Here is a 144,179-nt window from a genome sequence, read left to right on the forward strand (position 1 = left end):
AATTTATTTAACTATTTATTGATCCAATATTTAATATTTATTGCAGAACGGATATTTATTCATCTAATATTGATCGCAAGTTTTGAGACACATGTATTTTAAATGAATTTATGATTTCCCTGATCCTGCTCTATCTATCTGATTATTTATCTTAATACAAATCACTTGTTTTTATACAAGCTCTGGAGTGGAGTCATTTATTGCGTGCCCAGGTTTCTGTCTTAGTGTGAGTGTGTGCTGCATGATCGCTTAACACATGTGCTTTCGGATGCCTACCCGCTCGTGCCATGCTACCCTAGGGGACTGGTGACCCCAGTTCCAACAGCCAGGTTCTGAGCTGGGATGGGGCAGTGAGCTAAATAACGGTGATGGATCAAGCCCTGATCTTTGGACTGGGTAAGAGTGGTCTGCTTAATTCAGACACTCTGTTCATCACCACCCCCCTTTCTGAATCATTTTGTCCACCATAAGCGTGGAAGGGTATACTCAGACATGAGTCCATTGCTCACTGCTCCATCAGGATTCAAGCAAGCCGGGCCGACGACGCCTGAAATGGCAGAAACCGGTCCCCGGAAGCTTGTCTCCTTTCTGGTGAAGAATTGGCTTGGTAGTTTGGTCTGCCCTGTTCCCATGATGCACTGGGCCAGGGACAGACTAATTTGCATATAGCCAGGTTCTGAGCTGGGATGGGGCAGTGAGCTAAATAACGGTGATGGATCAAGCCCTGATCTTTGGACTGGGTAAGAGTGGTCTGCTTAATTCAGACACTCTGTTCATCACCACCCCCCTTTCTGAATCATTTTGTCCACCATAAGCGTGGAAGGGTATACTCAGACATGAGTCCCTTGCTCACTGCTCCATCAGGATTCAAGCAAGCCGGGCCGACGACGCCTGAAATGGCAGAAACCGGTCCCCGGAAGCTTGTCTCCTTTCTGGTGAAGGATTGGCTTGGTAGTTTGGTCTGCCCTGTTCCCATGATGCACTGGGCCAGGGACAGACTAATTTGCATATAGCCAGGTTCTGAGCTGGGATGGGGCAGTGAGCTAAATAACGGTGATGGATCAAGCCCTGATCTTTGGACTGGGTAAGAGTGGTCTGCTTAATTCAGACACTCTGTTCATCACCACCCCCCTTTCTGAATAAATAGAAAAAACAACAGGAAATATATATGTATATACATTATACAATACTATTCATGGAGGTTTAGGGACTTCTTCAATTCGAGGGACATGAGTTTGTGAGGCATGTGCCAATACATCAAGAAAATGAGTAATAGGTAACCATAGGATGTATTTGAATTTGAATTTAAAAACATTTGTTGAGCGCGCTTATACCATGCGGTTTCATGGCGCTTTTCGGATTGCGAGACACCAGCAGTAGCAGAGGGAGTTTAGGCAGCAAAGGCTCGGGAGAAAAGCAGGGTTTTGAGACTTTTCCGGAACTCTATGTAAGAGGAGGAGGTACGGAGTTCCACAGGGAGGGAGTTCCAGAACGCGGGGGCAAGGACCGCAAATTTTGTTCCACCAGCCTTTTTCTTTTTAAATCGGGGGATAGTCAGGAGTGCCATGTGGGTGGAGCGGAGCTCTCTACCCGGTATATAAGGCTTAATGGCAGTGCATATGAACTCCGGAGCGGTGCCCATTTTGGCCTGAAAGGTAAGGCAGCCAAGCTTGAATAAGGCTCGCTCTTTCACAGGCAACCAGTATAATGCCTGCAATAGGGGGGTGGCACGATGAAATTTAGGCAGGCCGAGAATCAGGCGGGCAGCCTGGTTCTGCACTAGTTGCAGACGGTGGATCGCATAGGCCGGCGCGCCATTATAGATTATGTTGCCATAATCGAGGCGGGAGAGCACCATTGCCATCACTATGATTTTGAGGGCCGGGAGGGAGAAAAAGCGAGAAATCTTCCTGATTGTTCTGAGGGAGAAGAAGCAGGAAGACACCACAGAACTAACCTGGGGGTGAACAGAAAGTTGGGGATTAAGGAAGATACCAAGAGTTTTGACTTTGGGAACAGGGAGTGGGGGGACACCAAGTGGGAGGGGCCAGTGGGACGGGGACCAGGGACTGCAACCACCTCCGGTCAAGACTAGTTCTGTCTTGTCCGGGTTGAGTTTGAGGTGTCTCTTTTAATGGCAAGGTAGATGGGGTGAACATATGCTCTGTCCAACCTAAGGTTATAGCAAACTCCATACCATCAAGCACGATAGGAAAGGTTGGAGGTATCTTTCCATGATTTAGTAATCTGTTGGTAGGCAACTGCAAGGAATAGATCAATGATAAGGAAACCACGAGGCTGTGAATTCTAATCATCGGAAAGACCACCTAAAAATATGTTAACAAACGAAAAGGGGATTTGGGTATGGAAAATGATATTAATCTGTGTCCAGACTTGTTTCCAAGAACTATGAACCTGAGGACATAGGAAAAACATATGCTTTAGGTCTGCTAAGTTTGCGTTACAGAACCAACAAGAGGTGGAAAGAGTAGTATTTATTTTTTGTAGTGAGATGGGAGTGAATAAAAGTCTGTTGTAGATGTATAACAAGGTTTGGGTGGTTTTAGCAGCACTGGAAGTTTTTCTAATTTTAATCCAAATCCTATTCCACGTAGACGTAGAAAAAGAGGATTGAAGATCAGTCTCCCAGAGTGTTTCCACTTCAGTTTTATCCCTAATGGGTGAAAAAGGTGATAGAGATTGGTAGAGTTGTGATGCTGATGGGGAGAGGGACAGGAATGATAAAGCATTCTGAGAGACACTCTTCAAATGTCAAAAGGCATGAAGAACACCATCCGCCTTCTCTGGCTCCACAGATTGTGTGTAGAGACAGACCATGTAGTTCTCTGCAGTGGTGTACTACAGAATTAACTACAACGTCCGTCTTCTTCTCAGTAAAGTTTATTAGGTTGGCTGCATCCTGGAAGCTACAGGAGGTTTCTCGCATCCACAATGTCATGCATTACAAGTGGAAGGAGGAAGAGTACAGAGTGTGAGCTGTAATAAAGTGCTTCCAGGATTATTACATGTCCAGTGGTTGTTAGTTCCCTCAGGTGACGGCTGTTTTCCTTTTCTTTACCATTCTTAGGCCTAAATAGCTTAGGCAGAGAGCTCAATTTATGCTGAGAAGACCATGTTTATAGATGTTTTACTAAAATATTCCAATTAAGTTACTATAAGTCATTTTATGTTCAACATTCTGTGGTACTTGTCTCCACTTGCACATGTATTTGATTGGAAACATGTAGTCCTACCACTGGAAGGAAATCTCCACTAGGGCTTGGTGAACTACATCCAGGTCAGATTCCACAGTGGGGGAGATTACAAGTTGTGATGCTGCAGCAGCTGGACTGCACTGCCGCAAGCACCGCCAAACCTGTTTGAGAACCGCCCGCAATATAATTACTTTTTTAGTCAGTCGTGAGCGATTCCTTTGGCGTTCCCACAGTGGTGCCTGTAAAATAGGGCCCGCAATGGGAACATAAAAAACAGTTCCAGCACGTCATGAACTGAAATGTCCATGCCGTGCTTGAACTTCTGTGCGTACACTGGGGGGGCACATGTTGTGCCCCCCTCTGTGCATCCACAGGGTATGAGGCACCGGGGGGCCTTTTAGGGCCTCCTTTGTTTCCTTCTGCAAGGGTTTTCATGGAGGAAGAACCACCATAAAAACCCTGGCGAAAGGGAAACTCGTAATATGCTTGGCAGGACCATCGGCGGTCCCGCCAGGCATATGGATGCCTCTGGACTGCTGCACCACTGCCTGGGAATAGCGGCTGCCTGGTGGAGTTGGCAGTCCCAGGCCGACACAACCACTAGGATCGTAATGTGGCCGTCGTAAAACCGCTACCGCTGCCCCACCACGAGTCAGGCGGTCCGAGGACTCGTAAATAGGCTTTATGTGTACAATGTTCTTTGCACCTGGAGTATCCAACTTGTGTAGGCTCTAATGTGTTTTTTACAATGCAAAGGCTTTTTAGGCTTTTTATGGATTTATTAATATCCAGATGAACTCAGCTGAAACCCTGAGTGGACTTCAAACGAGTAGTAATGTACCGCTCAGCATGTATCTGAATAAACTCCACCCCAAAAAACTCTGCAATACATTTGCATTTTCAATGTACACAGTATTGAGGTTTTGAAAATAGGTATACATAAATTAAAAAATACATACTAAGTGCAGTGTATGAGTCACACCCTAGTCAATGGACCAGGAAAGCCAAACATTTGCTCCATGGTTTATGCTTTAAAAAAAAACATAGAGTAAAGTGTTTATTATGCAAATTTCAATCAAATTGGAGGAGACTGGGTAGGCAGGCAAATCTGCATTTTCTCCTCTTTAGAAGCATGAATATTTAGACGCAGTAGGAACATTTTTTTGATGCAGAAGCCCAAATAAAATGCTTTTATCTGCTGGTAGCAAAAGCTGTTATTTTTTTCGAGAGGGTTTACAGAGGTAGTTACTTAGGCAGGCAAGAGAAATGAGGGGGCACTGCAGACGCAGGTAATTGGTTGCGTTTCCCCCTGTTCTGAGCCGTCAGTAGAAAAAAACGTGAAAATGTGCTTGCCTCTGACTAGCCATTAAGAGTCCCCGGCTGCGCCACACTGTGAGCCAGGAGCAGAAACAAAATGGAAAAGGACGGACTGATATCTGATAAACAGTAGAAGGAGTCGGTTTATTGCACCAATCGTTAAATAATAGCGCTGATTATAAGGCCGCTAGGCGCAGATGCTGTAATTGTCTGTCATAAATCTTAGTCATTTGTGACAGGGGGACAATGACAGAAGACATCTGCTTGAGGGCAAACGACTGCCGATAAACATCGCCTCTGCTGAAATGCACTTGGAGGTGTCTCAATATTTTTGGAGAGCCATTCACGTCGCTTTCACAAATGTGAAGTCATTATCGGCGTGTATTGATTTGCCACCTTTCTCCAAGAGACGGAGTGACTCAAGGTTGAACTGAATAGCATCTCGCCTCTTTATCAGATCTATCCAGTCCTCTCTGAAATGCATGGCTGAGTGAAAATAAAAATAAAAAATAAAAAACACAACAATTGGAGGTTTTCAAGAGAAAGATGGCCGGAAAAAGAGCCTGAAATGTCAGTATGTTTGTCAATCGGATTTTTTTTGGGTTAAAATAGGCGAGCTTTAAGAAAAAAAAAACTCATCATATTTTCCATTTAGTAATCATTTCATGAATAAAAACAAAGTTGCATGCTTTTGTGGTATAGACCATTCTGCAGCTCAAATAATGAATACTGCGACTGTCATTGCTGTGCTATTAAAGTCAAATGTGAAAATACATGGTTAACATTATATACATGGTCTCTGAGATGGAAGGTCTACTCACTATGTACAATCTTTCAATATTTATTGAATACTTTTGGCTAATCAGATGTATTTTTTTTAATTTAACATCTAGCTTTAGAATTACTTTCATTATTTAATATAACAGTGCAAGCTTAGGTGCAGAGAGATGATCAACATGCAAACTTTGCTCGTCTTAACTGAAAATGTGTAGCACTAAATTGCAAATTTGGTATCTCTCTCTTAAATAAAGATTGGTTTATCGTATTTTATTTTGACTTATACCTATATAACTATTATAGTTTATAAAATGTGCCTCTTTATCGTTGCTTCAGCTTTCTTTAGGATGTCACATCTATATAACGGAAAGACAAGAGAAGAAAGGGGATAGGGTGACTCTGGTAACATACGCAATTACAATCTTAAGCGACTTTTCTTGGTAATTCCTGCATGGTGCATTAGGTGCTGATATCTCCTTGAAAGAAGGAGTCATTTTTGTTTTCTAGACATAAAGTAGCATGAATATGTTTTCCAAATGAGGTCCAAGTCTTTCCATAGTTAGGGACTCTTGTGTTGGGGATAGTGCGGATCCTTGCGGTACCCCCAAGGTTACTGGGACGGGAGTAGACAGGGAGTTATTGACTTTGAATTGTTGTGTCCGATTATGGAGAAATGAAGTGAATCAGCTTAGCACTGCCCCAGATAGGCCCATTCTGTGTTTCAGGAGGTCTAACAGGTTCTCGTGCTTGACCGTATCAAAGGCTGAGGACAGGTCGAGTAGGATGAGTAAACAGGATCTATTTTGGTCAAGTATTTGCAGCGCATCGTCAATCATGTGTGTCATGGCTGATTCTGTGCTATGCCCAGCACGGAAACCTGATTGGTGTTTGTTGAGCAAATCAAAATGATCAATATGTTTCGTTAGCTGTAAATGCATGGATTTTTACAGCAGCTTGGCTAGGGTGGGGATATTGGAGATTGGGCGATAGTTGTTTAGATCCGTGGGGTCTGACGTGGGCTTCTTTAGAATGGGTGAAACCTGGCCCACTTTGAGGGTGTCTGGGATGCATCCTTGTTGAAGAGAACTGTTTATGATCTTGGACCAGAGAGGTAGAAGCAGTGGAGTCAGGTCTTTGACTGCGTTTGCCGGAAGCGGGTCAGAGCCGTGGTTGGCTGGGTTCAATGCACTGAGAATTTTCCCTAGAGCGACTTCGGAGTAGGAGGAAAATGATGACCAGTCAGGATCATAGTATATGAAGGATTATGTATTAAAGGACTGAAAGCAGAGCAGGGCTGTCAAAAAGCTTGGCCCATGTCAGCAGTAATTTCACTTGAAGTTATGGCATACGCAGCAGACATAGTACCAATACCTACTTCTTCTTGTAGTCCTCATGTGCACCACAGCTTCTGTGGACACCTTAGCAGTATCTCCCCACTCTTTGGCACAAGCTTCACGATCACTGATATACAGACAAACCGTGGTAGGTAGAAACCATTCAGCCCAGGTACTACTTTCAGGTTCTGACACTCAGTGCAATTTTGCTCTGATCGTAATATCCATATGCATCACCCCACATTGTATCACTGAGGTCACTGATGAACCCAAGTACCATTCAGGTCAAATGTGGGCAACATCAGTAGCTGCAACAGTCTGCTTGGAAACCATTGCTCAGAGCAAAGACCTGCCATAAGCACCATTGTAAACACAAGCCAGAGCCGACTATTGCAGAAAGGGGCCTAATGCAAGAAAACAACTGGCACCCCGGAAGGGGCACTCAGCATTCTCGAATCATAGAACTCCAAGGGTTGACCTCTGCCCAATAAGTCCCCATAATTCAAATACCAGTATGGCCGATTCTTTTCCAACTTCAATAATTTTTGTCAATAGGATGTAAGTCCTGGGCCACAAGGAAGCCAAGATAGTCTGAAAAGTCAGAATCAACAAAACCATTTGGCTCACAGTCATCTGTCTCTCATCGCACAAATTTAGTCCATAATTTGAGGTTGCACATTAACCCACACTGGGATCAACAAGTATGGTCGAGTAATGTGCAGCATATACCCCAGCAAGAAGAGTAGCAGTATTGAAGAATTTCACCTGCTGCCCCGGTAAATAAGATAAGCGGGAAGAGAAACCGGAGCGTCCAGAAAAGTGTAAAGGTCAGGTATGCCTGGAGTCAAGATGGCGGCCGCCCTCGACCTCACACAAGCTTCATGATTAGCGAGTGCCACAGCACTGGGTGTGTGGGGCCCCAATAGCAGCATCTGAACCCAGCCAGCTCCTAGCGAGGGGCCATGTAAAGTGTTTAAAGTAAGCCAGAGCGCCCAGGAACTGATAGAGGACAGGCACGCCTGGAGTCAAGATGGCCACCATCCTCAAAGTGAAATGATTCCAGAGCTCAACTGGTGCCTCAACATTGAGCTAGAGGGACCCCAATAGCAGCGCCTTGGCCCCCTTGGCTTTGAGTTAAGACCAGGCGAAGTGGGGACGCGATGCGAGGGCGGGACCCTCAAGAAACAGGCACGCTGGCTCCCCCCCTCCTCCAGAGCAGGAAAGACGACATGGCATGAAAACCGTCGTGAAAACAAAACGGTCATGGAAGGCTCCCCTCTGGTGAGTGGCACAGATTAATACTGGGGAGCGAAAGCAGCCTCCAAAGGGTCACAATACATGCCTTGAGGACAGGAGTGCAAGATAACATGAAGTGAAGCCAGATTGTGCACAGCAAAGAACCTTGGAAAGGAAGTGCCATTAGTCGTAGATACCTGGCCTGGATGCCCCAGCAAGCAGTGGGGCCAGAGAGCTCCTCGCATCTGCATTGCACAACAAACCCCCCCCACCCCCACCCCGAGCGAAAGACTAAAATGGGAACTGGCTGATTTTAACTCCAAGGTCAGAATCCCATGCCTGACCTCAAGATGGCTGCCACAATGGTCCCTACCTCGACCACGGCAGTGGACATCAACCAGAACTCGAACACATCCCCCTTCCGGCCTACCTATCAGGATACTGAATCTGTGAACCTAACTCTGACCGTTGTGACCTAGCTTTTTGGCCGATGCCCGGTGGAGCTACTTGATAGCTAAAGAGGGGATGGGCAGTGGACTACCCCCTCAGCCGTCACCTACCCAGCCAGACTTTGGGCAGACCTTACTGTGTCTCTCCATTGTATTCTCCCTCCTACCCCTTTACTCCACTCCCTTTATGCTCCATGTATCCCTCCTCTTTACTCTTTAATTGTTTTTCCGTTGAGACCTAGCTGTTTGGCTGATGCCCGGTGGAGCTACCTGATAACTATAGAGGAAATGGGCTGTAGTCTTCCCCCTCAGCCGTCACCTAGCCAGCAGACTTTGGGCAGACTCTTCTTCGTCTCTCCATTCTATCTAGCTCCTACCGCTTGTCTCTTCTAAACTCCATTTATTTTGTCTTCTATGCTCTTGAAACGTTTTCCGGTAACTGATGTAACTTTGTAATTTTGTGGAACCTTATGTAAAGGGCACTGATACCTCTGGGTCTAGCCAGCACTATATAAAACTCAAATAAATACATAAAATTAACACATACACACACTCTCATAATCTGCTTCAATAGGTTGTATATTTTCCAATTAGTTAATTATTAGTTTTAGCTGGTGGCTAGAAGCGCAAGATGCCCATTTGGGTTTTGCCTGTTGGTGGTTCACATTGTGATGGGTACAAATTACACATGAATTGCCTCCTTGTACATTTTATATTACTAAGATTAGTTCTGGTGTTACCTGGAGGGGCCAGTCTGAGTGCAAGTTGACGCGGTTACTTAGAACTTTTGCTAGAAGAGGTGGTTAGGGAATTAAGTAAATTTCTTTGGTCTAGTCTATGCTAAACTATTCCCTGCAAAGGGTGGTTGTAAGTGTTGCTTGAGCATGTTTCATTGAGACTTGGGTCACAAGCAGATACTTTTTTTCTGACATACCATATTAATGTACTATGTTTGAATCTGAGAAGGTCACTGAATAATAGAAGAAATCGAGCCAGTTATAGACCAGAGAAGAAGGCAAACGTTCCTGAGCAAATCACTAGATCATTCAACCACTGCAAATGTATGAATAAAAGGAGATCCCAGTCAACCATGTCCACCACACTTTTCACTTTATGTACTCTAGATTGTGCAATTGGCAGGGTAGAGGAACGCAGCAGAAACAGGATATGTGTGGAGCTGCTCTCTAGCACTAAATCCTATGTTTTCACTCTAGTCAAGCAGGGGAAATTTTCCTTCATCAAAAAGCGGAGACAATGTTGGCATTTGGTGATATTCTAAACATATATCATGAATAAATTACAGCGATCCTGATACTCAAACTTTTTGCACAAACTTACATTAGTAAATTCCATCCTGGTCCACAAGCTCAAGATTTGGGCAGTTTTTCATTTTAAATTGCCCTGCCGATATTGAATGTCCAGTGTGGCTAATTTTTCCACCTACTTAAATTTAGGGTTAGGGTTTGAAAGGAGTCATTAGAAGACTGATAAAGTGGCCCTGCTAAATGCAGTGAACACTCACACATTTATTTATTGGGTATTCGCAAACAATTATGTAAATAGTTTCCCGCTTTAAAGAGCTACTCCCAGTAAAGGCAGTTGTAAGAGCATTTTCATTGAGGAAACAAAAGGAATCACCTATTTCATGGGTGCGGAGTATAGAAGAAGTGGTTTCTATAGTGTAATCACTTTACTCTATTAAACATAATGTCTCTAGTGTTGCCCTTTTCACCAATCATTGCAGCTAAAGCAAGACTACATCTAGAATGAATTAGTTTTTCACAAGTAAGTCTAGAATGGGAGACAATGTCCATAATAACCTCATGGGAGGTGTCATCCTAGTCTTCTCCAAAAGGAATATATCATGCATATGCAAGACAAATGTGCAAATACACTATTTCTGCATGATGTACATTTAGATTTGCTATTTACCAGGTTACAAATTTTCTTGGAACTAGGATTTGGCCAGAATCAATAGCTTCCATCTAAATTGTGATTATGAGCAATGCAGGCAATTACACTGCACATCTAAAGTTTTATCTATGGACTTTTTTCCTGGAGAAATCTGAGAAAATATGAGCAGGGAAAATGTGCAAAACTGCCAGAAAGACATGCTGAAATGTTTGCGGAATACTGTATTCCTAATTGTATTCCATAGTTTATAAAGTCTCAATAGTCTGGTAATTCTGCAAACTACAATTTAAAGTTGCTACCGTATAGCTAATGCAGCTGTCCTACATCGCTCATAATCGGGACGCATCGTTACATTATTATGTCATCTACATACGTAGATTATGCCCTGTAGGGGTACTGCTCTAAACTATGCTTGTGGTAACCAGCAAGTCACTGGGATTCGTTCTGATCATGAGGAGTACAGTTGGAAATGCAGTACTGAAAAAGAAGTCCATTTGCTCAGGGACATGAAAGGATGCTTTGACATTAACTACTGCAAAAGGTTTGACACTCCACGTTGCAGCCTGAGCTGTGCCAATGAAATGTAACCTTTATCTGTATCAGTCACCCTGCATGCCTGCCGGAGCCTGTGCAAAGACATGCAAAGTGAGTAGCTCAAAACCAAGACTGCTGGTGGCCATCCATTCTGATTTATTATCCTTGGATGACAGAGTTTGAAAGAAGACACATGATTTCTACTGAACCTGGTGATCTTGTCCATTGACTATGACATACTGAAGTGACTTCCAATACAGAAACATTCCACACCTAGTAATATTCTAAGTTGGAACACCACACATACGTCAGCTGAAAACCTCCTGGCTAGATTTCAATGCTGAAAGCATTAAATGGGTTACCCTAGACACAAAGAGGAAAGGGACAGTAGTCAATAAAGAAAGGAATTACAGTTGAAATCTCTGTGGGATGCTCCTGGAACTGTTAGACAGGATACTGCAGCTATGATTAAAGAACGGTACCACGATTATATGCACATAAAAAAACACTGCGAAGTAAAGCCGGGATCTTTGATGAGTAATTACTTCAATAACACCTATGGTCTTTCAGACCAAGAATACCTGGAATGCTATAACCTGATTTAAAGCGAACACTGTATTTCAGTTTCCGGATAGGCATCCTCCCAACTAGGGATTTCCTGATACATATACATATGTCTGAAGGCCGATTCGATTGCTGGGAGTATACTGCTGGTGGTCTGGATAACCTAACGCGTTTTGTGTTGCTTTGCAATAAATATGTAGCCGCCCCGCGGTGATGGCTTCTTCCCTTGTTCAAACACTATGGGGTCAGATGTGTGAAACCAGCAATGGCTGTATGTATCAAATCAGATGATGTGAATGTGGTTACCTCTGTAGCGTCATATTTATGGGTTACGTGGCCGTGCTTGAAAGAGTTGCCCTCCCCTCTAGGATTATGCTTAAGTAGGTAAGCTTTATGAACTTGGTTTATTATATCACAGAACATATTATAATTGTATGTATCAGTCGAATCCCTTTGCACTATTTTAATGTACCACACTCTTACTTCCTAGGTGGATGGACAAACTGTTTACAACTAGGAAAAGACAATCCTCAATTTCCTATGATTCCATAAAGAATAGTGTTGTATATGTTTATATTTAGGAGGTAACCTTTGACGGTAATATCTTCCTTCCCCAATGCACTTGCACCTTATTATGCCTGAAGAACTCACGGAACATATAATTTTACGTATAAGTCGAATCATTTTGCACTATTTTTCTGCACTGCACTTTTACATCTTAGGTGGGGGAAGAAACTGCTTACAACTGGAAAAAAGTAAATTCTTATCTTTCTATGTTTTTAACCAACAGTGATGTATAAGTTTATATTTAGAAGGTAGTCTCTGACGGTAATATGTACCTTTCCCATTGCACTTGCACGTTACTGAGGTTGAAGAATTCAAACACGCTCTTCTTCTCAGGATGTACGCCCTAGATGAAAAATCACTTTTCTATCTTCTATATTTTTTGTAATGAATTTCATGATAGATTGATGTGCACATGTTTTCATTGAATTATCATGTTTTTCTTTTTTAATATATTGTAAGGCTGTCAGACGAAACAATAAACACAATAACACACTAATACATTAAGGAAGAGGTTTCAGGACATCAGTTTATTCTGAATACTACTTCTCATGATCAGGTACATATATTACCCCATTATCTGATTTTTAAGCTGCAGGCTAGGGCAGAGTTACTGACTTTTCCAGTACAATCAAAAGAGCAAATAAAGGGAAAAACAAAAAAGGGAAAAACTGAGAAGAGTAGAATCATTAAAAGAGCTACCCAGGTGCTCAAGGTTTTAAGTCTCTATTAGTGCTAACTCTGAGTCTAGTTAAGTTTTAATGACTATGTTAAATATGGATATACAGGTGGCCCCAAATTCACATTGTTGTCATTTAAATTTAAAGATTATTTGAGAAATAAGAGGTTGAATACTTTAGCAGTTCTATTTCAAGGGGATCCCCATAATGCATTAGTATAGAGGAGTCATCTAGTCAGAATAGAAGCAAACCATCAGATGGCCATGGTACAACAGAAACAAAGTCATGATAGATCATAGAGGAGGAGAATGTTATAACTTTTAATATTTCTTTTGTTGATCTCCATGGTGATGATGGGATTCCATTAAATAGTTCAATGATCACACACCTTCTCCTTCTACATTTCCTGTTGAGAATGACTTCAACCTCATTATTCAACGATGGAGTTAATTTCAAATGTAGCCTCCTCTTTGATGCTGAATCCGTGTGACTTTTTCAGTAGTGAAATTGATGTCTTCTTTTCAAATTCCACACATTTGGTATATTTGGGCATCAGTAACACACACATTGTGAAAGGTTGCACATATCACCCAATATTCAGATTAATTTTAATCTCAAGAACTAGCTAGGGAGATGCACTCTATTGTGGTTCAGTCCAGTCAGGGCATTAGGGTTATCAATATTCATCAGCTATTTGAGCCCGGTCTGCAGGGGAAGAGCAGGGATACATTTTATTAATGTTCATGGCTCACAAGTGTGCTTCATTGAAATGGGTTCCAAGAGCTAGCACCTTCTTTGATTTAACCCAAATATATTACATTTGCCTTTGAATTTTGCAGGCCTACTATCAGGAGACAAAAAAAATATATTTATTAAGAGGTTTTCATGCCACTTTTGTTTTTATTCAAGAAAGCCAGATAGCCACGAATAATTTTTCAATTGAAAAATACTATATAATTAGTACCCCCTCCCCAACAAATGGTCGAAGAGAGGTTATGCAACTGATGGAATAACCAGCCTTCTATCTGTGGATAATTCCTGGAATCATTTGGTCCTCCATCTCCCTAGTAAAGGTATTCAGTTCATAAGTTTTTAATTCTTTATTCAGTTTTCAGGACAGCAATGCTCCAATGTTTGCATTCTCCAAGCATCACAATGTAAATTGATACCGTTGATGATTTTCAAATGTATTGTTTGTACATTTGAGAAGGTGTACCTTATTGGTTTTCTAAGTGTGGGGACTTTAATGCTAAACAGTCTAATCACCTAATGGATGCGTACAGAAATATTTATATGAAAGAAGGGTGAAATTTCCTCTGACCTACATTCCAAAAGTATTATGAAGATGAGGTAAGTCTACTTGAAAAATTAAGGGAAATGGCTGTTTGATAACATTTTTTGAAGGTGATATTCCTTCTAAATCAACTCATAAGGGCATCAATGGACCCTCAACAATGATGTACTACCTAAAACATTTCAGTACTCTCTTCGGATCAGGCAAAAGAAAATTCCCTCAGTGAAAATGTGCAATTAAGGATAAAAATGATTCTCCCAAGTTGGAGTGATGTCATGGTCATGCTAAGATCCAGAAATCTTGTGGCTGTATACTGGAGTAAAAAAAATGCAATTCATTTAAATAAATTGTTAGTCCCCTCTGTAGAGTTGCTAAACAATTATGCATCCTTAAACTTAACTATACATATATAGGTTTGCTCCTAAGACAGGCAAAAAAGTAATTACCCAAAGGGAAGAAGAGCAAGTACACTGATATAGAATATCATTTAATGTCTGCCGGATTTAATGGCTTGATTAGCATACAGTTTAAAAGGTACTCTTTGAGCTGAGGAAAGTTGGAATTTGCCCTGAGGAAGAAATGCTGTAGGTATCAAAGCTTCCTCGGAAAAGTGGCAGATTTAATTTTGCACAACTTGAATTGTGGTGCAAGGCAAAACAACTCAAGACAATTTTGGCAAATTATAGCTAGATCATGGAAGCTACAGTAAATAGTTCAGTTATTTGAATACTGCCGTAGGAATGAAAATATTATATCTCATAAATGTATACATCAAACACTACAGAAGTATTGCTCTGTCATCTGAAGGGATTGAATTCCTTATCCTGTTCACATTTGCTTACTCCTTCTACAAAAAACAGATAGCTGTAATACATTGATCAGAAACTAATATTGGCACCTTTATTTTGTCCCTGCTATAAAGTGAGACTTGAGCCAATCTCATGAGCTAGAAGTATTATACTTCTTGAATATAAAAAAGGGTTAACAAAAATCATATATTTTAGATTCTGTGTTGATGATCCTCACTAAGACTATCATATTCAAACTTGGATCGCGGAGAATGCAGTCATCCTCTGTCAACAGTTGAGTTTTACAACCAATTGCTCAGTGCTTGCCAATATAGCTGCAGCCCAGACTATATTAATAAGATTTGTTGGAACCAAGGCCATTCGATCAATACAGCTTTTATTGATTCAAATTTGTTGCTAGACCTAACCAGTGAAAAAAATTGGCTGCACGCGCAATTGCTTTCTGGAGTAAATAATTATCTCCCACTTGCTCACTTGGTGAAAGGTATTAATGGGAGCAGACAGAAGTCCGTCCTCAGGGACATGTACTGTGAATGAGCTTATGGAGGTCTTTCTTTAAGCCCCGATTTAACATCTCTTTTTTTGATTTGTCACAAATATTTGTACTTTGCAGAATTATCTCACATGGTTCAGGTCAAATTATCTCCAGATTTTAATGTAGGTACACAATGTAATCCTTTTTGACCTTACTCCAATAGGTTTCCAACGTGGTTTGAATGCAATGTACTGCCATATGATTAAGAAGTTCTTGAAGGATAATGTGTCAAAAAGCATGGTTGTGGCTTTAAGAGGCAGAAAAAATGTGTCCTGTAAAAATAGGTGTTGGGTCATGAAGGAAAGAACTGTGCAAAAAAACTACCTTTATTCAAAAACAGTGTTCTCCTACGACTTAAGAAATAAGCATCATACTAATCAGCAAATAGACAAGCCCTTGAGCCGTTGAGGGAGGGTTTAAGTTCTCTTTATGAATCACTTACCAGATGGCATTTCCAGCATCTAATTTATCTTTATATGGGTAAAATTCCTCCACACTGCTTTGTGAAGTAGAACATATACCCTTCGAGTTACAGTTTCTACAAAACAAATACAATTGATTCACTCTACAGACAGACCATAGATAGATATCCCAAAAAGAGAATTTTTTACCAGTCAAGGAAAATAGGATGATTTTTTTTCAGAATACTAATTATTCTCCACAGCTTAATGAAATACCTGAGGGGTGCTCACAAGGTTTGTTCTTAGTACAGCTGAAATTGTCACTGAAAAAGACAATACCTTAAATGAGTTTTGAAATTGATTTTGAACATTGTTTAAAATTGAAATTTTACAAATTTCTTTTAGAAACGGTTTTGGTTAACAGAATGCAAATGTATCTAGAATTATTGCTAAAAAACAAGAGCAGAAGAATCACATTATTGTTAAAAGCAGGTGGCATTTGATTAAAAAATGTAATGTATGATTTTACAGGTTTGACTGTAGATCAATGTCTATGTTCTCTTTGTAAAATGGTTTACTATATCTCAATCCCATGGTGTTTGAATGTTTAGTTTAAGAACACAGGCAGCATGTGCGTTACTCCCAAAGTATGTTATCAAATCTCCAAATGATGTACACAATTTAATGACGTCCCTTTTTAAATAGCATGTTTGTTAATGCATGTTTACATATTAGAAAGATTTTTGGTATTGATAGTAATGTAATTGCTACATTTGCAATATTATTATTTTTGTTCTGTGCTTTGTTGATCTTTGTTGAAGTTTACATCAACTGAAAAAATCCTCAAAAACTGAAAATGATTGTTGTATGTTTCTAGGTGTAGTTCTGCGTTTCTCTTTGAATATCCAAAAACAGAGTAGCATCTCCCCCAACCCCAGTACCCACCAATGACTACGCCACACTCGGAGCTTAGTATTACACGTCTTTTATATTCTTCGTGTAACTGCAAACTCCTCATCCTAAATTATCCTTCATTGCATTCCACTCTCACACTTATGTCCCAGCTCTACAGAGTCCATCAGGAGCCAGAAGGGGCCAGTCATTGCCACCTCTGTTAAGTGAAAAATTACAATGTTTACAAACAAAAATGTATGTATATATTTATATAACACACAATTTCCTTCCTTTGCAAGAAAATTCCAGGACACTCAGGGCTGCTTGATAAGTTTATTGGCAAGGTTGCTCAATACCAACATGATTCACCTCTCTGCTTTTGCACAGTATAATTGATGCCACCATTTTACCGTTTACACACACAGTATCTATGAAAGTAAGAAAGGACAAGCCCAGCGTAAGCCTGATAGTATTCTGTTTCCATGAGCGCAATTTTTAAATGTCCATATTATTCAAGCGCTGAATCTACTCATACATTGCAAATCCAACTCTCAGTAGAGAAGTTCACCTACGAGAATAACATGAATTTCATCCTATTCCTGATTACAATGTGACACAATGGCTGACAATTAAATATTCCATAAACATATATGATACATTTGTAGGATAGCACCACACGTTACTATCGCGGCACGCCCACAATTTTCCACCACTGCCGAAGTGTATATTGTTAAATATTTTCATCAGCGATAAAATTACTGATAACATAAGTTACTCCTAAGTGGGCAAATACACAGCAAGTCTCTGCCAGTATTCCTCCTCATAGGGAATCCCTACATGTCACAGCATTAGTAAATTTCATTTTTGTTTTCTCAAAAACTGGTACAGAATGACACACAGTGAAAGCAAACAAAGTAACCAGAGATGAAAGGAAATTCCAGCCCAAGTAGGCACATTCATTGGTCTATTCCTTTTAGATGTTCAATCATTTGACTTAGTTCTGATTTCACTAAATCCGTTGTTATTCTCTAAAACTCCATGATTCTTCTTCATAACACTGATGTTTCAACCTTCTGCCCTTTCAATTATGTATCCTTCCTGTGTATATAACGGAAGAGAAACAAAACCCAAAAATTAAAATAAAAACTGATTACTAAAAAAGTTCTTTACTGAAAAAATACATTCAAAATTCATTAAAATACTACATTACTCAACTGTATATACATAAAAAAATATTTTATATCTACAATTGTCTCCCAAGAAGGAAGTTGTAAAACACTGCTTCTTCAACTTACTATGCAGTTTGTTCTTTCTACAAATGTATCCCCAATTCTTCACTGGAATTTATACCTACAGGCGCTAAGGTTTCAAAATCAATAATAAATCATGATTCTCTTATCCTTAACTGGCGTTCTCGATCTCCTCCTCTTTCTTGTAGTTTGACTGCATCCAACACTACATATGTCAGTAACTTGTCATTTTGATTGTGCATTTCTTTAAAAGGCCGAGCTACCGGATATTGTTCATCATTGCGCCTGATAGCTTGTTGATGTTCTAATATCCTTTTCTTTGCTCAGTGGATGGTACTTCCTATATAATATTTACCACACGGGCAAATCAAACAATAAATACAGAAGTCAGTATTACAAATAGAGTTACCCTTAATTAAAAATTCTCTCCTGCTATTAGGTAATTTCATCTTCGTACAGTTCACACTATTGGCACATGCCTTACACCGCTTACTACATTTAAAACCTCCTGTTATTCCTGTAAGTCTCCTTTCATCCTGAGCAGTTAATGCATTGCAGCACATCTTTAAGGTATCTGCCTCTTCTAAATGTTATTTGAGGGTTTTGATATGCATTTTTTAATAATGTTGTTGGTTTTTAGAATGTGCCAATTCTGATTGAGTATTTTCCTGATTTGGTTAGCCTGATTGGAAAAAGTAGTTATAAACCTAACTGTATCATCCTTTCCATCAGCTTGTGGTCTGGGATGTAATACCTCTGGTCTATCCAAGGCATCCGCCTTAATCATAGCCAGTCTGGTTGTTTTCTTACTGTGACAACATTGTTCAAATCTCTTACTCAATATCTGTTTCTCTACTAAGTATCCTTCTGTGTGCTGCAATTTCTTTTCACCCTAATCAGCTCTCCATAGGGGATACTTTGTATCAAGTTAAAATGATGAGCACCAGTGGCATTTAAGAGACTGTTCCCTGCCGTCTCCTTCCTATGTAATTTCGTCACCAGAGAATTCCATTGTACTATGATCTCAATATCCAAGAAAAAATTCTCCTCCCTGCTAATATTGGAGGTGAACTGTAGATTCATATCATTATTGTTTAATGATGACACAAACTTGTTTGCTGACTCTTCATCTCCCTTCCAAATTAAAAGAATGTCATCAATGAACTGAGTTCACATCACAATATTTTCTCCATATGTCACCCAGCTATCGGACACCTGCTCCTCCCACCAGCCCGTGAATAAATTTGCATTGCTCGGGGCGAAGCAGGTGCCCATTGCTGTCACCTGTGTTTTTTGTATATTTTCTGATCAACCAAGAAAATTTGTTCGTTAAGCAGTAATAAACCATTTCAATTAACATTTCCGTGTGTAATAACAAGGATATTAACCTAGCACGTAAGAAGTGTTTGAATGGCCTGGATCCCCAGGTCATGCCTAATACAGGTGTAGAGACTGGTTACATCTAATGCAAGCAACCAACAGTCATTCTCGCAAATTAAGCAATCAATCACTGTTAAGAAATGTGTTGTGTCTTTAAGATAAGCAGGTAAAGCTACCACAAAAGGTCGCTAATAGTAATCAATACATTTGGAAGTCATTTCTAACTGTGATACCATAGAGAACACTATAGGTCTACCTGGTGGTTTCTCTGCATCCTTGTGCAATTTGGGAAGCAAATACATGATTGGAATACGAGGATGATAGCTATACAAACTGCAGAATTCTTCTCACTCAAGTAAGCCTTGATCTTTCCAATCTACCAGCATCGCATTATATTTGGAATATGATGCTAGTACTTCAGATTTGGTGCTTATAGTATAACAAGATGGGTCATTAAGTTATCGTAAGCCCTCAGATAGATACTATTCCTTGGCCCATATAACAACATTCCCCCCTTCATCTGATTGTTGGATCACAATTGAGGTGTAATTTTTCAGAGTCTCTAATGCATTAGGCTGATCTACAGTCAAATTCCTCTTAGCTACACCATCAGTTTTGTATTTCAGTCTTTTCAAATCTTAAATGACACTTTTCTCAAACACCTCTAGGGCATCACAGTGTACATTGGGTGTAAATGTGGATTTAGATCTAAAGTTACTAGAACATGCTGAATCCACTGTTACCTCCAAAGTATCCAAATTTAGCAAGGGGTTCTCATCATGTATTATATCTTCATCCAATTGTGCCATAGTGTGTAACAATTCTATGTCCGATATGCACAATGCACTATTTGCCTTCTCAATACTTGGGTTCCTTATTGTGGGTATATGCATGTGAAACCATTTTTTCAATTTCAATTTTCTTAAGAAACAAAAAATATCAATCCTTGTTTGCACATAATCTAAAGGTCTAGAAGGACAGAATGACAAACCCAGTGAGAGAAATCTGATGTCTGTAGGTGACAACTGACGTTTGGATAGATTCAACACTGTCATTTCATCTTCTCTTCGCCCTTGTAGCCATTGCCACAGGTTTGTTGGACTCTCCTTTTTCTCCTTGCCCTTGCTTTGTGGTTCCTTTGGTTCCTCTTGTCCCTCTTGTTCTTCCTCTGGTCCCATGGTCCTCTGCCCCAACAAAAATCCTGCTCCTCATTTTGTTGATTCTTTTTTGCTCTTGTCAGCATTTGGAACTGTTGGAAAATTGTTTCTACCCAAATTGCTTGTTGGTGCATTTTGCGCCAAAGTTTCAGCTGAGACATCAGAGGCATTGCAGTCTGAGACATCACTCTCTTCAGTGATGTCACCTTTCTCCTTGGTGGTACCGCCCCTTGTGATGTGTTCTCCACTCTCAGCAAAAAGGTGATCGTATTTTTTGTGAAACGTAAGAGTTCTTCCTGATTGGTAGTCTTTAAAATCACTTATCAATTTCCTCTGTTTCTTATTTGTGATTTCCTCTTCAATTTTCTCTAGCCAAATTTGTAATTTGGTAATAAACTCATCCAATGTTTCCTTAGAGATGAGTTTTAATAGTTCATCAATGGTTTTGTTGATTTCATCAAAAATCTTAGTACGATCTTTGAGAGCATATTTAATTAAAATTCTTATCATCACTGTGGAACATTCCTTTGACTTGCCGCACCACTCCTCCAACACATCTGGGTCCGCGTTCTCATAGGTAGGGACAGTGTAAATTTGAAGTCCTCTGGTAACCCTGCCCACATCTATGTACTTTTGCAGGGACTCAGTCTCCCACCATTTAGTCATTTCTTTCTTTTAAAGTTTCTCCAGTTTCACATATAATTTCTGTGTCTGTACGTCATTGTTGATGAACAAGTGCTCTCTGCCAGGTTGTCCGCCCACGGCATTTCCTTCTGCCATTTGGATGAGGAATAGACGATTTGAAACTTCCTTAATCCTTGCTTTCATTAAGGAGGCCATTCTCGTTATAGCTCGCTTGCCACAATTAATTCCTTCTGCAACCCTATGCGAGGCGTAGAGCTCACTCGTACTCAATCACCATCGCTCCGCTCTGCGTTTTTCACACTTAACTTCTGCTTATAGGTTCCTTATCTAATCAGCATGCACACCACGGGCCCAGGATGTTCCTCTAAACCTCATGTGCACCGCTAGTACAACTGACTCTCCCAGTATGGAAACCTAAACCTGCTGTCTTGTCAATTTTCTGGCGTTCTGCAGCATCAGGTGCACGCTTCTATCCCCCGCTCCCGAGAACCTCTAATACAGTGGATCGGCATGAAACAAAAATCGCAGTTAGCTCCAGCCATTGAAAGTTAAAAAATAAATAAATAATATATATATATATATATATATATATATATATACATACATACACACACAATTAAATCTCTTCAATCAATGTTTTTGGCACTTTAACTGTTTGACCCAATCTTGTGACTGGAAACTGGGAACTATCACCATCAATGTTCAGGATCTGCGTTGATGGTGGAGAGGCAACAGCAGTCACTGGCGCATCAGACCAAGGGGCATATTAGCAAGGGCCATATCTAAAGCGGCAATATTTTTGTCGCTAACAGCAGTTAGCAACAGCTTTTAGGTGATAGCGACCGGATTGGGGCGCGCTTTGCATGTCAGAGATATTTATCGCTAATGACATGCAAAGTGGGCGTACCCAACCTGTTAGCGACTGAAAGCAGTCGCTAACACAGCTATCGCCTATTAGCAAGGCAGGCATAGCAATAAAAAAAGCGCCCTATGCGTGATTATCGCTATAATCTATCGCCTACTAAAAACATGACTTAACCTGAAAACCCACCTCCCATTGGATAAACAGGTAAGTCCCCATTGGCGTTAATGCGTGAATATCGTGGATTTCCAGCTATATTCATGCATTTCGCCACTATCCCTGGACATTTTAGCACAATGGAGAAAAACGTTGCTAATAGCAGGTTTTCTCTGCTAACATATCCAGCGATAGGCATCGATAAAAAAAAATGTGCTAAGCGCATTTAGCGATGAATATCACTATTTCTTGCTAATATGCCCCCAAGTTTCTCCTTCAACATGTAGATCTGATGAATGAGGAGTTAAATGCTGAAAGTGAGAAGAGTCTCTGTTAATGGACTTCGCGCTGGGCAGTCACCATGTGTCCCTTGGTAGACACCTCTTGAAAAGGTTTTGCATAAAATGGAGCATCAGATTTTCTTTTCCGCATCTGGCGTGCAAGCACTCAATCTCCTCCCCTAAAGACAATGTTCATCGCATGACATCTTTTCTCAGCATACGCTTTCATCTTTTGTTTCTGAACCAAGTCCTTCTTACAAGTTGCCTTCTTGATTTTCTCACTCTGATTGGTCTACTGGGGTCTCTTGGTAGTCATTGCTCTTCCAAACATCAATGACGCAGGACTTTCACCTGTGGTTAAGTGAGGTGTTGGATGATAAGCTCTTAAGGTAGAATTCAACACAGTTTTTAAACCAAGCTTTTCAAAAGTAGCATGTTGCACTGCTTTCTTTAGCATACTCATAAAATGCTGCAGCCACAGAGGTGTGCTCTTCTGATGCTTTATACTCAGATGCTCTAAGAAATCTTTAATCTCATGACTGTTAAATGGCAGGCTATTGTCAGATTTCAACACTGCTGGAGCACCCCATGTCGCAAAGACGCCATCTAGTCTCTCAGTGACTCTGTCTTGAGTTGTAGATGAGAGATCCTCAATAAAGGGAAATCATGGGTATTCATCTACAACCACCATCAGGTGATGTCCATTGCAAGTGGACCAAAACAATCAATGGCTACTCTCTCCCAGGCATACTTCGGGAGTTCTGATATGTTTAAGGTGTGTTGAGTAACTTTAGAGAAATGGCAGGTGCACAGATGAAAGGCCTTTAATTCCTTCTCTACCCGCTCATCGAGATACGGAAACCATGCTCGGTCTAGGAGAGCTCCTTTTGTGTCAACGATTCCACAGTGCCCTTAATGGGCCATGGGCCACCTCAGTCAACTTCTGCCTCAAACTCCCCGGAAAAAGGATTCTCGACCCTCACAATATAACTCCTTCCTGAATTATGGACAGTTTATCTTTGATATTTTTATATTTCTGATCTTTACCATCACTGTTGAGAGGATGTATGACATTACAACGCATACTTTTACAACGCCTACCTTTACATCGCAAGTTTTACAACGCATACCATTACAACGCATAGTGCTTTTAGGCGCTGGATAGTGAATAGTTTAATTTACTATTCCAACTCCAGTCCCCGTGGATAGTAGGGAAGGTGTTGGATAGTACATTAAACCTATTCCCTATCCTAGAGCACCCCCCAGCGCAATGCGTTGTAATAGTTTGCGTTGTAAAAGTTGCGTCGTAAAGGCACTGCGTGGTAAAAGTTGCGTTGTAAAGGATGTTTACCCTGTTGAGAGGTTGAGGGTGATGGTACCATGACTTATGTGTGATTATATATTTTAACTTTAGCATGTCACTATCATGCCTCGTGGCTGTGATAATGTGGGCTGATGAAATAGCATCTGGTGTGTTTAATTTTACAATGAAATTGATATAGGCTTGAGCCATCTTGGATGGAGTACTATGGCCTTGTCTAGGCACACTTGAAAGCAGGGTTCTGATTCTTCCCTGAACAATGCATAATGTTATAATTGTACTCTTGTAGTCGTAGCCCCCAGCATCCAATGCAGGGAGGAATCTTGGCCTTTGGTTTGCAATATATATTTAATAAAGTTAAGAAAGCAGCATAAAAGGCTTTCCATACAGGAATACCTGGAAATGTTCACAAGCCCATGCTGTGGCTAAGCTATCTTTTTCAGGTTGTGAATAAGCACATTCTGTTAGGTACATACTCCTACTTGCATATTTAGTTTAGTTTAGTTTATTTAGCACAGTTAATTAAAACCATTGCAATAAAATGTCATCATAGTACTATTACCAGGTTAGAAGCAAAAAAACGAAGAGAACCATCAAATTTAAATTCATACACATATTACTGATGAGGCAGTCTTGTAGTTACTATTGTAATCATGTGACAGGTTTCTAAAACCAAGGATAAAATAATTTGGTACAGAGAGGCTAGGGCAAAGTGCAAAAAAGTCTGTGATAAGTTTTTGGGGGAGAGGACATGGTAGGGTGCGGGCAGGAAGGGGTCAAAGCAGATTGTCCAAAAGTCTCACATATTTTCTAGACCTTGCAAGAACTTGAATATCTGGGGAAGCAAAGCAGAGAACAGATGCCTCCCAACATGTACTGATGACCCTTTTTAAATATAAGGGTTTTAAAAGAAGTCTTCTGAGAGTGTCAAGGGCGGGACACCACCACAGAAGATGCAACCATTATTCAGACCTGTAGTTGCACAGTCCTCAAGCCCCCTTCTCACTTGTTGGAGCCCATCGGTTGAAGGCAGTGGAGCACAAACCTAAGAGATTCATGAACATTATATTTTTACGGGCCACAGCGTTTAGACTATCCAGGAGGTAAGGTTGAGGTACTCCAGGGAGGTAAGAGTCGTTCAAGGGAAGCAGGATAATTATTGTTTTTGGGACCTGAATGTCCATGTGGTAGGAAATTTGTTTAACCTGTTTATTAATAACCCTTTTCCAGACTGTGTATGTAATAGAGTCTGTAGTTAGTAATGATTCGTCGATATGTAGCGTTCTTATGGCTTTTACAATTTGACAGTTCCACGAATTCTGAGAGCTGGCAAGAGTTTCTTTTAACTGGGCTTTAAGCGTGTTATCCGCGGCTTTTAATGTCCTTATATAGCATTTCAGGGTGCCAGCCTCACAGAAAATCGATGTCTTTGAAGGCCCAGCTCCAATCGTAGTCTTGTCCTGTGGATGTAATTCGGGAGATGGAAGATTTTTTTATGAATGGAAACCTGGGCGTGGTCGAGACTGGCTCAGCATGTGCCAGGAAAGGCCTGATGCCCATAACTTTAGGCAGGGGGAGAGTGGCTTTGATCACCTTCAGAATGGGTTCGGGAGAAGGACTACTCAGGGACTGGTTGTGTCGAGTCAGGCTGTATGCTGTTGCTCCAGCTCTCTTTGTTAAGGCGGCCAAGTGGACTGATGATCTGGAAGACTCGCTAAACCAGACCCCCAGGTAATTGTATTTTGAAGTTGTTTTGATCTTTGGGGGCCCAACGTTCCAAGTTTATTTTGTATTTTTCTTGCAGCGGCCGAAAATCAAGATCATGGTCTTATCCTGGTTAATTTTTAGGTCATAAGCATCGTTGTTTTTGTGGAGCGTACTCAGGGCTCTTTGGAGGCCAGATTTTGCCTGGTGCATTATAACAATAAATCGGGGTATTGCAGAATATGCAGGTTCTATTTTGCGAGGCCCAGTTTTGGCAGAAGGAGACTGCTTTTCTCCAAGAATCTCCCCAGGTCTTGCATATGCCACAATATGCCTTCAGGCATTCGGATGTCTGCTGTGCAAGGATGGCGTCTAACCCGACAGAGCTAACGTCGAGCATTGACAACAACCTCTGATGAATCTTCGGATTGAAAAATGCCATTTCAGTAGCATTCCTAATGGCGTGTTTGATTTTCTTGAAACTTATCTCACATTCATGTGCCCAATGAAAGGAAACATTCTTTTTCGTCAACTATCTCAATGGTACACTTACAGAGGCAAAGTCTTTTATATGTCTGAAACAGTAGCTGGCCATGCCAAAAAATTAATGCACCATAGAAACATCTTGTGGGGGGATCACCATTTGACAACACTTGTTCTTTATCAGGATCAGGTGTCATATCCCATCTGAAAAGATGTGGCCAAGAATTTTAACTTTGTCTTGTGGAACCCACAGTTATCTGCATACAAAGTCAAACCTGCATCGGCAAGTAAAGGACATACTTGTGTGAAAGCCCTTATCATGCTCTTTTTGTGTAGCTCCGAAAAACAATACGTCATTGCTATATTTTGATAATTATTCATGACAGGCCGTACGATACGTCAAATGATGGCTTGAAAAAGTTCTGTAGCTCATGACACACCAAAACTTAGGCCCGATTACGATGTCGAGCAGACCGCCACCGACAGGATGTCGGTGGTAGTCCGCCCGACATCCAGGGTATCAGTCGGACTGCTGGATTACAATACCGGTGGACAGAGTGATTTAGGCGGGGGGAAATACCGCCACCTTGGACAGACTCAAGGAGCCCATCAAGGCCGTGACAGGAGCTTAATCCCTACAATGGAGGAGGTGCCTGCAGAGACACCGCTGTAGGGATTAGGATGTCAGTTTCCGATCGCCTTTTCATTGTGGTCACATGACCATGAAAAGGCTGTCAGAAAGGGACTTTTGGGGCCCCCATGAGGGCCATCATGTCTGGTGGGCCACTGCTAAGAGGCCTGTGGCGCCCCTCCAAACATCCATGCATCGTGTACTAGGAAAAACATGGTGCCTGGCACCCGGTGCATGTATGTTTTCAAAATGCTTTTTTCTATTGCGGTCTCGTTCCCCGAAACGATGGCGGTCAGATGCCTGTTCGCCCGCCATCGTAATGAGGCCCTTAGTCTTTTGTATCCAAACAAACCAATATTTGTAGAAACTGTTACAATGTACCTGCAACTTGCTTCGAGTTCCAAATGATAATAACCTTTATTCAAACCAAGACGAGAAAGAATTTTCCATTATTTAATTGCGTTATCATGTCAGCAATTTGTGGACCTGGCTATCGCTCTTTTTCAATTGCACTGTTTGCGTGACGCCTGTCAACTCATATGCCTACAGCTCCTTCACTATCTTTTTTGGCCACTACCTCTATTGGAAAAACCCAGGGTGTGGGACCAGTACACCACTCAATGATATCATGCTTAAGTAATGATTCAAGTTCTTTTTCAATAGCATCTTGTAAATTAAAAGCAATTTGTCAATGTCTTTCAGGAACAGGACGACCATCCTCATTAATATGCAGCTTTACTTTCATAGTCTTAAGCTTTCCTAAACCATGCAACAATGAAGGGAATTAATTTACTATTTCATGGTGAGCGTTCATGTAGTAGATTACGGAAATCAGCCCCTTATCAACAGCTGTGTTGAAACTGAGCAGACAGGCACTACATGCTGTACCTTGAAGCACATGGGTGGGTGTTTGTACCTTTGTTTTCTTGTGTTTTATCATCCTTACAAATGAACCTTGACTTTTTAAGGGCATTGAGGCAGCCCATGTTTACACTTTGGTTTTCAATGGCTTAAGTTGCAGTAACAAAAACAATTCATTATATTTCTCCTCAGGAATAATGTTGAGCAAATGTTTGTCGATGATGGAGGGTATCGAACAATCATTTATTTCCAGTGTATTTTTGGGAGAATGTTTGAATGATTTCGTTAGCATATTGAATTTTCTTTGACCAACATTTTTTCTTCACAGGCATCCATTCCAACACGCACATGCTTTTCTGAGGTAAACATGGACATGGCACAACCATCTTCTTCACTTTTACTTGATATTGATCTAGAAAAACTGCTTGACAATGATTTAGATGACAATTGACTTTGTCCAGTGTCTACTTTCTTAACTGATGTCGCCGTTTGACCTTGTGGATTTGCGTCATGGTTGCTTTTAGTCATTTTGTCTTTGCACTGTGATGCTCTTGCTATTTCTTTTTCTTTGCAAACCATCATAAAAATAGTTCTCCTTCTCATAGTTTTTACATATCTGTCCAATGGGGGAACATTTACCTTTGTGTGGAAATGAAAATTCACATCTGAAACACAACTTCATTTTACGTGTAAACATCACCTTGTGTCTCCCAGACTCTGGCTTTGGTATACTTTTCACACTCACGACTGATTCATTCTTGGCATCTACGGCCTCCATGTCAGCTGCTTATCTATCTGCACACTATTGAGCTCTGGCAGCCATTGACGCTTGCTCTAGACTAAGAGTTTCTGTCAGTATTCGTCGTCTGAAGGAATGTGACAAGCATCCATCAATAACTCGAAGACGTATAGCTTTTTCATCATTAAATTAATTGATCTTACAAGTGTTTGATGAGTGTATAGAATCTCTCCACAAATTCATTGATGGTTTCACCAACTTTCTGTCATTCTTGACTGAAAATGTATCTATTCGTAATATATACATTGGGCATTGGACTGAACTTGGGATTCAAAATGTCTTTAATCTGATGGTATATGGTTTCTACGTCAGTTTCTTCCTTATGTCTTCTTTTATGGAACCATTATGTTTATTGATAAAGATCTGATGCATCTTTACACAGCTGAGTGCCTACAACCTCTGGCCAGCAGCGTTTATCATAGAATATAATCATACACAGCTTTGCGCCTACAAACCGTGGGCAGGCAGCTATAGATAGGTCATGTGGTGTAAGATCAGCACACAAATCATTATAAACAATTAAAATAATTATCCCACCCGCTCCCACCCAACCCACATCCCACGCACCAGTCTTGCCTCGCCCTAGTCATTAGTAGGAGAAGACCTAATTGCCCCAAAAAAAGAATTGACCCCTGGTTACCATTTAGGGAGGTGATAGTACTTCCGCTGCTCACTCTGGGAGGAGTCGTAGTATTTGTAGATATTTGGGGCATGTGATACCTGCAGTTCTATTGAGAGGATCTGAATGAACAGGGCCCACAACTCTACATAGATCTCCTCGTTGTGCTCTGCTACTAAAGACATGCACCCTATCGCTTGTGTTAGCTAGAGTTTATGTAGCCATGCCGTGTGGTCAGGGATATTCGATGACCCCCACAGGGCTAAAATTACTTGCTGTGCAGCAAGCAGCGCTAGAGCTATCTGTCTACCCCTCAGGGAGTGCAGGGGGTATGTCAGAGGGTTAGTAGGCCCAGGATGGTATTTGCTGGGAAGCGTGGGATAGTGGTATTGAATACCCTATGTTGTCTAAAACACATTCCCAGAATCGCGTCAGCTTTGGGCAATGCCATAGCAAATGGACCAGTGAGCCTTTCTGTCCACATCTATGGATGTGTGCGGGTGTAAGAGATACCATTTCATTTTTTTTTTCATTTTGTTTATTATGTTTTGGAACTCCAAAGAGGTCCACATAAAAAGATACATAATACAGAGTACTCGTTCAAATGCAAAAAACATTTACAAATTTTACTAAAGTACAAAATACTCAGCACAACACAGTTAATAAAAACCGTCTAGTAAATATCTAGAAAACATTAAAAAAAGTTAAAAATACTAAAACAGAACATTTCATTGGGAGGATATATAAAGCATGTAATAAAGAATTGGCAGTAAGAATATTCAATTTCAAACATATTTGTCTTAGCCACTTACGATGAAATAAACGAAGTGCAGGACATATAAAGAGAACATGTATACAGTCCTGAATAAACAAATTACAAAAATTACAAATTGCAGAACTACCATACCACCTAGCCATAAGATTATTTAGAGGGAGTAGATCCAGCCTCAGGAGAAGCCAAAACCGCCGAATGCCATGGGATAGGTTCCAGGCGACATAGGGTTGCATGTGTTTTAATACATAAGTATCAATAAGAGGGGTTACTCCCTTCTTTACAAGAATGGATTCCCTGTTCAACCTGAAACTGAGATCCCACGAGGCCTGTTTCCACAGTGATTTTAACTGAACGGCAGACAAAGTAAAAAGAGTACTCTCCTCCAATTGTAGAAGTGCGACAGCCCTTCTGAAATTCTTTACAATTAGGGAGAACTCCCTTAAAAGTGCCCAGCAATTCCGACTTCATTAAGTGTCTCAAAGTCCCCACTTCCCCTCTGGCCAGACTGGCTACCCAACGCACTAGCCCTGCCAAGCCCTGCACCCAACTACTACGGATGCCGAACTCAAGTCTCAGGGATGCCACTGTGCAGGCGGTGTTAATGGAGGCTAAAAATCGTAGAATTTTACCTTCAGTAACATGTAAGAAGCCCCATTGCCCTAGATCGACTATTTCAATTCCATACAAAAGGGATGACGGGATTTTTGCCCTAAAAACCTCTAGCAGGTAAGAGAAATGTCTTCTCCCTGTGGCAGAGTATAATGCACTCAAGCTTTTACCCTGAGACAGGGCCTTCCGGGTATTATTATCAATGTGGGCCTTGTCACTTAGGTTATCAGATATTATTTTCCCCAGGAAGACATAAGACTTAACCACCTCCAGCTTATGACCTCCTACTGACCAACCAAAGTTCTCATATTTTGTTTTTTTCCTCCCTGAGATACACATAATTTTACTTTTAGCTGCATTTATCTTTAAGTAATGGGATTCAGCAAAAAGGTGCAGAGCGTGCAGACGATTATTTAGCTCTTTGGGCGTTAAGCCCAATATAAGGATATCATCCGCATATAGCAAACAGGAAATTGGAGTTCCCCCCAATGATGATGCAATACCATCACAAGCAGATAAGGACGTAGGGAGATCTGAAATGTATAGGGAAAAAAGCAGGGGAGCCAAAAGTCAACCCTGCTTTAGTCCGTTAATGGAAGGAATGATTTGGGATAACCCCCTTTCCCCTCCTTGAAGGACTTGGCACCATGTATCTGAGTGGAGGGCCTTAACCAAATCTAACAGGAGGGGAGGCATGCCTAAAGTGGCTAATTTTCTCCACAGCAACGGCCGATCCACTTTGTCGAACGCTGTGGAGAAATCTATAAATGCCGCAAAGACTCTTCCTCCACGAACCCTTATATATTTATCAGAAATTATCTGAAGTGCGGTAAGGTTGTCCAAAGTACCATGTCCCTTGCGGAAGCCTGTCTGTTCCAAAGGTAATATATGATTCCTATCAACCCAGTCGTTAATCGAATATAGGAGGCATTTAGAGAAGACTTTACCAATTGCGTCGAGCAGGGCAATTTGGCGGTAATTCTTGGGTTCATTCCAATCTCCTTTCTTGAACAGTAGCACCAATATGCTCCCTTTCCAGGACGAGGGGATGGATTTACTCAAGAAACAAAATCTAAATATGAGGAACAGAATTTTGCTCCAAGCGACTGAGTCCTGTTTCAGGACGGATATTGGGAGCTCATCAGGCCCCATTGCACCAGAAAGGCGCAGTTCCTTTATTGCCAATTCGATAGTTTTTTCAGAAGGGAAATCTATTAGAAAATCACTATTATTACAGAATCCCCCATACTCGGCCACCGACCCATTACTAGCATATAAATTAGCGATGTAATCGACCCAGATTTGTTCAGATATGGGGATTGGACGGGGACTGACTCTTGTTCCACAAACCTCCCCGATTAGAGACCAGAATAATCTTGCGTGACCGTTTACTACGGCCTCTCGCAGATTAATCCATAAGGAATCCTCTTTTTCTTTTTTTATTTTAATCTTGGCCCTACATCTCCTTCTTTTTAAGAGGACTATTTTGCGGTATCTTTTGGGGGATCTGGACAAATATTGTTCCCTCACCAATTTATTTATTTCCTTATTTAAGAGAATGACTGATCTGGGAAGTATGGACTTTTTTGTAGATAAATCGAGTTTTCTTGCGGCTAGAGTGACCTCCTTCATAAAATTCTCATAAGAAATTAATTCAGCCCCCAGCCAATTATGAAGATCTTTTAATGTTTTATCCAGGATATGTTCCAGGCCCTTCATGGCTTTCGAGTTCCAAAAACATCTTCCAGTTTTATTACTAAAATTGACCAGATCACCATTAAGGGACCAGGGGTCGGCATGAGGCGGATATATAGAGAGGGTTATAGTAATCAGCTTATGATCACTAAATAAAGTCTTGAGAGACCACCAGATCACTCAGAAGATAAAAAATGCAATATTCAATGATTATATAATCCAAGATCGACTCGCTTTGAATGGATTTGTGCGTAAAGTGTGCTGGTGTATCGGAAGGAAGCCTTCCGTTTGCTATAATACCCTCGGTTTCAGACAGTTCTTTCAAGAGCAATTTCCCTCTCTTATTTGTTCTAATTTTATCTGGGAAAAGAGCTTGTGGGATCTGAAAATATTCCTCTTTAAGATTGTTTCTAAATAGATCCAAGCTTAAATTTGAGACTTTGCAGTTGAGATCACCCAATAAAATTACATGGGGGGAGGGAACTTTATCCTTAATTTGTTTAATGAAAGCAAAGACTTGTTTTAATACTCCATTAAAACAGTCATCGGGGGGATGTAAGCATTTATTATTACCAGGGGTTTTTTCTTTTCCATGTTGTCAAAACTAAATAGTGTCACCGCCTGAAAAAGGTTACTAGGATCTAAGTGGTGAGAATAATTCCACTTTATACGATTAGATAGTAGGCATGCAATTCCCCCTTTAGCGTGTCCCCTCTTAGAGGGGACAGCCCCTCCTTCTAGGACAAAATAATCCCTCCCTATAATCATTTTGTCCACACACCACGTCTCTTGAATACAAATCACACTAGCCTTCAAAGAATAAAGATACTGCATCTTTTCGGACTGTTATTAATTCCAGCAGCATTCCATGAGATAATTTTTAAACTGTTGCTAAAGATGAGAAAATAATTTAGGGTTGTCAGTTGATGTACCTGATAGAGCACCAGGTAACCAATTCCATTGCTGACTATCCTCTACTTTATTACCATTTAGGGATGAAGAGGGAGGAATTATATGTGTCACTAGATGTTTAGATTTAGTCATGCAGATCTTTAGGTCCTCAAAGAAGGTAGGAGGACCGGCTTGTCTCGAGCTCAAGGACCTCCTATCAGAGGAATCATTTCTACAGATGGAGAAGAGAGGCATTACGTCGATCCCACGACTTTGAAAACTCTCAGCCTGCCTCAGAATGAGGTTCACAATAAGTTTGGAATAGAACCTTACCCTGGTGCATGATCCTGCCTCAACTCTCAAGATTGAGACCAAATCTATGTCATTGGTTTGGATTAGCTTCAGACTCTCCATCTCTTTGAAGCACTTAAGAAGCGAAGATCTATTCAGTTTTAAGTCAGGATCAAAGAGAGGGAGGAAATCTAACGTCAGCGTGTCTATACTTTCCTCTATTGGATTTACCGAGGATTTTTTGGAGCATGCTGCACCTTCTACCAAGGCAAAAAAAGAGGGAGCCGTTGGATTAAGGGCAGATGCTACACTAGGAGCTGGTTTTATCATCTTCACTATCGGAAAAGGATTTGTTGACTTCCCCAATCCAATATTAGGACTTCCTGAATTGGGATTCGTACCACTGGAGATAATGTCGTTGTACTCAGAGGGGGGAGCTAGAACATCGTCTATTTGCATATTGGAGCCCGGCTTCGGATTTCCATCTTCAGTCCCAACAGTAACCAGCAAAGAATTATTATCATCACTCTTAACATGCGAGTCTTGAAGATCATCAAAGATTATTTGTCTCTGCCTCTTTTTTCTAATTCTGCGGATAGGTTTCCTCTTTTTTCCTCTACTCTTTTTTGGCTTTTCCATTTTTTCTTTTTCCCCCTTCTCCTTAGTCTCTTGGGCAAAAATAGGAAAAAACTCTTTAACAGAATTTAAATCAGCTACTTTGCCAGTTTCTTCTGCAACTTCAAGAACCAAGTCCGCAATACAATTGAATGCAGAAGATTTAGGGGCTGATAGTAGCTCGTTTCTAGCGGTAACAGCCAGGGTATTCTGGCCTAAATTATGAGGAGAGTCCAAGGGCTTAGTTTCTGGAGTGATATCACCACAGGATTTGGGCCCTAGCAAACCGTCTTGAGGATCTGAACTGGGTAACTTTTCCAAAGAATTATTTAAAAGGACCTTCAATATCTGGGTAACTGTTTCCAGAACACAATCAGAACTGCCCACAAATTTACCCAATAGCAGTAGTATAGATGACAGCAGATGTTCTAAAGCGATCAAGGACTCCGAGATAGGTTTATCAAGTCTCTCTGGACAGGGGGAAAAAGTTGGATGAATGCCTGATATATTCAGCTCAGGGCTTTTTGAGATGTTAGACTGGGAGGAAATATCTAGGGATTTAACAGAAGGGGTACTACTATAAAGTTGGAGACCTGAAGGAATGGAGGCAAGCGGGGTCTTCATGGCCTCAGATAGCTTCAAAGATCCATCTACTAAGTACCGCCCACAGAGCTCCAAATCAATGTCTAGCATTTGAGAGTCCTCATTACCTACTTCCCTTTGGTGGGAACCACCTGCTAGTTCTTGAATCAAGTTGATCCCAGGCATTGAGGGAATATTATGCTGCTGCACACACTCAGCTCTGGGAACGGGCGACTTAGCATAAAGGGGAGCAGTAAGTTGTGTCGGATTAATTACATCACAAACCAGTGAGCTCTTGGCTAATTTATTTTCCATAGGCGGACCCTCCAGTGCCGGCATAGGAGACCCCACAAGGGAACACACTACACCAATATCCGAAGTCTTGTTCTTATCTTTGGGCTTTTCCCATAAATGGAAAAGTTGACACTGTCCCTTTAGTTGCAGGTTTTGAACTTCCTTGTTCCGAAGCGGGTTGGATTTGGTTTTTGCACACGATCTTCCTACCAAAAGTCTCCCTGAACGAAGCTTTTTAGCTGTCATGATTATATTTAAAATAGGGAGCAATCAAGTGCAATCCTTGATACAAAGTAAATAATAAATAAAATAACTGAAAAAAAGTTGGGCAAGGAAAACTGTATGGAGCTGATGCTGACCAACAAAGAGTCAATGACTATGCCAGACACGGGGAAGCGAACAAAATAATCAAACGAACAAATATAAAAAAAATAAAAATAAAAATGGAAGGGCCCAGCCTACTTCGGCCTCAGAGGGCCCGCCCTTTGACCGGGCTTCACCCGGGGCTGCCCGCGGGCGTCCCGCGAAGCGGGATTAGAAAAGAGATTATAACACTACGGGCGGGGGGCGGGAACACCGAGGGAAGAGGCAGCAGCTGTGTATGGGAGAGCCTGCTGGACCTCACAGTCCCTCGGTGTTTGTAGTTCTTCAATTACTCCCCCTTGTAGGGCGCTCGTAAGGCAGCAAGCGTCAGAAGTCTCAGAGTGATCCCACGATGTCCTCTTGATTCAGGCACCAGGAATAGCAGCAGGGAAATCCAAATCACGCAGTGAGCGGCACCCGCAGAGCGGGGGCCGCGATAGGTATTTTAAAGGTCCGGGCGGGGTGCGGGAACACCGAGGGAAGAGGCAGCAGCTGTGTGTGGGAGAGCCTGCTGGACCACGCAGTCCCTCGGTGTTTGTAGTTCTTCAATTACTCCCCCTTGTAAGGCGCTCGTAAGGCAGCAAGCGTCAGTAGTCTCAGGGTGATCCCACGATGTCCTCTTGATTCAGGCACCAGGAATAGCAGCAGGGAAATCCAAATCTCGCAGTGAGCGGCACCCTCCAGCCCTTCAGCTACTCCAGCCCTGACAGCTTCGACAGGACCACAACGTCTCCCACCTCTCACCCTCTCCCCCCCAGCCAACAGCTACCGGCTCAGTCGACAGCTCACCGGTCGCCGGTCATTAGTCAGCAGCTGACTCCTCCCGGTGCTCGTAGCTTGTAACTAGTTGCGACCTGGCGTCCTGACAGCCGCCTCGTACACCGCTGGTCCTGCCGAACGCCAAACTCAGCTGAAACTCCGCAGAGCTCCAAACTAGTGAACACAAACACAATGACTCCAGAAGAGGGGGGCCGGCCGGCCGGGGGCGTCAGTGGTCGTGCGGCGGAAAATGAAGGCAGTGGCGGCTCTCGCTGCAAATCTGGGAAACAGCTAACTCGCTGCTCTCAGTACTCAGCTCTCGCCGGCAGCCGTCCGTAGCCTGTGATCCGTGCACCAGAATGCCGCGGTCTAGAGTCTGCTCTAGATACCAGTATGTTAGCACCTGTAAACTGATTATGTCCCAGCCGTGCTGTGCGCTGTGTGGTGAACCCTTAAATGTATATCCTCCCACTCATTGTCCGAGAGAGCGTGCCCCAGTTCCACCTACCACCGCAGTTGCCCCTTGGTTCGTCCTCCTTCTTTGCCCCTGGCTAGCATCATATAGAGTTCATAAATGAGGTGTTTGTCATAATTCTTTTCAAACTAGCCATTTCTCAAAAATTGTCAGTGGCCGAGAGGCCGACGCCTGAAATGCAGGCCAGGTCAACCAGTGACATAATTGAAGGTAGTGAAATGCATCGGCTTGAGGAAGAACGTACTCCTGTTTCAATTGCTCAAAGGGGATTAACTCCTTGGTTCATACAAGGAACCTATCTGTTTGCATCCCTGTTCTCTCCACCTACTGAACACTTCGGATCTGCATCCTGGGGGGAAATCGGGATTGTCTGTTATTGGGGACATCATTGAGGGAAAAGTTGTCAGACCTTTTTAACGGGCCACTCTATCCCAGACTCTCATAGTGGATAATGTTACTGGAGAAGAGTACAATCCCCATGCTTTCTGCTTGCGTGGCAGCCAGACTACCCACCAGATATTCACTTCCCCGACTGTCTGATCCATAAAGGGCCAATATTTCTCGGATAGTGGTTGGTTCCATTCAACAGCATAGCGGAGGTGTGCAGCTTGGAGGTATCTATGGACCAATGGAAGCCCACCCTGCCCTCTTGTTTGGGCTGCGCCAACTGTGCGATTGATAGGCGAGGTCGCTTGCCCCCCCAGACAAATCTATTAATTGTGAGTTGCAGTGTGCGGAGTGCCTTCCGAGGCATCACCAGTGGCAGGGTTTGGAAGATAAAGAGGATATGTGGCAGAACCATCATTTTGACTGCCACTATTCATCCAAAACAAGCAAATTTCAGCCAATTCCAGCAGTCTAGTGCCTTAAACGTTTTATCGATAAGTGCCGTACAGTTTAGAGCCACGGTCTTAGTGATGGTTGTGGCCAGGAGGATGCCAAAAAAAGGTATGGAATGCGCCGCCCACAACAGCGGAAACCTCCTCTCCAGCTTTTCATCCTGGGAATGAGCCACTGATAAATTAATGATTTGTGATTTGTTTAGGTTAACTTTAAATCCAGAGATCTCCCCAAAGTACCTTAGTTTTTCTAATAATGTTGGTAGAGATGTCTGAGGGTTCATTAATGAGAGGATGACATAATTTGCATACAGACTGATAGCGTGAGTTTCCGCCCCAAATTGGATGCCCTCGATCTGCGGGTCGTCGTGGATTCTTTGTAATAGTGGCTCCATGTACAGTGCGAAGAGGAGAGGAGCTAGTGGGCATCCCTGCCATGTGCCATGTGCAGTTGGGAACAGGTCAGAGGATGTTCCATTGACTCCTCCAAACGCTCTCAGGGCATGATATGTGCAGCTGACCCATTTTATGAAAACCCGAAGTGGTTCAGCATATCGAAGACATAGGTCCAGCGCACGTGATCAAATGCTTTTCTGGGTCGATTGATAAGAATAGGGCTTCTCTACGCGACCTATGTATGACGTCCAAAAGGTGGAGAAGTCTTTTAGTGTTATCTCCTCCCTGTCATGTGGGGATAAAACCTGCTTGGTCCAGGCCTGTCATGCCCGCCATTGGCGGGTTTAGCAACGCTGCCAGAATGCAGGCAAATAATTTCGCATCAATATTGAATAATGATATGGGGTAGTAGGACCCACATTCTTTAGGGTCCTACAAGGGCTTAAGAATTACCGATATTTAGGCTTCCGCCATGGAACTCGTAAGGGAGCCTGCTTCAACAAAGGAGTTAAACAACTGCATTAAGAGTGGCGCTAATTCAGGACAGAAAGTTTTATAGAATTGAGTCATGAAGCCGTCAAGACCCGGTGCCTTGTGCAACTTAAGATGTGCGGTTGCCGTGATTACCTCCTCAACTCGCATTGGTTTGTCAAGTTGGGCTGCTATTGCCTTTGACAATTGGGTGATTGGACTGTCTTGCAGGTAGGTGTGTGACTCAGAGTGTGAGGTGTCTGGCTAAGAATATAGGGCTTGATAGTAATTTTAAAACTTGGAAAATCAATGGGGGGAAAAAGAAGAATTTGTAGTTCATTCAGCTTCCTTAGGCTAGAGCAAAAAAATCTGGTAGGGGGAATGACCGCGTGCACTTTACCATAGACCCTGGGAACACAGGACAAGTGGTTCATTCCACCCTCCCTGATTTTTGTAATTTTAAAATGCCTCTACTATTTGAATGTCTACTTACACCTCCTCACTGGAAGGTTGATTGATCGAGAGGATCAATGCTGCCACTCTCCTAGCTTAAAGCCTTTGCCCAAGCATTCGGCCGCATCGGTCACTACTCAGATAGAATTTATGCCAAAGCCTGAGGAGGGCGTATTCTGCCCTATCTAGGTCCAGGCTCTTCAGGAGAAGCCTTTTCTTCTCCATCTCCCTCCAGATTCTATGTGCCCCTGTGAGTTTGTGTACAGCCACCATCTCTGCTACCTCCTGCTCTATGCTCTGGCATTTCTCTTGAAGTAATCAATTCTCTGCCACAGATATCGCGATGAACTCACCCATTATCACTAATTTTAGCGTTTCCCATACCGCTGCCATGGAGGTGTTCCCCACATTATTAATTCATAGATAATCTTGCAGTCACGCTCAAACAGCGGCCACTACCACCGGGCATTGTAGGAGGCTCACCCGCAGCCGCCATGTAGAAGGACACTTTTGAAAGGCATCTGCCTGCATCATGACCATAATTATAGTGTGATCCAATAAGGATTGAGGCTCCATGGATACATCTCTCAACCTTCGTGCCAGAGCCGCTGATGCCAAAAACTGATCTAAGCGTGCGTATGTTTTGTGTGCAGCTGAATAAAACATATAGTCTTGCGCTCCCCGGTGTTGACGGCTCCAGGTGTCCTGAAATCCATGTTGAGCAAGCCAATGCAAGCCCTCGGCAGAGAAGGATCCCACATGCGCGGACCTTTGACCAGAGCGGTTTAGGGAGGAGTCCATTACCAGGTTGAGGTCCCCCCACCAAGATGGCCGCATGCGGAGATGCCAGTACATCCACTAAGGCATTAATAATGAAGGGCTCTTGCTGTGTGTTTGGGGTGTATATGTTAGCTTGGGTAAAGTGTGTAGATCCCCATTGGACTCTGACAGCTAAAAATCGTCCACTGACTTCAGATATAGTGGAGATATCTTGCAGTTGAATTTTGCGCCCAAGAGAATAGCTACACCATTCTTTTTGGTTGAACTTGAGTACCAGAGCTGGTGAGGGAACCTTCAGGAATGCATACGTGTGGTGTCCCGTGGTAGGAGGTATGTTTCTTGCAGCACGTAGATGTCACCTCGAGTTCTCAAGTAGGGACAAAATCGCTGTGTGTTTGACTGGGTGGTTGAGGCCTCAGACATTGAGGCTCTCAATCTTCAAGTCTTTACCTATGTGTTACATAGGGGGTGAGAGTGGTGTGCTGTGCTTAATAGGCAGGGGACTAAACAGGGGATACATGGATTAGAATTTCTCTGCCTCTTTCTACTACAATAAACTACCTGGGACTGGTGCAGAGGAAAACATTTTTTTTCCAAAGATAAACAAAAGAAAATACCAACTACCCCAATCGATTGAACGTTTCAGCCATTTGGCTAACATAAGTTGACGTCAGTCCGTCAAGGTAGGAGAGCCCGAGGGGGCGTCGGCTGGCAGTAGTCTGGTTGTCCTTGACATTTCCGTTCTCTAGGGAATCTTCCAGATATCTCTCGTTTAGGTACTGGCATCAAGCAAGAACGTCCCTCCGACACTGCCTGAAGTGGAGTCTCCCAGCATCAAAGCTGATGAGTTCAGGGTGAGACTGGCTGGTCTGGAGACCCGGCAAGAGAATTGATTACTTCCTTTTATTCTTTACCTATTGTCTCTGTGTCCGGTTTATGACTGGAGTAGGACTTCCCTACTCTATCCAGCGTGGGTCTTTATTTTTTGGGCCCTCTGAGAGCCTGCCACTGTCATCCTGTGACGTCTTTCCTGCGATACCCAGGACCTCCTGCGCTTCCTTCAGGGATTTGAGCTGTCTTAGTTTCCCCTCGTAGCAGAAGATACTATGGAAGGAATGTCCCCACAAGTAAAAAAACCCATTCTCTCTGAGGTGTTATGTGACGGAGAGAAATTCTCTGCGTTTGTAGAGCGTGGTCAGTAAAATCTCCTGGAAAAACATTGGTGTGTGCCCCCTGAACTGCATTGGGTGGGCGTCTCTTGCAAGGGAGATGATGGTTTCTTTCATTTGAAAGTCATGTATGTAGACTAAGATGTCTACCGGAGGAGCTTTATTACCTTTCGACAGGCCGACGCGATGTGCATGGTCAATCTGAATGTCTGAGCTGCATTCTTTGCCCAGCACCTGTCGAACAGAGCGTATACGTAGGATTGGATATTGTCTCCTTCTGCTTGAGTTGGAAAACCTCTGATGTGGACATTGTTTCTCCTTGATCAATTTTCTAGGTCTTCCGCTTGAGTTTGCAGTTCTATATGTTGATCTCTTATAACAATGATTTTCTGCTGCATCATTTCAATCTCCTCATCTCTGCAGGTCTCTGGCTCTACTAGGGTCACAACCCAATCTCCCACCTCCTCCAAGTCCCTCCACAACTCAATCAAATCGGCTGGTAGTTGGCCTTGTATTGTGTGCAGATATTCCCAGAGGGACGTGAAAAGTGTGCTCATGAAGGCCTTAGTGACGGGCCATCCATCCAATATGCCCCTTCTTGTTGACCTTCCTCTCCCAGGGATGTTACGGATAGGGTTCCCATCAGGGACTGCTTCACCAGCATATCTTTCACCGAGCGGTCCTTTTTGGTCCGAGCTGATGCCATTGCTTCTGTTCCTGAAGCAGCCTCAGCCGGCGGGAGATAGGAGGAGAGGTCTTCTCCGCAGTATTTCCTTCCCTCTGCTTGCCTACACAGTACTAAGCTTTTGGAGCCTGTGGCACCACTGAGGTCCAGATCTTAAGGAGAGTATGCCATGCTGCCTATGCGTTTTTGTATGACATCTTCTGCGTGTTGCCCACCCATCCGTTGGCCGCCTCTCAAGGGGGCGAGTGAGCTATAGTGCGCCTGGCTGGGTCATTATTGCCATCCATCAAGGGCCTTGATTGTATCCCACTGGTGTGTTTGCTAATAGGCCTCTGCTGCTTTATAAGCCTCCCTAGTCGTGCTCTCTAGGGTCTTTTCCCTCCCTTGATGAGTCGCTCTGGTGAGAAGAGTGCGCTTGGTGTGTGAAGGTATCTCCAGGACCGCCTAACCCTGCCGATTCACTGAGTTATACTTGACTTCTGGCGGGACTTTCGCTGCGGACCCCTCCAGGGTTGAGCAAGGATTCAGGTCTGTCATCCCTCTCAAACTATGTTTATGTCTGGCAGACGGAGGCTGCATTCGGAGGCAGACGGAGGCTACCGGAGGCTCCGTCGTTGCTCTCCCAGAGGTCAAGATTCACGGCCTTCCCTGGTCCGGTGAAGGCCGTCGGGTCCCTCTCCCAATTATCAGATCTTTAAAGGCCGCCGCCTTCCACTATGGGCTCAGACTCCACGTTGCTAGGCCCCACCTCCTTGATCCGTCACCATCCAGAGCCTCACAAGCAGAGTTTTACAGCCTTTCAGCAGGTACTACCGCCATGGGGTGGTTTTTGGGTAGTTCCAATGCGTCTCCCCACAGCGATGCATGGTGGGAGAAAGCTATATCAAAGCAAAATGTCGGTGGTGTAGGAGAGACTCAAAAACACGTCTCATCTGACGCCATCTTGGCCACACCCCATGTCTTCTTTTACACCATCACCAACAAGGTTTTTTAGGTCTTTGATCACCTTCTTTTTATCAGTCTCTTCCGGTACATCAACTAAATCTTCAAATATCTCTATCCAAACAATTCACTTCTCACCAATATTTTGCTTTTTGGTGGTATCAAAAGATTGTGATGATTTCAGGAAGGTGGCAGCATTATAGCTATTTATTGGAGTGGCTGACATTGAGGGTGGAGCTCTGTCAGAGTTTGTCGGCTCTCTACTAAGGACCTAATTCATCTGAACCATCTCTGAGGCCCTGCAATGGATCAGCCTCCAGATCATCCTGGACAGTCCGTGGTACAGTGACCGTCTTCTTGGTTGCCATCTGAGCCCCTAACTTTCTGGAGACCTCTGGAGTTGTTCTGAGCATCCACTTGGCAGCTCTGATTGGTGCACCACTTCAGGTAATGGACAGCTCAGTAAGCACAACTCTTGTGCTTCTTCTTGGGTCTCCTCACCTGGTGCTGCGGTCGTAGAGGTCCACTTATCAAGGCTCTGGTGTGTGCAACAAGAGTATGCTTTCTGGTCAATTGTTTCACCATCCAGTCCTTTATGTATTTGACTACTGCAGTGTTTAGCACTTTTTTTCTGTATCTGTACATATCCGCCTTTGACTTCAGCACTCCATATCACGTATGACTTTATTTGGCATGGTAGCGTGGTTTCTTTATGTATGGCCTGACCAGCAGGTACTCAGCCAACAACATGTAGATTCCGTGGAATGCTTTTGTTATCGTCAACTGCTTCACAGTGGCTGGAGTTGCACTTTGACCCCACATGCATTAAGCATTGATTCCGTACTTCGATACAACACACCTGGCATGCACAAGCAGTTTGCTTGGACCACGGCAAACTCCCTGGGAGAGCACTGTTGACCTTTGGGTTACTTATCCCATCCTCGTCACCCTTTGTAGCCTCTTCCTCAGCCTGGGTACCAGCTAATGACTATGCCCCACATGGAGTTTAGTAGTGTACATCTTTATTCTTCTGCGTGTAACTGCAAAACCACATTCTAAATCACGCTCTAACACCTACGTCACAGCTCTACGGAGTCCATCATGAGCCAAAAGGGTTCCATCATTGCTAACTTGCAAGACACTGCAAAGCTGATCGGAAAAAATGTCCGGTAATTGGTATACTGGATAGTATTTGGACTTCACTTCATTTGCAGGAATTGCAAATTGCTTGCATTGGCTTGCAAAAATTAGTTGGAAATGTGAAAACCAAATCACACACCTTCTGGTATTGTTTGCAAATGCTGTCATCAGCTCAGGGCTATCAAAGTTGGGATACTGAGGGGAATATTTACAAGCTCCTATCGCCACCACAACGTCACTTTCAGATTAGAAGTTATAAAACAGCATTTTAAGATTGTTTATGTGCAGGAAGGCGTACCTTCCTGCACATAAACAATCTTCCCTTCAACATAGGCACCCTTGCACTAATGTGCAAGGGTGCCTGTGTTGGCGCTAGGCAGCTAAAATTAGCACCAGTGCAGGGGGAAACACAGGGCTGCACCATATTTTTGTAAATATGGTGCAGCCCTGCGTTTCTAAAGTGGTGGAGAGCAACGTTAAGCCAAGAAGGTTAACACCGCACTCACTGTAAATATGCCCCTGAATTGGCTAGCTTTAACAGTGTTACCTCCTGTTCCCAACATTGGCGGTATGGCGGTAATAGCTACTAATAATGCTATTATGCCACTACTTTCAGTTCTAGATCCTCTCCAAATGTAGGAATAAACCTACAGGGGCAGCTTTCTGTCTGAATACTTAACACTTCCTTTTTGAAATACAGCATGAAAGGTAAGGCTGGAGTTTACAAGCCACACAGTAATGCTAGATTTGCAACATTGTATGCTAGATTTGCAACATTGTATGCGCAAGCGTTTAGTGAAACCTACACATGTACTTTGCAAAATACTGATGCGATTTTTCCTGGGGTATTGACACTTTGTGACAGCATGAGGACAAATCAGGCTGCTGATAAGCCTCTGGTCTGTTACAAAGACAGCTTTCATGATTTCCAGACGCCATTGTCAATGGTGGAGCAAGGTCACCGAGGAGAAATTAATCAATTGCTTAGCAGCTATTATCCAGAGATTAGTTGGAGACCCAACTTGAAAGTAGGCTTTTGCTTTCAGGAAGATAATTGCAGTCGTAGATACTTTCCATTTATTCTATGTTTACCGGCTGCTTTTGTTGCTTCGAGTACTCTGCAGTTAGAGTCAAGGTTTTGACATTAAAGTGAAGAGGAACATTTTATGTGCTATTGGTTTTGCAGAAAAACGTTTAGTGTTTTCACATAGAATCCTTGTTCAAACTCTGCTTCACTTGTTTTGCTTTGTTTACATTATTTGGCTGTCTTTAGCTATGGCAAATTTAATTCATTCATGTTTGTGTGCCTGTGCACAAGAGGCCTCATACATATTGAAGCTATTCCCTCTGAGGCTCTCATTCAGACTGCTGACCATGGAAGTGGGCTACCAAGCCCAGGGCATGTAGGAATCAGTGGCAGTGTTACCCACCTGATCTGTACAAGGCAGGATGGGGAGTTCAGAATGTGGTTCAGTGCTTAATTTGTAAAACAATAAGTGTGGGCCCTATTCAGATGCCCACTGCAGTTTGCACCACACATTGCCACTGTACATGCACAGAGGGAGAGAATGTGGCTTAACAGCTAGGGCGGTGGACCTCGGAGCTGGGGAACCGGGTTCGAGTCTCGGCAGTGACGCTCAACATTCTGTGATTCTGGGCAAATCACTTAATCTCCTCAGACCTAACAAAAAAGAATGTGTCCATCTATAACTTAACTGGTGCTCATGTAAAGTGCTCTGACCCCTCTGGGTCGAGTTTGTGCTATATAAAACTACTAACCATCACACTGCTGCAAGTGCGACTATTCGAGGCTGCCAAAGCTTTAAGAATGGCTTTGGTGGCAGGTATTAGTTGTTTTTAATGTATATTGAATTAACAAACATTATTAACAAGTATTTCTGTTAATCTTTAAATTGCACAAACACGCCACCATTTGGCAGCTGTCATAAGTGTGGGTTTCGGCAATTAAGTGCCGGTGGCGAGCACCGGAAACCACCGGCTCAAATCATCTGTCATTTCTTTTTTCTTCCTTTTTATTTTCTCTTCTCTTTCTTCACATCTTTCTCTTTCTCACTCTTTCTCACCTTCTCCACTTTTTAATTATTTCTTTTTTATAGAAAAAGATATATCTGATTTCTGTTCTTAGACTTATATTAATATTGCTATATTTGTAATAATCCTATTATTAGGTCATTTAAATAATAATAATAATTATTATATATTTATTGTGTCGTACTGTAGTTGTTCTATGCATTTTCTTAGTCTTCAATGCAAATTAATTTTCCCCAAAAATAATAATCTGTCAGCTCAGTGCTGGCGGAAGCCGCTGTCTTACCCTTCCCAGGGCTCAGGAAATGGTACCAGATAGCTTTCATCACCCTGCACTTCAGGGTACCAAGGGAAGTTCTAGAATTCCATTACTTGGGGTGCACAAGCACCCCAGACAAAAAGAGAGTCCCTGGGATTGTCCTGCTGGATCCTCACCTAGAATGAGTTGCATGGTTGTCAAGCGGAACAGGAACTTTAGCTTCCCTTTGTAGCACTGCCATGATGATATTTGACATCACACACACCATTCAGCCACCTTAGTCACTGCCTGCACGCCCCTCAGGGCCGGATTGGTGAAGCGGGCACACTAGAAATGGCCGAAGGGCTGGTAGCCGAGTTTTAGCTGTGGGCAGCTTTTTTGGGCAGCCTGAGGGCTGTCTGTGTTGTCCGGATGCTGCCAGTGGCCCAGTGGGTCCCTGAATGGCCTTTCTAGAGGCAGATGGGCTGAGGTGTCAGTCCCTTTCTCTCGCTGGGCCAGCCCATTCATGTATGCTGATTGAGCGGGGTGAGGGGACCTGAGCAGAAGTGGTCTCACTTGCATTCATGTGTGGCACAGCAGTGTGAACTAATCTGGGCCTTTTTTTAAAAATCTAAGTGAAGTTAATAAAACATGCCCCCACCCCCTTTCTTTTCATAAAACTTCGCTGCAGCAGTGTTTTCCAGAAAGGCAATACGCAGATGTGGGCCACTTTTTTTTGGTGTGCCACGGCTAATTTTTGATCCCACTCTCAGAGGCACCCTCCCTTCAGAAGAATACATTCTTCTGGGAGACCTCAATTTCCATCTGGAAAAAAGCAATGACAGGAACACTACCACCCTCCTGGACAATCTCGCCAATCTCGGACTCAAACAACTTGTCAACACCCCCACCCACTATGCAGGACACACACTCGACCCTATCTTCACCTCCAGCAAGCACATCTCCTTCACTCACTCCACAACCCTCCACTGGACGGACCACAGTTGCATCCACTTCATTTACAATAAGACCACGATCCACAACCACCCTCAACCAACTCTGCGAAGAAATTGGAACAAAATCACAATCGACCAAATCTCCACATCACTTCTTCAAAAAACCCCCGCCTATTCAACGAACCCGGACCAAGCCGCCATCAACCTCACACAATGGTTAACCCAAACCGCCGACAAACTAGCACCCCTGAAGAAACATCAAATGAAGCAAAGAAGCAAGAACGCCCCATGGTTTAATGATGACCTTAAGAAATCCAAGAAACTCTGCCGCTCCCTTGAAAAAACTTGGAAAAAAGACCCAAACAATATCACCCATGCCGCCTTCAAAAACTCCACCCGCAAACACCACCAACTAATCCGGACAGCCAAGAAATCAGCACTCAAAGACCGACTAGACAACAACGCCCACAACAGCAAGGAACTTTTCAACATCATCAAAGAATTCACCAACGCCACAGCCAGCTCCAACGACATCACCCCCTCTCAAGTCCTCTGGGACTCCCTCGCCTCTTTCTTCCATGACAAAATCGCCGACATTCATAACAGCTTTGACAACCTACCCATAAATCAGTCTACCCCTCTCACTTCCGAACCTGTACCCCCCCTGAATAACCTACTCAACTAGAACCCAATCACCACAGAAGACACCATCCGCCTAATGAACTCCATCCACTCCGTATCCCCAACAGACCCTTGCCCCCATCACATCTTCAACAAAGCAGACTCCATCATCGCACCCCATCTCCAAGACGTCATCAACTGCTCCCTCAAATCCGGCACTTTCCCAGAAAAATGGAAACACGCCAAACTCAGCGCCCTTCTGAAGAAACCCACTGCTGACCCCACCGAACTCAAAAATTACCGCCCCATCTCGCTCCTCCCTTTCCCTGCCAAAGTCATTGAGAAAGCCGTCAACAATCAGCTCGCCGCCTTCCTCGAAACCAACAATTCCCTCGACTCCTCACAATCTGGCTTCCGAGCCAAACACAGCACCGAGACCGCCCTCATCGCAGCAACAGACGACATCCGAACACTACTGGACAACGGAGAAACAGTCGCCCTCATCCTCCTCGACCTCTCTGCAGCCTTCGATACAGTCTGTCATAGCACCTTAATACAACGCCTCCGCAACATCGGAATACAAGGAAAAGCATTAGACTGGATCATCTCGTTCCTCGCTGGAAGAACTCAGAGAGTCCGGCTCCCCCCTTTCAAAGCAGAGGCCACCGAAGTCATATGCGGCGTACCACAAGGATCTTCTCTCAGCCCTACCCTCTTTAATGTCTACATGAGCCCCCTCGCAACCATCGCACGTCAGCATAACCTCAACATCATCTCCTACGCGGATGACACTCAACTGATCCTCTCACTCACCAAAGACCCAAACACCGCCAAAACCAACCTGCATGAAGGGATGAAAGAAGTAGCCGAGTGGATGAAGCACAGCCGTCTGAAACTGAACTCGGACAAAACGGAAGTCCTCATCTTAGGTGCATCCCCATCCTCCTGGGACGACTCCTGGTGGCCAACGGCCCTAGGAAAAGCTCCCATACCGACGGACCACGCACGGAACCTGGGCATCATCCTGGATTCCTCTCTCTCGATGACCAGACAAGTCAACGCCGTCTCATCATCATGCTTCAACATCCTACGCATGCTCAAAAAAACATTTCGCTGGATCCCCACCGAAACAAGAAAAACGGTCACCCACGCACTGGTTACAAGCCGTCTGGACTACGGAAACACCCTTTACGCCGGCACCACCGCAATACTGCTGAAAAAACTCCAATGCATCCAAAACGCCTCAGCCAGACTCATACTAGACATCCCCCGCACAGACCACATCTCCGGTCACCTGAAAGACCTTCACTGGCTCCCCGTCAACAAAAGGATAACGTTCCGTCTCCTCACCCACGCACACAAAGCCCTCTACGAACTTGGACCTGACTGCCTCAACACGCGCATTTCCTTCTACACTCCCACCCGCCAACTGCGTTCATCCAACCAAGCCCTCGCCGCTGTTCCGCGCATCCACAAAGCAACCATGGGGGGAAGATCCTTCTCCTACTTAGCGGCCAAAACCTGGAATTCCCTTCCCATCCACCTCTGCCTTACCCAAAACCACTTAGCCTTCAGAAAACAGCTTAAAACCTGGATATTTGATAGGTGAACCTCCCCCCCCCCCTTCCTCAAGCGCCTTGAGACCCACTGGGTATGTAGTGCGCTATATTAATTCTAACTTGACTTGACTTGAATCCAACCATGATGCTCCTGTAATCAAGGGCAGGCTGATAGGAGTGATTAGGCACAGACAGAGGAAGTGCGTCCCCAAGAAAAAATGAAGGCCTAAAACCCTCTTCCATGCCCCAGTCATTGCTAATGAGTCGGGAATCTTCAAAACAATCTCTTGAATGCAAGTTTACCCACTTAGATGGGTGCATAAAGGGGATGGCACTTCCAGCCTTTGTTTCAACTATCCAAGCAGTCACCTAAACGAATTGACTTGGATAAGTGAGCTGGGTGTAATGACTGTGACAAGTAAAAGTAGGCCTAAGAAGAAAGAAGATTATGGAATGGTAATCCAGAAACAATCTTGCAAAACAAGGTAGAACACATTTGTTATCAAACTTGTTACATGTTTGTTTTTGGATAATAACGTGTTCTTTATAGAGGTTCTTCATATCTAACTTCTGAATTTTCTTAGTGTTGTAAATGCAGGTGTTAATATTACCCATTTTAATGGAAATCAATTTACTGCCATTCTGAAGGACCGGATTCGAATTCATGACCTGCTGATCGCCACATGCTTCAGCAGTGACGGAGTCACTAGGCCATCCTACTAACTTAAGGTGAAATTTAATTTCATTCCATGGTCCTCATTCTCAATATAGGTAATATAGTACTTTCAAAATCAGGAGACTGGTTTAGAGATGATAGTGACAGAAAATCCTAGGAGGAATTCTATCTCCAATGGAAAACTGGCTGGCAAAACTTTCTCCATTAAACTATCCCGTTTGATTTGCTGCCAGAGGTAGCATTTACTCAGCAAATCAGAGGATCTACCAACTAAGAAGGTCTTTTAGAGTTTGGCAGAAATGTGCCATCCACCAAAAACTGCCAAATGCCTCTTCCACCCTCCTCTCAGCCCCCCATCCAGCCACTTAAGACATCAGGAGAATGTATGTAATCACTCATTCTTTTCTCCACCTTTTACTCTCTTTTACCTCCTGTTTCTCCATTTCCATTCTCTCCTATTATTTCCTTTTCTTCTTCCTTTGCTTCTTTCTTTCTCACTGTACCTGTTATTTCCCATTCTCTTTACCCTTCATTTTCTCCAACGGTCCTCACATTTTTTTGTCCACTTTTGTCCTCCTCTCATACCTTCCCTATACAGCACTCTTTCCCATATTTATTTCTTCTCCTTCGCTTCCTCTCATCTCCCCTTCATGTTCCTTGCTTACTGGCATGCTCTCAATTGGTCTGATTACACAAGCAGAAGGCTATGTTCCAGAATTAGGAATACACTCAATCATCAGCTGAATCCAAAAAGGCTCTTTCCTGGAGGACACAAACCACAAAGAGGTAGGGTGCCGGTGGGAACCGTAGGAACAATGGACCCCGAATCGGGTACAGCACCTCTTACTTGAAGTCCCATGGGGTTGTCTAAAACAGGAAGGCCATCCTTAATGGAAGAGGATGCCTCACACACATAATAGTGTCTTGCTTCATCATCGGCCTCCTCTCTCCACCCAGGTAAGAAGATACTACCAGGGCAGACTCAACCCCCGCGAACACTTGGCGAAAGGAGGAAGTTCTTACATAAAACTATTGGACAAACAATGGGCTCTAAGTACATTAAAAATACCTACGGGTTCCTCCGTTTTCGCCTTTATTCGTGAGGACCCTAGGTATGCTAAAAACCAAACCAGTGACGGGTATCACAGAGTACGATGACTCAAGCCCGTCTCTTTCTTGCCAAAATGTTTCTGCCTTCAATAATTAGCCTAAAAGGTGTGGGGCATTCATCAGGGCTAGTGGATACTTATCTTATAAGACTAGGAGTCCAAAAGACCCTAGATATCAATGTGAGTAAAACACTTCTTGAGTTGCCCATGTGTCTCCTACCTGGGCTACTAATCCTGGATTTCGTAGATACCCTAAGCTTTAGGGGATACCGGCAGGCAGGTCAAGGAGAGGGTGGTATCCTTCATTGTCACACTATTGTCAGAAGAAACACCCCTCCTGCCAACCTGGGGAATTCCACTCCTTGCCGCTGGTACCTCCTGGAGGACAACAGCATCAAGGCAGAGAGTACCAACCTGGCCAGCACTGGTAAAGCTGCAGCAGTGCTGAAGTAAGTGCCTGAGATGCTCACCAGCACCCACTGGCACAAATAAAGCACTGAAATGTGTACCTGCCCCTCCACCTACACACCTCCCCTTCACTGGAGGACTTCAGGAAAAAGCTCAAGACCTGGCTGTTCGACCACCACAGCCAACCGACCGAGACTCACAAACGCCCTGGAGACCCCGGGTGACAAGTCATGTGGTACAAGACCTTGTGATTGATTATTTAGGTCTTCTGATAAGCAGACAGCCAATCAACCCACAAGGGAAAAGCAAAAAGCAGCACATTACAGTGCAATAAACCTAACGCAATAAGAAACACAAATTAACATCCCTTACGTATATATATTCAACATACAAAACTGTAGAGGTGGAACATAGTGAATCTTTCCTCCTTACAATACTTCAATACTTGAAGCCATGTTCTAACGCAAAGAATAGACCACACAAGCTATTCGAACTGGTCAAACACCAGTCTAACAAACTGGTAATACCTCCAAAGAAACCCCCAAAGCACTAACATCATGCAGGGAATTTTCCTCCTTTTTCTGTGACACAATCTCTGCCCTAGGAAATTAACTTATATGGGCAATGCACTCCCAAACCACATTGGCTCCACCTATTTTCTCGGCGCCGCATTCCCAGTCTTTACCCAAAAACCTAGAACACTGGTCTAACGTCAAAGTTTAAGACGAACATTCTGTCTCAAAAATTCTGTCTTCCTTAAAACCGAACAACCACTACAATGATCCTCTCCCCTCTAACTGCCTAGCCACTGCATCTCAAGGTATCATCCCCTCTTGGACGGCAAAAATCAATGCATCCCTCCTACAGGGAACGATAGCTGACTCTCTTAAAGCCAGCCAAGTCGTACCTATCTTTAAAAAAAACTACGCTGGATCCTGCATCCCCTGACAACTATAGGCCTGTATCCAACATCCTACTCCTAGTAAAAGTTCTTGAGAAATGCGTGCAGCAGCAGCTGATCCAACACATCACCAACTTCCACTTACTAGATGACTTCCAATCCGGTTTCAGATCTGGTCACAGCACTGAAATCACCATACTACACATCGTCGATGATGCCCTACAAGCCCTTGATCAAGCAAAACATGTCTCCTAATCCTCCTCGAACTTTGATACGGTCAACCATGAAACACTCCTCGAATGCCTCAAACTTTGGATGGGATTGGATGGCACCATTCTCGACTGGGTCAGGTCCTTCCTCCAGAATCGTTAACAGAGAGTCCTAATCAACGGTAACTTATCCGCTCCCACTCCGATCATGGTTGGAGTTCCTCAAGGATCAACTCTGTCCCCAACCATCTTCAATCTTTACCTTGTACCGCTCACAGAGGTGCTTCGTACAGCTAATAACGCATACCACATGTATGCTGACGACACTCAGATCTACATTAAAATATCTTCTCCTGAGGACATGCTCTCCCTGAATGAGGCCTTGAAGCTGACTGTGCATTGGCTCACCTCCAACCAGCTCAAACTTAACGCAAAAAAAGGGGGCCAGAAATTCTCGATCGGCCAGAGACCTTTTGCTCCAACCGGCAAACCTCCAGAAAAAAAAACTTACAATCTGGCCTTTTCTGGGGCTGCTCCAAGAATTTGGAACTCTCTTCCGCCCGCCATCAGAAGACTTCCCTCTCTGGCTTGCTTAAAAAAAGATGCCAAAACTTTCCTAATGGACAAATTCCTCCCCTAACGCTGACATTACATGCACCTCTATGACCCTGTTCCGCCCTCTATTTCGGCATTATCCATGGTCTTTCTAGATGATACCGACCCACACTGAGACTGTTGTTCTAAATGTTTTCACCTGTTTTTTCTCACAGGTATCCTGGGATTGAAACTGAGTGCTTCTGTATAATGTATCTCCCCTTTTTTTCTTTTTTTTTTCCATCCCAACTGTTTCCTCCCACCTAAGCCATGTGTTTACCTCTTATCATTTCTGTAAAACACTGATTGGTGCTTTATAATTCTCTAAATAAATAAATAAAAATAAAATAATCAAAACATTGTAGATGGTCTAAAAGTTTTAACAGAAACTATGTCAAAAATCTTGCTTTGAAATAACCATGGCTAAGGGTCCAAATTAGAAAGAATTATCTGAAGGTAGGAATGACTACACTTGATGGGTACTTTGCTGATGTGATATTAAGACTATGCGGGCTAATCATAGACTCACTAATTCCAAAATCATTTAATTTATTACTCATGCAATCACTGTGAAGCATAATTAATTCAGGAAAGGCAGTAGACCATTTTGAGTAAGGATTTTAGTAGAAAACATTGTTTTTGCAGAGAGGGAATTATTTCTCAGCTATTCAGAAGGAATTGTACTTAATTGGAACTGTTCATTTATGTCTGTTTGTGGATTTTATAGCATGACCCTAGTTGTAGAACAATGCAGCCTCTAAACACTGAAGTAGATAAAGTGCACAATAACTTCCTAATGCTCTTTTCTGGTTTTAAGCTTGAGGTCAGCATCACAATGGCACACAGGTGCCTTACTTTCTAATTAATGGCAACAGTTTGCCTAAAGAAGGTGTAGAAATAGTGAGTTCAGTTGCTTGAGTAGGTGTTGAGAGCCTAGGACAATAATTTTACTTTTTGAGTTCCTAGATTTGTGGTTGGTAAAAGTGTCTCATCTAGGTTTCACTGGCAAGTTGTCCTCCTCAGATTGCTGTGACACCCTTATGTAGATGTGTGCGTTACCTGCATAGAAGTATAAGTGGAGATGAAGGATGCTGATGATATTCAAGAACGGTTTGCTATATATGTTGAATAGTAGTTTCACAAAACCTTTTGGATGCTCCACTAACTATAAAAGCACAATAAAATGTACATAATACATTACACAATATACTTTAAAACATAAGAAAAGATCTTAAACGGGCATATAGATAAAGTGTTAATAGTACATGTTGCATTTGCTGTCCTTATGAGTATGGCACGCTGTATAAAGGTTGCGGTTATAAAACATGTCCTCATTGGTAAAAATGACTGTAAAAACTCCATAGCAGCCTTGAATTGTCTATGGTTAGCTTGTTTTAAAAATGGTAACATGAGCAGCTTTCTAAATGAGGAATAAAACTTGCAAAAAAGCAGAAAGTGCATTGTGGTTTGGTCTTCAGCACAGGCCTTTGCATCTCTTGTCGATGTCAGCCTCGATGATGACAACGGACTCCACATTGAAGCCTTGGCGCTCCCCCGAAGCATCTGCCCAACTTTTGTACCGCATGTAAATGTAAATGTAAATGTACAGGAATTTATATAGCGCAAATCACCAAGCGGTTTCTAAGCGCTTGCTTAGGGAACCCGTCCTGGTATTCCCCTGTGAGATAACCCCGGCAGGGTATCCGCAAGGTGAAAGCCAGGCATCCCGCCGCGAGGTGCCATTGTGGAGATTAAGCAAGCTATTGCCCAGAGTCGCAGAGTGTGAACCCGTGAATTGAGTAGGCACCGGAGCGAGAATTGTCGAGTCCATGGACATTTTAGAACTCAAGACCCCGCCGAGCCGGGAATTGAACCCTGGTCCCGGGCTGACCTCTGCTTCCAGGTCTGCCTCCTCTAACCAGTGAGCCACACTTCTCCATCCTCAACACCGGACTTCAAATTGCTTGCTGACGTCATTAGGAACCTCGATGAAGTCACAGGACCCTCAACCAGTAAACCAATTTCTTACAGCCATGCTTTGGTTTCCACATTTCATCATACAGGGTTCTAACCATCATGGTCCTGTCCATATGTGACTACAATGTATCAGCGTAGGCAAAGAGAAGAGAAGAGAGGGCACACCTGATGTGTTCCCTGTCTAAGGCAAATGCATGTAAGAACTTACCATTGAAAGGGCCATTGAAAGGACTCTCATGGTGGCATGATACCCTGCCATTAACTTGTGTTTTTTAAGGGAATTTGATGCTGGTTCCAGGAATTATAAGACTTTATTTTTAATGGTTAATACTTCATTTATTTTTTTAGAGTTTTAGATATTGAAGTTGTAGGTTTGGGTAGATAGTAAATATATATTTCAATTTTGCTTATGCTTTTATATGAATGTTTCATTCAATTAAAAATGTTTAAAAAATAGAAAAAAAAATGGCAGGAAACTTTACACTCTGGTCAACATTCTGAGACAACTGGACATAAAGATGAGTATTTTATTTTGAAAAACAGATGTCAAAATAACACATATGACACTGTAATAGAAGATAAGAAATAGGTGGTTCCCTTAGTAAAACATTACTTAACACATTCTTGCTTTGTGTAAATCTCAAATCATTGAAACTCACAGGCCCTTGAGACATTATCAACGTGCTATCAGGTACCCTTTCCCATCTAATTTTTAAAATCCCTTATATGATTATGACCTTAAGGGCACGAAGTGAATGACAGTGTCCAAGTATGTCCTTGTGAATTCGTTCATCAATTGATATTACTGGCGCCTTACAGTAAGCTGTAATATAATCATTTTGACACTGATGAGGGGAAGAGAGGTAAACCTGCTCTTGAAGCAACTCACTTTCTTGCTGGTACAAATGAAACATGCATTACATTTCTATAGCCTCTGAATAATTACATTGCCATTAACTGATTACAAATGCCTATCTTCCAGAACATATTATTGCCCTTAATGAAACTGAATTGGTGACTGCATTAGGTGAGAGTGCACGCCAGTTCCCAGCGCATTGATACTTCATACACAGTATCGTAATAAAGAATGGTAGGCATCAAGATGCGCCATACATCACACATGTCGTGTCAGCCATGCAGCGCCATGATTTTATGCCTTAAATATGTAAGCAGACATAATAAGTATATTGGCATTTTTGATACATTTTCTGTCTGCTAAATATACATTGCTCTTCCTTAAGACAACTGTCTGAAAGTGTAACATAATGGATTTGCGAGGCAATTCATGAAGCCATTTGCAAGTATGTGTTGCAGTCTTACAGTAGATTAACTACTACATTAGTTTTACTTCATGTACTCATAAATGCAGTTTATTTAGGTGAGGGTGGAGACTTTGACCTAAGCCTATCCCATATCTTATGTCCTGAGTATCAACATGAGTATGTAGAACTCTATACCCGTTGATGTAATTCGGTGTGGTTTGTGAGGCGGTATAATTTGGTCTTCATCAATCTTCATCTGTAAGGAAGGTGATTATATCACTGCCAACACTGTATATTGGGTATATATAAAAACTGGATGGTCACGTATGGGACATCACTTTCAAGAATATGAGAATGGAGTAAATGGAATTTGATGTGCAGAATGCTTGATTTTAAGAATTGACTGTGATATGCAGTGATTTCTCCAATTCATGAAAGAAGGACAAGGATTTAGCTTAAGTCTATCATTATGGTGACAATGATACCAAAACATTTGTGCAATATCTTATATGGAGGGCATTTTTATTAAATCTTAAGGTAAAGCCTATTTTGATGATACATACTACAAGAATATCTGTCTAGTGAGGAAGATATATTTAAAAAAATAAATAAATCTGTGCTGTCCAGAAGAAGGTGGTTTGATACATAGAAATAAATCTGAAAGGGATTGACGTGTAATGTGATCTCATTACTCCTTGGACTTGATGTGATCGAGATTGATATCATCAACTCTTTCGGATCTGTAAATAGGAAATTTGAGCAGTGAATTTTATTGAAATCATGTTTATGTTTTGTCTTCCTATTTAGCTTTTGTAATATAAAACTTTGCTGTCATATGCATTTTTATGTTACTGCATGTTATGAATGAAGTGTATATTTTTGTAACTTTGCTGTAATGTCAATTTGCAAAGTAAGCGCAATGCCCTATATTTCTTTTATAAAATAGCTTAAGAGTCTGTTTGCTTTTGTGTAAATTAAGACCCTGACCTCTTGGTTTAGAGGTGTTTCTCTATTTTTGTGCTCTATGTAGAATTCCCCACATGTAGGTATTTATTTTAGGAGAAATCGTGGGTGCGGAAGGAGAGTGCCTTTGAAAATAGGGAATATATATATACCACAAAGTGGGAGTAGGAAGGGAAAGTCAAGGAGGGGCACTGGGAGGGACATGCAAACACAAAAATATACCTACAAAAGGGTAAGTCAGTTGCAATATACAAAAGATACACCCACATCTACTCCAGTAGTACTACAGATCAAACAGGCCTAAATCTACTCTATACTTTAAATAACAAGAGCAACCCATACATCCTTGTGAGTTGGGTAAGTACAGAAGCACCAAACAATGTTCACAAGGAACTCATTTATCTCACACAGTACACAATATGCAGTACACAATCTGCAACTAGAATAGTTGCTCTGATTTAGTCATAGTCAACATTCTATTTGTTCATGTATGACCCTCCATTGAGTCAGTATAGTTTATATTACAGTATCTATATACACTCGTGTATTCACATTACTTAAAAAAGCCCAACAAACCTTTTATTTAGAGATACACCTTCCTTCAGCTGAAGTAGGTAATTTATTCTGCAGTTACAGTCTGTACGACAGATGTATTTCCTTAGACATAAGTCATTAAAATATTTAGTTGAACATTCGAAGTGGTATTGTGAACCCCAGTGAAGTGACCATAACTTATTTTAATGAGTACTGTGTGACATAGTGAAAAAAACTGGGAACCAGGTTATTGGTAAAATTCAAAAGGACGAGCTCAATACAATAGATAAACATTTAATTCAGGCTCTCTCTTTTGTATGGTATTGACGCGTTTCGACCCCCTCTAGATACGCGGTCTCTTCAGGACTGTGTTTCTGGGGACTAAGAGGGGAAATGATATAATTATGGGTTGTAGGAAATACATATAATAAAGGAGATGGGCTAATTATAGGTGTGTACTAAGGCTTACCAGTACAGCACTGACAAGTATTCATATATTGTCCTGGATGTGGGATGTCGGTTTAAAGATGAAGCACATGAACGATAGATATCCAGACCTGCAATCAGGGTATGCCTTATTATAGTAGTATTTTCATTTATAAATTTGGTGCACACCAAGGTGAAATACGGGAGGCAGACTCACTAATGTTCAGTTCCACCAAGCGATAGTTGGGAAGCCTCATGGTATTGGTAACCCACAGCGTTCTCTCTGGTGTCTATATTCACACAATTTTCGAGGACCCACGCTGTAAAACAATGTACATAGATTTTGGGCAATTGGTACTAAAATATGAGTGAATTGATATATGGCAGCACTGGTAGTATCAAGGCTCTTTACTTACTCAGGTGCCACCCTCCTGCTCGCGATCGAGAATTACTCCTGTGTGTGAGCCGGCTGAGCTACGTGGTATTGTTAAGCCACAGCCAACCGGAACAGGACCCGCCAATAACGCGTTGCTAGGAAATGACTAGTTTGCTTGCTGCGGTGGTCATCTTCTAGTGACTTGTTTTAACCAGATGATAGATAGAATTAGTTCAACCTTATCTTCAAGTGAAAGTACCGCGTATCAAGAGAGCTAAAATGGGAGGTCGGTCTTTCTCCCTGCTAGCCCCCTCTCTTTGGAACTCCTTACCTCTATCTTTACGCTCGGAAATGTGTTTTCTGACCTTTCGTAAGGGTATCAAGACTTGGCTATTTGATATGTAAGAGGTTGATCTAATGCTCCCTTCCCCTTGTCTACTTTGTGTCTACTTTAGCGCCGGGAAACCTTCGGGTAGCTGTGCGCTTAACCAAGTGTAATTATAAATAAAATAAATAAATAAATAAATAAGGGGCACATGCTTATTTATACACATATGTCAAAATAATAGGGGTGGTACTTAGTTAGTGGGTGATACGGCAGAAATGGTGGCTCTGATTAAAGTAGATATCGATCAGCCACCGTAGATGCTGGTGTTTACTGATTTTGACCTGGCATCAGTGGCCATTTTGTAGTGGCCTCAAAGTATCTTAAAACTACTATTATTGTATGTAGTTTCACTCTGTCTTGCTGATGTATTATATTGTTTCCCAGGTGGGTGGATATGTTATGCACTGCCCTGTCTATTTTATTGATCCCATTTGCACAAAAGGCTGCAAAGACCTCATCCTTCCATAGGTCAACTGTTGCCTATGGCAACACCCTGCATAGATCTAGTTATCCTCCACATTGAGGGTTGACAGTTGGGAGGTTTTTGAATGATATTGTTTATTGGGAGTAAGTGCTACCTCACCAGGGGTTTTATGTCTCTTAAAAAATGGGGAGATTACTGGAGTTGCACCCGGGTGGGAAGGTGTTAGTGAGAGAGCAGTGAGTATTGGCAAGCACCTACCTCGAAAGGGTCTCTGTCCAGCGAAGGTACAACTCGAATGCCACCTGGAACTGGAAAAAGAACAACTAGTGAGAAAAGGAGTGGAGACTGGGCTGACACAGAAAGAGGGGTTAAAAGAGGGTAAGGGCGTAAACTACAGGAAAGGAAAGGGCGGGGACAGAAAAGAGAGAAGAAAGAAATAACAGACTCCCGCTTGGGGGAGGGCAGAGCTTTAGAGAGAAAAGAGGAGTTAATGTACAGACGTAGGGAAGGAAGGTGCAGAGGCAGAAAGGGCGGAACAACAAGGAACAGAAGATGATAGGAAACATGCCCAGCAAGGGATGCCGAGCCTTAATCAAGGAAAGCCAGGGAGCTGGGGTGGAGACTGAACTACCTAGACACCAGAGGAACAGGGAAGCGAGGGGCTGAGGTCCAGCCGAAGATGACACGAAGGGGAAGAGGAGGACTGGTTGGACGACTGGTGGATGCCACCAGCATTCATGAAGCAGCCCTCCACAACTCAGTAGACTTGTGGCTGACTGGGTGAGCGTCTGTTAACCTGGCGAAGAGAGGATAGGCGGTGTAGAGATTGTTTTCTTATGCTGATTTGCAATTTTCTTCTCTTTTTTCTCTTTCCCCTCGATATATATCACGGTTGAAAATACAACATTTGAGTATACCCTGAATACCTATCGATTAAAGCTATGTTGTGTGATAGTTTCGGCCATATGAAAACCAGATGCCCTCTTAACTTGTAAACATTTAACAGACGGAGGGGGGGAAGGAATTTAAGAAGATGGGACCGGTGAATGCACAACCCCATCTATATCCCATTATGCACACAGAATGATGATGGGTTATATCGATTGCCAGGGGCAGAGTCTTCTGCCCCAAAGAGAGATACTGCAGTCCTTATAAATAGATATACCTTTGTGTGTTTTATTTGGTTTCTTTCTCCCGAGGGCTTTGGTGTCATTGTCTCAGTAGACCTGAAGGAAAAAGAAGAATGTCTTTTAGTGTCCAGAATGGACAACCTCCTGACAACATTGTGGACTGATAGTAAAGACATTGACCTTACTTAAAACTTGTGGAGTTTTCCCTTAATTATGTTTTTGGGGCTTCATACACAGATCAAGAAAGCCTCTGAAACCTTATTTGCATCCACCCCTCCACAGTGTCACATGCATTCACAGAGTTAGACAAAGAAAAATCTTACATTTGTACAGCTTTTAGTGAAGAAAAAAGTCTTGCACGCGCCTCTGTTCAATGTGTCTGTGTCCATCCCACCATGTTCGGAGCAGGGCTCCTCCAGTACCTCTGAGCCTGCTGGAGCCCAGATGGGTTATTCAATGTAACGACTTGCGTGGTAAAGGAATGGGTGGTAACATCGCAGTTGGGCTACTGACTGTGGTGTAAAGGCATGCATGGGAAATACATGCTGGGTTCCGTCATACAACCCTGCATGGAAAGTGAAATTTCAAACTTGGGATCATGGGTACCGCCAGTTTCCGTCATAAGACAAGGCTTGGCCATTTATAGTGTTCAATCCAATAGGGTGAACTTGCTATTGCGAATCACATGCATTTACCAAGCCAACATGTGGCAGATTCTCTTCCTCTGAAGTCAGTTCCTGTTGCATAGAAAAAGCAGTACTTGGCAAGAGAGACTAAGTTGCAACACATTAGTTTCCATAGCTCTCAACACCCCTTGCCATACATGCAATTTATTATTTTTCTCAGATGATTTATACTGCTTGACTGTTTTCTCCCTCCTTGAGCCAGGACAGAGGTTTTATTAGCACCAATGCAATGTATATCATTCAAGATCTACATAGATTGCTAACTATTTTTGTCCTTTCTGGATTTTCCTTCTTAGCTGTAACCCTCTAAATGAGACACGTGTCACATTTCACAAATATTCAGTGCAGGCTAGCACCATGGATACTGGAAGGAGCCGTCCTTTCCTTGGAGGGCACTTAACAGAACTACTTGTCATGTAGTGCTTGACAAAAGATGGAACATGTGTGCCAACAGGGGTACCTGTAGGATGGGTGCAGATTAGCCCAGAGTATCCCAGACTAGCATCAGTGGACTTTTTCTTGTTCCTGTGGTCTTGCAATCTAGAAACCTGCTCGATTAGAGCGACTTCTGTCTGGCAGTGAGGTGGTCTGTGAGGTGTCTTTCTGTGCAGGGCTAACAATCTCCTTTTCCTTTGCAGTGTGGGAGGTTGGTAAGATGGAAGCTTGCAGGAGTAATGCTGTTTCCCTAGGGTTGTACATCACCCTCTGCTTGTGGATGGAAGGCATCATCATCAGGCTCAGTGTCCAGTTGCTGCAATGGAAGAGAAATTATATTTGACATTTTGAGATTTCAAAGGGTGTAGAAGAAAACTGCCTGAAACAGAAATACATCTTCCATCTTAACCTAAAGGCACAGAGGATGCTTTGACATAGACAGATGGGACATAATAATCGTATATATAGGTATCTGACGCTTGGTATGGACCCTTGGATAGGAGATAGAATTGAGTCTTACCTGCAGTGTCATGAATGCTAGCCTACTGTACGGATCCTGTGACATCAGCTGCTGGCCAACAGTGCCCAAAGGTGGCTGTGGACATGTGACCCGGGAAGCAATAGCTGCTGAAACGTAAAGTATTTACGTTGTACTCAAGCAGCAATAAAGTGAAAACACAACACAAGAAAAATCCCAGACTAATTCAGAAAAATAGAGAATAGTTCAATTAATACAATGACACTAAAAAAACAAAACTCCCATGAATAGAACTGGAGATTTACAGTTTTAAAGTTTGAATTTAAAATAGTGTCAAAAAGCACAAAGCCACAACTTGGCTATCAGGTTGCACTAAACCAGGTCAGAGTCAATAGCTAAAGCTGACTGCAATGAAGTGCGGACTGGCTTTAGGGACCAGGTTCATTCTCTGGAAAGTTTACTTCGGGCTTAGAAACCTTTATGGGCAAGCTACAAGCTGGATCCCAAGTAGGGTTGAATGATGGAGTCCTTGTGTGCTTGTTGATGAAGGTGGTAAAGTTCAGAGAAGGCAAAGTCCAAAGTCCCCAGAAAGGCCTCAACATCGACAGCTTGCTGCTTGGTGTCGGTTCCGATGAAGCCCTATATGATTGAACTTAGAAACTTTCAGGGAAGTCAGATCTTCTTCAGCAAGGCAAACTAGTGAACTGAGGCCAGCCAGCAATTCAATGTTAGCAGCAGCAGCTTCAACAGCAAAACCGGTATGTGTCGACACTCCAGCCAAAAAGTTGGCAAACAAGTTTCTAAGTTCCAGCTCTTGCAGTTTGGTGACAGGAGGTGTATACTCTAACACCAGCTAAGGGTCCAGGAACTGGGGTGCACCAATTGGGGGTCAGGACTCACTCCCACAGAGGCCAGCAAAAGTGTCCAAGGCAGGTCCAGGTGTTACTGGTCAGCTGGGCAGTTGCAGGAAAAGGGTATTTGGTGAATTGTTGTGTCCCTGTAGCTCAAACAGGTGTTCAACCAACTGGCCTTTAGTGCCTCTTCTGGGGTTCTGGGTCCAAGGTAAATAAATCCAGTTTTCCTTTGGGTTCTTCGGCTAGCAGGGAGGTCCTTCTCCTGAATATTCACAGGGCCAGCAGTGTTCTGAGGAAGGTACTGTGGATGGCACAAATGTGGCCAGTGCCATACTTTGGGTGGGGGAAACTCCTGGCTGCTCTCTAACCAATAGGGTGACATTTCCTTAACTACTTTTGCAGCACTTCTAGTGTATTTTACTGTGAGCTAGTCCACAGTGCCCCACTTTATCTAATTCCAACATGGCAGAAATTTTCCTCTCATGGTCAGAGCTCCCTGTGTTATGTTGTTATGTTATGTTATGTTAATTTGGTCTTTTATAGCGCGCTGCTACTCCGATAGAGTGTCCCGGCGCTTTTATTGACAGCCTGTAACAGACGAACACAACACAATTAAAATAAAAGACAGACCCAGCAGAAAAAGAAAAGCACACTAAAGGGCAAAGAGCCAAGTTTTAAGGCCCTTCCTAAAAGTCAGCAAATTAGATGTGCTGCGTAATGCCAAAGGCAGAGTATTCCAAAGCTGTGGTGCCCGCAGCCTAAAAGAGCGGCCTCCAATGCGGGCCTTTTTTACTCGAAGCACCACCGCAAGGAACAATGATTCAGATCTCAGAGATCGTGCCGGATGGTAAAAGGCAAGCCTCCTTTGGAGATATTTAGCTCCCGAGGCGTGAAGAGCCTTATGTGCCAAGGTCAAGGCCTTAAAAACCATCCGCTTCCGGATAGGCAGCCAGTGAAGTGACTGCAAAAGGCCGGAGACCCTGGCTCGCCTATGAAGGCCAAAAATGGCCCGCGCGGCCGTGTTCTGGACCACCTGCAACCGTTGTAGGAGATACTCCGGCAGGCCAAGGTATAGGACATTGGAATAGTCCAATCTTGAACCAATTAAGGCCTATGCCCACTCACAGGCATATAACAGTTCTGGGGTCGCACCCACCCCCAACTGATATTGGTCAAGTTGTGAGCTGAATCTGCCAATGACAAGATAGGCATCCTGAGTTAATACCACACAAACAATGGTTGCTTCCAACAGCTCTGATGAGTGATAGGATAGAGCAGATGTTGGAGAGCCAAGATAAAGAGCATTACTATAATTAATTATTGTGTCACTTGTAGGGTGTCAACTGTAGTATAACTTGAGGTTTTAGTTGTAATCTTTTTAATACCAGTTGACATGGTCAGGTTTGAGTTCAGCTATATTCCTAATGATCTAACAGTCAGGGACTGGATACTGAGAAGGTCTGTTGAGTCCCTTTCTTGACTGATGAATGAAAGGGGGACTTCTCCCAGTATACACTGCACCATTCTGCAAAAAGAATAGTACACTTAAGAGCTGTCAAGTGTCTCCCTACAAAGTTCCCAGTTAGGAGGAAAACCCCCAAAATTTTGAAAAGAACGTCCTTGGTAATCTTATAGTTCCTCAGTGAAAATGGAGATATCAGTCATGTCACCAAACTCGCCTGTACTTTAAGAAGGGGAAAACAACCAAGTAATAAATCAAGAGTATAGATACAGAAGAAGACCAAGCTGCTAGAAGGAAAACTCTGGGGCAAAAATAGTAACAAGGGGTTGAAGAATACAATGAAAAATAATGAAACTAATGTGTTGTGATGCCAGAGTGATCCCAGCAGAGCAGACCATCAGTGATGCACTTAAGCTCAGCATCTTAGAACATTCTAACTGGCAGCATATTAAATGCTTCTCCACTTCATGAAACCATGTTTTGTTTGATTAGTTCTTTGCCCTGCTATCAGCATGAACGTAGCAGTATTCCCCCTCTATTCAAAGCTCTGAGTTTATTAGAATGCCACCGAAACAAATAGGCAGACCAACAGACCATAAACTGAAGAATTATCTTCGCAAGAATGTTCTCTATAAAGATAATCTATGCAGCCAATTCACTGTAGAAGAAGACCATATATTTTCTGAGAATCACAAATTTCTTGAAATTTAATATTCTGGTTGCACTTTTATCATAATTGGTGGTGGTTGAGATGGAAGCTGATAATAAGTATCAGAAACATAGGACTTCTGTTAGGATGAATTCAAAACAAAATGAAACTTTCAACTTCACCTAAAATGCAATAGATTTGATTTAATTATCACAAATGGAACAACCGAATTGTGGTTGAGATTCAACTAAAAAAGTATGGACAGAAAGAAAACAAAAAGACAACCAAACCTTTTTCCAGGAGCTGAAAGAGCTGAACTTGATTTTATTTATCCAGTTTTTTTCCATTTTGTCCTTAAATGGGCATAAGAATTCAGACACAAGCTGTCTATGCTTCTATACCTGATTCAAACAATCAGTAGTCACTGGAATCAACGGTGAAGAGAGAAAACTATTTTATGAAGTCCTCCCAAACAATAGAAAGGTGTAATCTTAGTGGCACTTTGGTGGAAGTATGAGTTGTATTCTTATAAGACAATTTGACAATTGGTAAATGGATAACCAATTATCTTGAGTTGCATTGAAGTAGCGCTATAGACATTGCTCCAAACTTTGATTTGTTTGCTCACTTGACCATTGGGAGGATAAACAGAATAAAAAGCTTGTTCAACTCCCAATGAGTTTCAAGATTCTTCAAAAAATACTTCAAAAACATGAAAGATATTGAATACCCCTCAGACTTTTTTTTATGAAAAACTTTTTATTACATTTGCAGTACATAAACAAAGTACCATATCTAGTTATAAGTTCTACATATCAGGTAAGAATTACACTGAATGTATTTAAAATTTGGTAGCACATAGGTTGATAAACACTTTCCACCTGAAATCACCAGCACATATTTGCTGTCGCCCAACTTCCCCAGTGCAACACCATGACCGCTTTCTCCTCCCATTTTAAAGGCCTCCTCCCATCTACCGAGCCTCCATTTCTTCTTCTTCCCTCCACGGGCCCCATATTTTGGTGAACTTGTTCGGGCAGCCCCGTACCTTACATACCAATTATATACCTCATACACCAGGGCATGTTGAATTCACAGTCTTGTAGGGTTGAGACTGTTTCGCCTCTCAGCATCTGATTATATCATGACTCACTACCATCAAGGTTACACTATAGAAGATGAACATATGTTTGTTTAAAGTCTGTTCTCCCCAGATATCCAGTGCAATCAAAGATATTGTCGATGGCTGCAGATATCTTGCAGCCTACCCAGCCCCCATAACCCTGCACCCAAGGACAGCCCCATCGCTTATTTAGCAGTGCTACCTCTCTACCTTCAGTCCCTTTGACAAAGCTCATTGTCAATTCTATCCATTTGGAACAGCCTGGTCCTCATATAGTATGCCCTGTGGAATATCTTTAAACAGATCCAACCCGCCGATATGGCCACCTCCACTTGGTCCCCTAGAAGCTACCCCCATTCATCATCTTCCATCCAATTTGTTCCAACCTAAAGCTCATGCTATCCAATGATGGGAGATCATTTCTCCGAAGTGCATTATGACCATGGAAACCGTGTGGCTGATCAGTGGGGCTCCAAGTACCCTATACTCCAAAGGTGTCTCTTCTACCACGTCCCATAGCAGATCCTTATAGTCTTGCATGACATATTTCAACTATAGGTATCTGAGGTATTGGTTCCCTGCCAGATCATATTGTTCCTGCAGCTCAGGGATTGACATCATTGCGTCATCCCACCAGATGTCTCTCACCTCAGAGATGCCTAATATGTCGAATTTTCAGGTTTTTACTAATGAAAAGCGCCTGATTTTGTGGTTACGTAGCTCCCGAGATACATGAAACCAGTTGTTTCCCACCTCTTGCGGCATGTTTCAGTCACCTGGGAGTTCCAATTGATGCGTATTCCCCTATGGGAGCCAAACACCATTAAGATCTTCAAGACCTTAGGGATGAAGTGATCTAGGTCCGCCAAGTATAGCAGGACATCATCAACATACAGTCACTCCAGTCTGCGTCCCATCAACGACCACAAACAAGCACGTCCCTCTGCATCCATGCTGCCAATTGTTCAATTGATAAGACAAATAGTAGGGGTTGACTGTGGGCATCTCTGCTGCGTACCCCTACCCATTCTAAATTTAGCTGAAAGTGCACCATTGACTCTTACAAAAGCAGTTGAATCCCTACAGAGCAACGTCACCCATGTTAGGAATATCGGGCCGAAACACATCTTAGGCAGAATTTCCATCATGTAGGGCCACACCAGTGAGTAAAATGCCTTTTCAGCATTTAGTGTCAGCAGTGCAGCTAGCTCCCTCAGGCGTTTCCTTCGTGGCAGACACCCAAACAGCCACCTAAGATTGTGCCTTGTCACCCAGTAGGGCATAAAACTCAATTGATCTAGGGCAATAAGTGAATCCACTGCCTGTATCTTGCAATTTGCCAGGCTCTTCACCAGTACCTTCATCTCAATGTTAAGGACCAATATCGGCCTAGAGGAGGCACACTCCTCTGGTGATGTCCCATTCTTGTGAATAAGGACGACACTAGCCTGCCTCCGATCACAATGAGGTGTGCCTTCTTTCCTTGCCTCATAGAACATAGCTCAGAGTGGCCTCACAGTCTGAGATCTCCCATACCGAATGAATTCAGACGGCAGACTGTTGGGGCATTGAGATCTGCCATGTTTAAGCTGGGCCAATGCCTGAGACAACTCTGTATTGGTTATATCGGCTTCAATGGCCCTGTGTGCTTCGTTCCCAAGCCGGAAGCCAGAATGTCCCTGACAAAGCTGTCTAAGTTGTTTCTCCTGCCCTGAACAATAAAGTTTGACTAAGAATGCAGTGAAAGCCTGCTCTATGTCGATGGGTGTCTCAACCACCTTTCCATTCACTTTACCCACACTGAATGAATCCATCTCTGCCCCTCTCCTTTATTTGCTAACCAGGCCAATAATTTCCAGCCTTATTGTCTACCTCATATATTTTACCATGACTGGCCCTATTTCATATCCATGTTTCTGTTTGAACAAAGAATTGTATTTGACCGTGGTGCCACAACCAGCGAGCGAAAAGCAACATATTTCAACTCCCACTACATCAAAAAGTCTACAATTCACTACATTCCTTCTCTCTTTCGCTCTGTTTCCCTGAAACACGAGCATTCTGAGGGCCCCTTATTGCTGCTTTATAAGCCTCCCATAGGTGCACCCCTGTCTTGACAGTCCATGTTTTCTTTTTATAGTAGACTTCTGTGGTCTCTGGGATGAATGTCCTCATGTTACTGTCTGTCAGTTCCCATGGGTCAAGTTGCCAACCCACCCTCCTCATCGGTGTGCCTGTCTAGACAGTCATGACCATGGGAGAGTGATCCGATATATCCCTTGGTGGAAAGCTCGTGTTTTTAAACCTACCCAATTGATGTCGCGGCATTAGGAGCTAATCCTGACGTGACATCGAGAGAAGTGAGTGCAAACATTGGAATACTGTAACAGCGTGGGTGGTCTTGCATCCAAAGGTCCACCATTACCATTGCCTCCAGGAATGTAAACAGTTATCTACTCTTGGTTCACCTCCGGACACTGTGACTCTCTCCATGTCACCCAAAGGGATAAGTTAAAGTAATCTCCGAATATTAGCAGGGCCTCAGGGGTATTTTTTGCTATCTAATCCTCTAGCTTATCAAATCCACCCATCTGTAGGCCTGGTAGGAGGTACCACGAGGAAACCACAAGGTTTTCACCATTCTATCTACCACATACCACGGCCTGCTACCCTGCTGTGTAGCCAATAGTGGAAGGGTCTTGCGGACTGGAATTGTCATACCCCTCCAATCCAAAGAAAATCCCACATAGATCATCAGCTTGTATCTACCTCGGTCCAGAAACCCAAATGTATTGCCTACCAGCTGTGTTACTTATAACAAGTCTCACCTAGTCAGGTATTTTCATACCACCCCCGTTTCAGCTTCTTGCTAAGATTATTGATGTTCCAGGAAAGCAACTTCAGGGTCCGACCCGATTGAGTGTTGTGTTACCTGCCATACATGTGTTGGTTGTGAACCTCTGTCCAACTTCTAGTGCAAAATATTACCCAGTGTCCGTATGAGTAAGCCATGATCTGTAACCCTCTCCTGTACCACATTTCCTTACCTCATGTGGTGGGTCTAAAACTGCCTGCCCCCCCCCCCCGCACACCCCCACCCAGTACTCAAGATATCTGTGACCTCACCAATGAAGGCAACCAATAATTGAAAAGGCTTTGTGTGTCAGCAATGGGGAATGGCCCTTGCGGAGAGCCATTGAGTTACCTGTATTAACCATGCTGCCACGGCCCTCCTCAGGCTTCAGTCCCTGACATAGCATACCCGATGACGGGAAGTCCATCCACAGTCGTGCCAGACAATAGTGTCCAATGTCATCGGCAGGGCCCACTCATCCTTGATTACACTTGACCCCACTCCCTGCTCCTTGGACTCATCCGCTTCTCTCTTATTCCATCCATCTGGTAACATTGGCCTGTGATTGCTGGTGCTGTATGTCTGCCACTCCTTTTTCCTGTTCCTTTCCGCTTGATCATCTCGCCCCCTGGCCATCTTTTGTGGGATCGAGTGCCAGAACCATTTCTAGTGGCTGCTGCGATCTTGAGTTTCGGAAGCAGGGTGCATGTCCCTCTCTTGAAGGGTGTACACCGCTCTATTCAGTCCCGTTGTATCCAGAATATGACCCCTGGGCTCAGGAACCCTTTGACCGACCCCACGATCTCTAGGATCAACCCTGGGGAGACAGGAGAACTTATTCTGGTGGGCCATAAGCACCAGAGCACAGGCTCACCTGTCCAACTCCATGCGTTCCAGGTCAGGCCCTACCTCTAACCGAAATTATAGTATGACGTAATCTATGATGTAGATAAATATCAGTCAAACACTTTTGGGCACTTCTCCAGCTGTTGGTGTTTTGGACATCAGAGAAAAATTGGCATTTTGATAAAGTATTAACTGCAACCATCATTACACAATATCCTTCTGCACGTTGAAGAGCAGTTAAAAAACTTTAGAAACCATATACCAAGGTTCAAGAGTCGATGGCAATGGCTGCAAACATTGAAATGGCTTAGAATGTAAGGATTTATGTCAGGCACAATAGGACAGTAAGAAAATATTGTTGTATATCAGATTGATAAGTTGGCCACCAAGAATATAATAACACTAAATCTGAAGTAATCATCACCCCTTTGACCGAAATAATGGAGTTGTTACACTTCTTAATAACATCCAACTACAATGCCATAGTTGGAATAAAGTAGAATATTGGCTGAAATACAGTTGCTCTGACCAAGAGTCTTTTAATGAAGATCTATTATTTCTTCAGATACATCTATTCTTGAGCCATTGTACCTTTGTCTAAAAAAGACTGAACTCTACCATTTACTTGTAGAGAGGAAATTTGAGGTTAGTGACAGGATAAGGTACCTTCCGACATATTCATTAACATTGGAATGTAGTTGATAACCAAATCCTACTGAGTAAAGAAAAAGTACCATCTAGCTTTGTGACTATTATTACAAGAAAGATTTTGCTAACACTGTAAATTTGGATGATCTTTTGAGTTTCATTTTGGTCTCTGCTACACAACAACAGATGTTGCCATTGAGTACAAGTTAACTTCATGGCTAAGAGTTCTCTTTCAAGAACTGAACAGTTCAATTCAGATTCTGACAAAACATTAGAAAAATAAAAGACTTAACGTTGTTAATCATCTACTTTTTCAAGTAACAAACTTTTCCCAGATGCTTTTTCAGAAGTGCCGTTTCCACACTGAGCTTCTTTGAGGTGTCAGATTAACAATGTATTAGTGCTTTTGTAAACACCAGTTTAAGAATATTAAAAGCATTTTCAAGCTCATCATTCCATTAAAATCTATCTTCATAGTCTAATTTTTATAAACGCAATTAACGCCACAGAGTATATCATCAAAATGTTTACTAAATTGAAGATACAAATGTGCCGATCTAAGAAAACAATTAGGGGATCATTACGATGGTGGTTGGATTTCCTATGGCCGCCACCGTGGTGGAGATTGGGTCCGACTGCCATGCGTGCGGTGGTCCCGCTCATCCAATTATGATGGCCCCGCCACCGCTGCGGTTGGATTTCGCACCATTAACATTGTGGTAGACGGTGCTGGCAGCAGAACCGCCGCAATGCGAAAAAGAGCATGTTGTGCATTTCACTGCACTACATAGCAGGCACTACACTGTGCCTGGCACTTGGTGCAGTAAATGTAGGGGGGTACCATGGGTACCCCCCAGTGCACCCACACCCCTCAACACAAGGGGGGCCCACACCGGGCCCCAGAACCAATCCCCGCCAGCCTTTCAATGGTGGTTCAACCGCCACGGAACGGCTAGCTTCCGGCCGGCATCCTAATATGGTGGACGGTGCCTGTTAGGCACCAGCACCATTTTAGGGGTCATGCTCCGCCTAGCAGGCAATCGTAACGATTGCCACCAGCAGAAAAGCGGCTAATGGACTTTCCCTCCGCCGCGGTACCCACCGCCATCATGATGTGGTGTTTTTTTTTTCATGTTACGATGGTGGAGCGGTCACCTCCGCCGCCCGGCGGTGGCGATCGCCCGCCATCATAATCTCCCCCAGAGTCTCCATAAAACTAGTAGGCGAGGGCCAATCTAAAATTGCTGAAACATTCTTAAGCTCAGGGCTGGTCTAGGACCGAAAATAGGCCTGGTAACCGAATAAAAGTGGCCCAATTAGAGAATCAGATAGTTAAATGAGTGTTCCACATTTGCAAATCAGTTCAGTTTTGCGCTTTTAAAGACATGTTGTACAGGTGTTTTGGAAGGTATGCAAGAGTTCATGCATTTGTGCTTACTGAAAGCAATGTTTGTGGTACTATCAGGGAACTCATCAATAAAAACTACCCACCAAATCATAAAATAAGGTCACAAGCAGCCAACATAGTGCCCTTAGTTCACTGAACTGTCAGACCAGCCTTCTGTCACTGCCAGTTTGCCGACCCTAAATAAGAACCATGAAAAGGCCAGAAGCATTTAGTTAAAAGTCAAAAGTCATGATACTCAACTTCTGGGGCGTGGCTAACGCGTCAATGAAGATGGCGGCGTGATTAGGGAGCTCCGGCGCCGACCTCAGCTACACCGCGATTTTCGGCGGTGACCTGGACTGCTGAGCTCTGCCGTTCACTTTATAGGCATTCGGAATGTGAAGCGAGCCCAGCGCTCTCACCTACTTTGATTTTGGAGCCTGTTTGGCGGACTTGTTCGTTCCGGCCGGACGCTCGGTTCCCGGCCGCCATTTTGTGCATTTAGTGCGCGCTGTGCACTTTTTCATATGAGGCGTCCCTTCTTCTGGAAGTCATATACCAGTCTGCTGCCAAAGCAATCACCTTATCTCCTAATGCGGTGAGTTCACCATGCAGCGGGCTATCTTTCAAACGCCTATTTATGCTCTCTTTTTGCCGCGATTTGGAATCTCCTAGCCAGCCGCCATTTTGTGATTGATTCTCCCTCACTGCTGCTTACAATGCATTCTACTGAAGTTTGTTACTGATTTTCATGTCTATGGATACCTTTGTGAAGCGCTTATTGTGAACAACAAAGCTATTGTAAGCTCATGCCTTTCAATGCGCCTTTTGGTCCGCTTTTCAATGCTTTTTGGACCACCTGCATTTCAAATGATTTCCTGCGTTTACCTGCAGCCTGTTGCTACTATGTTCCTCATCTTTTTGGCTCTGCCGCATGATTGACTTTGGTTTGTCAGCCTTCCTGTCTACACCACGATTTGGCTGATGTTGCCTATACTCTTGTATTCAGTCTTCCATCTGGTACTCCATATTTTTGCAGTATGTTCTGCTCTACCTCTCTCTGTTGATGGAGAACCAATGCCTTTCCACTCATTCTTTCCAGTCTGCGCCTTAGGTTCTCCCATGTTTTTATATTTCTACTGCTGAACTATCTACTACGTCATTTGGCTCAGTCCCCCTTCTTTAAGCTGTTTTCTCTCTGAATTAATACATGGGGAGGCTCCGCATTTTGAAACTCTCCACAGTCAACAAAATACCTATTGGCTCAGATTCGGATACTCCATCTCAGGATCTGGAAGAAGCTACAATGTCAAAGTCCGAAGTTTCACATGGCGCTATCCCTAAGTCTCAGAATGGTGGCAAAGCGGCTTCCACTTCAACCTCCAAACGCCTTAAAAAAGACCCTCCATCACCGGACTGCGCTGCTTCTCCTTCATCCATGGATATTATTTTAGAAGAAATACGGGCTCTTAAACCCTTCATGGAAGCTACTACTAAAAATATGCAGGCCATGCAAGATAAATGGACTTCCCTCGACTGTCGTGTTCTCCTCCTGGAACAGTCAACGGACTCTCTTCAATCCTCCTGTTCTCGAATCCCGTCATTGGAGGCTGAGGTTCTTCTTCTTAAAAAGCAAACAGAGGATTTGGAAAACAGGAACCGTAGAAACAACTTCCGCTTATATGGTCTTCCTGAACTCACGGAAGGGTCCAACCCTACTGCCTTCTTCCAATCCTTTCTCTCAAAGATTTTGTATACCCCAGCCTTGGCCTCCATCAACATTCAAAGGGCTCATCGCCTTGGTCCCAAGGTCTCTGCTAAACCTAGAGGAGTCATCATGCTATTCCTTCAGTATACGGATCTTCTGCAAGTTCTTTCAGCTGCTAAACTCAAAAAACATATTCTATGGGAAGGTCATCATCTCTATTTGTCTCGCGATGTCTCCAAGGCCACTGCGGACAGAAGGAAGAAGTTCTTGGACTTACGCCCGCAACTCAGAGCCCTCAATGCTCGATATGGACTTCTTCATCCCTGTCTTTTCAAGGTTACGTACAAAGACAAGACCACTACCTATGAAGATCCTGCCGTCCTTCAAGCGTTCCTTCACCAGCACGCTCCTGATGTTATGGATGTCTCCGGACCTGGCTGATTATTCATGAGTATCTCGCAATTTTGCTGATGTTGTTCTTTATCTGTAGTTCTGTTCACTATTGTCATTTTACCCTTCTATACTTTACCTTTGTGTTATTACCTGTTGCTGTTTATGTTTTCTCCTAAGCTTATACGTCACCCTCTTTCTTTCTTATATTACCAGATGCCTCCCTCTCCTATTCCTTCCAGATGTATACCCTGTTTCTGTACACTGCCCTTTGGAACTGTGATATTTGAGGTCTGGCGTCCGCTCTTGATGTTGTCGCTGTCATCTTCCGACGCTTCCACCCCCGTTCTCGTCTGCGTTTTCTGTTTTAGAAAGTATGTTTCTCAGTCGTCCGTTTCGGACTTGTACTGTCTTCTTGTTTCCTTCTATTTCTTTCTTCTTCCCTTTTGTCCTTATGCCCTTTCTTCTCTTCTCATTCTTACTCGTTTCCTTCACCATCTCCTTACTTTTCCCTCCCTTTTGTACTGTCTTCTTGTTTTCCAGTGTTCCTCTCTCTCTCTTCTTCTTTTCTTATTCTTTGCTTACTTTCAGTCATCCCTTTTTCTTTCTTTTCTCTCTTCCTCTTCTCTTTTTCTTTCCATTTTTCTCATTTTCTCTCCATTGTATTTCTTATGCATTACTGAGCATGTTGCACTCAGCTGTTTTTCTAAATTGTTTCGTTCCGTGTAATGACATGGAACGTTAAGGGTTTAAATAATCCCATTAAAAGACAGAGGGTTCTCTCACATTTAGCAAGACTTAAAACTGACGTTGCCCTCCTTCAAGAGACTCATCTTGCTGAACCGGTGGCTTTGAAACTTAAACGTTGTTGGGTGGGTCATGTTCTTTGTTCTCCTACGACGTCTAGAAAGAATGGTGTTGTACTTTTGTTACATAAAAAGTTAAATGTTTCCTCGATTACTCATGAATGTGATGTTGATGGTCGTTGGCTCATTGTTAATTTACTTATTGATAACATTCCACTCACCCTCTTTATTGTGTATGCTCCTACTGGAATCGATAGAGCCTTTTGGCCTGCTATCTCTTCCAAGTTGTCTTCCCTTTCTGGAGATTACATACTTCTTGGTGGAGACTGTAATCAGATTGTTGATCCCTTCCTTGATCGACACTCGAAAGTCACTTCTGTTCCCTATAGAATGCACACGCAGTTTGTGAACTCCTTTCAAAACAACGCCTTAGAAGATATTTGGAGACTGTGCAATCCTGATGTTAGAGAATATCGTTTTTTCTCCCCTCCTCATCAATCCCAATCCTGCATTGACCATATCTTTCTCAGTAAATCCTTTTCCCAACACGCTATTCGTTCTGAAATTGGTTCCATCTTACTTTCCGACCATGCCCCAGTTTTTGTAGATCTTGACCTACTCCCATTCTCTCCCCACGCTGGCAGATGGCGATTTAATAATGCTTTACTTTTGGAACCCACCTTTTGTACTGAATTCACTGCCTTTGCCAAGGAATTTTTTCTTTTAAATCAAACCCCTTACTCCCCTTTTGTTATGGTTTGGGATTCATTCAAGGCAGCCTCTAGGGGTTTTATTATTAACTTTGTGTCTCGGCGAAAGAAACTTCGAGAGGCCAAGTCGGAGAAAATTTAGCTGACATTAAAGCTTTAGAACTTGCTTATTATGCTTCTAAATCTGATTCCTCCCTTAAGGCTCTTATTGAAGGAAAGATCTCTTTTAACAAATTCACGACAGATGCTGCTTCTATTATTCTGCTAAAATGTAATTCTAGATACTATGGGGGTAAGAATAAAATGGGGAAGCTTCTGGCCAATTACTTAAAGATTCGTAAGGAACGCACAAAAATTCAATCTATCAAAACTTCTTCCGGTGAATCCACATTTAAGGATAAAGATATCCTCACTGAATTTGCCAAATTTTACGATACTCTTTATACCCCAGAACAGGTTCCATCGTCTGATGATCTCCTCTCTTACTTCCAATCTCTTCCATCTCCATCTGTATCACATGTTGACTTTCACACTTTGGAACAGGACATTTCGCTTTCTGAAATCTCCCATGCTGTATCTAAACTTCGGCCTGGTAAATCTCCAGGCCCTGATGGGTTTACTATTGAATTCTACAGCCACTTTGCCTCTCTCATTCTTCCTAAACTCTTGCTCCTATTTCAATCTTTCTCTGATGCCGGCTCCTCTAGCGGTTCTTTTCAACAAGCCTTAATTTGCTTAATTCCAAAGGAGGATAAGGATCACTCCTTGTGCGAAAATTATAGACCAATATCTTTGGTTAACACTGATTACAAAATTCTAGCGAAGATATTAGCACTACGCATGGATCCCCTTTTACCAGATATAATTGGCCCAGAACAATCTGTTTTTCTCAAGGGGCGTCTCTCCTCTGATAATTCCAGAGTTTTCCTTAACATTCTTAGCAAATCTTCTTCCCTCACTCTTCCTTTCGCAGCTATCTCCCTAGATGCGGAGAAGGCTTTTGATAGGATTGGGTGGGACTTCATGTTTCAGGCTTTACGTTGGATTGGTATTCCCCCTAAATTCATTTCTACTGTTTCTTTACTCTACTCTGATCCTTAAGGTTCTATTTTTGTTAATGGGCTGTCCTCGGATTATTTTTCTTTACATAGAGGGGTTCGAGAGGGTTGCCCCTTATCTCCCTTACTTTTTGTTTTAGCCTTAGAACCCTTCCTTACTAAAATTCGCTTAGATGACACTATCTCTGGTTTTCATTTTGGTTCCCAACAAGTCAAACTCTCGGTTTATGCCGATGATATTCTTTTTTATTGTTCCGACCGTGCCACCTCTTTTCCCTCTTTTCTTCAGCAGGTCTCTTCCTTCTCTGCAGTTTCCGGATTTCGCTTGAACGCCGACAAGTGTGACATTTTACCTTTGAATCCTCTCTGTCAGAAACATCTCTTTTCTTGTACAGGTTTCTCATGGCAACCATCCAAAATCAAATACCTAGGGGTTTGGTTTGCTCATCTATTATCTGATACTCTCAAACTAAACTTTGATTATATTTACAAGAAAATGGACACGGCTATCACTTGTTGGCATCCGCTCTTTTTGTCCTGGTGGGGTCGACTTAACTCTATAAAGATGGTGCTATCCCCCTTGCTTCTCTATACTATTTCCATGCTTCCTTTACACATTCCTCATTCTTTCTTAAAGAAGATTGACTCTTTGTTACTGAAATTCCTATGGAACGGTAAACGTCCTCGAATAGCGCTTACCTCTTTGTGTAAGGACAAAGCTCAATCTGGGGTACGTTTTCCTGATTTCAAACAGTATCACCGTGCCTTCTCCCTGAAGCAATCGACTCGCTGGTTTTCATCTAATCTGCCTCATTATCCTCCTGTCTGGCTAAGTATGGAATCCTCTTTCATTTCTCCTTTTACCTTCCGTGAGTTCTTGTCCTTTACGTCTTCTTTAACTCGTCTTCGCTCGCCTATTCTTTCATATTCTCGTAATCTTCTTTCTCCCTACTTAACTTCATCCTATCCATCCCTCCTCTCCATTCACGAACAACCGATTTGGAATAACTCTCTTCTCAAAATCCGTAATCGTACCATTTATTGGAAAACTTGGCACTCTCGAGGAATATGTTGGATTTCTAAATTAATTTCTCAGGATACGCCTCTCTCCTTCCAGGATCTTCAGTCTCTTTTCTCTTTGCCTTCTTCTGCCCGATCGCAATACACTACCCTTTATCCAGTCTTGCTCTCCTATCTTCAATCCCTTTCACCCTCCAACGATGTTCCTTTAGATCGCAGATCCACTTCCCTTTTGCTAGAGACTTCTCCTTCTGCATCCGCTCTATATAACTCTTTCCGTTTTACTACTGACAGATTGAAATCTCGCATTGAGCTTGCATGGGAGTTGGATTTTTCTCAGAATTGGCCTGTACCTTTTTGGGATAAAATTTGGACTAAACTTCATAAGACCTCTAGAGCTGCTAACACTACCCAAACTTTATTTTTCATTTATCACAGAACTTTACTTACCCCACTTGCTGTATCCCGTTTTTCACCAGACACTCCCTCTGCCTGTTGGTCTTGTCCCTGCCCTTCTGCTGATCTTACACATATGTTGTTTGAATGCCCTCCCACTTCCCAGTTCTGGCAGTTGGTTTGGAGGCAAATACAAAAGATTTTCCAGTTTCAGGTTCCCTTTTCATCCTCACTAGTTTTTCTTGACTCCCTCTCATCGGACCTCCCTCATTCTCCCACTCACTACCCTTTACTTGACCTTTTCATTGCTGTAGCCTTTCATATTATGACTTCTAACTGGAAACAGGCTGCAAATATTTCCTATCAATCCTGGTGAATGCAGTCTGTTTTAACCATCGTTTAGACACCAATTATGTATCTCCCATCTCCCTTGCTATCAAACGTGACCTGATTTGGCTTCCTTTGGTAACATACCTCTCTTCCTCTGCCCCTGTTCATCCCTCTCCTAATCCTGAAACAATTGAAGTTCGCAAACCTCCGTGATTTTCTTATTACTTGTTTTTTCTTCTTTTTATTTGATTACTATAATCATTAAGTCTCAATACACTGGGCCTTATTTATGAAGGCCTTGCGCCACCGGTGCGTCACTTTTAACATGGGAAAAAGTGACGCACCGGTGGCGCAAGGCCTTCATAAATAAGGCCCACTGTGTTTTACTTATTGTATTTGTACTCTTATGATGTGTTCATAATTCTTCATGCTTGTAATGCTTACTTTTTATGAATTAATATTATATTGTTTATTATTTCCATCCGCTTATTGTAACTCTTCTCTTTCACCCCCCTCCCTCATTCCCCCCCTTTTCTATTTCCTCAATAAATTTAACTTTAAAAAAATGATACTCAACTTCTTCCTTTCCAAACTAAGGGACATATGTACAATAGAAGTGACGGAGCGCGGCATTATCCTTCTTGGCTTAACGCCACGCTCACTACTTCTGAAACGCAGGGCTGCACCATATTTACCACAATATGGTGCAGCTCTGTGTTTCTCCCTGCGCTGGTGCTAAATTTAGCTGCCTGGCACCAACACAGGCACCCTTGCACCATAGCGCAAGAGTGTCTGCGTTGCAGGTGAAGATTGTTAAAGTGCAGGAAGGTGCCCCTTTCTGCACATAAACAATCTTTTTAATGGCCTTTTGTAACTTTTATGTGTGCTGCTTAATGCAGAACTATAGAAGTTGCAAAATTTAATTTATTTTTAATGCTTGTTTATGTGCAGGAAGGGAGGAGGAGTTGTCAGCACATGTAAATGTGCATGTTAGTTTGGCCAGTTGTCTTAGGCTGGCCAAACAGACATGCACACCTAGGTTTCGCCAAAAAAGCTGTGCTGCACAGCCGAGTTGGAGAAACGCTACAGGCTCCTAGGCACTGTCTGAGCGGCAAACCAGGCACCTCAGACCAATCATGGTGCTGCTTTCATGCTAGGTATAGCATTAGAGCAGCGTATGGATTGGGTGGGGAGCCTCTGCTTTGAGGCCCCTCCACTTCCTGGTGAGAGGAGCAACGAGGCGGCAAGAAGCAGGAGTGGAGCGGCAGGTAAGCGACTTTAATTATTATTCAACACCCTTCCCCCCCTGCGCTACCACTTTACATTGGTGGCAGCTGCCACTGTGTGCTGTGTAGAAAACAAGTACAAAAACAATTTGTCCCAAAGGGTATTATTTTAACATTAATAGTATCCAAAACATTGAAAACAGACAATCAGAAAATTGCAGAACCTATTGGGTTTTATCATCTGTTTCATCATAAATATATTTTTATTTTTTAGATGTTTATCGGAGATTTGATCATAAATCAATTCTACTTTATAATAAGTTGCTCAAAAGTGAATAAGAAAGTGGTTGAAGGGAGTGCTTCTGAAGGAGATCAAGTAAAGGACAAAGATTATATATAAAATGAACATCTACAAATTCATATGTAAAAGGCCTATCCGGAGCTGTCTTACAAAACTGATTTTAAAACATTTCCTTTAACAATTTTATGTCATTGACAAAGAGATCAGGAAAAAATCGTATTCCAGATATAGGCAGTAGATATGTGTTGACGTTTCGACCCCAAACGAAAGGTAGGACAATTAACTCATTATCAGGGGGTCTTCACCAGGACAGGGTAAAGAGCAACCAGTGTAATGAAATGAGATAGGAGAGATAAAATCAATTCCCTAAACTTACAAGTGTCTGTGCAGAGTACTATGGATAGTAATTTGAATACCCGCCAGCATTTGATTGAGGCAAGTTCTCTCACCCTGCGTTTCTATAGCATTTAGCACATGAGTGTGGCGGGCTAATGGGCATGCCTCATTTTTCCAGCACATGCTGCTGCTGGAACCTTGTGGACTTTGGTTTTGGCTATACAGAATTATTGGCCCTCAGGAGCCGGCTGGCCCTGTACACGAGTTCATAGTACTCAGCACAGACACTTGTAAGTTTAGTCGACACATATCTAATGCCTATACCTGGAATACGATTTTTGTCTGATCTCTTTGTCAATGACATAAAATTGTTAAAGGAAATGTTTTAAAATCAGTATTGCAAGACAGCTCCGGGTAGGCCTTTTCCATATGAATTTGCGTATATTGATTTTATGTATAATCTTTGCCTTTTACTTGATCTCCTTCACTAGCACTCCCTTTAACCACTTTCTTATTCACTTTTGAGGAACTTATTATAAAGTAGAATTGATTTATGATCAAATGTACGATAAACATCTAAAAAAGAAAATTATATTTATGATCAAACGGATGATAAAACCCAATTAGCGCTGCAATTTTCTGATTATCCGTTTTCTATGTTTTGGATACTATTAATGTTAAAAGAATACCCTTTGGGACAAATTGTGTTTTGTACTACTACATATCCAGGTTGTGTGGCCCATTGTTTAGTAATGGTGTAGAAAACAAGGGCCAGATACGTTACGTACTGGTTGCACGTCACGTACTGGTTGAGACCAGTAAATATTTTTACGAACACACATATGTAACTTTAAGTCGATTTATTAAAAATACAGATTCGGATGAAGTCTCCAATCAGACCTACCTAATTAATATTCATTAGATAGGCTGCAAATTACGACTCAATCCGATTGGCCACATTAACAGGGATGGTGGCCTCAACGGGCCAGTGGGCCCCCATGTAGGTGATTGATATCCCAAAACTTTTTTTTTTTATCCAGTTTAGAGCAAATTACTTTTTTTGTTTTGATGCTTCTTTAAGAGTTGACGGTACCCTCTCGCTCTAATGCACTGACTTTGCATGCATTATCATATTATAAACGCAGACCTTTTTCTTTCCCAAAGCTTGTGTTTTTTAGCCACTAAAGCAAGCTTTTTTAACATTAAAGTTGGGACTCAAGTTCAAGACAGAACTATTGGCTTTGATCTTACTTGTTTCTTGACATCTGGTTTCAAATTCCTAAGCTGTTTTTTGTATTAGCGATTTTGCACCGCGCAGTAAAATTCTATCTGTTATTTCAACTTGTATTAAGCTAAGTGGTTGATTATTTAAAATTATAAATGATTTTATATCGTTTTTGCTTTCTATTTTTAAGGGAAAAAACGGCTTACTAAATCTACAGACAGCTGAATTTTTCATGTGAATGTGTGTTTCTTGGTAGCATATTCAGTACATTGGGGTGCATTTTTTAAGTACATTTTAGCATTTTGATGGTCTACAAAATTGTAAAGTAATGTTACTTTGGTGTAGAGACCTAATTTGTATTTTTCTGCAAAACATTAATCTCTGCGGAGATTTCATAGCTGTGCTTGCTATGTTCTATGTATCACCGCTCTCTGACTTCTATTCAATTATGTTTCATATTCGGATTTATCTAAAGTGTTTCCTCAGTGGCTTTATACTGGCTTTTCCCGATAAAATTAATCTCAAGTCATTATACAGTAGTATTTTAGCTCCCCCTAGTGCATTAAAATAACATAGACCCAAAACAGTAGGGTAATAACATCGCAAAGAGAAATTGCTTAATAGTTTAAAAAAAATTCCAAAAAGCATTGACCAGATTAAGGCAAACATAAGAAAAATGATGACTCTATTGTGGCAAATAACTTTAAAATCTGGGAATTTTACAAGCGTTAACTATAGCAGTCCATGCATTTCAATCTTAAATATGTGTTTGATGAGGGCATATTTTATAGTAAAATGACATGACATACTCTTTACACTACTAATAAGATTCATATTAAAATTATTTACGCCGTCTGACATCCTGATTTTTCTTTTTTTTGTTCATGCAAATGTCGTTTTCAATTTACAATGTTTCAAAAAAATATGTGTTTTGTTTTCCTGATATAATTTCATGTCGGTACTGTGTATTGATTGAAAATCATAACTCTAGCCGGAGGCTGCTCTGAGACGTATTCCAACAGATGGCATCACAACACTGGTCTAAACTCTATTCGAGTCTGGTAGTTAATTGTTCCCAGCAAACAATCCTTTTAAACACAATAGTAAATGTTATCGCAAAAACTGCATTCTTTCTATTCACAGTTTTTTTTAAGTATTAACATTTTACACTGAAGTGCGAGATTTACCTTTTTTTGTGCTGGAATAAAAATGAGCTATATTGTTGACAAGGAAATTAACAAAGGGGGCACAGTGTTGAACGTGTTAAAAAAAAAACAACAACAATAGATGCATTGCTCGTTCCTGTTTCTAAATTCTTCATCAAAATCGTGAGCGAACCTTAGATATTTTAGACAACACTGAATGCCAGTTTTTCTTTCCGTGAACATAGCAAAAAAAATATGTTTTTCAAAATAGTGTGTGTCTTAACTGAATATGGCGAATAGCTGCAAAGCAATTGGTGTCCATCCTTCTGTCTGTTCTGAGAAGGGCACCCTGAATTCTACCATAAGATGTGTTTTTACTCAATGTGACACATCAGGGCTTCGGTGCCCAGGTCTACATTTTGACTCTTCACGAATGCTGCAAAAAAGAAATTTTGAACAATGTAGTGGACCTTTGTGAATGTCTATTCTGCATGTCGTTCCCCTATGTTGGGTACATATTGACACATTTCCTTGCTGCCACTTTATACTGTTTTTTAGTGGTTGTTTGCATTGTGGTGTTGCCACTTTTGCAGTGGGTGTACATTTGCCCTCAGCACTGTCCTGACTGGTGCTGTGTCTATTGCATTTAAAAAGGGGAACAGGGTCGAAGCGGAAATTGCTATTTTTATTAGGAGACAAACATGAATGTTAAATAAAATATGTGCACTTTTACCAGATCATAAAAATAAAACGTCTTTGGTTCGATACACGTAGGCACCAAACTTTGACCCTTGGGTAAAATATTGGGATGCAAAAAACATCCAGGCCATGGAAAACAGAAATTGTATGACCCTATAAAACATAGCACTGTGATTGGTGATTATAACAGAGAGATGCAAGGAAGGTTACAGGATTACAATAGGAGCAAAAAAATAAATAAATGCATTATGCCTGTCATAGGCACAATGCAGACAGAAAAGACGGTTCTGCTTTCTAGAAGTGAGTGTGCAGGATCCGTACAAACCCAGAGGGTCATGGGGTTCCAGTTCAAGTAGAGTTATCCCTTTTTGCAACTGATGAAAAGAATATTTACTGCAATATAATAATATTTTATGCACATTTTTTAATCCTTTCATATTAGCTTCGGACTGGCTGCAAACAGCAGCTGAGCTTTACGCGGAGGACATGTCCTTTGTACCAGCAGCATCTCAGTACCACAGCATCTGTACCACAGATTTGTACCACAGCATCCCACAAATAAGGAGCTTGTGCATAGGCCGATATGGTGAGGGTGTGTGTTGAGGGGGTTAGGGGGTGGGGGGAGGGAAGGCTCCATTGAAGAAACCAGATTATAATGTGAGGAGATGGTCCTTGGACATGTGGCTGTACTAGACAGTACACTGAATAGCTGATTTTTAAACATTAACACTGAACATATTTACGTAGATTTTACAATTTAGGGCACAGAAAAAGGAGAGAATTTGGTCGAAAGCACAGTTTCTTGCTGAAGTGTCAAATCCAGTATAGTGTGGCAGGGCCCCCATTTTAAAGGGATAACATTTCATTAAAATAACATTACTATTTTTATAGAACCACTTTCACATTAATTTATTCTCTCATGCTGCCGGCCTCTTTACATTTAGCATGGGCAAAAGAGAGAATGGTCTGCTTTTGAACTGTCTGTGGATGCCTGAATTTTATCCAGATGTATATGTTTGTCTGGTAGGCTAGGTTTTGTTAAACCGATTTAATAGTAAATATTTGGCCAGTGTCGTCCTATTGGCTGGATACCATGTCAATCAACAAAGGTGTTATTTGCGCCTTACATGCAATAATATTCATTGCACAGTGCATGTCAAATCCATTAATTTAACTCCGACTCTTAATGTATCCAAGCATTAAATCCTATTATTTGTCTTTCCACAATTTGTCTACCACTCCCCAGAAAATGTTGGATTCCACAACAGGGACTTCTGACCAATCCAAGACTGTTTTCAATTTTTCATATCACTGCCCTTTAACATGTCTTCAAAAACTATTGCAAGACAAGAACAACACATTTTATTTATTTATCTATTTTATTAATTTAACGTATTTATTAATGTTATTTATTTATTTAAAACATTTATAACGCGCTCTGTGACCATGATGGTCTGCTGGTGCTGGTGTGGACTTACTGTGGGACAGTTGCACTTTATAAAGGTTACATTTGCAATGATATTATATTTCTCAGTGGACCAAACTGAAAGTCTGCTGTTGGCATCACAAATATTTAATTGTTCACAGCATATTTCATGTTCTCATGAGAGTCGTATTCATTGGGGAGAGTGGGGAAGATTTGGCAGCGATTTAAGCAACTGCAACTGAAGTGTGTATACAAATGGTGTGCATACACGCATATGCGTGTGTTTGTGTGTCTGCGTGTAATATGCAGGTTATCTGCTTGCATTGTAATAAGAGCCATTCAATCTTTCATCCTTTTGAGGTTGATACATGCATTACTAATCAATAAGCAATATTAATGTCTGTTTTCGTAACTGCGTCCACAAAAAGTGACATAGGCCAATAAATGATATAGTAAGTCATTATGAAGGCAGTAACTTTCATCAAAGATCAGAGATATAGAAACACAACTTTGAGATTGAGACATTATATTGTTTCCTCAATTCGTGCTAAATTCAAGTATATCATTGTGCTTGCATCAGGACCGACCAGGCCATGTATCCCGTCGTGCATCTCTCCAGGACATGGCTGTGGAAGGGCCGGGGTTGCTGATGGTGCCTGTCACTTTCTTCAGCTCCTTCAAGTTAATTGCAATAGGTGCAGTGGGGACTTAACGAGAGAGAGAGAGAGAGAGGGGGAGAAAGAGAGAGAGAGAGAGAGAGAGAGAGAGAGAGAGAGAGAGAGAGAGAGAGAGAGAGAGAGAGAGATTAAATTAAATTAAATTAAATTAAATTAAAATTAAATACATTTATAAATTACAAACAATTGCCCAGAGGCATCAAGGAGCTAAGGAGAGAGCTAGAGAATGTCTGGAATAATAGAGAGAGTTAGAGAACAAGGAGGAAGACAGCAAGGCTGTTTTGTAGATTTCTGCCAGAGCTGCTTTTGTTTCTCAGTCTGACCCTGACCTGCGTAAAAAAGGTTCCCTTATGAATAGTTGCAGGTCACAATAGGGTCAAATCTGGAGTGACTGTCACTGCTTTGGAGCCTCTCGAATGCCTCTACAGTGCTGTTTTTTCTCTCTTTTGTACACACTTGGAGCTTTGCATAAGTGTTTCGAGGTGAGAAATTCAAAACTTCCTTTCCTTGGTGAGAATTATGACATGCCATCTAGAAAAATTCTCAAAGATGAGAAGAAAGATAGATATAGTCTAGACCGTTTCTTAATGTATAGCATACGGTTCTCCATGCTGCAGAGAACGAAATACTTTCTCAGCTGTCCTTTCCTATTTGTTTCCTGTCCTTTTTAGTCTCCAAATGAATTCTGCAGCGCTGACCTCATATCTTAAAGCTGTACAATGCACCATCATGTATCCATGGGTTATTTAGAAGGCACCCTGGCCTAGATTCTCAAAGGTTTAGCATTGGGCTAGCATAAGATTTTTAACGCTAACCTGATGCTAAACCTGTTTTGGGATTTACAAACTAATGTAAATTGGTATTTGTGTTGGTTTGTATGGAAAAGAAACACACAGCAGCGTGAAGCTGCTTTGCTTTACCTTATGCCATGGAGGCGTTACATTGGCGGTAAATTGGCGTTCCTATGCACCCACCCATGCTTTTTTATGCCAAACCCTATCTACTAACATTGGCAGACAGGGCTTAGCGCCAAAAATTAACACCCGCTGGAAAGCAGGTGTTAAAAGGTGAAATGTTGTAAGTTCTTATTGCTTTTTCGACTTTGCATGTGTGCTGCACATACAAAGTAGGAAAAGCTTTGAAGTGTGTCTACACATAGTATTTTGTACTGGAAGGTACCAATCTATTACAAAACCTATGGTAAATCTAGGCACGCACACTAGTGCTATGGCGCTTAAGTGTGTGCCTGGCGCACAGCAGCTAAAATGAGCACCTGTGCCAGGGTAAGGGGAGGAGAGAGCCATTTCTCTGTGAACATGGTGCTCTCATGCTCTCTCTCTGTCACGCAACACAGCACAGTCTCTTTGGGTGCTGTGTTGCATTACCTGACAGCTACAATAACCTAGGCCCACATGTTTTCATTCAGCTGCTCCAGACCTAACACAGTAGTTGTTTATTCATCTTCAAATCCTATTTTCTTTCGAAAAACGAGCTTTACATATGCTTTCTTTCATTCCTTTATTTCAGTGTATTACTAACATTAAACACACCTTTGGACGGCACAGCACGGTGTTTGGTTGAGCTCTTGTTCCTCACTCTGCTACAAAGATCTAATGTATAATGTAGTATCCACTATTCATATATCTACATTTATGAGAGAAAATATGACTTAATGCATGACTGTTCAAAGAGATTTCATGAATAAAGCAGAGTTCTTGATATTCCACTGAAAAATAGCTACAAATATTTTATAGAAGTTCAGTGGCAGGTATTAGAAATTATGAGGCGTATTCACAAACTGCATTTTGTAGTACGTTTTGCAGTGCCATGATAACGCTACCAACATGCTATAAAATACCATTCACAATTCTACGTGCAGAGATGCCACCTCCTCTATTTTCTTCTGTGCATAAGTCTCCACGCCGACTGCGGACCCTCTGCACATGTAAGCATACCTTTTTGCAGTAAATGTGGAAGGCCAGAGGGTAGTAACTGGAAAATTGAGAATACTTACTATGAAATACGAGGGGTTTAGGAGGGTTAGGGGAGGATTGAGGAGGGGTTTAGGAACATGTATCCACCCACAAAAGAGTAAATCCATTGCTATTTACTAACTGCACTTCTAAAGTTACTACAGCCAAAAAGGACCCACAACGTAGTAAATGTACTCCAGCTCAACGCTGGAGTAAGTCAACCATCATGCATGACCAAACCATGGCAATGCAACACCCTCTTAACAAATCAGTGGAGCGAGCACATAAGTATAGAAAAATATTGACATTTAAAGCCTCATTTATTTCTTTTAATACTATTTAAATGAAATATTTGGATGTCCTGTTTTTTCTCACCCAATATTTTCCAAATTGTTTGATAAAATTCTCATTCCAATTTTATAGGAAGTAAAAATATTTATATATTTTGACAAACTAAATGGTTGTTTAATGATTGAACAAGAGAAAATGTTTGTTTGCACATATTTTGATTTTTCACATACAACCAAATAGGGAGATTTATATAACAAGGATTGCAACACTTGCAACACACCTGTTACTGAAATGAGTGATTCTTCTCAACTCCATCTCCAGCCAAAACTAATTTTAACAACGAAGATTCACAGACAGACTGAACACATAATAAATTAGCTCACACAACAAACTTTAGCTGCATTCACTATGTCACTGAATGTCTTTTTAGGTTTGTCCCTCATTTTGAGGAGGACATATTTTAGGAGGAGAATAGAGAGGGTTTACCGGAAAAAGATGAACTTCTCGGGAATGGCTAAAGCTGTCATTGCTAGATGCAGCTTCTCACATGATGTGATCTTGGACATGGTTGATGTCTAGGGGCAGGAGTTGGGTTCACCTACAGCCCACTCCCAGGCTATCCAAGCCTTTGTCCAAATACTTGCTGCACCCCATTACATAGCCAGTGGATCTTTTTAGAGGGTGTCTTCTGAAATGTTTGGCAATGTTGGCATTTCACAGGCAAGCCTGTCTTGATGCTTGCATCAAGATCTGAGATACATCAATGGAAGGATGTACCATTTTTTGACATGCCATAGTCACTGGTGGAAAAGGAAAGGGAGGCATGAGAATTGTCTTTGCCCACTCTGCTCAGGTGCTATGTGGCATTGACTTCACCCATGTGGGCCTTGAGCTACCTCACCACACAGCACACCTTTTCCACAACAGATGCCACCAGCACTCCTCAATGTGCAGGCTGTCTGTGATGTCAGGAGATGCTTCACTGATGTTTACACTGCCTTTCCTGGAAACACACGGTAGATGCACTTTCCGACAGTTCCCTCTTTCATGTTGCTTGGTTGCTGGGGATTCTGGTCTCACATAGCTTCTTGGTGCATAACAACACCTCAAACTGACCTTCATTTGCCTCACTTCAGCAAAATAAAATACACACACATTACCCACTGCATGTAGATAGGCATGATTTAGTACGATTAGAATGGAGACCCCTTTGCTAAAAAAATCACATTTCTTTTTTTGCAGGTGATACCGGGTATGCCCGCCCTCACACCCTATAGATGTTCAATCACAGTATCTCAACAGAGGTGCAACAGGGCACATATATGAACACAAGCCATTATTGAACACACATTTTGGGTTCCTAAGTCGCGATTCAGATGTCTTGACCGTTTTGGGGAGGTGGTTGTGTCCTCCCCAGAAGTTGAGTGTAAGATGGTTGTAGGTGTGTTGCAAAACATTGCCATACGTTGGGATTACATATAGATTATCACCTTTATCTATAGGCACATCCAGGTACCCAGTGTAGGCTACGCAATAAAGGTCACAGTATGCAGGTACTGGATTGGCTGGCCAACAAATGTTTTCTTTTGAGCTGCTAGTTTCTTCTCAATGATGAATGGTGGATGATTAACACACTTTCCATAAATACCATACTGAGACATGTCTGTTTACTTTGATAAATGTTGCCAACTTACATGCAATATTCAAGTTTAAAAAAAGTTGACTATTACTTTTTCAAACATTGAAACACTTGTCATTACCAGCACACAGTATCTCTCATACTACACCAATGTTTTAGGTCAAACACACTAAAATCCTTCCTTAACACACATATATTAGGTATGCAAACCACTCCTAAATTGATTTCGTTAGTGTATCGCATTTGGAGTTCTTGAAATACATATGGGGTGTGTCCCTCCTGTATGCGAGCATCGACCCTGTGTACTAAGGCTCCCCTCTGAACGCAGGATGGAGACCTCCACCTATCGCAACGGTACAATGCAACAGACAGGAAATGATATACAGGAAGAGGAAGTCAGCCATTTTGTGGTCATTCGTCTAACCTTGCTCCTCCATCCTCCTTAGACAATTCTTCCCTCCACCATGGCTGAGGGACTTGAAAAGAAGGCTCGCTCATTCTCACAAGGGATTGTAACAAATACCCTTGGCTTTATAGCTATACAGATATGAAGATGAGAAATGCAGTCGGGCCCAAATCTGGCAAGACATCTGAAAGCTCTGCAGTGCAGTGGGAGTTCACACCGGGATAGGGAAGCTATGTCACAAGCACTGGGAAGACATTTGTCACTGAGCCAAGATTAAGGCCCAAGACATTAAGGAATTGTCCTCCGAGCCACATTTGCAGCACCCTTGTGTGACACCACTGTACCGGAGGGTCCTGAAAGCTACCTGGCCAACCCTCCGTGGTTTGCTGGAAAAGTTTGAGCAGCAGAGAGATGGTAAGTGTAAATTAGTATTACGTACTTAGATGCACATGCTAGTTGAGAGTGTTACACTGCCATATGTTCACTGTTTGCGTTGTCATAACCTTACTTATTCTACTTAACTTTTTTGTGGTAGAAATGCATTGAAAGTTCATCTTTACTAACATGTATGATTATTATTCACTTTCTTCGGATTGACTGCTCGTCTGACCTCAACATTAGAGAAATATTTCTTAAAAAACTCAGAATTTATGGCAACATACAATGTAAAACACAAATTCCAAATTAGAAATTTGTAACAATTTCTTTTTGCCATTGTGTACCTTTATCTTTCTTCGTAACTATGTTTTACCTTCAAAGGTCACACAATAATTGAATAATGTATGGAACTTTTGATGTTAAAAAATATAGACCTATCCATTATCCTTTAAAATTATTTGCAGCCTTATTGAAAAACTGTCTCCACTCTGATAACCAATGTGCAGGACCTGTTGAGAATCTACATTTCCAAGTTAAACTTGATTTTTCACAGACCTAACCTATAATCAACCCTTCCATCTCCTTTGAATTGCTGAATCCCCAGATGTATTGTGAATTTTCAATTTTAATGATTTTAAACCCTTTCGATGCAAGTGGCGGCCATTGGCCGACACTGGGGAGGCAAATAAATAGTCCTCTGGTGCACTGCACTAGAGGGTGTGCCATATTTTGTTTATCACAAAATGCTGCTCAGGAAGAGCTTCCTGACCAGTTTGATTTGCTCAGGGTGCACTGACGGCATTGCAATAAAAGTGAAAGTAAAACGAGCCGACGGGGCATTTTACTTTCACTGAATCAGTGCTTGGGGGATTTCTCGGTCCCTCGAGTACTGATTCTAATGGGAGAAGTATCATTGGAAAAGGGAGAATATCCCCTTTCCAATGGCACCTCTGTCCAGTGGATTCCTGATTGGGGATTAACACAGGAGAGTGATCCCCTAGCAGGGATCCACCCACTGGATACAAGGGACGGGGGAGTGACCCTTGGCCAAGGGTTTGTGCTCTCTCTTACTTACATTTTATATACTAAGGGCCAGATGTAGGTAGAATAGATTTAACGATTCTTAATTACCGAAAATTACCGAATTTTACCGATTCGGTAATTAAGAATCGGTAAATCTGAGGGGTGGATATGTAGGTATTCCAGATGTGCTGGAATACCGAATCGAGAAATTCGGTATTTACCGATTCGGTAAATACTGAATCGGTAATGCCCATTCATTCCTATGGGCTTTGAAGCTAATAGGAATGAATGGGCATTACCGATTCGGCATTTACCGAATCGGTAAATACCGAATTTCACAAGGGTGCAGGGGGTGTCACTTTGACACCCTCTGGCCCCCCAAAACAGGCTCGGGTGCCATGTGGCAGGCTTACATGCCCTAAGGGCAGGTCTGCCTGTCAAATGGCATAGGTGTGCATGCACACATGTGCATGCACACCGGAATCGGTATTTTACCATCAAATTGGATTTGATGGTAAAATACCGATTCGGTAAGGCCTCTGGGACTCAGAAGAGTCCCACCTACATCTGGGTGCCTCAGATTCGGTAAATTTACCGATTTTTAATTTTCCCGAATCGGTAAAATTACCGATTCGGTAATTTTACCGAATCGGTAAAAAAATGCCCCCTACATACCTGTCACCCATTTACCGATCGGTAACGGCCAAAATCGGCCGTTACCGGTCGGTAAATGGCCTGAAACGGCCACCTACATCTGGCCCTAAGTCTTTCTGCCTCCCTTGGGCAAGAACACCCCATCTGCCCCCCCCCCCCCACTAGGTAGGAAAGCCCACTAGACATCAGGGATTACTAATGTTTTAATATTGTAGTGTTGGGATGCTGCCCAGCATGGGCATCACCATGCCCTCACCCCCCATAAATGGGGAAACAATCTTACTGCTCCCCAGGGACAGATGGGGTTATTGCCCACTATCTACTCCCTTGGGGGAAGAAAGCCCACTAGAAACCAGGGATTTATTGTATTTAACTATAGGGGTGGAGAATTCACACCATGGGCCTGGCCATGCCCCCACCCTAACCCTAATGGAGCAATATTCTTTCTGGCCCCCTGGGGACAGAGCCGGGAATTACCCTGATCTATCCCAGAGGTGGTAGAAAGCCCACTGTATGGCAGCAATATACTTTTTTTAAATAAAATAATGGGGTCTTTCACAGCCTAACATCAAGTGCCACCATCATCCCTCAAACCTCAACACTCTTTCTGTTCCTTTGCAAACTAAAGCATCCCATCCTCATAGCAATCAAGAGCATATTTGATTATTTTGGTTGTTGTTTTTACAAAGGAGCTAGTAGAGTTTGGCTAACTCCCAGTATCACCCCGTTTGCAATTGTGAACTGTTGCACTTTTTGGGCCAGGCCAGACCTGGACAGGTCTCAAAACTAGACATCTGCCAGAGTCTAGGATGGTATGCTTTCCATGCATCACGCACAATTTTCTTACCCATAATATCTGGCAAACCTCAAACATTAACTAAAAACACACCTTTTCATCACATTTCTGTGGGGATACACTCTGGAATATTTAGGTAGCCACAATTTTACTACTACACATTATTTCTCTAAGACTCCAGATAAAATGGTACCTCACTTGTATGGGTCAACCTAGGGACCTTGACACAAAATGCCCTAAAGTGATGTATGGAGACATTTTTTTAATGTAGACAACTAGGAGATTCCAGGTTAGTGTGCTTGTGTGCTTCCCATGAAGTTTTCATACCCATAATGCCCTGCAAACCTCAAACGTTGCCTGAAATAACACATTTTCACTACATTTCTGTGGTGGAAACATACGAAATCCACAGGAATCCAAAAAACTCCTAACAGCCAGCATTGTGTCGCTTATGCCAATGAAAACTCTGCATGACGTGTGTGGTTGGGCGTGGTGCCAGCGAGAGGACAGATCAAACCGAGGTCAATAGGTCATTGGCCTTTGTTTGGTTTGTTCCTGTCGCAGGCACTTGGCCAAGCCACACAAGTGGGGCAGCGATTTTATCAGTGGGGCAATGCAGGGTGGTAGGAATATTGTGTATTCCTGCGGATTCATAATTTCCATCAGAGAAATGTAAGGAAAATGCATGGTTTTAGGCAAAGTTTAAGGTGTGCAGGGCATTATAGATAAACAAACCTCATGGAATCCACACAAGTCAACCCACCCTGGATTTCCCTCGGTGTCTAGTTTTCAAAAATGTACAGGTTTGCTGGATTTCCTTAAATGCCGCCGAGCTAGGGCCCAAAATCCTCAGCTACCTATTTTGCAAAACAACTAGTCCGTTTTGAGTGGAAATATGTGATGTTTCGATGTTGCGCTCTGGGGTGTTTCCTGTTATGGGTACTAGACCTACCCAAGCAAGTAAGGTACAATTTTTATTGGAAGACTTAGCAGAATAATGGGTGGAAGGAAGTGTGTGGCTCCCCACAGATTTCAGAACTTTCCATCAAAGAAATGTGAGCATAATGTGTTTTTTAGTTAAAGTTTGAGGTATGCAAGAGTTTCCGGGTAAAACATCCTGGTGAGAGCTATGCAAGTCACCCTTACTGGATTCACTGAGGTGTCTAGTTTTAACAAATTAACAGGTTTGCTAGGTTTTTGTAGGTGCTGGCTGAGCTAGGCCCAAAATCCACATTATCCACGTTCGCAAAAAACGGGCAGTTTTGAGTGGAAAAATGTGATATATCCATGTTGCGTTTTGGGTCATTTCCTGTCACGGGCACTCGACCCACACAAGTGAGGTGCCATTTTTATCGGAAGACTTAGGGTAATGCTGGGTGGAAGGAAATGTGTGACTTCCTGCAGATTCCATTTACATCATGGAAATATGAGGAAATGTGTTTTTTAGTCAAAGATTGAGGTTTGCAAGAGATTCTGGCTAAAATAACATAGTGAGAGCTATGCAAGTCACTCAAGCCTGCATTCCCCTAGGTGTCTATTTTTCAAAAAAGTGCAGGTTTGGTAGGTTTCCCTAAGTGCTGGCCCAAAATCCCAAACTATCCACTTTTAAAAAAGCGGCTGATTTGAGTGGAAAAATGTGATGTATCCGTTTTGCATTTTCGACCATTTCCTGTCGCGGGCACTAGGCCTACCCACACAAGTGAGGTAACATTTTTATCAGAAGACATAGGGGAATGCTGAGTGGGAGGAAGTTTATGGCTCCCGCAGATTCAAGAACTTTCCATCACATAAATGTGAGGAAAATGTTTTTTCTAGTCAAAGTTTGAGGTTGGCATGGTATTCTGGGTAAAAAAACCTGGGGAGAGCTACACAAGTCACCCCGTTTTGGATTCTCATATGTGTCTAGTATTAAAAAAATGTACCGGTTTGCTAGGTTTCCTTTGGTGCTGGCTGAGCTGAAGCCCAAAATCCATAGCTTTCCACTTTGCAAAAAACAGGCCAGTTTTGAGTGGAAATATGTGATATATCCATGTTGCGTTTTGGGTCGTTTACTATTGTGGGCTACCCACACAAGTGAAGTACCATTTTTATAAGAAGACTTAGGGGAATGCTGGGTGGAAGGAAGTTGATGGCTACCCACAATTTTCAGAACTTTCCATCACAAAAAAGTGAGGAAAACGTGTTTTTTTAGTAGTCAAAGTTTGAGGTTTGCAAGGGATTCTGTATAAAAGAACCGGGTGAGAGCCATGCAAGTCACTCCATCCTGGATTCCCTACATGTCAGGTTTACAAAAATGTACATGTGTGCTAGGTTTCCCTAGGTGCGGGCTGAGCTAGGACCCAAAATCCACAGATACCCACTTTGCGAAAAACAGGTTAGTTTTGAGTGAAAAAATGTGATGTATCCATGTTGCATGTTGGGCCACTACCAGCTGCGGGCACTAGGCGTAACCACACAAGTGGGGTACCATTTTTATCAGAGGACTTAGAGAAATGCTGGATGGAAGGAAGTTTTTGGCTACCCGAAGATTCCAGAACTTTCCTTCACAGAAATGTGAGGAAAATGTTTTTTTAGTCACAGTTTGAGGTTTGCATGGGATTCTGGTTAAAACAACAGGGTGAAAAACATACAAGTCTCCCCTTCCTAGATTCCTCTTGGTGTCTAGTTTTTGAAACAATACAGGCTTGCTAACTTTCCTTAGGTGCCCACTGAGCTAGAGCCCAAATCCACAGCTGCCCACTTTCCAAACAGGTCAGTTTTGAGTGGAAAAATTTGATATATTCATATTGCATTTTGGGCTGTTTCATGTTGCGGGCTAGGCCTACCCACACAAGTGAGGTACCATTTTTATCAGAAGACTTAAGGGAATGCTGGGTGGAAGGAAGGTTGTGGCTCCCCACAGATTCCAGAACTTTCCATCCCAGAAATGTGAGCAAAATGTGTTTTTTTTTTGTCAACGTTTGGGGTTTTGCAAGGGATTCTGTGTAAAACAACCTGGTGAGAGCCACACAAGTCACCTCATCCTGGATTTCCATAGGTGTCTAGTTTTGAAAAATGTACAGTTTGCTTGATTTCCTTGTGTGCCAGATGAGCTAGGGCCCAAGATCCACAGCTATATATATCACCCCTAAGGTAGGCCCTAAACAACCCATAGGGCAGCTGGCAGTGTACAGTGTGACTTATATGTATTAAAAAGGGAGTTTAGGCCTGGCAAAAGGTTTATGATGCTAGGTCAAATTTGCAGTTTAAAAACTGCACACAGGCTGCGATAGCAGGTCTGAGACATGTTTAAAAGGGCAACGTAAGTCGGTGGCACAATAACTACTGCAGGCCAACTAGTAGCATTTAACCGCTTGCCTGCGTTGGATGGCCGGGGGCTTTCCGACGCCACAGTGCTCGTGTGTGTCGGACGGCCGGGGGCATCCGATCTGCGCACGCGTGGAATTTTGCTGCGCAAAATTACGGCCGCACCCTAGGGGTTAATTTACAGGCCCGGCGTACATGTTGCATCACTCTACAAGGGATTTATAAGTAAATAAAATGTGCCAATCAGGTGCAGGACAAAATTACCACAGTTTAAGGAGTTAGCACAAACACTTTAGCACTGGTTAGCACAGAGTTCTAAAACCAACAAAAATGGATTTCCTCAAAAGGAGGTGAGTAGTCAAAAGGTTTGGGGTGAAGACCACCCTATGGGAGGTCAGGTCCAGTGGTGCTTAGGCGGCCCCTGCATTTGCCAAATCTAAGAGCGGGGGTGCTGTTGATTCCTGCAGCCATTGCCCCGTGATGTCCGCTGGTATGAGCGCTGGGGGTGCCAACCGCCGACCCCAAAACTTGTGCCGCCAGGGGCGGACCATCCCCCCCAGCTATGCCACTGGTCAGGTCTATATTTACAACAAGGGGTGGTGATGGACAGAGTCTCTGAATTAAGCAGAATACTCTCACCCAGTCAAGAGATCAGGGCTAGATCCAACACCGTTTTTTAGCTCATTGCACCATCCCAGTTTCAGAACCTGGCTGTATGCAAATTAGTCTGTCCCTGGCCCAGTGCATCATAGGAACAGGGCAGACCAGACTACAAAAGCCAATTCTTACACTGGGAAGGAAACAAGCTACCGGGGACCGGTTTCTGGCATTTCAGCCGTCTTCGGCCCGGCTTGCTTGAATCCTGATGGTGCAATGAGCAAGGGACTCACATCTGAGTATACCCTTCCACGCTTAGGGTGGACAAAAATATTTACAACAAGGGGTGGTGATGGACAGAGTCTCTGAATTAAGCAGAATACTCTCACCCAGTCAAGAGATCAGGGCTAGATCCAACACCGTTTTTTAGCTCATTGCACCATCCCAGTTTCAGAACCTGGCTGTATGCAAATTAGTCTGTCCCTGGCCCAGTGCATCATGGGAACAGGGCAGACCAGACTACAAAAGCCAATTCTTACACTGGGAAGGAAACAAGCTACCGGGGACCGGTTTCTGGCATTTCAGCCGTCTTCAGCCCGGCTTGCTTGAATCCTGATGGTGCAATGAGCAAGGGACTCACATCTGAGTATACCCTTCCACGCTTAGGGTGGACAAAAATATTTACAACAAGGGGTGGTGATGGACAGAGTCTCTGAATTAAGCAGAATACTCTCACCCAGTCAAGAGATCAGGGCTAGATCCAACACCGTTTTTTAGCTCATTGCACCATCCCAGTTTCAGAACCTGGCTGTATGCAAATTAGTCTGTCCCTGGCCCAGTGCATCATGGGAACAGGGCAGACCAGACTACAAAAGCCAATTCTTACACTGGGAAGGAAACAAGCTACTGGTCAGGTCTAACACCTGTGATTTGAGGATTGTGTGGAGGGTGCTGTTGTGTAGGTAGACCTAGCACCCATGGTTGTTTAGTTAATGGCTGGGGACTGGAAATCCTCAGAATGGATTTTGGAGGAACATTGCTGCCAGACTCTCCACCAAACCCCCATGGGCAGCCAACCCCACTGCTGCACACATCCTTTGCCCATGTGTGGTGGGGTGGTGGGCACAGGGCCTGAACTGCAGCCAAGCCATATGTCTAACCACCCAAGGGTGCCCACCTCCCTGCTGTTCACAACGTTCAACTGTGCACAACAGGAGATTGGGCGACCACTCCTGGCCACAAGCAGCTAATTATGCCATTAAAAAATACAAAGGGTGTAATTTAAAGTACTGACTTTGTCACAGGGTCAATAGCCATATTGGCTGTATCAAGGGGCCAGCACATCAACATAATAAAAAAGACCTATTGGCTTTGGCAAAAAATCATCAATAAATATAGTTAATGTTATGTTTCATAAATTCACACATGGCAGAGTTTAATAAAAGTGATTGTTGAAAGATTTTTTCACTAAATCATTTTTTTAAAGCATTAAAAAGGTATTTGAGTCTTTTCTGGGCATTTTGCAGGCCACAAAGTGCAGCTGTAGAACCAACCACAGGCGGTCCCTGCATTGCAGCTGAAGGCTGTACAACTCCAGCTCAGAGTGCTTAAAAAATAGGGTAACTTCTCCTGGGGTGATGGATTCAATGTTTTTTTAACTGTTACTGGGAGGTGCTGCGCTCCAGGCAGTCCTCCTAAACATGAAAAATGCTATATGGTTCCCCTGCCACTTCTGGGGCACCGCAAAGATACACAAATACTATTTGAAAGGCCTTGCAGGGCATTATGGTGAGATTCTTGGACAGACAGTGAATAATAAATGAGCAGCTCAGGACACTCATTTATTATTCTTTCTATATTGTTTTCTATGAAGTTTACATTCCCTGCCTACCCTCACCTGAACATAGAACACCAGTGTCCCATGGGATGTGGTCCTTGGGACACTGAACCAGTAACCAGGGCCCTGTGATGCAGTCCCCAATCCCCATAGCCAATCTAAAGCTCTGGAGAGGGATTTGATGCCACCTTCCACTAAAACAAAATTAATTGACCCTGGGGGACGGGGTGCGGGTGCTCTAGGAGGTTTGAGAAGGAAGGGCACAGCAACCCTTTCCTAATATTGAAACCTGGGTCTCAAAGAGGGCCATCATAAGACTCAGGGACTGGGGCGTAGGGAGCTGCATGCCCCCTGCTCAAATAAACTGATGGGCCCCAGGGGATGGGGTCCATTAGGTCTCACAAACACTGAGGGAGAGGGGCAGTATTCCCCTCCTCTAAATATTAATAACTCAGCCACGGAGATTGGTGCTTGGGGCTTTTGTGATTTGATGTAAAGCCATTCAGTAGTTTTTGAGCAAGTAATGCTCATACAAACGTCATATTTAATGCTGTGGAGGATCCACAGAGCTGACAGATCTCATCCTGAGATCTGATTGGGCGCCATCAACTCAACCAGGAAGTGGTGTCAGCCATCCTAGGACTCTATAATCAGTCCAAAGTCCTAGAAAAAAAAAAAAAGACACAAGGGGGCAGAGTGGATACCCCAACCCCCTAGGCCTGATGGTGGGGTCTCAAAATCGTTTTATAAACATTTTGCTACAAATTTGCAGAGGATCTGCAAATCTGGCGCAAATTAAAAAAAATAAACTAGCACTGGCTCTGGCGCCTGTTTAAATAAATCTCCCTAGGGTGGGCCAGAGCTTGGGTGGCGGCATATATCATTAAAGGGGGGGGGCTCATGGTCCCCTCCTGTAGCCTAAAGAGGCCACATGGAGCCAATCATTTTATTAAGGGGGAGGAGGGCCCACGGCCCCCCTCCCCAGGCCTAATAAGGTTCCGGGGACATCAACCCCTGGGGAACAAATGCTTAAAAAGAGGCAGGGGTCCCCCCCCCCCCCCCCACACCCAGAGCCTAGAAAGAACCATCCCATCGGTCCACACAAATACATGAAGGGAAGGGGGTTGGAATTTAATAAAGGGGGGGCACACACTCCTCCTCCCTGAGCCTTTAATGGCATCTGGGGCACCATCCCCAGGGCCGGCTCACTTGCTGTGTCCCAGGGAGCCCACCCCTGGGACACAGTAGTTTCCCTGCCGCATTTATGCAGGAAGGGAAATGGGTTTGCTCCCATCTGGCGGGAGCATTTTGAAATTTCCCTCCAAACAGGAGCAAACACTAAGGACCCGATTAAACTTTTGCCGGATGGAATAGCCTGGTAGAGGACTTTACGTCTGCCAGGCCATGACTACTCTGTCCACCAAATTTATAAAAGACTACCTAGCAGATAGTCATTTATAAGAGCATTGGATGGAAGAGCTGTCAGAGAGGTTCCTGCCAATGCATTTTGCTCATCGTTCGCAGCCCGTGACAAACAGTTATCTTTTTTCTTTTCAAAAAGTTAATTCCAAAACTGGATTTTCTTTTTGTAAAGGTAAAATGCAATGTTTCCCTCAGCATGGAAGGCTTTCCCCATGGGGGTGAGAGGAAGAAAATGTTACTTTTCCTAACCACCAGGTTTTACCTGGCGGTAAGAAACAGTAAAAAATGACGACATGTCTGCCCATGGGAGGGAGGATATTTAGTAATTTCTCTGACAGCCCTTTTCCCCAGGGCTGTCAAAGGGGATTAATCATGGTGCAGACAGAGTAGTCTACGCTGTGATTTAGAAGGTCCACCCTCATCTAAATGTGGAATGTGGGCCACAATCTTGTCCATGAGGATACTCCGTTGCCGCGTGGCCCCCCTCCCCTTTAAAATGACACACAGCCCTGGGGGATGGGTTCCCTGAGGCCTATAAAGGCTCGGGAGGGGGCTGATCAGCTCACTCCACTTTAATTTACATTTCGAAGCCGGGTCCCCAGGGCCTAATTTCTGCTAATTACCCCACATATTACACCACTCATGACTTCTTCTGTGACATCATTAATGATATCACTGCAACATTTGCAATTAAATTATCGATGAGAAAACTGTGCATGGTGGAGACAGGAGTTATAGACCGCACAGGGTACAAGTTATAACTATAACTGGTGAATTTCTGTGTGTTTTAAAGTTTAAAATGTTACGTTGTTACTGAACATATCACCAAACTATAATGTTACGTTAACTGTATGTTTTTTTCAGTGAATATATATTGATGGAGGATGTTTGAATTCAGGATTAATATTTTGTATTTATCCAGTGCAACACCTTTATACTCATACACTGAGTTCCTGGGGGGCGGGGATAACTTACACCAATTATCCTGGATACTTTAACCACTATGTACTTTATGTATTATACAAGCTAGTACTAATAGTACTCTCTATTTTTATTGCAACTGTATTGTTCTGAATTGCATTTTATTTGATGTGCCTTGTATGTCTTTTTGGTTTTGCACAACGTGATGACTATAAATGAATGTTGAACTTTCGTGGCGCGTAAATGATCAAGGCCAGAACTGGCCAACCCGCGTCATGCGAACATTACTGCAATAAACTGGAGCTGGACCTCTCTCCGCGGACCCTAACACAGCTGACAGAGAATTTAACGGATGGCTCTCCCACCCCCTGGACAGCCTTGCCCCACTAACCAGCACTCTGAAACACGTCAAAAAGATCAACCCTGCCCCATGGTACACACCCTCCCTTAATGTTTTGAGGAAAGAGTGCAAAAAGACAGAACGCACTTGGAGGAAAAACAAGTCGGGGACGGAGAAAGACGCTTATCAATTATCTATGAAAGCGTACAAACAAGCTCTCCACAACGCGAAAAGCGCTTTCTACGAGGAAAAAATAAAAACTTCCTCCTGCTCAGCTAAGGAGACCTTCTCCATCCTTAAAAAGCTCCTCCATGTCCCGGACCCTCCGCAGAAATCCATGGACCCCAAAGCAGCAGAAGAAAAATGCGTCAATCTAGCGACCTTTTTTGACGAAAAAATTAAAAAAATCCTTGCCTCCCTCCCTGCTGCTAAACCCGACACCTCAGATAAAGTTAAGGACCTACCTCCCGCACTATGGAATCCCCCCGGGAAACCCGATATGCCTTATCTAGCGTCGTTCGGCCCAGTCACTACTGAGGAAGTGGCAGCAACATTTGCATCAACCAAGAGTGGCGCCCCCAGTGACCCAGTTCCCATACGGTACGTTAAAGATATCACTCGGACCATAGTGCCCCAGCTGACTGCCCTCATTAACATCTCCTTAGCCCAAGGAGAAGTCCCTTTGAGCTGGAAGGAAGCAGTCGTAAAAGGGCTTCTCAAGAAACCATCGCTTGACCCGGCTGACTTATCTAATTACAGACCAATTTCTCTCCTTCCCTGGATAGGTAAGGTCGCCGAGAAACTAGCGAATAAAAAACTGTCACACTTCCTAGAATCAAACCATCTCCTCAAAAACTCACAGACAGGCTTTAGACCAGGTCAGGGCACTGACACCGCTCTCCTCGCAGCAGTAGAGAAGACCAGAGAAATCATCGATGCAGGAAGATCAGTGGCAGTGGTCCTCCTAGACCTGAGTGCGGCCTTCGACACTGTCAGCCACCAGGTCCTAACCCAACGCCTAGAGGACATCGGTGTGAAAGATACAGCGCTGAAATGGCTCACGTCCTTTCTTTCCCAACGCTCCTTCCAAGTCTGGGAAGGTGAAAGTCGTTCCCCCTCCATCCCCCTTCGGTGTGGTGTGCCACAGGGCTCATCACTAAGCCCCACGTTGTTTAACGTGTATATGGCCCCACTGGAGGAGTTGGTCTCACCATTTGGAGTCACCATCGTCAGCTATGCTGACGACACTCAGCTGGTGGTGACGCTCTCCCACCCCAAGCTACAACCTTCCAATCTCCATGATTGCCTCTCCAACATCCATCAATGGATGAGTGACTCGGCCCTAAAATTAAATGGGTCAAAAACGGAGATCTTACTCCTAGGGCACAAAACCATGAATCTCCCCCCAAACATCTGGCCCGCCTGTATGGGTGAACCCCCTGCCCCCAAGACGGAAGTTAAGAGTCTGGGAGTATGGTTAGAGACAGATCTCACCTTCAGAACACAGGCAAGAAAAACGGCTGGCATCTGCTATGGCCTACTCAGATCATGCAGAAAGGTGCTCCCCTTACTCCCATTCCAGTCCAGATTACTGCTGATCCAAGGCCTAGTTTTGTCCAGGCTGGACTATAGCAACGCCATTTACTTGGGAGCACCGGAATCCACCCTCCAAACATTGCAAAAAACCCAGAATGCCGCAGCCCGACTACTCACGAATACTCCAGCCAGAACGTCAGCCAAACCTGCACTGAGTAAACTACACTGGCTCCCGATTAGGGAAAGAATAACATTCAAGGCCCTCTGTCTGGCCCACAAGGCACTGCACAACGTAGGTCCACCTATCCTTAACACCTGGATTACACCCTATAGACCTATGAGAGCGCTTCGGTCAGAACATGGAAACCTTATCATGATTCCTAGGGTGAAGAAGGCCCGTGCAGGTGGCCGCCGCTTCTCAGTCAATACAGCAAAAAAATGGAACGCACTCCCCCCGACTCTCAGATTGGAACCAAACCTCCTGCGATTCAGGAAGTCCCTTAAAACCCTACTCTTCCCTTAATGTGGCCGACATCCCCCCCCCTTCAACCTTTAGGAGCTTGAGGTTCAGCGCTGGGATACTCTCGGGTGACTACGCGCTCTATAAAAACTTAAAATAAACTGAGTTACACACACATCGGTGTCTGTGCCCATCTCTTGGAGGACGTTACGGTGTTTTGGATATATATTCTGTGCCCATCTCTTGGAGGACCTTACAGGTGTTTTAGATATATATATATGGTCTTGGTAGTGCCGGGCTGTATGAGTACAGTGACTTAGCCTTCGTGCTGCAATATGATGAAATTATATTAATAGCATGCATCCGCATCCCTGACGCGGTTCAAGCAGTCTCTTCCTCTGAGGGTTTTACGGGCGGAAAGCGCGTTGGTGGAATGCCCTTCCCTTTATCTGACATCGCATGCCCCAATTGGCTGCCCTGAATGGGACTCTGCGTGGTTTCTGGGAATTGCAGTCCATATTAAAAATCCAAATGGTGGCGCTTTCAAATAAATGCAAATTAGGTCTCTGCGTGAGCCCCTGGAAAGTCTTGGTGCTTCCATCCATGCTCTCTATTCCTGCAATGGAACTCTGTGTATCGGAGCCCCATGGCCCACCTAATTAGGGGTGGTGCAGACAATCCAGCAGGACGGCCGCTACACATCAAATCACATGGGGTTGTCCAAACTAAGAGTCGCACTCGAGCAGAGAGAAGCTTTTCCCCAAAACTTTATTCAAACCAAGCAGCAACACTTGCCAGGAAACTTAATAGCATGCGTCCGCATCCCTGACGCGTTTCGAGGAGTCTCTTCCTCGGAGGGTTTTACGGGCGGAAAGCGCCTTAGTGGAATGCCCTTCCCTTTATCTGACATCGCATGCCCCAATTGGCTGCCCTGAACAGGACTCTGCGGGACTGCCGCTACACATCAAATTTTTAAACAAAAAGGAGGGAGATAAGATAAGTGATCAATTGATCAACAGACACTATTTACCACTCAGGAGGGTGGAAGGTCCAGTAACAGCTTGTGTCCGTATCTAGTACTCGGCAAGCAAAAGGGGGGCTGCTGAACTGTTCCTGTGGAGAGATTGGAAAGTATTAACTGGCGTGACCAAAGGTGTTCGTGTGACACCCTGGGGCATCCATTATGTCGGATGTATTTGCCTCACACACCCAGAAGGGTGTCATGCTTCATCATCGGCGTATGCTCCTCGTCGGGGAGGCGGTGCAATCCCCGACGGGCTCACCTCAAAGAGGGGCGCTTTGGCGGAGATCTTTTTATCCGACAGCCTTTTGATGAGGTGGGGGTGTGTGGGCAGGATGGTATAGTGATGTGATGGGGAGATTAAAATGTAGCAAGGGGTACCGGAATTCACTTTATTCTGGGGGTCCCCTGGCTGCAATTAAAAGGTGGGGCTAGCTCGCTAGGTGTCAACAGGTCAATGCAAGTGATCCTAGAGGAGACTAGAAGTGAAGGTGGTCGACATGTTTCTCGCACAGTGTCTAGTTACACGCGATTCATCAGGACCTTTACAAAAGTGAGAAAGGGAAAGGAACATCAATAACATGCTAGTGTCATGTATGTGGTGTATGTTACCTCTGTGGATTCTCCTATGCCTATACATAGAGAAAAAATATATAAGGAAACAATGGTTAAAGCATAATTTCATTAAACCAACATAAGTCACGTTATTGCCAGGACATAGAAAAAGTAGTGGCATGCTGGCGGTGTTGTGAACTGGAGTGCACAACTACTGCATACCTGTATACGTGGAGCGTGCAAGGTGCTTTGTTGAGTGCACACATAGCCACTGTATATGTGAATAGAACAGTGGTGTGAAGGAGTGATGTTTAAAAACAAGGATTTTTAAAATGCAGCATACTGGGAGCGATAAGACTCCCATCTATTAACATTTAATGAGCAGTTCTGTTGGTGGGGGCACCAGATAAGGCTTACTGTGGCTAAGCAACAACCAGAAAGGCAAACATCCATCCAACTCACTCACGGTGTAACTGTGTTTGGCGCTGTAGTGATACAGCGCACGTCCCCTTCTTACCTAATGGTTAAGGACTAATTGCCACATGAGGGATCGGCGGGGTCGAACAACAGGGATGAGCCCATTAAATGTAGCTGAAGGGAAGAAGGGGGAGAGAGAGCACAAAGGTAGCGCCTCAGGGTTACTAGAACAAACACATGGAAGTGTTTGTCGAGCATGGTAATCGCGTCCCTTCTCCTGCTTCAGGCTAAGCCACTCACCTCAAATCGCCAGTGTCCGTGTGGGGAGACCTACCCATGTCCGCCGAGCTCGAGTAGATAAGGGAGCTCGGCGGTCGGTGTTTTTTATCCCGGTGACTGAACGCGCCTGCAGGGACGTGACGCCGCCTACTCTGTAGGGGTCACGTGATTCCACCCGGTAATATGGCGGCCATCTTGTAATAGTCAAGGGGCGCGCTGGAGCGCTGGCTACTGGGGTTAGTGGTCCCCTATGGTTAATAGTGAAGGGCCAAGATGTGGGGAGTTCGTGGAACTATGGAGATTAAGAGCGGCCCCGTGAGTGTTAGGAACGGGGTGCCCAACGCATATATGTATGGCCTTCAAATTTTTCGACTACCACGGTGTCTATTCCAAGAGCGGCGGCCATGTTGTAGTGGGCAAGTTGCTCTTTTGGAAGACAATAACGTGAAAACGGAGTGTAAAGGCCCTTTGCTTCATTTTATGGATATTAGTTTATCCAATTACCCCGGTGTCAGTTCCAAAAGTGGGGGCCATATTAAAGTGGGCAAGTGGCTCATTGTTGGGAGAACAAAGACGGGGATGTGTGGTATAAAGGCCATTTGTTGACCTGCAAGTTGGGAGGACCCTGGTGTGAGGGTAGAAGGGAACAACCGTCAGAGTGTGGTCAGGATCTAGGAGGGGTGTGATAGCAGCATGAGGAAGTAGGGTAGAGTGTCACCTCTCCTCTCGATGTATGCTCCAGTCAGGTGTATCAGCAGCCGTCAGTGGGAAGTGATGGTATTTCAAAATATATATATATATATATATGAGCACTGGCTGGTCTACAGTGAGTGCCATGGAATGTCTTCGTTAAGGCCCTGTTTATCTGTAGAAAGTCGGTGTACCCATCTCTGTTCCTTCCGGAAGAGGGCACTTTTCGGGCAGTGTGGGCTGGATTCTAGCACTATCCACTTCATGGAGTCTTCATTGTGATTAGAGTCCACATAGTGTTTGCACATTTTTGTGTGGATCTTCTTGCAGCGGAAATTGCTGCGGTGCTCGATAATGCGGGTTTTGACTGGGCGGGTTGTCATCCCGATATATTTCAAGCCACACGGGCACGTGAGCATGTATATGCAATATGGTGTGTTGCAATTAGTGTGGTGTCTGAGCTCCCATATAAAAGTATCGGAGAGTTGTATGGTCTTTAATGTCATGGTGTATTTGCATACCCCGCACATGCCACAAGGGTAGTGGCCCGTCACGGGGGGTAGATGCCACAAGGTTTGTTGGGTATCTTTCCTGATATTCTTTGGCCTGGTGCTGATTAGAATATCCTTCAGGTTTTGTGACCTCTTGAAGGCGAACCTTGGTTCATCCAGGACCAAATCTCCTGTGTTGAGAATACCCCAGTGGTGTTTGATCGTGTTCCTGATTTTGTTGGATAATGGGGTGAAGGTGGTCACACAGGTGATCGGTTGATCTTCAACCGGGACTCTTTCCTGACGGTCAAGGAGTGCCTCCAGGTTATTGTTTCTGGCCCGTTTTCTCGCTCTTAGAACCTCACTTTGAGGATACCCTCTATCAAGTAGGTTCCTTGAGAGAATTGAGGATTCCTTCTTATAGTCCGAAACAGCACTACAATTGCGCCTTATCCGCAGAAATTGGCCAAAAGGCAGATTGGTGCGTAAGGCCTTGGGATGGTAGCTCTTGTAGTGTAGGAGGCTGTTGCGGTCTGTGGGTTTTCTGTACATCGTTGTGCTTACAGCTCCTCCTTCAAGTTTGATTGTTAAGTCCAGGAAGGCGATCTCATTAGGTGAGGAGACCATGGTGAAGTGTAAGTGAGGGTTCAATGTGTTGATCCACTCAAGAAAAGCTACATGAGAAGTGGAAGGGCCCTTCCACAAGATCTGGATGTCATCTATAAAGCGTCGCCACATTTTGATGTTATCCCTAAAAGGGTTGGACTCATGGTGTATGTGTAGACCCTCAAATTTGGCCATATACAGACAGGCCACCGAAGGGGCAAAGGTACTGCCCATAGATGTACCTTGGGTCTGATGATAGTACTTGCCACTGTATTCGAAATAATTTTCGGTCAGGGCTAGGGTGGCGCATTCCATAACAAAGGTCTGTGGGGTGTTGGAGTTCCAAGTTTCTAGGCCCAGTTTTTCCTCAATTAACTCTAGAGTGGCCCTCTGAGGGATGTTAGTGTAGAGGGCTTCCACATCTAGGGTAATTAAGAAGTCAGTCTCTCCTATGTCCTGTATGGTGTCCAGGATTCGTAATACATCCGTGGTGTCTTGGATGTATGAGGGAATGTTTTTTACAAGTGGTTGTAGGAAATGGTCACAGAATTGGGAGAGTGGCTCCAAAACGGAGTCTATCCCTGAGACAATTGGTCTCCCTGGTACTGGTCTGGCTGCTTTATGGATCTTGGGCAGTATATAAAAATATGGTACCCGTGGGTCCTTCTTTATCAGAAAATCTGCCTCTTTTCTGGTGATCCATTGTTCACATTCCGCGCTTGTGACCAAGCTAGTAATCGTGGTCTGTAAGCGCATAGTTGGATCAGTAGGGATGGGTGTATAGTATCTTTGGTCGCTAAGTTGTCTGGTACACTCTGTCTCATAGTCCACAGTATTCATTAGAACAGTGGCACCCCCTTTGTCCGCCTGTTTAATAGTAATCATCGGGTCATCAGCCAGTGATTTCAATACAGCCATCTCATTCTTGGAGATGTTGGAGTGTGGTGTTTGCAGATCTAATTTATTGATGTCTTTAAGTACAGCTTGTTCGAAAGTCAGTACTTCGTTGGGGACCATTCCGTTATTGGGTGTGAAGGTAGAAGGATTGCGTAGTCCTGAATCATCATTTGGTTCACAGGGCTTCCCTTCAAAAAACATTTTCAACCTTATTTTCCTGAAGAACGATTTGAGTTCCCTGGTTTGTTGGAATGAGTCTATTTTGGGGGTGGGTACAAAGCCCAGACCTTTCTGAAGGACTTCTTCCTCTCTCTCTGTGAGGGGACGGTCAGATAAATTTACCACCAGGCTTATTTTGGTCCTGATCGGGTCGTGGTCCTCGTGTCCATCCCTTGGGGGCGTGAGTCTTCCCATTGGACTTTCTTTTCTGGTAAGTTCCCTCTTTTTCGCCCTCGCCCTCTGCCCCAACCTCTGCCTAAAAAAGGAGGGTGTGTAGGGTTTTGGGGGGGATAGAATGGAGGGTAATGTGGCGCAAACGGGGGTTGGAAGTGGGGGAATTGTGGGTATTGCCACACAGGGGGTCCCGTTGGTTGTCCCTGGTTAGGGTAATTTGAGTAGTTATGTTGGCCCCTGCCCCTTCCTCTTTTAGCCCTGGGAGGCATCTGTGCAGGATTATTTTCCCCACTACTGTCAGAACCACTGTTGGAGCCCCTTCTCGAGGAATTTGCGCTAGAGTCTGAATTGTAGCTCGTGCCAGGGGGGACATAGTCATCCCTTAGATAGGGATAGACTTTTTCTTTTGAGAATTTCTTTATGTCCTTTTGTAGTTTAGCTACCTTCTGGTTCATGAGATACTCTTTGTGCTCCGTCATTTCTTTATTTAGTTCGGCCAATTTTGTTTTGAAGCCCGGGTTTTGTACCACACTCTTCAGGGCGGCCTCTGCTGCTTGGATCTTGACTAGAAGAGCATCCGCTAGTCGTTTGGCTGTATTTACAATGTGAATTAGAAGGTCATGGGTGCATTTCCATGATACCTGTGACCATTCAACTTTAAAGACTCCATCCTCCCAGAAAATTCTGGGGAAATTTTTTACAATCAAGCCATTAGGTGCAATTTTGGCTTTAAAATATTCAGCCATCATTGTCCCGTGGATTGTGACCCTTATCCATTCTCGTTTGAGATCGGATAGGGTTTGCCACTCAGTTGTGTTACTCCCTGTTGCCTGTTCAATGTCGATGCCGAACAGTGAAGGTGTCCTCATAATTGCTGCTGCATCCTCCTCACCAAAACTCAGTCCTTGACCCTCCATGGTGGCGAGGTCAAGGGTGTCTGGTTGGTGGGGTGGAGTCCTTCACAGAAGGAAAGTAAGAAAGGATTCAAGAATAAGGTGAGACACGGGTTCCAACGCCGTAGTAGGCTGTGGACCGGGTAGGACCCAACCAGTTGGTGTGGGTTCAATGAGTAGGGGGATCTGAACAATCTAACCCGCCGAGAGGAGACTCCCACGGTAGGCACCGTGCAAAAAGTTTTAAACAAAAAGGAGGGAGATAAGATAAGTGATCAATTGATCAACAGACACTATTTACCACTCAGGAGGGTGGAAGGTCCAGTAACAGCTTGTGTCCGTATCTAGTACTCGGCAAGCAAAAGGGGGGCTGCTGAACTGTTCCTGTGGAGAGATTGGAAAGTATTAACTGGCGTGACCAAAGGTGTTCGTGTGACACCCTGGGGCATCCATTATGTCGGATGTATTTGCCTCACACACCCAGAAGGGTGTCATGCTTCATCATCGGCGTATGCTCCTCGTCGGGGAGGCGGTGCAATCCCCGACGGGCTCACCTCAAAGAGGGGCGCTTTGGCGGAGATCTTTTTATCCGACAGCCTTTTGATGAGGTGGGGGTGTGTGGGCAGGATGGTATAGTGATGTGATGGGGAGATTAAAATGTAGCAAGGGGTACCGGAATTCACTTTATTCTGGGGGTCCCCTGGCTGCAATTAAAAGGTGGGGCTAGCTCGCTAGGTGTCAACAGGTCAATGCAAGTGATCCTAGAGGAGACTAGAAGTGAAGGTGGTCGACATGTTTCTCGCACAGTGTCTAGTTACACGCGATTCATCAGGACCTTTACAAAAGTGAGAAAGGGAAAGGAACATCAATAACATGCTAGTGTCATGTATGTGGTGTATGTTACCTCTGTGGATTCTCCTATGCCTATACATAGAGAAAAAAATATAAGGAAACAATGGTTAAAGCATAATTTCATTAAACCAACATAAGTCACGTTATTGCCAGGACATAGAAAAAGTAGTGGCATGCTGGCGGTGTTGTGAACTGGAGTGCACAACTACTGCATACCTGTATACGTGGAGCGTGCAAGGTGCTTTGTTGAGTGCACACATAGCCACTGTATATGTGAATAGAACAGTGGTGTGAAGGAGTGATGTTTAAAAACAAGGATTTTTAAAATGCAGCATACTGGGAGCGATAAGACTCCCATCTATTAACATTTAATGAGCAGTTCTGTTGGTGGGGGCACCAGATAAGGCTTACTGTGGCTAAGCAACAACCAGAAAGGCAAACATCCATCCAACTCACTCACGGTGTAACTGTGTTTGGCGCTGTAGTGATACAGCGCACGTCCCCTTCTTACCTAATGGTTAAGGACTAATTGCCACATGAGGGATCGGCGGGGTCGAACAACAGGGATGAGCCCATTAAATGTAGCTGAAGGGAAGAAGGGGGAGAGAGAGCACAAAGGTAGCGCCTCAGGGTTACTAGAACAAACACATGGAAGTGTTTGTCGAGCATGGTAATCGCGTCCCTTCTCCTGCTTCAGGCTAAGCCACTCACCTCAAATCGCCAGTGTCCGTGTGGGGAGACCTACCCATGTCCGCCGAGCTCGAGTAGATAAGGGAGCTCGGCGGTCGGTGTGTTTTATCCCGGTGACTGAACGCGCCTGCAGGGACGTGACGCCGCCTACTCTGTAGGGTCACGTGATTTCACCCGGTAATATGGCGGCCATCTTGTAATAGTCAAGGGGCGCGCTGGAGCGCTGGCTACTGGGGTTAGTGGTCCCCTATGGTTAATAGTGAAGGGCCAAGATGTGGGGAGTTCGTGGAACTATGGAGATTAAGAGCGGCCCCGTGAGTGTTAGGAACGGGGTGCCCTACGCATATATGTATGGCCTTCAAATTTTTCTACTACCACGGTGTCTATTCCAAGAGCGGCGGCCATGTTGTAGTGGGCAAGTTGCTCTTTTGGAAGACAATAACGTGAAAACGGAGTGTAAAGGCCCTTTGCTTCATTTTATGGATATTAGTTTATCCAATTACCCCGGTGTCAGTTCCAAAAGTGGGGGCCATATTAAAGTGGGCAAGTGGCTCATTGTTGGGAGAACAAAGACGGGGATGTGTGGTATAAAGGCCATTTGTTGACCTGCAAGTTGGGAGGACCCTGGTGTGAGGGTAGAAGGGAACAACCGTCAGAGTGTGGTCAGGATCTAGGAGGGGTGTGATAGCAGCATGATCAAATCACATGGGGTTGTCCAAAACAAGAGTCGCACTTGAGTAGAGAGAAGTTTTGGTTTGAATAAAGCTTTGGGGAAAAGCTTCTCTCTACTCGAGTGCGACTCTTATTTTGGACAACCTCAGTGATTTTATGTGTAGCGGCCGTCCTGACCCTGGTAGCCCATTTACTTGGACATTAAGACCAACAGCAAAGTTTAAACTTATCTTTGGCACAATTCTTCAGGCAGAGAAGTGGGCATTTAGCCCTCTGAGTATTCCCACCCTGCACCCAGGGCTACCTAGAAAATATTTATACACTGTATTTGACTCTGATTTGGTACTTGCACCCATTTCCAGTTTAGTGGAAATTGTTCTCAGCCATTTACTGCCCGCTTTTAACTGATGGTAATTGCAAGTGTTTACCAGGATTAAATGATTTATGCTATGAGTAGAAGTCTCAATGGAATATCAGAATGAATTGGAAATTTTTGTTTTATTGGTCCGTTACATTGATGTCCTTTTCATAATATGGAATGGCACGGAACAATTGTGCACAGCTGGGTACCCATCATATGGGTATGTTAGTCCCTATTTCTTCACTGGTGTATAAATTGGGTATAACACTCACAAACTGTGACATACAAAAAGTTCTTGCATCTGTTTTTTGCACTGGACTTTAAATGAGGCACAAATAGTGACAATACGGATATGTACCATTCAAAAGGCGTTTGGGTGGCTGTCAGGTGCTTGGTGGTTTTCAATACCTACAACATTGGTATCAACTTTTAAGTAACCTAGACCGTCAGAATGAATAGAGCACTCATGACCAATCAAGCAAACTTTCCATGGAGCCCCTTCTCACCTGCTTGGAAGGCCCGACATTTAACCTTGAAAGCACAATTCACCTGTTACTCTACAACTGAAAAAACTCTCAGATATTTCTTGTAGCCTAACAAATGGACAAAGATGAACTCAACTGAGCACAACATGACGTACACTCAAAGCCCACTGCTTGCGCACACGCTTCAGTTTTGCTACATACCACCAAACAGTATAGTCCAGTTTTGTACTTAGTGCTTTAAAGAAACATTCACCTGTTTGGATAAAACAACTGGTTTAAGCCAACCGGTCCAACATGAATGCCATTTAATAAATACATACTAGTTAAATAGTTTAACCTGGTCCTAGTTGAATTTTCTGTGTTCTGGTGACATTCAATACCAATCTGTTATCGTTATTGTTGTTGATTATTTATAGCTGCATCTTGACTGGAGCAATTTTAACTTCTTTGTAGCATCTTTCCATAAAAGATACTCCATCTCAATTGTATGTGTGTGAATGATCGGCACACTGACATCTATATCAGGAAGATTTATTCAAGCAAAAGATGCAATCAACACATTTTCGGCTCATCCCGGACTTGTACATGACAAACGACATTGCAAATAATCTGCACGTAAATACACAGTTACTTCCTCCTTTCAAAAAATAGACGTAGAACACACAACTGAAATTAAGTGAAAACTGTCAGCCATATTTGAATAGGCATTTGACGAGTAGTATACATATGTGTAATACGTGAGCAAAAAGGTTACTAGGATGCTGAATTGCAGTCAATCCCATAAATTTTAACACAGAAGTATGCAACAAAGTTATTAAACTCCAATCACAGTTCTTAGACCTATCAGCACTGGGAGACATGGAACATGATTCATTTACGTACCACATATCAACATAAAAGACGGGGCACTCGTTTTCTACACAGATCCTCCATCTTGAGCAAGTGAGCACCGTAAGAAAGACTTCTAGTCAAAACGTGGCGGTATGGGCCTGAGAAAAAAATTGCTGCTAAATACGATATTCCCCAGGGTTTCTTATCTTGTTTAAAAATACAAATAGGAGACAGGTTAAGCTCTGACTTATGCACCAGCTGGAAAGAGCACACCACTGTATAACACCTTATATATATATATATATTTTAATTACAAAGGACGCTGCACTCCGGAGTATTCGCTTTAAGGATTTATTCCAGCAACATTCCACCATCGCGTTTCAGCCTACCCACGGCTTTGATCACGGTTAGTGAGTCCCTTTTCTATTGCACTATATATACCCACTTGGCCTTAATGTGGCATTGTGGGAATTCTAGTGCTTTTTTGAATGAAACTTTATTAACAATATGTACAAAAAAGGAAATTACACTACTGTAATTCGTGCGGCATGATGTCATTTGCACAGCAAAACTCAGTGCATTATTCATGAGACATGAAACATTCAGTGTTCATATATCTCATTGGTATAGTCCCACATTTTTTACTAGAGTCATTTACTAGTATGATACTGTGGTTCCACCTTGGTATAGTACCCAATTAGTCCTGTGTGCATTCTTTTCATGGTATAGTACCCGACTTTCAGACAATGTCCTGTGTGACTTCTTTTCATGGTATAGTACCCAATTTCCATATTACAGACAACTTTCAACTATGATTTTGTTCTGTGTCCCTGATCTATTCTAAATGCACAAAAAGTTCTTCATCATTATTGATCCCTTTTGGTGTCTTTGTTCTTAATCTTATGATGTATTGAGACTCCAATTGACTTTTTTTCATTCTGTGCCCTCCACGCTCGTCAGGTGTTATTGTATGGATGCCATAGTAGCTCATTGATTTTCAATTTTCATTTTGGCATTGTGCCATATGCTTCGCTGTGGCGTACGTCATGTCCTTGTTTTTTACAGCTCTGATGTGTTTCAGGATGCTTTTCTTTAACCTGCAGATTGTGCTTCCTATATACTTTGATCCACAGTTGCATTCAATGATATATAAGACAAATCGAGTGGTACAGGTAATCTTTTGGTTAATGTTTATGATGTTTCCATTGTGTTCTGTGATTGTTCCCATATTTTTTCCGATTTTACATGCTTTGCATGAATTGCATTTTTTGAAGCCTCTTTGTTGCTCAATTAGCCAATTCGTTTTTTTGTGATTCTTGAAAGTGGCTTTGGACTAATAGATCTTTCAAGGATTTGGTTTACCTAAATGTTACCACTGGTTTTGATACCAACAGTGATCCTACATCTGGATCACTTGCAATTAAGTAACAATACTTCTTAATTTTGTTCATGATTTTCCCACTTTCCTTACTGTTGGTTGTAACAAATCTTGGTGCTACATGCTGGTCCGTTTGTTTTACTTTATTTTTTTTATATCAAAGTTTCTACTCTCGATTTATTGCCAATTCTCTTTCAAAGGCATGTCTCTGTGACCTCTTATTTTAAGTCTGTTCATTGTTTCCATGATTTTCTCTTTAGCATCTTGTGTTTTGGAACAGTTCTGTTTCATTAACACAAACTCTCCTTAAGGAATGCTTTCTATTAATGGCTTCGGATGAAAACTTGTCCCATGTAGAATGCTATTCTTAGCTGTCTTTTTTCTAAAGTGTGTGTTTTTGATCATCCTCAATGTAAATTAAGGTGTCTAAGAATGCAAATTATTTTTTACTTGTTGCACATGTGAACGACATATCAACTTAATTCATGTTACACTTTTTATAGCATTCATTAAACTCTTGTTCCGTGCCATTCCATATTATGAAAAGGACATCAATGTAACGGACCAATAAAACAAAAATTTCCAATTCATTCTGATATTCCATTGAGACTTCTACTCATAGCATAAATCATGACCTGTTCAATTTCCCTGTCAATTTTGTGATGGGTGAGTAACATCTGGAGCATGGAGGCACCAGTAAAAATTCTGCAAAGCTTTTAGGGCCATGTTTATGGCAAATTCATGCAGTGCAGCACGCCCCCTATTTTCTAGGTAGCCCTGGGTGCAGGGTGGGAAGACTCAGAGGGCTAAATGCCCACTTCTCAGCCTGAAGAATTGTGCCAAAGATAAGTTTAAACTTTGCTGTGGATCTTAATGTCCAAGTAAATGTGCTACCAGGGTTTGGAAGCTGGGACTCCAGAGCACCGGGAACAGGTTATGGGAAGAGGCACGTTATACTTGCCACTAATTCAATATTTCTTCCAGTGGAACCAAAAGTTTGGAAAGAGTTACAAACCATTTTTAAAAACTATGGGGCATATTAGTAAGGGGGGCGATGGGCACTTTTCGCGTGTTTAGCGGCCGTTTTCGGCCGCTAAGCGGCGAAAATTCTATCGCCCTATTATCAAGCTGTCGCTAACAGCAGTTAGTGACAGCTTGAAGGCGATAGCGAGCGGTTTAGGGCCCGCTTTGCATGTCAGCGATATTTATCGCTATTGACATTCAAAGTGGGCGTACCCAACCTGTTAGCGACTGAAAGCAGTCGATAACATCGCTATCGCCTATTCACAAGACTGGCGTAGCGATGGAAATATTCCCGCTATCGCCAAAAACTAACGCCTGCTCTGACCAGTTGTTACCTATGTTATCCAATGGGAGGCGGATAACATGGCTAAGATCATTTCGTCGCTAATGCGAGAATATCGCTATATTCTCAGCGATATTCTCGCATTACGCTGCTATCGCTGGATATTTTAGCGCTATGGAGAAAAACGTTGCTAATAGCATGTTTTCTCCGCTAAAATATCCAGCAATAGGCAGCGATAAAAAGAAGTCGCTAAGCGCATTTAGCGATAAATATCGCTAGTTGTTGGTAATATGCCCCCAAGTTTCCAGTAGTACCAAACAATGGATCAGTGCCTAATTACTTTGTGATCATGGTCAAATAAGGCTGGCCACAAAAGCTTCTTAACCAAGCCACGGTATGCATTCTGCCATTCTACATTGCTGTAAAAGTTTTTCAAAATAAGGCTGTTTCACATTGTGGCATGTAAGGAAAAATTAGGCTTTATCCAACTTCCACCACATTGCAAAAACGTTAAAGCTATTGTCAAAATCACTAAATTTATGATTGAAATTTCAGATTTGTTTTTAAAACTATCTCATTCTGCATAAATATAACCTAGGATACAAAATTAAAGTAATTTTAATCCTAAAAGGAGAAAGGAAAATACATTTCTTTACCAACGTGCCTAAACCCTACATATTTTTTATAGAACTTCTGAATGATGTTTCCCATTTGTGTGTCTGCTTCTGGAAATGAAGCCTCAAAACAGCAGACACATGATGTGAGTATGATTTATTTGTGGGTGGTTATTACACACTTTCTGATTTAGAACCTTCCACCATAGATCAGAGAATGGATCTTTTGTAACCACCCAACTCTAGAGCAGACCACTAGCATCTTCAAAGAGGTCTTAGTGATGTCAAAGTTGATGGGATTAAATTATTTTCTAGTGGGTATATCACTTCATATGCATCCCCATGCACTGATTTTGCTTAGTAAAGACTGGTAGATAACTGCCCTTTGTGTATTTCTTAAGGACCTCAACTTAGAGTGTGTGAATTGAGAGTCATAATTATTACTCTCAGGTCACAGATTTACTAAGACTTTAGGCAGGCCTTCTCGCAGCACAAAGCAAAATGAGGAAAAGCGTTAATCAACTTTGGAGCACACATTTTTGTTTGCAGCACTGTGGTATTTGTCATTTATGTGCAGCAGTGGGAATAGAACTCTCTTAGCCATTTATGATGTAAGAGAGTTCTATCAGGTCTAGAGGTGAAGAATTCTAAAGTGAACAGTTAATGGTAGACAGCTGCGAGGAAACTTGTACTGTTGTTGCAGCACCAAGAAATAAAGTTAATATGTACTTACCTCCTAGAACTGTTCTTATTACAAAAGGCGACGATCTTGGCTCTGCAAGGAACACACCATGGCGTTTACAGGTGCTTCAAGTGAAGAAAGGGACCATGCTGCAGAACTATTTTTATTGCAGCCACAGGATTGGGAGCAAAGTAGCGTTTATGTGCAAAAGACACGAATGAGTACAGAAGTCTGTGGTCACTGTTTAAGGTATACCGATTGTGCAGCGACCTTGGATGAAATGCACTTGTGTTTAAAAAAAGTAACAAACCCAATGGCTAACAAAAAACGGGTGGAGCAGTGTAGAGGGGTGTGGGCACGCATAAAAGTAAGGCCAACCAACGGTGAAAAATGAATTAATTGCATATAAAGAAGTTGGGAGGTATTCTACAAAAAGATCTTCTAAGCTCCATAAAAAGTACACGTAAACTCACCATCATATCAGTGGAAAAATTCACTTGACCTCATATGCAAGTCACTTCCTGCAGCCGTCGGACACACAGATGGCTGCTTCCATGTTGCGCTTGCTGTGAGTGGCAAGCCACATACGTAATCCGCGATCCATGACCTATGAGCAGATGCTCACATCAGATCCATAGCAGTAGAACTGTCGGACCTGCGAAAAAATCCTCGTAGGAGGCTTCGGAGGAAAAAATCATAAGGTTTTTTCATCTCCGACCTCTGCGAAGTCATGGGCAGCAAGTCTGCTCCCTGACCCTCTAAGCTGACAAGTTAGAAGTAAAGCGGTATAAAGCGCTGGTGTGGGTGTCGCAGAAAGTTTTGGGAGACTTACCTCTGGATGCATGAAGTAGTTTTTTGGATTTGCCTCGTCTATTAAAGAAAAAAAGTCTGGAAAGTTAGCTTATCTATATAGCGTCCAGTGAAGAAGCAGCATATATTCACTCTAGGGTTTGGACTGTGAAGCAAGTGGCAGATGGTCCTAAGGGGGACAGGAATAGAAGCAGGAGCAGGAGCTTCAGCCCCTATCCCTTCAGCACTTAGCCAGAAGGCTAAGAGAGAAGCAGCTCAATCACACATTCTTGCACCCAGGAGAGGAAGAGCCATGCAAAAGAAACGTGGGGCGGCAAATACTTGAATCGATCAGTTATCCCCAGGTTTCCCCCTCGCCCCAAGGCGCTGGTTTCCCCAAGGTCTTCCCCAGAATCCGCCGCTAACAATTCGGTTGCTGGGGGGGGAGGCCATGGCCCTAAATGGCTCACGAAAGTTAAAGGAGGTCGAGGTCCCATGGCCCTCCATAAATCTGCAGGAGATTGACAACGCTGGAAGGAATGAAGGAATGTAAAGTCCATGCAGATGGCTGCAAGTAAACCCTCTGAGGAAAAGAATAAAGCAGAAGAGGTGCACAGTCCACCTAAAGATTACCCCTTATTCTCAAAAAGTTGGTAGGCAACCCAAGAGGACACTAATTTGCAACCTGTAGATTAGATGCCACCCGGACCATTCTCACAGGACCCCGGAGTACGAGTCTCTCTGGAAATCCTGTCTGGTAGCAACTTGGATCTGCGGGGGCAGTCTGTACAAAGGAAAGGTCTGGCTGCTCCTTCACATGTGCTAGAGATACCATACTGCCCAGGGTTTTCACCATCATCAGTTCCCTTAGTCCACTGTTGGAACCCAGTATTCAAAAGCTGGATTTGCCAAATAGGCAGGTGATTGTGAAGGAGTCTAATCACTCCGGGGAAAGTGGACTTGTCACACTTAATGCAACAGCTTTTTTAGACCATTCTCAGGGAAATACATGACTGTAAAACCTCCCAAGCCCAGGAGTTTTCCTTACTACATCAGAGATTGGATAAAAACGAGAATATGGTTCAGAAAATACCAGAGCGATTTAAAGAATTGGAGCAACGTGTATCAGACATTGAGGACCATTCCTTGTCTTTTGGTTTTGATATTGCCTCTCTGCAGAAAAAACTGCAGGCTTCAAAACTGAAGATGGACGAGATGGAGAACCATGCTAGATGTTCAAATTTGCTCTTCACAGGTATACCGGAGGACAGTGAACACATCAATGGTCAGTCTAACTCCTTGGCTTATATGGAGTTGCTTATTAGAGATCATATACTTGAGAAAGCACCAGAGGACCTCACTATAATGAGGGCTCACAGGGTTTCTTCCCAGAAAGTTTCAGGGGCTAATTACCCTAATTACCCTAGGACAATGATTGTGAATTTTTCTATTGTATCAGAGAGGCTATTGTAACCAAGGCAATTCAAAGAAGGCATATCATCCTACCCAATGGAGCCAAAGTGAGAGTGTTCCCTGATATGCCAGCGTTTGCAGCATGTCACCGGCGGGATTTCGTGCAGCGCAGGAGCACAGGTCTCTATCGTTCAGCAATCCAAACTGAAAGTCTTATGGAGAGGACAGTCCCATCTTTGTTCTCTTCCCTTCTTGAAGAAGCCCAAGAGCTACTACAAGAGATATTCCAGGCATGCGAATAAAAATAGAGAAATGAGGGATAACCTAACCTGATGAGGAATTTTGGGACTGAATGTAGTTATATGAAGCTGAAATATAGTGCAATATATTAAGCTCAGACTTTACAGGATCTTATGTAATGTTAGCAGGCTTTGTTCCTTGCATTTCGCACTTTACACTTTATGAATTGTGGTCACTTTTACTATTGCACTATTTGCACTATTGCACTTTGTTCTTCTTTTCGGAAGCGCTTAACTGCAATTATTCTGTTGTATTGGGTAAAGCACCTATTAATCTCTTCCTTTACAGGGAAAGTTAGATTGCACTTTGCACTTTCTGCACTGCGCTCACTTCCACTAATACTCTTTATCCTCCCCCTATGCAGGTACAATCATATTTACCATGTTGTATTGGAAAAAGATGTTATTAATCTCTTCTTTTTTAGGTGATTGGTACCTTATAGTAGATTCGCACTTTATGCGTTGTGTTCACTTTTATCATTACTCTCTGCTCTCCCCTATTGTGGTGTTTAATAGGGTGTTTAATGGTAGCTATTAGGCTGTATTAGGGGAGAGTTGTTTTAACTCTCTTCTTTTACAGGAAACCTTGAAACAGATGGCATTTTAGGGCTTTTAGAGATTCTCAAGACAAGGATTTCACATGTACGCTCTAGTTTTTGCTACCACTTCGTGCGTAAGAGTTGATCTGTTTTTTCCCACGCTAGGCGGTGTAGGCTTGGCTAATAAAACCAGAGATAGTTGGTCTCTTTCTGGTCAGTGTGGACACTTTAATTAGAAACACTTTTATTTCTATAGCTCTTATGTACTCTGGGTGTCAGTAGCTATAGATCAATAGGCACTCCCCAAAAAAACAATACTAGGTGGTTCTTTGATAAGACATTGCTCTCTGACCCAAGTTGGATCTCTGAAACTCATGAGTTTAATCAGTGGTTCTTTAAAGAGAATGTTAATACAGCATCTGGTGTTATGGTCTGGGAAGCTTTCAAGGCCTCTTTTCGAGGGCAGGTGACTGCATATAAAGTGAATCTTCTTAAACTGAGGCAACAGAAGATTAAAGGGCTTCAGAAAGCTGTAGATCAAGCTAGGGTAGATCTTACTTCAGGGCCTTTTGGATATTCTGAGGAGAAGGTTCTGCAGCAAGAACTATTAAGGGCAAAAGAGGAACTGAAATGTATTTTTATTATCGAAGAGATCTCTGGGAGCAATGCATTTCAACAGAAAGTATATGAAGAAAGCCGGCAGATAGGTACATTTTTAGCCTGGTCCACCAAAACACAGCAGAGCTCGCAATTAAGAGACCCCAATACTGCAAGTTTAGTTTGCTAGAAAGACAGAATTGCGGAAGTTTTTGTATCTAACTTTAAGCAAATCTAAGCTGAAGCCCAGATAGTTGACATTCAGGATCTTGAGAATTATTTTGCTGAAGTCCAGCTACCTATGATCACCAAGGATGATAGTGCGACTCTGAACAAACCTATTGAATTTTCAGAGCTAACTGAAATTGTAAAAGAAATGGCTAGCGCTAAGGCAAGTGGCAATGACGGAATCCTGGTTGAAGTTTATAAATTGTTTTTGGAAGAGCTCTCTCCCTTTTTAATCTCCTTGTATAATCAGATCATGGATAGGATTCCCATTTCTGATAGATTGAAGGAATCAGTTGTGATTACTATCTTGAAGAAGTCTAGGGATCCAAATGACTCGAGCTACTATCACCCAATAAGCTTATTAAATGTAGAATATAAGCTCTTTGTGAAAAAGTGGGAGTATAGGATCCTAGGATGCCCACTAAAGGTGGTCCATGCGGACCAAACAGGGTTTTTGCCCTGGAGGTCGATGGCCTCTAATGCCTTTTTTAGGATACAAGCGATCAACCATTTCTCAGCTAAAAAGAATAAAGAAGCTATTTTAATGATGGATGCGGAAAAAGCATTCAATCTTGTGGATTGGCAGGCCCTTTTTTATTCTAGGTAAGTTTGTTTTTCCACCCAGCTTGATAGAGATGTTAAGAGGGATCTATAATGGGGCAGTCGAAAAGATAATTATAAATGCCGACCAGGCGGGTGAGGTGGTGATCAGGCATTGTACGAGGCATGCTGCACCCTGTCTCCCCTTTTATTCTCTCTTGTTATCGAGCCACTGGTGGTAAAGATCCGTTCTAATACATCAATCTTGGCCCCACTAACAGAAATGGCAAAAATTAAGCTGTTTGCTGATGACATGATTTTATATCTGAATCCAGATAAGTCAAACATTCGGGCCGCGCTGGGGGAAATCCAGGCATTTACATCGTTGGGTGGGTATATAGGTAACCGGGCCAAAACAGAGCTCCTTTTGTTTAACTCGGCAGAGACTCAGCTTCCGGAAGGGCTAAAATTCTTGCCATCAAGACCTATAAGATACTTAGGCTTATAAGTTACAGCTGATTTTTCTCAACTGTTCCAGCTAAACTATGGAAATCCACTCTCTAAAATAAAAAACCTTTTAGATAGATGGTCGGTATTACCTCTGTCCATTGTAGGCCGAGTTTCCCTTGCGAAAATGTCTATACTTCTCCTGTTGATATTACTGTTTCTAAACCTTCTCTAAAAATACCAATTTCATATTTTAATGAAGTGGATAAAGTCATCCGTGAGTTTATATGGGCAAAAAAGAAACCACCAATTAAACTATCCATTTTACAACTAGACATAGAGCAGGGGAGCTAGCACTACCCCACTTTTTGATCTATTATCAAGCCGCGTTAGCTAGTTTACTAATTCAATTAGCAGCCCTCTCCTCAACATTTGATCATTTGATACTAAATCTCATGTTAACAGAAAACACAATTAAGCTATCAGCATTTCTGCACACTACGAAATTACACAGGAGAACAAGATATAAGGTCAATATTTAATTGCAACACATATTCAGCGGTTCTATAAAACCTATAATGTTCCAGCATGCCACACATACTCCTCTCTTGAAGACTGTGAGTTAAGGGCTCTCCAGTTTTCTCAAAGGGGACTGCAGTCCTATAACGATCCACGGTTTTGGAAGCTAGGCAATTTTTACAACAGTACCTATTTGATAACATGGGAATCATTTGTATTGCAATCTGAACCCCAAAAGTCAAGACCTGTGGTTAAGTTTTAGGCAAATAACATGCTTTCTTAAACCAACTACACAATGATTAGTGAGAGGGGGAGAACAATTCTAAAAGCATCCTATGATAAGAATCTGAGTGGTGTTGGAAACTGGTATCGGTTACTGCATCAGGGCACCAACGAGAGGCTCATTGAGGAAACAAATTGTCAGTTTAACATCCAGGAATGGCAGCAAGTGTGTGATTTTGGGAGAAAAGCATTAGGGCGGCCAAGTTTAAAAGAATGTCCTTTCTGTCTATATGGTTGGTCTATTACATTTCCCACAGATTGAATCATCAATTCCTAACCAGTGCTTTAGATGCAGTTTGGCTGGGGCAGGAGACTGGATTTATATATGTTTCACGTGTCATAAATTGCAACACTGTTGGGAGGAGGTTTTAGGTTCATTAGTCATTGCATGTCTCTGGTTATCCTACCCTCAATGCCACTGGGTTTGTTTGGGTTTTCTCCCACAAACAGTCAGCTGCCAAAATATCAGCAATATTTAGTTTTTTTAGTGGTGGCCAGATTCCTGGTGCTGCAAAATTGAAGATCACCGATGGTACCGACAATGGGTCAGTAGCTCACTAAGCTGAATCGGACCTATCAATTTGAAGAGGCCACGCAAAAAGGATGGGGGCATTTCGTAGATTCAGGGTTAGGTGGGAGGGTTATGTTTCGGTTACTCATACAAATTAAAATACGCAAGGTAGGCTAATTTCTATGGAAAGAAATATGAGGTTTTTTCTTAACTTTGTAATGCCTTTTTTTACCATCAGATTTCTGCTACTTTTTTAATATTATTTATGCCCCTATCTATCTTTATTGTAGTTAACTCATGTTTGGATATAGGTAATGCCGATTATATATTATGTGAAATATAATATGTAGTTATGATATTTATTGTCTAATATTATGAGATTGGTTATTAGAAAATGTTTTACTTTTTCTCTTGTACCATGATTACTGTGTCTGTTTTTTCTGCCCAATCAAAGTACAAACATTTGAAAAAAAAGTTTATGAGGAAGCAAAATGGTATTGGTGCTGTTGTTGTGGACATGACCTTGATACTAATAAAAAGGAGAGAATAGTTGTCCTGCAGTGAGATAACACAGATTTAATGTATGCTGCACAAACATTAACGTTAACACCACCAACTTAATTTTGCCAATGCCTGGTGAGCCACAAATGAATTGGCAAGAGTGAAAAAGACTATTTTTGTAACTACATGCCAACAATTGAGATTAAAGCATTGTCATCAGAAGAGAAGAAAGGAATAGTATTGCATTTTTTGGGTCCACATGGCATTCGGCAAGAGGATTGAATAGAAAAGGAAACTCGGCAAGAGGATAAGAATGACATTAATTTGAATGCTCTTGATGATTTGGAAACATATTAGTCACCTACTATTTGTGCACCAATAGACAGGCATACGCTCTTTTACAGGAAAACAGGAACAAAAAGAAACTCATGAGGATTATGTTTCAGCACTAAAGAAAATGGCAATGTCATGTAATTTTGGTATGTTACATAATGATTTGATCGTGGCCCGAGATACCCTTAAATAATTATGAATACACTATTTCTATAGCACAAGCTTCTGCACCTAAGGAGCTAACCGTAATATATCTAAATACATGCTCTATAGTCAAACACCATTTAGAAATCTTCAACCTTCTTGACACCGGGGCACCAGACATACTGCTACTGACAGAAACCTGGCTGACAACTGAGTCTACCCCAGATGTATCCCCTGCATTACCTGAAAACTAATATTTTCTACAGGCTAACATACTTCCTGGGAAAAGAGGAGAAGGGGTAGCAGCAGCTATAAAATAAAATCACCTTTCCTTCACTGCTATCTCCCCCTTAGGTGTCGCATCACTTGAAAATCTAACTATAAGACTGGATTCTCCCACTTTCACTGATCTACAGGCCTTCAAGCGCGATGGGGGAATTTAATAAAGATCTAGCAATTTATTTTGCACCCCTGACAATAGATTACGCAAAAATCCTGTTAATCGGAGATCTGAACTACTGGACAAATGAGGAATAGGGAGGAAAGGGCTCCAAGGAATTTACTGACTTGCTAAAAAACCTGAACCTCGATGGTCAGATACATGAGTCCACACACACAAAGGACATGCACTCGACCAGATATGGTCTATTAATCTCTTAGTTCAGAAGCTAACCATCATTCTGTGTGTGGTCAGATCACCATTTAATTAGCTTTATCTTAAGTGATCTCGCATTAGCCAAACCCTCTGCTGGAGCAAAATTAATGACCAGGAATTGGAATTGCATTAATCTGTCCAACTTTCATAATATCTTGGCATCTAAACCCCCAACAAGAATAGATAACGTTGATAAATTTGAGACAGCAATCACAAATTGGCTACTGAAGGCAAGTAAGATACATACCCCTTTACATAGTCAAACCAGCCGCTCGCGAGAGCACGAGGCCTCCAAGAGGTTCGCTCCAAAGCTGAAATTAGCAAAGCTAAGAACCCGCCAGGCAGAACAGAAATAGCGTAAAACCTATCTGCCAGAAACTAGAGAAATATATAACAAAATCCCAGACAGCCTACAAAGCAGCCATTCTAGAGGCTAAGAAAGCCTTCTTTACTCGCAAAGTAATAAGATCGGAAAACAAAGCAAAAGACATTTTTAATACAGTAAAGGAATTATCAAACCCGGACGAATAACACCTGGTATTATGCCTTCTCAGACACTCTGTGACGATCTTAATTCATTTTTTGTGAATAAAATAAAGAAAATACAAGATTCCATCGCTCCTAGTCCTCAGGGCTGGAAACCCAACAGCAAGATAGCAATCTCTTCATATTTTCTACCTTCCATCGTATAAATCTAGAAAATCTCACAGAATTAATAAAAAAAAGTAAAATCAGGCTCACCTAAAGAACCATGCCCGCCTGCAACACAAAAATACATCTTTACCCTCTTCCCAGACAGTATCCTCACCTTGCTCAACCTTTCACCTATGCATGGTGTGGTCCCTCTCGCCTTTAAAGAAGCAGTCATAATTCCGCTCCAAAAGAAAACTGGTATGGATCCCAGACAGTTAGACAACTATAGACCCACATCCCTTCTTCCCTACCCTGCAAAAAACTTCAAGGTACATGTAGCCAAACTTCTTTGTGCCTTCATTGAAGAGACCAACTTCCTAGATCCCTATCAAGCAGGTTTTCCGCCCTTTCAGTCGACTGAATCTGTCATCTTGAGTGTTGTGGATGACTTGAAAGAAGGAGCTGATAGGGGGCACATGCAAGCATTGGTCTTACTTGACCTGTCGGCAGCATTCAATATCGTTGATCACACAATTCTAGCGGATAGAATGGCTGTGGCAGGTCTTAGAGGCACTGCTTTGGAATGGATGAAATCCTATCTGAAAGACCGCACCCAATCAGTTAAGTTTGCCCCCTATAGCTCTGCCATATTTACCACAAACTGTGGGGTATCTCAGGGCTCCCCCTGTCCCCCCACCCTTTAACCTCTATATTTGCCCCCTGATCCACTCCCCCCAACAAATTAAGGTTAATATCTACAATTACACGGACGACATGCAATTGATTTGACTCCAAGGTTTTCTTCCAAGACCCTATGTTATTCATCAAAGATTGGAAGAATCACAACCACCTTAAACTCAACTCTGAAAAAACAGAGATAGTCATTACCAACAATAGACTACACCATTGGACCCCCACACACTGGCCAAAAATATTAGGAATTTCACCAACCCCCATTAGTGCTGCAAAGAGTCTTGGTATCCAAATTGACGCTAACCTCTCTATGCAACCCCAAATAAGCATAGTCACGTCATCCTGCTTTTGTCAACTGAGAAATTTCAGAAAAATCTGATTTTTCACCAGGGAGGCCAGCATGTTAATCATGATGGCCATGATTCTGTCTAGAGTTGACTATGCCAATGTCATTTACTTGGGTCTCCCCATCAATTAAACTTATAAGTTCCAGTTGATCCAAAATCAAGCTACCAGAATCATTTTTCAACAACCCAGGTACTGCCATACAAAACCATTGATGAAGGAGCTTCACAGGCTTCCTGTAGTACAGCGGTCCATGTTTAAGACGGGTTGTATTATCTTCAAGGCAATCAACAATAGAGGTCCCAACTTTCTGTCTACAAAGATCTGCCCATACCTCCCAAAACGGCATCTCAAATGAACTTGTTGATAGTTCCCAGATTTAAGTGCAAAATAATTGGTGGTTTACGCTTTTCCAAGTTGGGCCCCCAACTTTGGAACTCCATGCAGATCGACATCAGACAAACAGCTGAATATGTGAATTTTTTGAAAAAAATTGAAAACCTGGCTTTTCACTCAAGCCTATTGCTAGACACATCTTCTGTGGTGGTTTTAAAGTTAGCGCCAAGAGACCATTGGTGTACGTGCGCTCCACAAATTTCCCATAGCATAACATTATGCACATGAATAACAAAAGACGGCACAAGAGGTTGCGGGCTAGTGGAAAAGCTACACTGAAGGATGTTATCGCTATCGTGAGGAACACCGAAGTATCAGGTAGAAAGAAGTGCAAAGGCAGCATTTGAAAGAGAAAAAGCTATTGGGGAAGTTTGTTTAGTAGAGGCGAAAAGCAGTGTTAAAGTTGGTAAAAGAAGCAAGCAATGGAAGAATAAAGGAAGGAATGCTCAACCTTACAAACAAGTTAGTGGGAGCAAGCAAGATAAATTGCCATGTTGTTATAGAGGTGGTAGTACAGAGCATTATGTTACTAGTACAAGGTGTAGGAGAAGGGATCAGGAATGTTCTGACGGTAGTAAGATAGGATATTTTGCCAGAGTGTGTAAGAAGAAAGAGAGGAATACTAAAGTGAAGTGTGTAGTGGAAATATAGGAGTTGGGAATGTGTGAGGAGGACAACTTGAGTAGTGATGATTGTGTGTTACTAGTGTATGATAAAGGTTTGAAAATAGGAAACATTTCTCGGAATAAACCATTGTGTGAAATGGAAGTTGGTGGTATAAAAGTGAAGGTAGATACAGGGTCACCTTATAACTTAATTAACAAGGAGGGTTGCAATAATGACGCCCCCAAATTGAATGGACAAAGGGTTCCTGCACTTTTATTTGCAGACGACACCATACTAATATCCCAAACCCCCAGAGGATTGCAATCTCTCTTAAACTTTTTCAAACAATATTGCAATGGGAAGGGCCTTGAAATAAATACAAATAAGACCAAATACATGGCCATAAATCCCCACAAAACTTTTAAGGGTAATTTAATGCTAAACAATGAAAAAATAGAAGCTGTACATAATTTTACATACTTGGGAGTTTCATTGGATTCTAAGTTACTGTGGAAAACCCAATTAGAAAAAAAGCAAAATGCTATTAAAACAGAATATATTGCCTATTGTGAAAAAACACTCGAGGTCTTTAAGTTCAAGGCACAGTCTGCGGCATTATATGGGGAAGAAATATGGGGGCCAATGTGCAAGAACGCTTTCGCAGTAAGTGAAAACAAGTTCTTTAGGGCTCTCTTGAGATTGCCAACAAGTACCCCATTAATACCTGTACTGTTGGACCTAAATATGAAGCACACTGATCATTATGCTATCCTGCAACCGCTATCCCTGTGGGTAAGACTCTGATGTACACCAGAACAAGATGATTACAAGAATGGTCTCCAGGAAATAATGAGAATAGATTGCAATACTACAAATGTTTGGTTAAAACATGTGCGCACATGGTTAAAAAGAATCAGCCTGATCCAGTTTTGGGAAGATCCATCCACATTGACCCAAGATTAAAAAAACAACTTAAAACTTTATTTTGGACATATATTTACAGTAGTATTTCAAATGATTAAACAGGTGGAACCTTGACAAATAGCTTTGTTGTATTTAAATATATTCCTTACTTTGAACAGGTTTTAGACGCGGTTCAACCGCCTTTGGCTAAAACCTTGTTTATGAAGTTAAGGTATGGTACTTTGAAAACAAACCACACCGTTGCTAGGTGGACAAGTTGTTGCAAGGAAAAGGCTTGCGATGTATGCACTTTATGTACGGGTAATACAAAAGAAGAGGAAGCTCATATCCTGTTTTTCCGCCCTTTCTACGAGGTAGCTAGGAAAAGATGGATTATACCTGTTTGTAGGAATTTGGGTGTGCGCTCCTATAAGGAAGCAGAAAGGATCCTTAAGACTGATACCAGGCAGGTGATAGTTTTTGGTGTCAGTAGATTTTTATTGGCAATAAGCTTTTAATGTAAAAAAATGGGTTTGAATCTATAATGAAATTCGTGATGTAAGGACTTAAATCTATACAGAAATTAGCGATGGAAGTGTATTGCAATTATTTATAAATTGCTGCTGCTATTGTGTCCATATATTACAGATTTTCAAAGTATTTTTGCAATAGGATATGATTACAAATCGTTTTAAAATGTATGATTCTATGTGCTTTTAATTAGATGCCTTTTTAGCTTATTTAAATTAGACTTTTATGTCACAATTTCCTAACATCTTCTGTGCTATCTGTAAGAGTAGAAATCACCTAAATAGAACTGATTGTAATATGTGTTTTTATGTATCTTTCATGGCTCGATTGGGCCGAAATAAAGATTATAATTGAAATTGAAATAATTAACAAGGAAATGTGGAGTGAGAAATTTGAGGGTAAGTTTGGATGTGGATTAGAAACTCCAGATATTCATCTTGATAGTTTTACAGGGAAACTATACCAATGATTAGGTTCAGAGTGGTATCATTCAAATGTAAAGGAAGGTATGCTGAAGGGAAATTATATGTCACAGAAAGAGGTCTGTGTGTGCTAGGATGGATTGACCAGCAAGCTTTGAGTCTAATTTTAAATCCTAATAGTAAAGGACAAGGGTTGTTGTCCGAGGAAGGAATGTGATGGAATTGGGAAAAATTTAAGTCAAGATCTCCCTTAAGTGTTTTTGGGAAGCATTGGGAAGCTGAGTGGATTTAAAGACAAAATAATGCTTCAGGAGAATGCCAAGCCAGTTCACCACAAAGTTAGAAATGCACCATTTGTTGTAAGAGATGAAGTGGAGAAAGAATTGTGGAAATTAAAAACGGATAGAATCAGTGGAGTGGTTTTCTTCAGTTGTTATTACTAGACGTAGTAATAGTAAAATCTGATTATTTGTTGATTCAACAGACTTTAAAAAGAACATTCTTGTGGATCAATTTCTGTTACCAATAATTAATGAGCTTAAAGCAAAAACAAAAGACATGAATTGTTCTCTACAGTTGATCTTTCATATGGGTAGCATTTGGTGTCCTACAATAAGAAAGCAGAAAATTGATGGGTTTGTACCACCATTTGGATGTTACCAGTTTGTTAGGATGCCATTCGGACAGGCTTTCGCCAATGCTGTTTTCCAGAGATTTATGGCTGACGTTTTAAAATATATTGACAGTACATTATATTTCCAAGGCAAAATATTAGTAAAGGGAAAAGACAAAAAGAAACATGGTGGAAGATGAAGGAGAGTACTCTGAATTGCAGAGAAAAGGTCTTACAGCAGAATTTTCAAAATGTCAATTTGCTGGAGTCTGTATTATGCTTAGGACATGTCATCAATTCAAAGGGCATCTTCCAAAGAACGAGTTTTTGGAGGCAGTTTGGAAAGCACCACACCCAGATATAAGGGATAAATTACATACTTTTTTGGGGTTAGCAGAGTACTATTCTAATTTTGAAGCAAAAATTTGTACACAAAACATTTACATTGCGACAGCTACTTGAAGTGAAGAACAAATTTGTATGGAATGATGAATGTAAAAAAGGTTTTCAAAGAGATTAAGAATGAAATATGCCAAGCAGCATCCATTCAAGGTTTTTACCCAAAGGCATACAGTGTGATCACCACAGATGCGAGTAATAATGGTTTAGGTGCTTCTTTTCCCAAGTGGACAAGGGTGGAAAAGAGTGGGTTGAATCAAGAAGTTTGACACCTACAGAGGAGTATTCTTCTGTGATTGAGAGAGAGACCTTAGCGTGTGATTTGGGTATGGAACATTTACAGGCTTTCATTTGGGGAACAGAAATTGAGTTAATAACTGACCACAAACCATTAGTGAAGTTGCTAACTACAAATAGTTTAGTAAAAGCATCAGCTTGAATATCAGGTCTGTCCATGAGATTACAATATGACTTATATTTCAGGTACATGAAATATAGTAGCAGATTATGTAAGTAGTTTACCCTTGCTAGTGGTGGAGATTCCGTCTAATGATGGGGTGATTTCCAGGTGGGGACTGATGAAGTGGAATCTATTGATGAGAATAAATGGTGAAAAGCTTGTGAGCAGTATAATATTTTCATCAAATTTCATTTTTAGGAACAACATACAATTTAGCACCTCAAATATTTCCCGTTAGCCATGTTAGAGTAATAGAGGAAGTACAGTCGCATTTTTGACAGGGAAACAGTCAAACATAATATCCAAATATTCCAAGTGCCCATCTCTGTAGAAAGAGCTGGGAAGCCCAGAACAACCATCCTTCCTAAGCATGATAATATTTTACAGTCTGTGAAGAAGTTTACGAGAAATGGTTGGTGTGGAAGGAATTTGCGTCTGGGGTCCGTGAAGGGATATTGGGAAGTGAGGAATAAATTGTGTTTTGGTGGTAATTTTGTTGTCAGAGGAGAGACACTGGTAACTCCTGGCAGTATGAGAGATAAGTTAGTAAGTCTTTGCAATGAAGGTCATTTTGGTATTGTTAGAACTAAGAGAAAAGGTAAAAATGTGTATTGGCGGCTGAGTATTGACATTGATATTGAGAGAGTGGTGCGTAATTGTGCAGAGTGTGCAGATTCAGATAAATGGTTGAATACTTTGAGACTAGAGTTTTATCCCATTGAGTGTCCTAGTATGGCATGGGATATCGTGGTTGTTGATTTTATGGGACCTATCCGAACTAAAGAGGAAAGTATATAATTGTTTTAATTGATTATTTGAATAAATGGGTTGAAATAAAGGTGGTACAAAAGGCTGATGCCTAGACAGTTGTGGAAATTCAAGATAGTTTGTTTTTGAGATGTTTGCCAAATAAACTGTTAAGTGATAATGGTTCACAGTTGAATTCTGTTTTAGTTGAAGATTTCCTGTGGAGAAACTGTATAGTGCATTCGAACACTTCAGTGTATCATTCAGCTGAGAATGGAGCTATAGAGTGCTTTAATCGTGTGACTAAAGGTGCTATTCAGATTGCAAATGGGAAACGTTGGAAAGAGAGGTGAAGAAAATGCTGTGGTTTTATAGTCTTACACCATATCTCACAGGGCGCAGTCCTTTTGTTTTGTTGAGTGGCATAGGACCTTTCACAAAAGGTAACGTGGATTTGATGAGTCAATAAGGAAGGTAAATCGGTCTCCACATAAAGTGAAAGAAAGAAAGCACAACAGGCATATAAAACAGGCATATAAAAAGTATTATGACTCCAAACATGGAGTCAAGGATGTTGATTTGGAGGAAGGAGAGTGGGTGAAGATCAAAAAAGTTGGAAAAATGTCTAAGGGGGAAAGTGTTTTCACTGAACTACTACAATTGATCGAGTGTTTGGTTAAGTGTTGAGGAAGATGGAATGTTGAACTTGCAAGAGTTACCAGTAAGAGTAGAATGATACATCCTCCAACTAGATTCAAAGATTGTATTATAGAATCGGTTCCATATTTTTCCCCATATTTAGGGGGAAGATGTGTGGTAATTGTCATTTATTCGAGGCAGTGGGAATATAACTTTAGTTGCCATTTATAATGTAGGAGAGTCCTATCAGGTCTGGGGGTGGGGTATTCTGAAGTGACCAGTTGTGAGGAGACTTGTACTGCTGTTTAGGAGCTAAGAAATAAAGTTAATATTTACTAACCAGCTAGATCTGGTCTCATTAAATGCACAAAATCGCATTCTGCCATATAACACAAAACCCTTTAAAACTTTGTGAAAAGTGAGAATTACCAGGTAGAAATGATGCTAATACCCAGAGAACGAGTGGCATCAATGAAAACCCATGTCTATTAAAGTCATACAAATTAGCATTGCCTAGCTTTGGAATGCTAATGCCAACTGAAACTAGGTGCAATCAATGGGGAAATGTGGTATTGGGCCACCATTTGCTTGAAGATAAGTGTACTCATGCCATGTCTTGAGTACAGAAATGAAACAAGGTCCCACCCATGCTAAAACTTGCAGGCTGAGGTTTATTTGCATTGGCGCGATGTTGTCATCTCCACAAGAGATGGCACAAAATATGAGACTGTGCTAAATTTGTCAGATCATACAGCTTCACAGATTTTCTCACATTCTAGATTTGCATACATGTGAGTAAATCTGTCAATCAGCTATATTTAGCAAGCTACCATTCAATATTTCTCTAAATCTTACACATTTGGCTCTATATTCTTAAGGCCACTCTGGAGTATTAACTAACTGGTGATCCAGAATCATCATCATGTAACTAAGTTTGCAATGTGACTGACTAGCACTTTGCAAGTTCCAAATTTAGGGCTTGATTTACAAAGGATTTGCCTCACATTGCTTTTCTGGCTTAAATGAGTCTTAAGTCAATAAATACTAGAATGATCTTAACAAAGGGGAAAACCTATGTTTCAAGGCTATCTTGGCTTGTTTCTTAAGTTAGAGAAATATCTACTAAATCAGACATTTAAATATTGTGTGGGTTGGCATTTAAGACCTTGCTAAAGTCCAAGCAGACAACACTTTATTTTTTATATAACGTACCTAAAATGTTTATAGCAAGGGCTGCTCATGAATCTCAATCCAATATATCTTATATATCTGGCTTCTGGGAGAACATGCTATCATGAATCATGGCAACGCATTACTTCAAAGATACGTTGCAATTATTGTCTTCATAATTAATCCTTTCCACTAATGTTAGGGTGAAAGATCTACGGTTGCCATCTCTGTCTACAATCTTTAGAGAATTCTGACTAAGGTGGATTACGTGGTCAGTTGGAAGGCCTCCGACCGCAGTTAGGAGGCTTTTTGACACATCGACGGTTTCATTTCCCACCGCCTAGGCGGTTGGAATTGAAACCAGTTGGTCATTCCAACTGGCATCCGAAGGGCTCAAGGAGTCCGTCGGCCAGTCAGAGAACAACCGGTAATCCCAATGGATGACGTCTCCGCCGTCAGAATTGCGAAATCGATTTCCGACAGCCTTTCTGTGCCGGCCTTTTGAACACAGAAATGCTGCCAGAAGTGATTTTGAGGGCCCCTAGCAGGGCCCCTTTGCCTCCGCAACCTATGATTGTGGGCCTGGGGGACACCTATGGTCCCCCCCCTGTAAATCTGTGCACTGTGTGGCAGGCACCCTGAGGTGCCTGCCACAGCGTGCAGGGATTCATACAAAGTCCCATTTCTCTATAGGAGCTAGTGCTGCGGCCGGTTTACAGTCGCAGCACAAGCTCCCATAGAGAATTGGGAGGATGCAACCACACAGTGTGCAGCATCATCATGCAGTTGGAACCGCCAACCAAAGGTTGATCGGTCTCTAATCTGCGACTGTGTCGGTCAAAGGCAACTCCGACTGACATTGCAATCGGCCCCTAAATGTTTTTATTAAATTCTCTAGAACTCCCCAAGTATGTAGTGTGCAACACTGTTGCCTTGTTTTATGTCACAAGTCTCAGTATATCAGATCTTATTGGTTCATCCATTATATGTTCAGCAGGTTCCAGGAGGAACCACACACTATATAGTGTATTTTTCTTTTGCAAATATTAAACAAATGTTTTGACTCAGCCTTCTTTGTACCTCTTTTTATTTACCCTTCCCCTGCCTCTCAGATATAAAATTCCCTCAGTTTCTCCCTTCACTAACACACCTAAAAAAAACCTAAAAATATTTTTCACCTTGCTTTAGATATAAGGATATTTTCTCATAGGCATTGTAATATCTTCTCTCTGTTTCTTCAAATTTTTACAATATCTCTATGCTATCACAAAAAGATGATAAAACTATTTCTCACACTTCCCCCTAAGAACTCTAATGTCTTTACTGGATTACTTACTTGCTTAGCATAAACATTGCAAGCATTTTAAATAAACCCATTTGTTTTTGCCCGTGTTTTGATATTTTCATTAAAAATTCCTTTTCCTTTGACACAGAAAAGAAGTTCGATAGGGTCTCCTGGTCATTTCTCTGGGTGGTTATGGTAAAGATGGGTATGGATCCAGTGTTTTTGAAGTCCATGAAAGCACTGTATAACAATCCAAGAGCTAAAATCTCGTATATGGGGGGCATTCAGAGTCAGTTGTCATACAGCACGGTACAACACAAGAGTGCCTATGCTCCCCTTTATTATTTGCCCTTTATATTGATCCATTGAATAGGAGAACAAAGAATAATCATTTAATTCCACCGGTTTGCTCTCAGGGATAGGAAACAAAAATGTTGGTATATGCCGATGACCTGGCAGTTTTTACCCTGGAGCCAGGGTCTGCATTGAGAGCGATCGCAAAGGAGGCAGGAAGTTTTGGAAGCTTTCCAGATATCTAATAGATCAGGGCAAAACCCAAGTAATTATCAATGGCAAAGTTCCGTATTAAGATAGGCTGGTGGTTGACTGTTCGGTTTATCTTGGAGTTAACATCACAGGCGACATTGAGAGAAATGAGGAAATTAATTTAGATCCTCTGATTAAGAAAACTAAAATGGTGTTGCGGAGACTGAATCCTTTAAGGCTTCCCTTAATTGGGAGAAGAAACATATTGAAAACAATTTTTTGGGCTAAAATATTATATTTCTTTTGTCCTATCCCTCTTGATGGTTTAACGTATTGGATGGGTTGATTTCTAGATTTTTTTATTTCAAAAGGTTTTTATTAGCATTTATAGAAAAATATAACGCAGTATTTAGTACAACAATATGCAGATGTTTCAAGGTGATACTGAGTGAATTAGATCGAAACTCTATGGTCCATATATCCTCTCAGGAAATGCTAGCACAGAGGGCCTAAGACAGCAGGTAGAACATCATTACGCATTGCATTCGTCCACATTGTTAGCAAAGTGCAGTGTTGTATGCAAAAGTCTCTAGTACTGGTATCTTAGAGTTTCAATTGTCTAGTGGCAGGGGCGAAGTCCCTATGACACGAGGCTCCGTGTCAGCGTTTTGGAACTCTTTCCCTATTAAGTATGCCTTTACTGTGTTACTGTAGCATTATTGTACCTCTTAGCTATATATATTGAATCAGAGAAAAAAGAAGAAACAACCAATAGGTAGGAGGGGAGGGTAAGAAGAGGATAGTAGGGAAGGGTGAGTTCATGTGATGAGGGGCAAGTTATGGTGTCCTACTACCATTTCCAAGACATGTCGCATCACTGGAAGGCGCAGCTCCGGTTCCACCAGGCACTTTCTCCGGTATCATGTGATGCAGGGTCGAGGACGGCAGCAATGGTCTAAGTGTCGGGAAATAGAGTGTCTAGGTCATGAAGAGTGCATGGGGGTGGTGTGCAGTGCAGTCATTCAGTGGGGTTTCAAAAGGTCTCTGGGTCATTGGGGTGGACGCATTGTCAAAAAGCAGTAGGGCTCGAAGTCGTGGTGGCTGTAATCTAACATTTTCCAGTCGCCCCAGATGATCTACCAACGGTTTCCACAGCTTTATGAATTTGGTGTCCCAAAGTTGGAGGCGCGCCATGAGCAACTCCATTGCCACTGTGTGCCATAAGCGGGCGAACCACACGTTTATGGAAGGTGTTTCTACTTTCTTCTAATAGAGGGCAATAGTCTGTTTTGCAGCACCCAGCATATGGAAACTGAAATGCCGATCTCGGCGGGTCATAGCTCGCAGGTTCACCAGTTTAAGGCCCAGAATGATTGTGAGCGGATCTTCAGACAGTGGGTATCCGAGCACCCTTTTAATATGGCTGAGGACTTCTTTCCAATAGGCAGTCAGAAGAGGGCACAACCACCAAATGTGTATAAGTTCCCCCAGTGCTTGAGTGCAAAGCCAACATAGGGGGGGCGCATTGGGAAACATTTTTTGAAGCCGATTTGGAGTATAGGACCATTGAGTCATTTCCCTGTAGGCAGATTCTTGCTGGGGGATACTTTGAAAAGTTTTTGGAATGTCGAGCCAGAGGCGCGCCCACTGAGAAGAGGCAATGTCGGCATCAGAAAGAGACTGCCACCGCTGCGGATATGGGTGAGGGTCCGAACGCTGTGAGTGCTGGAGAACTTGGTATATGCGAGAGATTAGTCCCTTAGAGGTGCCGAAGGTACGTGCCAGACGTTCAAACGATGTAAAAGGTCACGTGGCCACCTGTGCTAAAGAGGAGCCCTGTAGCCAGTGCCAGAGCTGGACATATTGGAATCTGTCCTTCTCTGTTGGTTAAATTTCTTGTTTGCATTGCACAAAGGTTTTGATGTTTTTCCCTTAAGAATAGGTTGTGTATCATTCCAATACTTGTCCGTCCAGTTTTCAAAATAGGGTGGGCAACACGTAGGGCAGTATGTGGGGACAGGAAGGAAGTGAGGCCCCTTCGGACTGATACTTTGTCCCAAACTCGAGTACCATTTTAGTAGGAACCGCCATGTAGGCGCTGCGGTGGCGTACTTACTGAGGCAACCATGCATGATCCCAAAGAGGTCAACAGGTGACCGCCCGATCCATGTTGAACCACACCTTCTCACTCTCCCACGCTCCCCATTCAGGTATAAAGCGAAGATGGGAGGCCCAATAGTATTCTATCAGATTAGGGCAAGCAAGCCCACCCTTGTCTCGCGGGAGCATTCGAAGTTTACTAGAGAATTGCTGTCTCTTTCCGCCCATATGAATGCTTTCAATTCACGCTGTAGCCCCTGCATTTGGTGTTCTGGGATGGGCGTCGGCAAAGTTTAGAATAGGTAAAGAATCTTCAGTAGAATGGACATTTTGACTGTGTTGAGGCGTCCCTACCTGGAAAGCGGCAAAGCTTTCCATGTTCGCAGATCGGTGATGACTGAGTTTTTGTATTCTTGCCAATTAGCTTGGGACCAAGTAGCTAAGTCCGGCGTTAAATTGAGTCCAAGATATCTTACAGAGCTGGTCGTCCATTGGTACGGGAACGAGAGCCTGCAGGGTCACAATATCCTCGACCGGGATCGTGAGATTAAGGGCCCATGATTTCCTATGGTTGATTTCAAGCCCTGAGGCAAGCTCGTAAGTCTGGAGCAGTGTATGTACCGCTGGAAGCGAGTGCAACGGATCAGATAAGGTGAGAAGTAAGTCGTCCGTGAAGAGGGCAATCTTATGTTCGTTGCCCCCAAGGGTAATACCACGAATATCAGGGGACCGGCGTACCATAATGGCGAGTGGCTCCACTACAAGGGTGAACAATAGAGGTGACAGGGGGCAGCCCTGCCTGGTACCCCTAAGGATGGAGCTAGGCTGCATAAGTTGACCATTTACCCGTACTTTGGCGAGCGGCGAGACGCAAGAAGCCATAATGTGCGCTATCATCTGCAGACCCAAACCTACTTTCTGTAGAATGGCAAAGAGAAATGGTGCTACTCGGCGCACATTGTCCGCCCCTTGGCGTTGTTGGATAAAGCCCACCCGATCCGGTTCAATGAGATTGGGCAGGTGTGTGCTAGGTCATTTGGCAAATATTTTGGTGTATAGTTTGAGATCTGTATTTAACAGGGCAAAGGAGCAAAAGGAAGAGCATATTATGGGGTCTTTCCCAGGTTTCGGGATGAGGGCTATTTCTTCCATCGCCATGTTCGGGGAGGGCCCGACTGTATCCGTGAAGGAGTTAAAGAGGCGTAACATATATCGTTGCAGTTGCGGCAGGAAGGCGCGATAAAACGAGAGTGGGAGCCCGTAGAGGCCTGGTGTTTTGCCTAGTGGGAGTTCATTTAGGGCACTAGCTAACTCCTCTAGAGTGATAGGTTCTTCCAAGAGCCTGGAATGATACTCACTCAGGGGATCCCAGGCGCAGGCATCTAGGGCGGCCGATATTCGGTCAGGTGCGGGCAGATCACTAGAATAGAGAGACACATAGTAGTCTTGAAACGTTCGAAGTTTAGCAGATTCTGTGGTGGCCCTTGAACCGTCTCCCACCTTTAATTTTGCAATGTGGGCTTTGGCCGCCCGGGCTCTCAAGCGACGTGCTAAGACAATACCTACCCTGTCCCCACAGTCATAATAGCACTGTCGCAATGCAAGTAGAGCATGTTCGACCTTTTTTGTTCTATGCGCACAAAGCTGGCCTCTAAGGAAAGCCAAAAGCCTCTTATGTATCGCCAAAGGGCGCTCCTGATCTAATTTCTCTAGTGCCTTGATTTTGCATGTGAGTTTGCTCTCGTATAACCAGGCTTCCCGCAACCTGGCAATGGCGATGGATGTAAGAGCGCCGCGAATCGTAGTTTTGAATGCATCCCATAAAACAGGGAGAGGTGTTTCCGGAAGGTCGTTAGTTTCGAAATAGGATGAGATAGTAGCTTGGAATTCTTCCCTGTCCACTGGGTCTCTAAGAATGTGGAGTGGAAACCGCCATCTTGTAGGCCTCTTAGGATGGAAGAAGCACTTGTGAAGAAGTAACTCCACATGCGTGTGATCAGAGATCGATACATCCGAGATAGCTGCCCAGAGAGTGTCTTTAACCAGAGAATGTGACACGAAAAGAAAGTCAATGCAAGAATAGGAGCGGTGCGCGTGGGAGTAGTACGTGTAATCCTGAATCTCGGGGGAGTGATTTTTTCGTTGCTGCCGACATAGCACCCACCACATGGAACACGCCCCCACTACGATTGAGTTCGGCATCCCATACCAAGTTAAAATCCCCCCCTACCATAAGGTCCGAATTTACCGGCACTATATGCTCTCTTAAGATCTCCCGCAAGAAGGCATCCTGACCCTGATTTGGCGCATATATGTTACAAAGAGTGAGTGTGCGGTGCCCACTCCTGACCTCCACCTTAAGAAGTGTGCCCTCAGTGTCACAAATTGCCTTGGTCTCTCCCTGGGGGATGCCTGCCCGACAGAGGATAGCTACACCCGCTGTCTTAGTGGTTGCTGAGGACCAGAACTGGTGAGGAAACGTGGGTGAGACATACGTGTTACATCAGCCCTGAGAAGATGGGTCTCTTGTAAGAAAATTATGTCGGGTTTTGCAACAGTAAATACCTCCATATTTGGCGCTGTTTGTTGGGGGAATTGAGTCCCTTCACGTTAAGGAAAATAATCTTCAAACAGGGTATGGAAGTCATCGTCACCTATCGTCGGGTGTAGTTGCCGCCTCAAAGCTCTCCCAAGTGTCAAGGAGTCCCCCCCGCCGAGTGAATGGATAGGAAAAGGGAAGAGGGGTGAAATGGTAAGTGCGGATAAAACAACTTGAGTAATGTAACGGCCAACATGGCCAACAAGGCCTATTCCAGTCTAGGAAGTAGCCAGACACACTGGCACAGGCTGTCCCGGCGCTAAGTAGTAAGTCAGTATCACTGGGGTACAGCCCCAGGCCGCCGCTTCGACAGTTTAGGCAAGGCATCTGCTAATGTAACTAAGAAAAGAGGGGTGTGGCAGCTGCAGACCGATGAGCCAGAGCCTATCCCCAGGTATGGGGTAAGTGTTCAGCATATCGACAAGCATCGAGGCGGATCATTTGATGTCAGACGCTTGTGAGCCTGAGGGCGATGATCCTCCTTCTAAGGATTTTATATGTTGTATTATGTCCTGTTTTTCTTGGGATGATCTGCTGCCATCATGTGAAGATGGATGTCTGGAATGGCGAACCGTGGTCCACTGTGGTTTCAACGGAACTCAAAGTTTGGAGGCTTGCATGTAGGACTGGCCAGGGGGCTGTTCGGGATTTGAAGCAGTTGGGTCGCCTCTCTGTAGGATCTCAGCACGCAGCATTTGGACTCCCATTGGAACATGATGGCAAAGGGGTGTCCCCATTGATAGCGGATGTTAATTTCCCAGAGCTTGTCCGTGACGGGTCAGAAGTCCCTCCGGCAACGGAGGGTCGTGGGAGCCAAACCATGAAATAGTTGAATGGGCGCACCTCTGCATAGTATCTCAGATTTGTCTCTGGCAGCCTTGAGGATGGCTTTTTTTTTGGTACAAACGTTGACACGGTCAGACTATCAGACTATCAGGGATGAGTCCAGGCTTTACAGATGGTCCCGAGACCCTATGCGCACGCTCCAAGGCAGGCGGTGAGGCGTCGTCTCCTCTGATGTCGTGGAGCAGCTCAGCCACGAAGGTCATTATGTCCGTGCCGTCTGCCCCGATTGGAGCACCTCGTATGCGTATGTTATTCCAGCGCCCCCTATTTTCCAGGTCTTCTTGCTTGATCTAGAGTTCAATATGCTGCTCTTCCAGTGTGGCGAGCCGTTGCTACAAGTGCTCCTGGTTTTCTGTGTGAGCGTCAAGGGTCTTTTCTAGGTCGTCTACTCGTCCGCCCAGTTCCAAGATATCTTTCCGGAGCTCCTTTATGCATGCTTGTACTTCCGTAAGTAGAGACCCTATTTCAGACTTTAGCTCTTGCATGAAAAGTGACATGATTGTGTAACCAGCTCGGTGGGGCCCCCAGCGCCGCGGCAGTTGTCGGAGCCGGACCCGGCTTGTTCCACAGGTCCATGACTGTAGCATCTTTGGGGGTTACTTTGGGGCTCTTTCCCAGTCCTGGATCGAGTCATGTTCACGGGGTGCTGGTGATGCTCGCAGTAAATCGCCAGGAGATTGCTGTTTTGCTGCCAGCCACCTGCTCTCAGCCGAGCCTGGGGTACCTGATTCTAGACCCTGGGGATGGTAGAGAAGCCGCGGCAGACGGAAACCAGTTCCAGTATCGCAGTGATGGGGCGTGTTGTTCAAGAAATGCTATGGAGATTGTGAACCCTAAGAGTGGAGCGCGATGCCTTAAATTTCCTGACCTCGATGGGGGGGCAATGCAGGTCTTCAGATTGTCTAATCAACTCAGGCCCTCCAAGTAGCCAACTGACTCCCAAGCCACCACAGGGTTTTCCGCTGGCGCTAGCGTCCTCCCGTGCCTGTTGCTGCATGTTAGCCCGGGCTTGTTACTTGGTTGAGCCCGCAGGGAGGGCGAGCCAGTGTGTAGGGGCCCGCGGCACTGCTCGCAGGCGGCCTGGGGTGCAGCATCAAAGCACCCAGGGATGCCGCCGGTGTGTATGCTATGCCCCGGGAGGATTGCAGGTGGACGGGCTCGCAGAAGGCTCAAGTCACAAAGGGAACCCCCCAGCGGCGGCGTTAACGCCACACCCTCTGCCCTCATACCTGGCTGGAGTCTACACGTCAGGATCTCACTGCCGGTGACTGGTCAGCTTTGTCCAAGCAGATCTGGGATTTTCTGGGATAGAAAGTAAGGGGGGTCATCTGGGTTCTGTAAAGTGGAGCTTGCGGAGCTGATTATTGGTAAGAAGACTTCAATAGGGTCTGACAATCAATCACTGAATTAAGGGTGGGGGGGGGCTGATGATCTGTCTGGGTGCTGGGGTCCATTTGAAGAGCCAGGTTTTGAGATCCTTCCTGAATTGGGTCAGCGGGAGCCGCCCGACGCACCAAAAGGGTTAAACCTGCAGGCAAACCTGTAAAATATGATCAGTCAAATTACATGTTATTTATGTATTTAGTTGTTTCATGCAGTACTGGTGTGTAACTGTCCAGTCACATTGCAGCATTTATGTGTCTTTGAACATGAAACTCCTTGTTTACAGCATTATTGTGTCACTGAGTATAGAATTCCTTGTTTATTCTACTTTTTCTACTTTGAAAGAGGATGGATATACAGGTATATGGCTAGCCAATATGATGTGTTAACTGTCACATGGAAGGGAACTGTCACATGGAATGGTGGGTGGACTTCTCAGGAGTTGTTGGAGGCCTAGCTCTTATTCCGAGCTGATTTGTTGCATTATTGATATGATTAGAAGATAAGGTCTCCTTTATGAACATTCTTGTCTATTACAGTTCTGTTTAAAGATAGCAGATTAGGTTAGCCCCTCTGATATTGGCTCATGGCTTTCCAGCGGTAGGGGTCCTGTCATGTGACAGCTCTGTGTCCACATTTAACTCTGGTTTATTGTGGCTTAACTCATCAGCTTTGGATTGCCTGACCTGAGGTAGCCACCCAGTATAATGGGGGTGCATTCATATCTGTAAAATGCTTCATGGATAGCAGAACTGATTTTGAATTTGATTCTTTGCTCATTGGAAACCAGTAGAGATCATTCAATTATATGTTACAGTGGTCCTATTTATATAGCCAGGCAGACCCTGTCAGATTAGTTGAGTAATCTCTGCACCTTCCGAATTGCCCTCATGGGTGCCCCTGAACAGTTATTATATTGCAACGATTAAGTTGGGAGAGAATCAGATCACTTACATGTTTTCTTTGTTGGTTCATATGAAAAAGCAGGAGGCGAGAATTAATAGTTATTTTCTGCAATGATCTTGATCATGATTTGATGTGACTGGATATGTCTGAGTTGAACTATACCCTCATTTTGACTTTCTGTGTGGGTGAAGGGCATTCCACTGATTCCTAAAACCAGTAGAAAGGGGGACTGGTCTTGGGCTGGCCTCGGTAGTTAAATGGTTTATCAGCTAATCAATTTTTAATTAAATTCTGACTTGAGAAGATTTTGTGTATCAATAGGTGTATGTGCTTCTTTTTATGATCTTGAGTTACTATTCACATTTTGCCGGATGTAGTTCTAGGCTACATCTGCATAAACTTGGACGAGATGTTGCTATAAGTTTATTTCTGCTGCTAGCTTCATCTAAATATTGAAGCACACTAGTGACTTTGGACCCTTTGGGAAAATAAGTGATACGTTTTGTGGCCTAGAGCAAGATGCAGATTCTGATCTCCTGTCACCCTTCCAGAGTAAATACCCCAGAAGGTCCAGCTCAAAGATCTCATGTAATTTCTTCAGATATTGTAGCAGAATGTATTGGTCTACAATATCATTCAGATCTAGATGATCAATGGAAGAAAGTGGTGGTGGATGGTAGTCCGGCAAAAATTATAATGATTTGGTCCATTAAAGGTTTCAGTAATTTAAACTAGAACTCAACCCCTGGTAGCTATGGCACAGAGCAGACACGTGTAAAGCATTTAGAAGTTCCAAAACAGTTAAAAAGACAATAACACAACACAATTAAGTTCCCGCTCCAATTTATAAAAATAGAGAATATTTTAATGAATAAAATGACACCAAAATTACAAAAGTCTAATTAGGGGAACAGGAGATACAATTTCTTTTGAAAATGCAAGTTTTAAATAAAAAAGGCAAAAAGCTGTACACTCCTATTTCTGGGGTTCAAACTAGCAAAGAGCGATGTAGCCATATCATAGAAAGCAGAACACTCCCCTTCTGTAACAGTATGGAAGCAGGGCCTAGACCATTTAGGGGGCTTGAGGTTGCGGTGCACCAGGCAAAACATACCAAAATTTGGCAGAGGCGGGCAGACTATAGGGGTATCATATTGGAACCTGTTTGTTCCCTTGACCCATGTATTGAAGAACAGATTAAAACCTATGGGAATTGTAGAAGTGGACAAAGGGAGCACATTTGAACTCTCATTTATGGAAAATTCTGGATTTGACTGATGGGAGGTGAGGAGGGTGCTGTGGAACTTTCTGTGCAAGTTTTATGTCATTGTTTATGATCAGTTTGTAAGCATTATTTTTCTTATGCACATCGGCCCATGGGCTGGGATATCTCAGTAAAATCTAATAAAATTTGTTATGAAAAAAAAAGCACAAAGCATCAATTGTGGGCAACTGGTCGACCAAGATCCAGACATAGGTAAGGTTTCAGGTCGACTGCGCTGGACTACGGGTTGTATACAAGGTCCAGGTGAGTCCTTGCCAAAGAGTTCTTTTTTATACTTAGACATTTTCTGGAGAAAAGGTGTTCATTGAAGAGTCACTGGCGAAGCAAGCTGCAAGCTGGATCCAAATCAGGGTTTGTTGATGGTTGGGTGCTGAAGAGCAGTGTCCCGGTGCAATTGTCAATGAAAGGGGGGGAGCTCAGAGCAGACTAAGTCTGGCGCCTGTATCAAGGAAGGCCTCAATGTGAATCGGCTTCAGCTCAGCATTGTTTTCGGTGAAGTCCTCTACTCTTTGACTTAGAACATTTTCTAGAGGTCAGACCTCCTGAAGCAGGGTAGACCAGCACTTTAGATCTGATCAGCGATTGGACATCAATAGCTTCAGCTTGGCAGCAGTCCCAGTCTCCTGTCGGGTCTTTTAGAATAAAAGTTAGCAAAAAGTTTATACATCCTGGCTTTTT

This window comes from Lissotriton helveticus, chromosome 11, assembly GCF_964261635.1.
Source record: "Lissotriton helveticus chromosome 11, aLisHel1.1, whole genome shotgun sequence".
NCBI lineage: Eukaryota > Metazoa > Chordata > Amphibia > Caudata > Salamandridae > Lissotriton > Lissotriton helveticus.